This window comes from Aristolochia californica, unplaced genomic scaffold (assembly GCF_029961685.1).
Source record: "Aristolochia californica isolate CCGP_79_NKW_82.1479 unplaced genomic scaffold, dmAriCali1.0.hap1 SCAF_3, whole genome shotgun sequence".
NCBI lineage: Eukaryota > Viridiplantae > Streptophyta > Magnoliopsida > Piperales > Aristolochiaceae > Aristolochia > Aristolochia californica.
The window spans coordinates 48,047,414-48,187,524 of NW_027181992.1; the positions used below are offsets into that span (position 1 = coordinate 48,047,414).

General features: G+C 38.4%; 12 protein-coding genes and 1 pseudogene across 32 annotated transcripts in view; 10 read left to right on the forward strand and 3 right to left on the reverse strand.

The window, feature by feature from the left end:
* Positions 1–3,201: 3,201 nt before the first annotated feature.
* LOC137959090 (transcription factor MYB61-like) lies at positions 3,202–5,424 on the forward strand. The gene is made up of 3 exons (XM_068806388.1): positions 3,202–3,624; positions 3,736–3,865; positions 3,955–5,424. Exons 1-3 carry the CDS (start codon positions 3,492–3,494, stop codon positions 5,000–5,002), a joined length of 1,311 nt encoding a protein of 436 aa, XP_068662489.1. The 5' UTR covers positions 3,202–3,491; the 3' UTR covers positions 5,003–5,424.
* A 1,327-nt stretch (positions 5,425–6,751) lies between these two features.
* LOC137960274 (uncharacterized) lies at positions 6,752–11,667 on the reverse strand. 6 transcript variants are annotated; one of them, XR_011114131.1, is made up of 6 exons: positions 11,320–11,667; positions 10,267–11,147; positions 9,979–10,082; positions 9,506–9,600; positions 9,028–9,165; positions 6,752–7,407 (listed from the first exon to the last, which is right to left on the reverse strand). XR_011114131.1 is itself a non-coding variant. In XM_068807840.1 (5 exons), the coding sequence occupies exons 2-5, from the start codon at positions 10,486–10,488 to the stop codon at positions 7,307–7,309; spliced, it is 522 nt and encodes a 173-aa protein (XP_068663941.1). In that variant the 5' UTR covers positions 10,489–11,147; positions 11,320–11,667; the 3' UTR covers positions 6,752–7,306. The 6 variants fall into 6 exon arrangements, 3 of the variants coding, with proteins under 3 accessions (XP_068663941.1, XP_068663942.1, XP_068663943.1); XR_011114132.1 differs by lacking the exon at positions 6,752–7,407 and adding an exon at positions 7,581–7,677; XR_011114133.1 differs by lacking the exon at positions 9,979–10,082.
* A 4,077-nt stretch (positions 11,668–15,744) lies between these two features.
* Positions 15,745–18,061, forward strand: LOC137959744 (uncharacterized). The gene is made up of 2 exons (XM_068807082.1): positions 15,745–16,573; positions 17,791–18,061. The coding sequence occupies exons 1-2, from the start codon at positions 15,787–15,789 to the stop codon at positions 17,874–17,876; spliced, it is 873 nt and encodes a 290-aa protein (XP_068663183.1). The 5' UTR covers positions 15,745–15,786; the 3' UTR covers positions 17,877–18,061.
* A 364-nt stretch (positions 18,062–18,425) lies between these two features.
* On the reverse strand, positions 18,426–30,975 carry LOC137959690 (protein NRT1/ PTR FAMILY 4.4-like; annotated as a pseudogene).
* An 8,579-nt stretch (positions 30,976–39,554) lies between these two features.
* Positions 39,555–46,035, reverse strand: LOC137960017 (protein ABC transporter 1, mitochondrial). The gene is made up of 9 exons (XM_068807466.1): positions 45,945–46,035; positions 45,132–45,836; positions 44,177–44,399; positions 43,814–43,966; positions 43,188–43,346; positions 42,853–43,012; positions 40,840–40,949; positions 40,490–40,606; positions 39,555–40,120 (listed from the first exon to the last, which is right to left on the reverse strand). The coding sequence occupies exons 2-9, from the start codon at positions 45,800–45,802 to the stop codon at positions 39,728–39,730; spliced, it is 1,986 nt and encodes a 661-aa protein (XP_068663567.1). The 5' UTR covers positions 45,803–45,836; positions 45,945–46,035; the 3' UTR covers positions 39,555–39,727.
* Positions 46,036–46,445: 410 nt separating this feature from the next.
* Positions 46,446–55,239, forward strand: LOC137958434 (flap endonuclease 1). The gene is made up of 17 exons (XM_068805446.1): positions 46,446–46,638; positions 46,720–46,836; positions 47,004–47,062; positions 47,229–47,288; positions 47,381–47,434; positions 47,522–47,570; positions 48,042–48,089; positions 48,292–48,357; positions 48,476–48,526; positions 48,623–48,742; positions 48,816–48,900; positions 50,596–50,677; positions 50,819–50,933; positions 51,023–51,079; positions 51,218–51,264; positions 51,363–51,417; positions 54,944–55,239. The coding sequence occupies exons 1-17, from the start codon at positions 46,627–46,629 to the stop codon at positions 55,010–55,012; spliced, it is 1,146 nt and encodes a 381-aa protein (XP_068661547.1). The 5' UTR covers positions 46,446–46,626; the 3' UTR covers positions 55,013–55,239.
* Positions 55,240–55,345: 106 nt separating this feature from the next.
* Positions 55,346–59,848, forward strand: LOC137958433 (uncharacterized protein C24B11.05-like). 4 transcript variants are annotated; one of them, XM_068805442.1, is made up of 10 exons: positions 55,346–55,729; positions 56,190–56,272; positions 56,918–56,983; positions 57,637–57,708; positions 58,275–58,340; positions 58,596–58,693; positions 58,802–58,927; positions 59,053–59,355; positions 59,449–59,514; positions 59,599–59,848. In XM_068805442.1, exons 4-10 carry the CDS (start codon positions 57,657–57,659, stop codon positions 59,752–59,754), a joined length of 867 nt encoding a protein of 288 aa, XP_068661543.1. In that variant the 5' UTR covers positions 55,346–55,729; positions 56,190–56,272; positions 56,918–56,983; positions 57,637–57,656; the 3' UTR covers positions 59,755–59,848. The 4 variants fall into 4 exon arrangements, with proteins under 4 accessions (XP_068661543.1, XP_068661545.1, XP_068661544.1 ...); XM_068805444.1 differs by lacking the exon at positions 56,190–56,272; XM_068805443.1 differs by lacking the exon at positions 55,346–55,729 and having other exon boundaries at positions 55,765–56,272.
* Positions 59,849–59,922: 74 nt separating this feature from the next.
* Positions 59,923–61,856, forward strand: LOC137958432 (pentatricopeptide repeat-containing protein At3g56550-like). The gene has a single exon (XM_068805441.1). The coding sequence runs from the start codon at positions 60,052–60,054 to the stop codon at positions 61,801–61,803; it is 1,752 nt and encodes a 583-aa protein (XP_068661542.1). The 5' UTR covers positions 59,923–60,051; the 3' UTR covers positions 61,804–61,856.
* A 618-nt stretch (positions 61,857–62,474) lies between these two features.
* Positions 62,475–66,772, forward strand: LOC137960113 (uncharacterized). Of its 3 annotated transcripts, XM_068807606.1 has the most exons (4): positions 62,475–63,168; positions 63,469–63,636; positions 64,889–65,133; positions 65,223–66,772. In XM_068807606.1, exons 1-3 carry the CDS (start codon positions 62,758–62,760, stop codon positions 65,090–65,092), a joined length of 783 nt encoding a protein of 260 aa, XP_068663707.1. In that variant the 5' UTR covers positions 62,475–62,757; the 3' UTR covers positions 65,093–65,133; positions 65,223–66,772. The 3 variants fall into 3 exon arrangements, with proteins under 3 accessions (XP_068663707.1, XP_068663705.1, XP_068663708.1); XM_068807604.1 differs by having other exon boundaries at positions 64,889–66,772; XM_068807607.1 differs by having other exon boundaries at positions 62,482–63,168; positions 64,892–66,772.
* A 2,730-nt stretch (positions 66,773–69,502) lies between these two features.
* Positions 69,503–76,888, forward strand: LOC137959111 (protein phosphatase 2C 32-like). 2 transcript variants are annotated; one of them, XM_068806415.1, is made up of 5 exons: positions 69,503–69,820; positions 69,896–72,423; positions 76,026–76,139; positions 76,254–76,518; positions 76,634–76,888. In XM_068806415.1, the coding sequence occupies exons 2-5, from the start codon at positions 70,099–70,101 to the stop codon at positions 76,747–76,749; spliced, it is 2,820 nt and encodes a 939-aa protein (XP_068662516.1). In that variant the 5' UTR covers positions 69,503–69,820; positions 69,896–70,098; the 3' UTR covers positions 76,750–76,888. The 2 variants fall into 2 exon arrangements, with proteins under 2 accessions (XP_068662516.1, XP_068662515.1); XM_068806414.1 differs by having other exon boundaries at positions 69,503–72,423.
* A 532-nt stretch (positions 76,889–77,420) lies between these two features.
* On the forward strand, positions 77,421–87,725 carry LOC137958496 (nuclear pore complex protein NUP98A-like). 6 transcript variants are annotated; one of them, XM_068805548.1, is made up of 15 exons: positions 77,421–77,561; positions 77,758–77,790; positions 79,022–79,285; positions 80,270–81,421; positions 81,552–81,767; positions 81,938–82,651; positions 82,823–83,530; positions 83,702–84,387; positions 84,523–84,604; positions 84,699–84,759; positions 85,348–85,486; positions 85,879–86,046; positions 86,255–86,360; positions 86,910–86,975; positions 87,269–87,725. In XM_068805548.1, the coding sequence occupies exons 2-15, from the start codon at positions 77,772–77,774 to the stop codon at positions 87,274–87,276; spliced, it is 4,389 nt and encodes a 1,462-aa protein (XP_068661649.1). In that variant the 5' UTR covers positions 77,421–77,561; positions 77,758–77,771; the 3' UTR covers positions 87,277–87,725. The 6 variants fall into 6 exon arrangements, with proteins under 6 accessions (XP_068661649.1, XP_068661650.1, XP_068661647.1 ...); XM_068805549.1 differs by having other exon boundaries at positions 86,910–86,941; positions 87,298–87,725; XM_068805546.1 differs by having other exon boundaries at positions 87,298–87,724.
* A 13,044-nt stretch (positions 87,726–100,769) lies between these two features.
* Positions 100,770–109,565, forward strand: LOC137959836 (nuclear pore complex protein NUP98A-like). Of its 2 annotated transcripts, XR_011114076.1 has the most exons (14): positions 100,770–100,859; positions 101,065–101,111; positions 102,384–102,677; positions 103,606–104,172; positions 104,298–104,525; positions 104,697–105,436; positions 105,566–105,647; positions 105,742–105,802; positions 106,402–106,540; positions 106,976–107,092; positions 107,248–107,422; positions 107,962–108,027; positions 108,290–109,284; positions 109,376–109,565. XR_011114076.1 is itself a non-coding variant. In XM_068807219.1 (13 exons), the coding sequence occupies exons 2-13, from the start codon at positions 101,093–101,095 to the stop codon at positions 109,075–109,077; spliced, it is 3,276 nt and encodes a 1,091-aa protein (XP_068663320.1). In that variant the 5' UTR covers positions 100,770–100,859; positions 101,065–101,092; the 3' UTR covers positions 109,078–109,333. The 2 variants fall into 2 exon arrangements, 1 of the variants encoding a protein (XP_068663320.1); XM_068807219.1 differs by lacking the exon at positions 109,376–109,565 and having other exon boundaries at positions 108,290–109,333.
* A 2,043-nt stretch (positions 109,566–111,608) lies between these two features.
* LOC137959834 (piezo-type mechanosensitive ion channel homolog) overlaps positions 111,609–140,111 on the forward strand; it is a 29,267-nt gene continuing 764 nt past the window's right edge. Inside the window, exons 1-20 of one of the 4 annotated variants that reach the window (XM_068807215.1) lie at positions 111,609–111,728; positions 111,891–112,054; positions 112,855–112,935; positions 115,521–115,680; positions 116,840–116,997; positions 117,957–118,113; positions 118,354–118,540; positions 119,788–119,903; positions 126,082–126,166; positions 131,204–131,419; positions 131,505–131,685; positions 132,109–132,249; positions 132,544–132,717; positions 132,851–133,081; positions 133,640–135,193; positions 135,762–138,292; positions 138,378–138,773; positions 138,855–139,013; positions 139,113–139,607; positions 139,900–140,041. In XM_068807215.1, coding sequence (XP_068663316.1) covers positions 112,006–112,054; positions 112,855–112,935; positions 115,521–115,680; positions 116,840–116,997; positions 117,957–118,113; positions 118,354–118,540; positions 119,788–119,903; positions 126,082–126,166; positions 131,204–131,419; positions 131,505–131,685; positions 132,109–132,249; positions 132,544–132,717; positions 132,851–133,081; positions 133,640–135,193; positions 135,762–138,292; positions 138,378–138,773; positions 138,855–139,013; positions 139,113–139,607; positions 139,900–140,041 — 7,213 coding nt within the window. In that variant the 5' untranslated portion in view covers positions 111,609–111,728; positions 111,891–112,005. Of the gene's footprint in view, positions 112,055–112,854; positions 112,936–115,520; positions 115,681–116,839; positions 116,998–117,956; positions 118,114–118,353; positions 118,541–119,787; positions 119,904–126,081; positions 126,167–131,203; positions 131,420–131,504; positions 131,686–132,108; positions 132,250–132,543; positions 132,718–132,850; positions 133,082–133,639; positions 135,194–135,761; positions 138,293–138,377; positions 138,774–138,854; positions 139,014–139,112; positions 139,608–139,899; positions 140,042–140,111 lie in introns of those variants that run through there. The other 3 variants (XM_068807216.1, XM_068807217.1, XM_068807218.1) reach the window with 3 other exon arrangements.

The following is a 140,111-nucleotide window of genomic DNA, read 5'->3' on the forward strand; positions in this document are numbered from 1 at the left end:
AGATCCAAGGGATCAACCATCATCGTCCGAGGGCATCCGGCCCCATTTCTTCCCTGGTTTCGATTTAGAGCTTAGACTCCCAATAATTATTGATAACATACAGCCTCACCTAACTCGACCTTCACCATGCATCCCCGGGACCGAATTTCTCGCTGGGGAATTTCATCGAAGGTTTTGTGGGCATTCACAGGAATTGTTAATGATAATCATATTAACGTGTAGTTGACTTCTCTAAACAGGAGCATGTGCTTTGCATACTTATGATAGGGTGTCAGAAGCTGATGATGAGATACATTTGTTCTTTCTTCGGTTTAAACAATGGGATTATATTATCTGGGATGCTTCGAGTAGGAACATTGCTAAGGTCAAGCAGGCCTCCTCCCCTGTGAATAAGAAAGAGTTCAGAGAAATCCAAAAAGAAAACGTATTCAATCCTTCTCTTTGGGCTTTTGCCTCCAAGTTTAGGATAAGGGAAAAGGGAATTGAAAAAAGAAGATGCTCGTCTCCTCTCCTCAACCCCTCCTTGTCGGGATTCCATGCACAGCTTCGACGAATATTTGCCCTACACTGCCCAATCCTTTTTCTCTTATTTCCTAAGGGCAATTTGCCAGAGGAGATATGTCCTACACAGTTCTCTAACTTATCCTTTTCTTCCTATTTTTAATTTGTTTAATGCAAGGTTTTTAGTACCATTATGGCCTTCAAAATTCACATAAATCTTTGACCCCCCCCCCCCCCCCCCTTCTTACACATAAGGGGCTGGGTCCGAACCATGCTAAAAATGACTGAACAAAACAGCCCAAACTGAGGCGTAAAAGGGGAGTCTGATACATCACCATCATCGAACACAAGCTCAGCCAAGCACAACTGAAGGGACCATGTGAATCTGCATTCACTGCTCGCAAATAATGGCGATTAATGAAGTCTACTCCAAGCTTTAAATTCAGCATAATCCCATTTTTTCACGAGTCGAGTTTGTCTGAAAAGGTCTATAGGGAAGAAGATTAAAGAAAGAGAAAAAAAAAAAAAAAAAAAAAAAAAGGGGAGATAAGGGTGTTCCAGTACTTTCTTGGCGGAAATGGATGACCTTTTCTCTTTGTTTCTGTGTCGGTGGAGAAGTACAGGAAATATTCCAATCACCTCTCGCGGGACCCTTTTAAAATCGATTCAGATATCTTTTAATCTTCCAAACTCTATCAAAATGCTGCGGCCGACGACATTCGCTCATTATCATACCATTTTCCGAATTTCTTGACTTCAGAAACACCCATGACCTTCCCACGAGGAATAGTAATTCTCTCTCACTTTCACTTTTTTTGGTTTTTTTAAAAAAACGATATCCCTTCCTTTTTTATGATAATACTCGCCTTTGTAACGTAATTACAGACGAAAGACAGACTGTAAGAGAGTCTACGATGGAGTAAAATAAAATAAGAACCAACACCAACATTCTCTGCAAATAAGTTTGAGTCTTTAAAACGTAAAATGCTTGAGGAGTTCAATGGTTTTTTCACATTGATTGGTCATGGATTGAGAGTTTATTGATAAGAATTAAGAATACGGGCATATTGCAGAAGATTGGTGGAAACTAAGTGTTTCCGTCTGTCGAATTTTTCTTTTTAATGCTTCGAAACAGAATCGAGAGGCTGTTGCAAAATCGAGGCGGCGGCAGGGACGACAGCTCATATTTCCCATTATTCTAATCGAGTATTTAAATCCTGGGTTTCATGTTGAATTTTTTGTTCTAATGGTTTCATATCATATCAGACATTTTTTTTTTTTTTTTTACTGAGACTTTCTTCATACATTTTTTAATCGAGAACCAGGCATCTGCTAACATAAAGACGAATTGCGGGACCGGCAGGGATTGAGCATTGAAGGGTCGAAATGCAAAACCTGTAATTTGTCACGAAGGATGGCCGTGATCTTTTATTTCATTTTCTGGGTTTTCTTTTCTCAAGCCATTGAATTATTCAGAATCGTATGAACTCGTTATACTGTACTATCCTAATCATTGAGGGTAATATTAATTCCAAAGATACTGTCTGGATACAGAATCTCTCTTTTTAAAGAAAAAAAATTGTTCATAAAGTGTCGACTGTGTCCTTGCCTTTCATCGTCACCCAATTGTTGTAGATGTTGATGTAACAGCTCGGAATTCACATTTCTTAGTTCCTTTTCTCTCCGTTTCAGCTTTACTCGACTGTGAGCAGATAGGCTGAACGGACAACAGTAAATCCGAGTTTAGATGGATGAAGTACCTTCCATTTATGCTGCTAAAGAGTGGAGAATAAGAAAGATTAATATGGGAAAAAAAATTATAAATGCTGATTCTTATCGCGATTTCGCCATGTGAGAGTTTTCTCAGAAATGGGGAAGTGGGTATGTATTTTCTTCCCAGAGGATCATTCAGACAGCGAGATTTTCTGTCCGCATCTCCAGTGTGCAGGGCGGAATTGAGAACGATCTGCGAGAGGTCTAAGAGGGAGAGAGCACCGTGAGGAAGAAAAGAAAAAGATGTGTGTTTTTTTCTAAATTGAAAATGGAGATTACAAAGGGAGTATGCAGGAACTCGGCCAGTTTTTCAACAAAAAGAAAGATACTCTTCTATCTTGGAAGACGTCCAATGTATTTTGTTCTTTCCATGTAATGATGAAACTTTTCAAAGCGATCATGAATTTAAGAAATTACCCAGAAAGCCAATAGGGCCCCAGTTTCCTTTCTGCTCTCTGACAAAAAGCATCAGAAAATTCCATGGCTGCATTTAGTTTAATTTTTCTCAGGAGGAACAAAGTGTTTGCGATTGCGATTGAATTGCAGAAGCGTCTCATATTTCCCCTTCTGGTAATAGATTCAGACTGGAAAAGTTTAACCAAGCATTGGTATTTCTTGTCAAAGATGAAACTTTTCCTTTTTACAGAAAAGTTCTTCTGTTCGTTTTCGTACTAGGGCAAGGGAGGAGATGAAAAAGGGTATTGCTTGAGACTGGGTACAAAGTTGCTGAGACCCATATGAGACATCATCCATGTTTTTTTCCTGGTTTATGCAACTCCAATAGAGTTTGATAATCTTTTCATCTTCCCCGATTACTATTGTTTTTACTGGCTTGGATTTTCCATGGTTACGCCTCACTTCATCTCCCCGATCGGTTCTTCTCTTATAAAATATCATGGATTAACAGCCCCCCAGTGGAGGTAACAGACCATTGATGAGACATTTGCAACTCAGATTAAACTCCCTTTTCTCTCTCTCTCTCTCTCTTTCCTTCAAAAAACCTCAAACTCCAATCGCCCTCTTGAGTGCGACCTCTCTTTTATGAGCCTCTCCCCACGCTCTTAATTCTCTCTCGCTACCATTTCATTTTCTCCTGCTCCCACGTCTCCTCAGGTTCAGCCCCCAGGCCCGAATCCCAGAATCCACTCGACACCTCCTTCTGGTGCTGACAATTCCCAGCCGAATTCAGGTACTAAGCTGTGGAGGCTTTGCTGCAAATGGGAAGGCATTCTTGCTGCTACAAGCAGAAGCTGAGGAAAGGCCTCTGGTCCCCGGAGGAAGACGAGAAGCTTCTCAGGCATATTACCAAATACGGTCATGGGTGTTGGTCCTCCGTGCCAAAACAAGCAGGTCTAGTCTTGTAATGTACAACCCAGTTGAGAGAATTACATGATGAGTAATGGCTTTCTATCAGTTCTTTAATTCTGACCGATAAGTTTTCCTGTTATGGTAATTTTCCAGGTCTCCAGAGGTGCGGCAAAAGCTGCAGATTGCGGTGGATAAACTACCTGAGGCCTGATCTTAAAAGAGGCACATTCTCTCAACAAGAAGAGAACCTTATCATTGAGCTCCATGCAGTTCTGGGCAACAGGTTCGCCTCTCTTCTCTGTTGCTTCTGTTTTTCTTCACCCCGATTTGTGCAGGATTAAAACTCTGGCCATTTTCGTTTTGGCAACGCAGGTGGTCTCAGATAGCTGCGCAGTTGCCCGGAAGAACAGATAATGAGATCAAGAACCTGTGGAACTCGTGCATTAAGAAAAAGCTACGGCAGAGAGGCATTGACCCCAATACCCACAAACCACTCTCGGAGGTCGAGAACGGAGAAGACAGCAAAGGACCCACCGCCGCCGCAGCTGCTTCCAGCGAGCTCAAGCTTCTCACAACCGAGATGGTGCCCGACCCGAAGCCTCCATTATTGGGAGAAAAATTCAAGGTGGAAGCTTCGAGCAACAGCTCAATGGCTTCTACCAAAGACTTCTTTCTAGACAGGTTTATGGCCAGTCACGAGAGCTCCAGCTCCACCAGCTGCAGGCCTTCGGATTCCATGCCGTACTTCCCAGTCCAAAACATGAATTACGGGTCTAATTCCGGTACGCAAACGGCTTCGGCCGGCCTTTCCGTTAACCTGAATACCTCCACTCTCTGGTTTAACCAGAGCTGTCGGCCATTCGAGTTTAACCCTGACTTCAATTCTAACTCGGTATCCACTGTTCTACCTTCTCTAACAAGCCCCATCTTGTCTAGTCAAATGGGTTTCAAGAACTTGATCAATCTTCCTTCAGACAACCCCAATTCATCGGTTAATATCGGTGGAGTCCAATACTGGGAGGCCGGAACTTCCAGTTCCAGTAGCAGCACGAGCGGAAGCAGCAGCAGCATCGAGTTGCAGAACAACAGTTCTTTTTTCGAGAGCAGTGTCTTCTCATGGGGATTAGCAGATTGCCGGGTGGAGTCTTCTGATATAACCTCGGAGAAAGAAGCCCAACTTCATCAACTCGAAGGCGAGACCGAAGACATAAAATGGTCGGAATATCTCCATCCCCCGTTCTCCATCACCCACGCTTTGCAGACGCACAACCAACCGCTCTACAGCGAGATCAAAACCGAAAACCAATTCAATATCAATAATCTGAGCACTTGGCATCAGACCCAGCAGCCACAGTTGCAGGCGGCGGATTTGTACGGTAAGGATTTCCAAAGAATTGCAGCAGCTTTTGAACAAATGTAACTCTCGTATTTACCCAAAGATGGGAATCATCTTTAGCAGTTTATACGCGGGTGAGCCGAGCCACTGCATTCATGGGGGGTATGAGATAATGATAGGGCAGCAAATCCTCACTGAAAATTTCTAATTTAAAACGAAGAACACAAGGCTTGAATAAATGCTTCTAATTACTGGGTGTGCCATAGATTTTTGCCAGTGTAAATAGGTCTGATACAAAGTCTCAGTTTCTCTGAATATTTGTGCAGAAACAAGCTGATCCATCTCTTCTTCTGAGGTGGTGGACTGAAGTGCACAATAAAGCTTGTTTCAGTGTCTTCCTTTTTTTTTCTTTTTTCTGTTTTTTCTTCTGTTCATTGTTTGGGCATTGATTGTAATTCTATGTAAACACTCAAAATCTCTACTTTGATTTTAAGGTTTCTCAGCTCTCTCTCTCTCTCTCTCTCTCTCTCTCTCTCTCTCTCTCTCTCTCTCTCCTCTTAAATCCTCTAATAACTAATAATAATCAGTTAATTACTTGCCATGAAAGGTAAATGATCTCAAAGAGACTTTCAAATCCCTTTACTTGAGACAGAAAGCTTTGGGGAGGGTTAAAAGCCTCTGAAGTCTGCACTGGTGGGCTTCCTCCTGCCCAAGCATTGTTCTACTTCCACCCAAAGAAACAAAGACAATAGAAGGGAAGACAGTGACTGTCAATCTGATATTGGCCTTATCTGTAAGATGTTATTTTAGCTTCCTCACTTCTATGGCCACTTTCTTCTAAACCACTCAGATTTAAGGCAGAAGCTTGTATTTTCGGGCAACATGTCTAATTGTTAAAGAAGTTGCTGGAATGACCGGGAAAGACCTCTGCTTGCACAGGAGTAGGGACAGAGACACTCCCCTGAAGAAAATTCTTTGAAGTGGATGTTTTTCTAGCAACCAGAGAAAAAGGAGAGACCTCGGTGGAATCCATTCCGTAGAAGAACCTTAACCATTCAAAAGACTGGTTTTCTTCGTTTTCTCTAACGCCTTTTCAAGCCATCACTAACAAATGTAGGATTGATGGAGATGGCCGGCATGCATGTGAACATGCCGAGCCATTTCCTCTTATTATTAACCAGACAATTCAATTATAACAGAAATAATAAACCACGTAAGCCATTTCCTTTATTCTTGACTTGTGTGAACTGCATTGGCACCTACCATTAGAGGGTATTTTATGAGCTTCAATTCCATAATCCATTTAAGAGATTTCGCCATTCAGAATCCTAACAAATGGTTGCTGAAACGGCCGCTAAGTCATCTCAGGCTTCTGTCATGGTGGACAAGAATGTTTAGTGCAGTCTAATCGCTTACATATTAGAAACCAACAAGATGAAAGAAGAAAAAAAAATCAAGATCATTATTTGTAAGAAAAGATGAGGAGGAGAATGACTGATCTTTCAGAGAATGAACAGAACAGATACGAAGATTAGGGTCGTCTTCAACCTCTTGACTAGGAAGAATATCAAGTCGAGAATCAAGATAACCAAAAGAAGCAACAAATGCATCGATTTCTAACCTTAATCGAAATGGAATAGGGATTATTCTGCCTCCCAATCTGATTATCATAATGAAATCATCACCCATTTGAAACTACTGAGCTGCTAAGAGTTTAAATGGATGATTAAGCAGTTTAATATCTAACAGAGTTAGACAAATATAATCAAACCATCGGAAATTGAGAGAGAGAAATGCACTTGCCTTTTCCCATATATGTTTCATTCAATAAACAGGATGTAACCAGGGAGATGAGTTTAAATTTGCACAGGTTACATGGATAAGAAGCTTACTTTAAGGCTATTAATTTTTTAAATTTCTCTAATATGAACTGATACATATTTGGAGGCGGATAATAGAGAAGGTGAGTGGTGTCACAAGCAGAGTGGGAAGGATGAAGACATTGACGATGGGGCGAGTGGTTCCCGACAGTCTTCCGGGCCACCAATTGGCTTACATCAGTGGAGGACCCACAACGTCTCTTTCTAGTGGTCAATCAGATAAAAAGAAAAACCACTGGAGCTACCTTTCATGATCCATCAATCCCTCCCGGGAGAAATTCGCAAGGGTTACTCGGGTTTTCCTGTCCGTTGGTTTCAGCATTGAAGCTCACGCTTCTCTGACCTGGATCAGTGACAACACGAAAGTACTCTCACTGTCCTGCAATCTCCGCAATAATCACTTCAAATGCAAATTTGGATCAATAAGTTTAGGGGTTGCATCGAATCAAACCGAATTCGAACTATATATCTTCGAGCTGTACTCGATTTAAATACTTCGAACTTGAGTTCAAGCTAAGCTAAGCCGAACCTCAAGCCTAAAATTAGAATCGAACTTGAGCCCAAGAATTATAACAAAGTTTGTGCTTGAACCCGAGGTCGAACTCCAACCTACATTCAAAATATTGCATAAAAAACATGTCAAATAATTTGACTTAAAATTTGGGCATAATCTCTATACATAAAATTGTTCATAAACACTACATAATATTATGCATAAACTTCTCAAACACAAAAATTTAAATGAAATATCAATATCAAATTTACAACAACTACCCAAGCAAAAACTATAAATCTAATATAAATTTATAAACTGTATCTCTTTCTCTTCATGCAAAAAACAATATACTAAGTCTCTGTTTGCATGAGCAAAATCTACACCTATGACAAAAACAAAAGAACAAAACTTATTAGTCTGATAAAAAAATATTCTTCCACTAATTACTTAATGTAATGAAAAAATATTAAAATTGCCAAGATGAGAAAAAGATGAAAAATCAAGTAACTGATAGCTTTATCTCCATAGGCTTATTCTCAAGCAGTAATCATTAAACAAAAATTTAATAAATAAAACTAAAAAATACCATAATAAATAATTATTCAAAAATAGTTCACCTTTTGATTTTTCATGACACCATGAAGAGCCCAAACCTAATCACCGCCACAAAAAAAAAAAAAAAAGCTTGAACTATATTTGGTATCAAGAAAGAACGATACAAGTCTATGACTCTACCACCAGCACTAAAGGTAAACTCTGAGGCTACTATATATATGAGAATTGCAAAGATGTCTATTGCCATATTAGATAATACCCAAATTTTCAAATTATTCACTTTCCACCATTCTAAAACATCAAAATCATATTGAGAAGCTACTTCACAAATATACGCACCCTTCAAGATAATTTTCCAATTCTGACTTTGGTGTATTCACTACTTCTATTTGTTTCACATAAGTCATTAACTTTGACGAACCTAAACTTGATGAAGAATGTGACGTACGACTTGTGAAAACACCTTTTTTAACTGCAAAAATCAGATTGTTGCCTATATGTAAAGCATATATGCATAAAATGAAGTCTAGAATAGACACTAAGGCCTGATATTGGAAGAGAAGACTTTGTCAAATGCACATAGGCGGCAAATCTGTTAAAGATAACAGAAGTGATAAAACAAATGTGACAACTCACATCATAGAAAACTGTATTATAGCTAGAGTAACAGTCTTTAGCATCAAGACCATCAAATCTCTGGGGAAATTGAACATAGCATATCTTCTGCATGGCATCACGGTCCATCATAAAACACATTGATTCCAGAAGAGCTTTGCTGTTGTTTATGTAATGATCGCAATCAAGGTTCAGAATGTATGCCCCATTCATGAGAATGGCAGAAACTAGAAACTGAAGATTTAGACAAAGAGTATATGATTTTAATGCTTCGTTTATGTTGGAACTCCAGCTGATCCTAGTCTGGCACCAGCTCATTACATGATCCAACCTTGAGTAAATGTGCCAGAGGATTCGAGGCACCAGTCTTCCTGTTGTGCTGGAAAGCAGGATGCTTTTCCCGTGAGACATAAACAAGTTGTGGCAGTTCTTTATCATAAACCTTTTGTCCTCCAGGGCCCCTTAATACTTAAAATAGAGAATCCAGTATAGCTCTTTGTTGGTAATCATATGCATCAACTAACTATAGAAACCCAACACATGTTGTAACATATGGTATTCACCTGTATCATAGCAGGATAGGTCTCAGTGTTATTTCCAGGCCATAGAGTGCCGTCTTTCATGGTCAGCCCATCAGAAGGCACATGTTTAAATTGTGCTACAAGATCATTAATATGGACTTTGAACTCCTGCTATTGCCTCTACAAACAGGAAGAAAATTCAAAATATGTTCTAGCTAAAACCTAACTTTCTCAAAAATAGTAATTATAATTCTAATAGAACTTTAACAAATCTCAAACATAAAAGCATGAAATGCTATTGTCATCACATTATTTTTCACTATCTCAGCAAATTTTGACTCATTCATTCCATTAATAAGTAGTATCTCATTACTAACAGATATTGCCAGACAAAAGAGTCCTAATCTCGGGAAATAAATACATATCTTGCATTGAAATGCTAAAATTAGGTATGAAAGTCTAAAACGAGAGAGACCTAGAAGATGAGGACCATTCAGCACCACATAAAAAATCGCATTACCTTCATTGCTCGTCAATGGTTCTTTTACAGGATGAACAGTATAAACAAAGATGTCAATGCAAGCCAGGTGGGACGCTTTCCAAAGACTGATGTACCTGAAATAAGAAAAGAACTCAATTAATCCAAATAAAAGCTAAAGGAACACATGAAATGATAACGATATACTTTTCCTCCTTTTACATGTTAAGGAAGGTTGATGTTTTGTTGTTTTTGGTCAGTCAAATGAGGAACTGCATATCTTTTCCCGGATTAAAGGGATATGCTTAGATGATCTAAAAGAGACACAAGCTTGTGAGATATAAAATTTTACAGTTTAAGCATGTGGTAACAACATTTGGATGAGAAAATAGATAGGTTTTTTTCTCCATTTTTATTGTGTTACAATGACCATTCATCTCAAGCATGAATGTATCCCTGTCGACAATAATGATGAAGGTGCTAAAAAACCCAAAACAGGGCAAACCAAATCTCACAGATAAAAGAAGTCAACCAAAGGGCATATGCTTTCTTGACAGGATTCAGTAGTCGATCTTGGACATAGAAGACCAGGATTACAAGACGAAGGACGATCAGAGCCCTGTAAAGGTTTATCAGTGAGGAAGGTATCTTCGCTTTTCTCAAAGAGGTCATCTACATTCATGTCCCTAACATCAGGACAAAGAAGCAAAATGACGATAAATATAGCTGCTCGTTTCCTTTATGTAAATCACAAAAACAATGAGAACGGACAGAGTTGCACATTCCAGTTCCTCAAATTAAACCTTCTTCAAAGCAAAACTCTCTTTTGCATTGTTTGATTGGTTTCTGCTCCCACACAAAACTTTTTCTCGTACTAATTTCCATTTCTGAACCCTTTCTCTCCAAGTAGAAGATCTTACACTTGAGACTCTAGGTGTCCCATAACCATCTGAAGGCCGTGCTTGAACTGTACACATAGAATATGTCTGAATTAAGCAAGAGTGTGAAAAGAAGCAATTTGCCATGTGTTTATCAAAGTTCAAATAAAAAGAGAGAAGGAAATGACTGGTTGCTTTTTTTATTTTTCGATGTATCTAACCCCAAATTCCAGGAGATGCATATTGAATAATGGAATTGTAAAGCGGATCTGCTGACAATTCCGCAAATACCTGAGATGCCCAAGGCGTTAATGACATCAATGCTAGTATGCAACTAAAGATGATCAAATGCCTAGAAAACTAGTTTTTACAACAAGTCAAATGATAAAATCATACTAGACTTCAGGTAAATAGTTTACAAAAAAGTTCAAGCTTTTCATCAAACTGTAACATCCTGGCAGCTTGAGTAGAAAAGTTGCTTGAATTGTTAGATAAGCTGCTAAGTTGTTCCCTCTTGTAATCCGTCAAGCATTACAACAAATTCATTTGAGTTCAGTTTGTGCAGAATTTCTGAAGCCAGGAAACATTTTGGATCAACAATCCCAATTGCCAGCCAAAATGCGAGCAAAGATACGAAGGTAGGGCCTTCCTGCATTTCGGTCAGAGCGCCAATCCCAGCTCTACTCCATGAAAACGTCACCAAGAAATAGAGTATACAAATCAACGACCAATGACAGAAATTAACGCCGAACCGTCGTAGTGAACCGCTATACCAGTATAAAGCACTCGGATGAACCTACTTAAACCTGACAAAACAGAACAGGGAAAGCCATAATCTGAAAACGTATATCCCAGACATTACGCCGCAAATCATTTATCGACTAGAAACAACATATACAGTGAATAAAAAACCAGCGACTCAGTGAGAAACAGTTACTCACCAAATAAAAAAACGCATAGCCACTTCTCACACCTTACCTTTCCAAGGAACAACAAAAATAGGACAAGAGAAGCAATGCAGAAACCCCCAGCTCCCTAGCTTGGCAAGTAAAGGGCGAAATGCAGAGAAGAAAGGAAGAAACAGGTAATTTGGGGGCTGAAACATGAGAAATCCGTGCTGCAGAACCGATTTGGTCGTCCAAGGAAGTGGATGGATCTGCATGTTGATAGGAGGGTTGTTTGAACGAGGTTTTCTCCTTCTCCTCCTCCCATTTTCTTCGGTACGCCGGAGAGGAAGCCGTGAGAGAGGATACGAAAGGAGTCCTTCCGACAGACCAAGATCGCGCGCTTCTGAGGTCGGAACTCGGAGAATTCGGTTTAGTTAGTTTCGACCTGTTCGGACGCGCGTTTTCTGCTTTCGTGAGTTTTTAACCTGCAAGAGAATGTTAACGGGCCGGACGGAATAAAGTCTCCTATCATTTTATTGGGCTTAAATGGGCTCGAACCCATCAATTATGTTACAATGAACTAACAATGGATTAGAACTAGAACTGACTGGGCTCATTCATGCGTAGTCCTCATGGGGAAACAAATCCGATAGTCCAAGCCAATCCTTGAAGGAGCATATGCAGACTAAACATAGGAAAAGCGGTAGCAGAAGAAGGGGAGCCCTCCCCTGTTTTTCTCTCCTACAGAAACCAGCAGGAACTCATGGGAAGGGCGAGGAGGGCCCTCCTAATGTCAAAGATGACGGCCTAAGGCTCCCATCAGATAAAAAAACAAAAAATGGAGGGGTCCTCCCCCTTCCTCTTCCTCCTTTTGCAGTACTTCATCTAGAAATGAGGGAAAAGCCTTTTTCTAGATCAAGAACCTACACTAACTAAATAAATTAGGGCCCAATTTTGTCTTATCTCTTATTTACCTAGGTTATAATCATATCTCTTGGAGTTCTAACAAGGATCCTAGTTCGATCTTCTACTAAAACGAAATATCGATCTATTATAACCACCACAACTGAGATCCGTTGGATCTTCTCTCTTTTCACTGAATTTGGTGTTTTTTCTTCCACAACAACCAACACTTTATTGTGATAATATTGGTGTTATCATTTCATTCGAAAACAAGTTCAGAATGGTGCTCTTCAAGTTACTTACGTCTCACCTATTGATCAGTTAGCAATCAAACCACTTCCACAAACACATTTCATCTACTCAAGACCAAAATTGGACTCTCCTCTCATACGAGTTCAAGATAGACTCAATCTCAAACCATAATCTTGTATCCAACTGCTGCACATAGTTGCTGAAAAATTGTAATTGTTGTAAACTCTATAAATACTTCAATCCTCATCAATGAAAATAAAAGTTAGGTAAATTATTCTTAATTAAGAAGAAGAAGTGTCCCAATAGTAACTTCATGCTTTCTACCAACAACCATGGTGACAACATAGACACATTGCTAAAATGTGAAGGAGTTGAGTACTCTTTTGAGATGAATGATTTCAATTTTTTTTTAATAATGGACATGTCCACATGAATGTCTAGTGTTCATATGTTTCATGTGCAATGACGTACATGTTGCCTGTAAAAAAATCACATAAATTTAGGTGGTGGAGAGTGACAATATTATGTCACCCTGACAACACATTACAACTATAGTCACATTATGTTTGCAAAGGTGAATTGTGCTAGCACCAGTAGTCTATATTCATCGTGGAGGCTTCCCTGCGGACCACCCTCTTCTTTATCCATTCTCATCCCCCTATCTCTTTCCTGTGTTTTTTTTTAGCAAAAAACGACGAGACAGCGCGTTTTCACTGTGACGACCAAACACAGATCCTTTCCAAGATGTTTCCCTCTCTTCCCGACGCTTTTTTTAACGATCCAGTGAGGTCCACTTCACCACCAGGTGGTTCTCTCTCCGTAGCAGATGACGAAATACAGACCTCCGTTTCGTTCTATGGACTAGAACGACAGTCGCCGATCAAATAAAATGATAAAAGGGCGATCCGTACTCGAAAAAGAAGACGAATCCCGCCACCCCCCAGAATCATTCTCTCCGTAAAATCAAACTCGTGAGTACGACACGTAGAACGCGGCTTTGCAGCGCTTTTGTTTGTGTCTGATAAAAATAATGGCGGAACGATGATGCCCCGCGCATTCTTTTGCAGCAAAAAGGCTATAGATAATTAGTTGGTCTTATGTGTCGGAGGTCGGGTAAAGTCATCGGGATGAAATGAGCACCCATGACCCTGACGTTTTTCAATCCTTTTTAAGGGCTTACAAGGGTGGATCCATCGATCACAAACCTCTAGACATATCTGATGAAAAACCGAAACCGTGTTGACTAAAAGTGTGAGTTCTGGAAAATATTTCAGAGATCGATGTGGGTGATCGGTTCCGTTAATGGCTGTTTACGATCGATTAAGTGTCAAACCTGATCCTTCATCAGTTACAAATCTGGGTTCTTTCGGTCAGAAACGACGACGCGCTGGGTAAACCATCTCCATTATCTTTTGTTTCCTTCTGCGACATCGCCACCACGAAGGAAGAAGGAGGACTCGACCCAAGGAGGAAGACAAAGAAGACGGGATATACTGTGAAACCCACAAAACAACAAAAGAAGGAAACGTAGATCACACAAAACCGCCACGTTTCCTTATCTTTAACACGATCTTGTCGGCGAGCAAAGTAGCGTGGGTATTATCTGCCGACAGGGCAGGCACGTGGGCCCATCTTCATTACAAGAAGGTCACGTAGCGGCCGTCTTACGCCATCGCGATCAACGGAACACAAGTCTTCGTACAAAGAATCAACGGTCGGTGAGCGACAGAATTTTTTTTTCGATAATGTTATTTACTAGAGTGGAAAGCGGGTTTTTGATAAATAATAGCATTTTAATTAGACAGGAGAGAGTCTGTGCACGTTTATGTGCTAGACCACGTGGGACCCGCTTTGGACTGTACTGTGCTGCTCGTGTACTCGGCGCACGTTTTAATAGGACACGTGCAACGGTTTTTGTGGAGGGAACTCAAGGTTTATCCACAGTAATTTTGAATTGAATTGCAATGACGAATTAAATTAAAGTTATCCTTTGGTTTGGTGTTAGTGTAGATCAAAATAAATTTAACGAAAAATATGATATAAATAAGAAAATGAGTAATCTTTTATAATATATCTAAATAGAGTATATACCTAAATAGATAATTAACCAAAATAAATATAATTATTATACTTATAAGTAATTTAACGTGTAGTATTAATATATATTAATATCTTAATTAACGAAAAATTATATTATATTTTTTAATGATTATAGTTTATTATAAATTAATATAATAATTATGTGTGATTAGAATAAATTATTAAAATTTAATAAAAAATTCAATAACATATGAAATATTTTAACATTAAAACTCACTAATTTAATATAGTAATAAATAAATAAATATAATAAATAAATAAATATATTTAACAATAACTTAATATATATATTTATGTATTAATAATTAATAATATATTGTCAAAAAATTTAAAACCATTGGTTTAATTAATTATAGTAATGGGATAATTAAACCAAAATAATTTATTAAATATTTATTTTAAAAATATTTTAATTATGATTATTAAATAACTAATTTAATATATTAATTATAAAATAAATATATTAAATAAATAAAAATAATTATTTTATAAATAAAAAATAAAAATTATTATTTTTATTACGATGAGGAAAAATTAAACCATCCTCTTTTTCACTGTGCACGTTGTTTTCTTAAAGCGGCGGGCTAGCGGGCACTGGCCATCAATTAGTTGATCCAAAAAATAGCTGGGAAACTAAATTCTCCATTTTTTTTCCTACGAGAACGAGTGATGTAAGTTAACTTCAATATAATTTATTTTACACTAATTAAATTATTTAATGAACTAAATAATAATTTAACCTCCCCCCCAGTCTCCATTGCTGACTTCGTCTTCAACCTCTGTACTCTCTGAATTGCTGTCAGAATGAGCAGCGTGAGGTCGCTAAGATGTCTCCAGACATTTGCTGCATTCTGGACGCTCGACTGCGACTCTCGTCCTTCTGCTCCGCTTCTCTCCCTGCAACGGCATCCTTTTTAACCCTCACTCACTCGTGAATTTATCATCCATTCATTCATGCTGCAAATTTGTTCGTTGTCACCCACCGTCAATATGACAGTGGCTGGTCAAAGGGGTCTATGAATTGAACATGATAATAGGTGTGTCACAACTGATTCATCTAAATGTTACAACCACTTTCTCTTTAAGCTTAATTTATATATGTATCAAACACCCCTTTCTTATTTATTTATTATGTATTGAGGACATTTTGGCACCAAGTTCATATTAGACGAAAGATATGGGTTTTTTAGTAATTCCAAACTCTCTAGCTTTCTATAAAACGGTCCCTCCCTCTTCCTCCCCAGCCCCCCCCACCCACCACTATTCCACCACTACAGTTTGCTAAGCTTCCACTGAGAAACAGATGGCTTCGGATGAAACGATGAAATTTCACTCGTCGATGCACGTGGAAGACGAGGATTTTGACGATGGGATTGATGTGGAACTCGATCACCATCGCTACAACATCTCCCGGCTTTCTCTGTGCTCCGGGAACGGCCGTGTTGGTGGGGATGATGAGGACGAAGACGGGGAGGAAGACGACGAGGGTATGACGGTGATGACCCAGTTGTCTCGTTTGTCGGTTGATGAAGAGTGGGAGGGGGAAGCCGACGGGGAGTTGTCGGACGGGAAGGAAGAAGGTTTGAACGGGTCGGACGAGTCGGATAAAGAGACGATCGCGACGACCACCACCGTCGCCGTCGCCGCCGCCGCCTCCGTAGCGAGAGGTTGGTTGTCTGTCCCGTCGACACCTCGGCGGAAGTTCCGGCGGCAGCTGGAAGGGGCAACTGAGAGAAAGGAGTACGCGAGTGAGAGCGAGGCGAGGAGCTGCGAGTGGCGACGCCGGCGGAGGAGCCAGTCGAGGAGACTGCGGGAGCGATGGCTGGAGAGGGCGTGGGCGGTGAGGAAGTGCCGGGCCATGGATGAAGAGTTTGAGAGCGGGGACAGTGAATGCGTGGTGATCGCTCGGCCCAAAGGCGGGGGCAAGTCTCTGTGTATGGACCTGGAGGAACTCGAGGCCTGCAGAGACCTCGGCTTCGACCTCCAGCACCAGTGGACGGTCGAGATTCCTAGCCGGGTCTCTGCTTCCACAGTCGACACTGACAGCGGCAGCAATTCCTCAATCGCTAACTGGAGGATATCCAGCCCTGGTAAGAAACCCAATAATACCATCTTCTTCCCCTTCTTCATCACTACTCATTTCATCGCGTTTTTTCATCCCCAAATGAAAAAGATAACTATCAGTCTGGTTTAGAAAATTGATTCAGCATAGCTGTTTTCCTTCATCTGAGGTTTCAGTGACTCCACTGAACTCGGAGCTGCTGATCATGGGATTCCGGACCATCGAGAGGCTATCGGAGATTGTTTGGTCTCCGACATTGCTCTGAAACAAGGAACTTATTGAATTAACTCCGATGAGTTCTTTCATGTCTGGAATTATTTGACAGCAAGTCCACTCTTAGGTGGGTGAAGATCAACCCTTTGACAGTCTGGTTGGCTTCCACCTTCGTTACGGACTAATTGCAGCTTATGTCATGATTTTGCTGTTTTAAAAAAAATTAATCAAAAGATGTCAACACTTCTCACCACCAAATAAAAGAACCCCAGATGCCCATTTCATTGTAAACTAGATTTCATCCGGGTTATTAGGATCAAAATGGTTAAACAAATCAAATCCAAGAAGAAGAAAACAAGCTTCACCTCCCCTGCTCCTGTGTCTGGAGCTTTCTTCTTTCTTTTCAAGACCCTACCCAAAATAACTCAAAAAGAGGGAGAAGGAACAGCATCCATTGAATTTCTGCATCCAAACAAAATCCCATTTTGTGGAATTTGGGTGTGAGTTGAGACGAGTGAATGTGACCTTTTGTTTTGTTATAGAAAGCTTGTGGAGTTACTAGAAACCGTCAACGATGGGATTACTTTAATTCATTTCTGTTTCTTTACAGTATATTTGTTTCTGATCAAACTCGCAGCAAGTGCTGGTGAGCTACCTCTCTGTAGAGATTATTTTTTCGCTAAAAAGAAAAACAGAGCAGAAAAACTGGGTCTTCTGTCTCTCTCCATAGGGATCCAAAAACATGGGAGCAACACTTTTCACTTTTTGATTGCAATCAAACTTATTAATTGTACATAAAGACAGAGGGAGAGGAAAAGAGGATCACATGCACACAGCAAATGCTCCATTCTTTTCCAGAACATAATTCAATCTTTTGACATCTTCTGACCCTTTTTGACAATTTTCACCTAAGAAACAGCATTCTTAACTCGACTTTTGGCTGTGCATAAATCAAAGAAGTTCACCTGCTTCAGATTCTCTTTTACATTGACTTATGAAACATACTGATATTTGGTTTCTGTACTGATGCAGGCGACGATCCGAGGGATGTTAAGGCCAGGCTCAAGGTCTGGGCACAGGCTGTGGCACTAGCATCTGCCTCCCGCCTTAGTGTCTAGTACTTCCATTCAGAAGATTTTGTTTCGTTTTTTCAAATTTTGTCTCTTTCCTCTTATCCCCCCCATGTATCTGAGTCTGTATTTTTTGCAGTAGTGTTTCTTCCTGTACATATATAACAGTGAATATCAAACGAGGATAGGTTGTAGAGAGCAACGGTTGTGTCTAATGGATTTAGATTCTTTTTCATTGCTGGAAATGGCTTTATCTTTCTACATTACATGGATTTACGAACAGTGAATGAAAAGAATTGATCGGTTAATGGGTTTTTCCCCCCTCTAATGTGACTCCAGTTGAACTTGAGAATGAGAAGTTTAAATTTTTGCAATCACGAAAAAAGAAATCAATAGGAACGGAGAAATTTTGACTCAACTAAAACTTCATAGCTTCTGTACCACCCTTGGAGGATGCAAAATTCTTCCACCAAATACCCATTAAAGAGAGTTTATTTCTTAATAAAAAACTTTCAGAGAGAAAATAAATTTTCTGTCATTTAGTTTCCGTACAAACAAAAAACTAAATTCTTATACTCAGTCGTGAATCACTGTAAATTCAACATAAAACTACTCTATTAAAAGAAAAGAAGTTGCAAGCACGTTCAAGACGACTCTTATGCAGATTATTAATACATGTCTGTTAATAATACATTTCACTGAACACTTAAATTTTTGCAATATAACGGAGCTAATATAACTGGGAACGGTTACTCCCCCAGTCCGTATTGCTTGCATGGGGAAGCAGATTCGTACACATGGCAAAAGAATTGGCATGCAAATTACAACATGCCAGACACTGCAGCAACAGCTAGATGCTTACCAGGTCTCACCTTCAGCCAATTTTTTTCAAGTCCTAGCTTTATTGCTTCAAATCGTCTTTAATATGAATAAGCACCTGAATAGAGTGTAAATAACCGTGAAGAGATCAAACGCTGATTCTTCATTGAAAGACAAGGTTGTGACAGCTCTGATCACAAGGATAAGCACAATCTATCATCTTCACTCCGGCTCGGTCGAAGTACCAATCACCCACAGCTAGAGCAATTCCCTGCATTCAACAAAATTTCAGATGTTTGTTTCTCCACAAAAACCTGAGAGCAAATTAGTAGCAGAAATTTGAATCAAAGCACTGTCCATTCTTTTCTTCCCCAGACTTGTGAATGAAAATTAAAAAAGATACAGTAAATCGAAACCACACCCTTAAACCAAACTGTCCGGCTAGGGGCTTTCACTTGAAACATCAGTCTCCAGGTTAGTAGAGAGAGGGAGAGAGAGTAGTAGTCCTAATACCTTGTTCTTGATGACAGGAGAATTATCGGCAAACCATGTGTCCTGCCTCTCTGTTTGGCAATGGGCGAAACATGAATTTATGAACAACCCATTTTGCTTGGACATTGAGAACCCTTCAATAGCTGAAAGCATTTTATTCCTAAAATCTGTTTAAGAAGATAACACCAAAGCTTCAAAGACATTTCAAGCCAATTATCAACATAAAATAGACACAAGTACACAGATGATAACAGTAAAAGAGAGGTACTCTGGAAGAATCCGATTTGTCCTAGGGTGCACTTTGCATGATTTAACTTGCAAGCATTCCATTCACCGCGAGGATCAGCTGATGGTGGACACAAACTAGCTTGTACCTGAAAAAGAAGAAGAAGAAACCATTCAAAACACAAGCAGATATCTTCACCAATGTATCATTCAGAATCTACAAAATGTTACCTGCCATGCATCATATGCTGCATTCAAAAGAAAAAGTGGAGTTTTAATATGAGCCACCAAGTTTTCTGGGAAGAAACACTGCAACAAATTTGGAACCAAATACATCAATTAGCATTTTATATGTTATCAGTGACCTCTGTTTGTACATGGGTGATAATAAAAGTGAGAAGGAAAGAGAAGGATGAATTTTACTGTAGTTGGATCGCTTTGTGATGTACAATAAGATGGCAGGTTCCTTTGCACACCCTGAAACAAGCATAAAACTTCATGAGAAAGAAATTGTGAAAGAAAAAATGTAACAGCAGTAACTCTTTATGTAAGACTAATGAGCATTTGCATGAAGAGATCCTTGAGCAGAAGAAGTTTTTCTCCTAGACAAATTTCTGGAGAAAAACTTCTTGGTAACGTCAACAATGAAAAGGGAGCATTTTCTGCTAACAAAAGTATCCACATTTACATTTGCAAGATTTGATTGGCTCTGTTCCTTTATCGTCTACTTTTTCATGAAATATCTGAATGATTAAAATTGATCAACTAAAACACTTGACTTCACATATATTACCTGCAAGCTTACAACACCTCCAAAAAGATTTCTAAGGGTATGGCTACCAGATACATCAGCACTGCAATGGCATGAAGAAAAGATGACAGAAAATATTTAAGAGTCATTTCAGAAAAAGAAAAAAAAACAGGAGAATAAAAAAAAAAGAGGTCTATGCATATCAATTCTCATTTATTGTGCTCATTTTTGTCCCCATCCTTCAAGTCCTTTTCTATGTCATTGTCTACTTCCCATATACCTCATTCAGTGCAGGAAGTCTTGTGCTCTCCAGAATGGAAACAAACTATGGATGATGAGATGAGTGCTTTGGTGTCTCGGGGAACATGGCGTCTATGTGATCCACCTGCAAGAGCAACTATTGTGGGGTGTCGTTGGGTTTACACTATCAAATATAATGCTGATAGCTCTATTGAACGGTACAAAACTTGGCTGGTAGCGAAAGGGTATACGCAAACTTTTGGAGTTAATGTCTTTGAAACATTCTCTCCTGTGGCTCGACTTACTTCGGTACATATCTTAATATTTGTGGCTATTAATAAGGGTTGGTCTCTCTTTCAACTGGATGTGAAGAATGCCTTTCTATATTGTGATCTACATAAGGTTTAGGGAGCAACCTCCTGGGTATGTTGCTCAGGGGAAGACAGAAAAGGTGTGTAAACTGCAGAAGGCTATTTATAGACTTAAACAGAGTCCACGGGCCTGGTTTGAAAAGTTTAGTGATGTGGTATTACAGTTTGCGTTCTATAGGAGCCGTTGTGATCATTCTATGTTCCGACTTAAAAGGAAGACTGGGATAGTAATTTTGGTTGTCTATGTAGATGACATTGTGTTATCTGGAGATGATCTTGATGGTATCAGAGCAGGTACTCATATGTGGGCCTATACCTCAAACTATCTACTTGTAGAGCCACAAAAGAAGACCTACACCTAAACTATCCACTTGTAGAGCCACAAAAGAGGGCCTGCACCTAACTATCCACTTGTAGAGCCACAAAAGAGGGCCTACACCTAACTATCCACTTGTAGAGCCACAAAAGAGGGCATACACGTGAGGGGGAGTGTTAAGGAATAGTCTCACATGGATTAGTGAGTACAAAGATCTTTAGCTTATTAGCTAGGAAAGAGGTTACCTAAGTTGGCTAGTCATTTTGGGATGGGCCTTGGACCCAACTTAACAACTAACCATGTGTGCATTTATGATTAATGAAGAGTAGGTGTGGAAGAGTCTTACGTGACTCTCAAAATAAGAAGTCTTACAAGAGCAAGAATTAATATGGAGGAGTCTCACAGAATAGTCTCAATTAAAGGTGTTTTAATTATGTTAATCTTCTATTTATGTTCAATTGTACAATTATTCTAGGACTTATCTTTTAGTGTTTAACTTTTGGTGTAACTAGGGCAAGGATAGTTTAATTGTAATTGGATTCTACTAGTTTCCTCTATAAAAAATAGAAGCTCATTGTACTTAGTTATGAACAAGTCAGTTAAGTATTTCTCTTTGTTCAAAAATTCAACATGGAAGCTCATTGCATTTATGATTAATGAAGAGCAGGTATGGAAGAGTCTTACGTGACTCTCAAAATAAGAAATCTTATAAGAGCAAGAATTAATCTGGTGGAGTTTATGAGGAGTCTCACAAGAGGAGATCTCACAAAATAGTCTCAATTAAAGGTGTTTTAATTATGTTAATCTTCTATTTATGTTCAATTGTACAATAATTCTAGGACTTATCTTTTAGTGTTTAACTTTGGGTTTAACTAAGGCAAGGATAGTTTAATTGTAATTGGATTCTACTAGTTTCCTCTATAAAAAAATAGAAGCTCATTGTACTTAGTTATGAACAAGTCATTGAAGTATTTCTCTTTTTTCAAAAATTCAACATGGTATAAAAGCTTAAAGCATTTGATTTCTCTAGCATGCTTAGCTATAATCTCATAGGTAATAGGGTGGATTATCCTATAGGGCCCACACCAAGAAGTCCAAACTCAACAAGAACTTGAATATCACTCTTCAGAGTGCAAGTTTCCCATGTAGATCCAGTAACCACAGAAGTAGCATGATCAGTCAACGCAGAGGCAATTGTTCTGAACCGCAGCGGCTTCTTCAAAGAAGAAATTGAGAAGCAGGTCGAATGCTTTCTGAATATTGAAAAGTTGGTCGAATGCATTCAAAATATTGAGAAGCAAGTCGAAGTTAGAATATGGTCGATCTTGTTGGAAGAATTAAAATAAGTACTCTTAGAGCAGTTCCTGTTGAACTTGCCCCTACATGGTTATGGCCATTGTTATCCATGAACCTCTACCAGTCTTGCCCATCTCTAATAAAATTACTATTTTTGGTTTGAGGAGAGATCGCACGAGACGATTTGGCTCGGGGTCCCTTCTCTCATGTTGCCTTGCTTGTATGCATTGGTTACGTATTTGTCGCATCGTCAACTCCGAAAAATTGTGGTCACCCCCCAAAAAATCCCTTCAGGACATACTTGGTCAAACTGGTTTGTTAAGTTATTTCGGTTCAATCATTACACTCTCCCCTATTTTTTTCCAAAAAAAGGGTCACATTTTAGGTCCATTTAGAAATTTGAATGTTGCACAGTCGCCTTCTTCCGATTAAAGTTGTTTTCCTCTAATACTTCTTCAATTTATTATCTTGTGTTTTAATCACTTAAAAGTAATGCCTAGGCCCACTATCTAAAAAGTATAGGAGTGTGTTTAACATCCAACATGAATCAAGTCTTTTATTCTTCAGCCAAAAGGTGGTTCGTGTTTGAGCTACCCTTAAAAAGTGAGTAGTCTCTTTGTTGTACCTTATAGTTGGACTATTTTCCGCCTTTGAAATTGAGCAGAGCGTGTTTCAGACTATGACAATTTTGAATGGTGTATAACGCTTTATTGTACGGCTAGGAGTGATTTCATCTCTCATATTATGTTTTGTCCAAGCAGGGTCATTATGTCTTTTTTATCCCTTGTTTGAGGGGGGAGAAGTACAAAAAGTACAAGAAAGATGTTCGTTATTCCACAAGTTGTGGTAATTTTTATATGACCAAAACATTCAAGAAAGGGGGAGAACAAAAGAAGTTTTTGTATCTATGAAAACAAATTTCAGCAAAAGAAAATTGAAGTCAAGAATCTTTTTCATTGCAAGTCGAAGTTATAAACTCCAACTTAAGGGATTAAAGAGCAGGTTTGGAAGAATCCCACTTGACTATTACAGCAAGAAGTCTCACAAGAACAAGAATTAATATAAAGGAGTGTAAGAAGAGTCTCATAGGAGGAGGTCTCACAGGAGAGTCTCAGTAGAAGGTGTTTTAATTATATTAGTCTTCTATTTATGTTTAGTTGTTCAATTGTTCTAGGACTTATCATTTAGTGTTTGGCTTTGGGTATAACTGGGACAATAGTAGTTTAGTTATAATTGAATTCTACTAGTTTTCACTATTATACATAGAGCCTCATTGTACTCAGTTATGAACAAGTCAGTGAAGTATTTCTCTTTTTCAGAAATTCAACAATGATGGTCCTAACACTCATCTGTGACAGAAGGCCATCTTTAGGAATTTGCAATTAGGAGGCTCATTTGTTAGCAAAACACTAACAATGCTACAAAATTTGGCCGCACTGAGTCAAGAACCTTGGCAAAATTTCATGTTTGCCAAGTATTTGAAGGATAAAAGGCTTTAAAAGAGAGAATGATCCAAGACCCCTTGATTTTTCCCATGATAACAATTATACAAGAAAAAAAGCAGAAAAAGCAAACCATACACATCAAGGAACATCCCGGCATCAGCAAGACACTTGACTTTTGTCAATCTTGGAAAGAGTTCTCTGAACTCATCACAATGCAGTATAGATGCTAAACCTCCAGCAGAACAACCAGAAAGAAGAGCCTAAAATGCACCAACAAGATAAAATCACCAAAAACTCCAAGATTTTAAGTTAAAACTCCTTTTGCAAAAAGAGTGATAAAAGCATTAGATGAGGGATCAAACCTCCTTAGCATCACGCATCCCCTTTGACATGAGATCCTCCATGGCAGCCAACCAAATTCGCTGCCCACGAAACACAAGCCCGGCAACCTAGATAGAAGAGAGGAAATAAATATATGAGAGAAACTAGTTTACACCAAGGATGAGATTATGGTTGTTCTCACTGGAAATGAGAAAACACAAGGAAATAAATAAACCCAAACTACCTGGTTTACACCTTCACCGCTAAAGGACGCCCCATCACAGTACCGTACCTTAACTCTGTTCCAATTGTAAAAATCTGCAAGCACATAAAAAAAAAAAAAAAAGTTCAGATCCATGTTCAAAAGGACAACAACCAGAAAATGGCATTTGAAAACAAACCCGGATTCCCTTCAGCTTTATTGCTCAATATTCCAGTGAAAGCAATCTCCTTTTCCATGTAAGTAGATGAACCACGTCGGGTTTTCTTGCGGTAAACACAAGTTCTGACATTATTACACCAGCCTCCACCCTAAAGAACAAGAATAATGCACGTAGGCTATCAATCACATATGAAGCACAAGGATCCAATTAATATCATCATTAGTTGATTTTCTAACTGGTTCACCTCCAACTGAAGGAGCCAACTGTTTGCACCAGATCCATATCCTCTATGTATGTGGTAACCAGGCAATGTCCCATCTAGACATACTGCAGAAATCATAAAATTCAAAATTATGAGAAATATATTGCTTTCTGTAGCTAAATTAGTTCATATGAAGGCAGAATATTAAGTTTACTTCCTTGTGGTTTATGACCAAGCAGAATTAGATTTCAACCGTGTTTGTGATTATTACCAGCACATATTTTGTTATCACTCATATTTTCCAGAGTTAAATCTCCGAAGTTAAATATTCAATTTTAAAAAGGTCAGCAGCAAACATTTTATTGAATATATTTTGGCAATTGAACTACCAGATATATTCCAATTCAAGTACCACTATGTATGCATTTATTTCACTACTCTGTTAATAGTGTCTTGTGGTTCACTCTCTTTCTTCCTGCTCACTTAAAAATAATGACAATAATAAAAAAATATTCACAAGATCACGAAGACAGATGAAACAAACCAAATTTTATCATAAAATCGAGCATATAAATTTTATTAAGAATTTAGTAGTATGAGAACAATAACAGAACAAAAGCATATGAACCAGTCAGAATCATCAGAGACTCAAGAAACCTCAGAAAAGATTTTCAATCGAACCAAGAGTTGATTAAAAAGTTTGCAACAAAAATATGTAAATCTACGGATGAAATTTCTGTTCGATATGTCCTAAAGCAAGTAATGAACCAAAACATTGAAGTTAATGAAACAGAGAGATAAGGATTGAGACGAAAGCTTCGTGATTCCAGATACCATTAACAGAACCCTGAAAATACTGCAACAACGATAACAGCGTCACAACAAGTCTAAATGGAGCATCAAGTGAAGAAATGATAATTTTTTTTTTCTTGGATCAAAGATAGCAATGGTAATAAATCTCAAAGTTTTAAACATATCTGCTCTCCTTGCATAGGTCTTAGATGGCTAGCAATGCCGGAATGAAAAAGATAGATAGAGACTACAAGATTACAGCAAGCGTGAAAGAGAAAATGTTAATAGCTTTAGGATTGCCCAGAAGTGAAGCCATGAACAAAATATGAAAAACTGAATATACAGAAAAGATAAGAAGAAAACAACGGAATATAAGCAAAATCTGGAAAAATGAGTATAAAGGAAAAACGAGAAGAAGGCAAAGAAATATAAGCAATGGAGGTGCGAACTGAAAATTTCCAGAATGTACCTGCTCCTTTCGCATCTGCTCCTTGAATTAGAGTCAGACCCACCATTAAAGGATTTGGAGAAATCTTGTTTTCCTTGAACAAAATCTCAGTCACATTGAGGCTCTGAAAAGCATTTATGCATGTCACAGAACTAAAGCCAAAAAAGAGAAAAACCCAAAGAATCTTCATGGCGTCCTGCTGCTCCTCACCGGCGTTTACTCTGAAATAGAGAAGAAGACAAAGCAGCGGACTTAACTAAAAGAAGCCTCATATACCCATGATCTTCCTCACCAGAAAGCAAAACGGAATCACCGAAGTAGTAGAGACGAGTTAAACTTAAAGTCGGTACCAGATACTTACGTTCAGGAACGCCTGCGGAGCTCAAAAAGAAAATGAGTAGTGGTGAGGAACCGTCGGAGAAAAAACTCTCAGAGACCCAGCAGGAAAAGGACTGTTGTCGTGTATAAGGAAGTAGAGACGAGTTAAACTTAAAGTCGGTACCAGATACTTACGTTCAGGAACGCCTGCGGAGCTCAAAAAGAAAATGAGTAGTGGTGAGGAACCGTCGGAGAAAAAACTCTCAGAGACCCAGCAGGAAAAGGACTGTTGTCGTGTATAAGGAATTTTTTTCCCTGTTAAAGAGAAACAATTATGGGCAGAAACTCTCTATAAACTATAAAGACAAGGACCCTTTTCAGCACTAAGAAGAAAATGGTAGGAAGGAATCGGTGAAGGGATTTCCAGCTGTTTTCACAACCCATTCGCATTCTGTCGTTTCTTTCTTTTTTATCTTTATATGCATGCGCGGTTTAATTACTCCCAGAAACCTGTGAGGCCTGAAATTTAGCAGCGATGATGATTTATCGATTATTTGGTTTTTTTTTTCAATCAATATTTGACCTTCGTCTTGAAATCCCGTGTTGAAACTACAGAATCCCGCCGCTATAATTAATATAAAATTCCAACCGAAAAGCCAACTCGGGGATTCACCGTGAGTTAAGAAGAGAGGTGACCCAGTTCTCCTCTCCTACTACAATCCCAGAACAGTACGACTGTACCAGTTTCTGATTTTCTGGGAACCCCGAAAGCTAATGAGAAATTTCATTTCACAGTTCTCATCCTTTCAGCAACTCTCTCTCGTTATCAAGTTGAAGTGGGAAATCAAATTCTGAAAGGAAGCGTGTGAGTTCTGCAACTTCTGAAAAGCTAAAAGAGGTCCAGGCCGGGAGCATCAAAAGATTCAAAACACAAATAAAGGCGGATGTAATAGCAGCCTATACTCCCTCAAACAGAAGTGTAATCGGTTTCTCTTCTATTAATTGTCATTCTTTAAAGCACATTAACCCAAACTACATTTTTTTCTTTTCTTCAGGAAATCATCCCAACTCCTACAGGAAGATAAAATAGTAAGTTGAGCAGGAAGAGGAATCTAAGGCAGATTTTTTTATTTTCCCGAAAGACTAAGGTAGATAGTATTGTCTTCATTTTTTATTTTTATTTTTATCTTAACTCAAACTCAATACAACAAACAAAAAATCACCATAACTGTTCTTCCATTGTAATATAAACTTTATATTTGTATAATTAAATTTAAAATATTATAATTTATATTAAATTAAATGATGAATTAAAAACTATTTAATGATAGGAATTATTTTGTCTGGTCTCTAATATGGAGTACATGATGAGTTGGTGTGAGCATGCCCCATCATTTTCCAATGCATCCCATCTTAATCTTTAATAAAACTAGGTTATTAGATTATTTTCTAAAAAAATAGAAATTTTATAGCCCTGGAGATATTATAAATAAAAGCGATATAGTTCAACCAAAGTCGATTTGGATTTGAGTATGTGCGAATTACTCGGCATCGGTCTGTCTCGAAGTCGATAGGAGTTGAAGACTATCTAATTCAAAATTTTAAGGAACCCAAGTGGAGTCCCGATACCAAATTATACCACCTATGTATATTATATGTATAAAGGGTACATATTCCCAGCCTGATTTTATAGGTGAGTTTGGTCTGTTTCACTCTTGGTCTAAGTGGATAATATTAAAGATGGAATGGTGTCCATGGAAACGAAAAAGAGAATGTTTGTACCAACTTGCTTTTGCACATTATGGAGTTTATTTAATCCAAGCATTTAAGGATTTATTTAGTTAACGAAGACGGGATATAAATATTATTAGGTGGATTCAGGGCCCAGAGGAAAAGGGATTTTCGCCGCCCCTGCCGACACTTTGCTCAAAACAGCTGATGTGAGGCTGTGCTTTTCATCCAACTTCTTTTCTCTCTTTTTTTTTTTTTTTTTCGTTTTATGAGCTATTGATAATGAAGAGGCCAAACTAAGATAGTGAATTGGGATGAGAGGTTGAGATGGACCATCCATGAGTTGCTATCATGTCTCAATCCTCTCATGTGATATGGAAATTCGATTTGGCTCAAATGTGAGGTACGTTCGGAGTCTTTGACGTGACCATGTGTGGTGATGATTAAATGATTTATCCTTTGCTTCAGTCTTTTTATCGAGCCACAGATCAATTTGAATTTGATTCTTTCACAATCCCATGATCACCTCGCTTCTACCTCTTGATTCAGAAAGGTTCCTTCATCGCCTCCGGGAGAGGCATTCTTGGTTTCACTTTTAAATTCGTCTCTCCAGACGCGACTGATCCGTTAACGGCTTTGAGTACTCAGACCTCTCTGTTGTTTCAGTATTCTTGTATTTGTACCAGCTAGCCCAGTAGAGGTAGTTCAAGAAATTCATGCAGCTGAGGATGGCCAAAAACCAATAGAACAGATCCAGGTTGTTTTTGTTCAAGTCCAATCCGTGCAGCCACCCATGCTTGCTAGGCGTGATCCTCTCCGTCACCGAGTTTATGACGTTAACGAAGACGCTGCCCAGGTAGTAGCCGACAGGAAGGTGAAGGAAGTGGAGAGAGATCTCATTCCTGCGGGAGCTTCAGTGTAGAAGAAATCCAGCAACCCCACCTGCGTAAACATGTCTGCGATACCGAAGATGCCGTACTGGTACGTGAGCCAGAAGAGACTAATCTGCTTGAACTGGTTGTTCATGGCGTTTCTCCTCTTCACCTCGACCACGCCTGCAACACCCATGGAAATGGCGGAGAGGACGAGACCGACGCCCACTTTTTGGAGGGGTGTGATGCCGGAGGGATGGTAGGTGAACTTTCTGGCAAAGGGAACGAAAACGTATTCGTAGAGAAGGATGAGAATGCTCTTGAAGACAAGTGGGATGACGGGGATGGAAGTAGGTGGGACGACGAGCTTCCCCAGCTTAAGGTCCATCATGTTGCCTTGCTCCACTGAGAATGTGCTCCGCTGGGCCAAGCAGGTGTTCATGATGATGGTGCTCAGAATAATCGGCATCATCCTTGTAAGTACCTTCACTTCTTCTACTTGGGTGACAGAGCAGACATTCCATACCTCTGGTTCCATCCCTTTCCCCAGAATTGCCGCTTTGTCTAAGCTCCTGTTCCATGTTCAGAACAAACAGAAAATAGAAAATAGAACCATTATTTTGATTGATTATTCTAAAACAGAACCTGATCAATATGGTCTGTGATGAAACGGCACCTGAACTGTTCAGTATGCGGAATCTTTTTTGTATGATCGGACCCTTCATCTTTCTCGTTAGTTTCATACAGTTCGTCGGAGTTCTCCGGCAAAGGCATCTTACGGTTTCGAAAAGCAGCGACGAGAACCCGCAAAACCTTTAAGATGGGGCTGTCGCCTGGTACTCGGACGCGGTAAAACGGCTTCCCGAGGGCGAGCACAGCGAAACCTACGAAGAGACACCGTCGAGATGAAGAAACCCATGTCCCAGCCACTCTCTGCTGATCTTTACGATTGCAGTGACGCCAGTGGTTGCTCCGAGCGTGGCACTTAACAGCATGAAGTTGAAATACGTAGATATGCGTTTTCTGTCATTTGGGTCGAATTGGTCGGCTCCCATGGCTGGTAGAGACCCCTTGACTCCGCCGAAACCGATGGCCATGAGAGCCAGGGTGGAGTATAAGAAGAGAGCATCTCTGCCTTTGATGCAAGGCGGAGCAGCGCAAAGCTCTGGTTGCAGAGTCTTGTAATGAGCTTGAATGGTGAGCATCATCAGACCCTACAAGGCAACCATATCCTGATCATCAACCTTAATCATCGTGTTCGAAGGACGAAATACAGGAGAAAAAGGTGAGCTTACCAGAACTTCAACGACTCCGAAGATCAGAGCCGTGTTGAGCCTGGTCATGTACGTGTCTGAGATAAAACCTCCGGTTACTGAAAGAAGGAAAGCCGAACCCAAGAAGTTCGTCACAGTTGTTGCAGCGCCGGACAAGTCGAAGAACATTACACCCATGAAATACAGAACCATGCTCGCCATGTTGGCGATGAACCCCATGCTCTCCAACCCTATCATGACTATAGAAGAAGAAGAATTAAAACTCGGTGAGCAAAATCTTGCACGGTACTCAATTTTGGATCGAAGAGAAGAATGGGTTCTCATTGCTGTTCTCATCAAAGAGACAACTGGTCGCTCTGAATCCCCCCTGTTTCGGTTTCCATTTGTTCCAGGCTTTGAGGCCCTTCTCCTGAACTTCAATTGACTCGGCCTGAGTGTAATTAAAAAGAGCACACGCTTACAAATTACATTGCTGCGTTAAACTGAAAGACCAAAGTGAAGGGAGAAAAGGATCATGGTCATGGTGGGGAAAGCTTCAGAGACCTACCATGGCTACCCCTACGCGGATACACAGAGAGAGGAGAGGAGAGGAGAGGAGAGGAGAATAGGAGAGAGCAACGGAGAAGAAGAAAGCTTAGTAGCAGCCGCTGATGGCATTAGATTTCGCCGTCTCCTTATCTTCTACCTCCATATCTGAGCTGATGATACAAAGAGCTGTAATATCTGCTATCGTTCACCGGCAAGCTAAGCTCCCCTACAAGATGGACCACACAACAAAGCTCAAAGCATTATATTCTATTTATTTTCTTCCGGGCAACAAAATCCCATTTGGATTTGATGTTAATCAATCAAAATAAAGGCATAAGGAGAGTATCTGCAAGAATAAAAGCCACCAATAAGGCACCAACTCGGGGTTATTTTATAAACTATCGAGCTAGTGAGATAAGTATATCTAGGTGTAAATATAACTTTGTGTTTCAAGGGTAAATTTAAGTTTGCGTAAATATCAGTTTGTGCACTCAATCATTGTCAACTTATGTGACACTGCGTAGCATACCTTGGCATGTGAGACCAGCTCATCATGGTCTTTGCTGCCGGAGAACAATGTTTCTTTAAAGACTGAAGGTAGTCATGGGTTGTGTATGTTATGTTACTTTCTCTGCTGATTACATTCAAAGAGTGGAGGTTCAGATGGGCACTTAGTTTAATCTTGTTCCTCTTGAGTGCCTTTAAGATTATTCACCTGGTGTCCTTCTATCAATTATCTAATTGTCTGCTAATTGTGTGTTAATTTGAGGTGTGCAAAATATCACATAGTCATTAGAGCAAAGCCAAATAACATGACTGGTCAAGTTAGCACACCTCAAATCAGTAATTTTATAAATAAAAAACAAGAAAAAAGTTGAACACCTCGAATCAACAACGATCCCAGATACCGTTAGGGTCTGTTTGGAACCCCTAACAAAGAAAATAAAATAAAATAAGAATTTGATCATTATTATTCCCAAAAATAGTTAGTAAAATGAGATAATGATCAAATTCTCATGTTTTTTTTTTCTTTTCCGTGGGGTTCCAAACAAACCCTTAGTGATTGTTAAATTAAAAAAAATTATATACACAAAAAACTGCTAACAAACAAAGATTCATGGTTGCAGGAAACAGAGAGCTAGAGAATATCTATAAATTGAAGCAAATATTCTCTAGGAAAAAATCAAATTCTGAAAAGTACTACTAATGGAATAAAAAAGACTGGCCAAACATATCAAGACATCTGTTAGGATGACGCCCACTACATAAAAAACGTACTTCAGAGCAAATAGCCCCCAAACCTGCAATAACAAAAAACAGGTGCATCAAAACTTACGAATCCATATGACAGCAAATCGTTATCCAAGAATCTCCCCCATCAAATGGTGACTGTCAGACCAATTTAGATTCAAAGAACCACGAAGGATCCCACCTTGAAGCAGAGAACATGGACCAGTCACTGAGTTATCGTGTTTACAAACTGGCACAGATGGGCACATACCCAAACAAATGGCTTGACCTCTGTTTTTATCCAGACTACTCGATTTTCCCTTTTATTTTTATATAGCAGATTATTAGCTTAAGCAACAAATCCCTTCAGAAATATGAAGGTTGGTGTTCCAATTTCATTTATAACAATTAATGCAATGTTTTCCATTTCTCCAGTTCTATATAAATTTTTTGGCAAAATCAACTAATCTCCAGAAGAACAACAGGCAGAACTGCACAATATCATAAATAATTATAAATTCAGGGTGAATATCTCACCATTAAATGCCGTCTATGAATTGTGATACATATAATAGTAAATGTCATTGTTACAGCAATAATGAGTCCTGTTAAGTTGGGTCGAAGACCATCCCAAAATGACCAGCCAACTTCGGAAACCTCTTTCCCAACTAATAAACTAAAGATCTTTGTACTCACTAATCTATGTAGGACTATTCCTAAACACTTCCCCTCACATATAGGCCCTCTTTTGTGACTCCACAAGTGGATAATTTAGGTGTAGGCCCTCTTTTGTGGCTCTACAAGAGGATAGTTTTAGGTGTAGGCCCTCTTTTGTGACTCTACAAGTGGATAGTTTTAGGTGTAGGCTATCTTTTGTGGCTCTATAAGTGGATAGTTTAGGTGTAGGCCCTCTTTTGTGGCTCTATAAGTGGATAGTTTAGGTGTAGGCCCACTTTTGTGGCTCTACAAGTGGATAGTTTAGGTGTAAGCCCTCTTTTGTGGCTCTACAAGCGGATAGTTTAGGTGTAAACCTTTTATTGAAGCTCTACAAGTAGATAGTTTAGGTGTAGGCTCACATATGAGTACCTGCTCTGATACCATGTTAAGTTGGGTCCAAGGCCTATCCCAAAATGACTAGCCAACTTAGAAAACCTCTTTCCCAACTAATAAACTCAAGATCTTTGTATTTACTAATCCATGTGGGACTATTCCTTAATATGATACCATGTTGATTTTTAGGACTCCATGGATTTAGCTCATGGAGAAAAAGAGAAAGACACCTATTGGGAGAAAAACAAGAGGAAGAAGACGTTATGGACTTATTTTCCTAACCCTTCCACTAAGCTCACTTTATAGATTAATCAACTTACAATATTACAATTATAACCCTAGAACTTTAATCTAATTACATCAATGTCATCTTTACAAAATGACTCTTTATTTACCATCCAACCATCATTGTATGGGCATGTGGGCCCTCTCCTTGATCTATGGGCCTTGAGCCCATCTTCCATATCTCTTGGATGTGTGGGCTTTCCTTTGTCTTATGGGCTTGGACCCATCTTCCAACACACTTGGATATGTGGGTCTTCCTTGGTCGTGTGGGCTTAGGCCCATCTTCCAACACTCCCCCTCAAGCTGGGGTGAAAGAATATCATGAACTCCCAACTTACTACAAATGGTGTATAAGATTTTCTCGTATAAAATGGTAGTCCGCCATATCTTCCAACACTCTCCCTCACATTGGTGGTCTCTTCTATGAGGACCAGCTAGCATAAGATAAGTGAGAGTCAAATCACTCCAAGCAGTATGATAGCGCTCCATACTGCAGTCATAACCCATGCTAGATGTTAGGCACACTCCTATCTTCTGTAGGTAGTGGGTCTATATGCAATACTCAGAAGTGTAATAAAACTCCTCCATCACCATGTCTAAACCCTAGACATCGACTTCGTGGTAGGAGTAATAAATGCCAATTAAGGGGGGGTAACAAGTAATTACCCGAAAGGTAATATTCCGGGGCCACCTTGGCTTTCGACATCCATCAGAATAGCCAATGCTGATAAAAATCAGCAACTGAGAAGTCAGTCTTCAATAATAATGTCTCATCCAAAGAGACACAATAGTTGTAGCTGAAATGGGCCTAACCCCATATAATACTAACCAAAATAATAAAAATCATTGTAAAAGGATCCATGAAATAATTCGATGAGAGTATCTCCACCAAATAATATGTTGACCAAGGAATATGTTGCCAACACCTCAAAATAATAATTCAGCCAAAGAAAAAGAATCGAGTTGCGCCAAGTCAAATAGTAGACCAATATAGCCGAGTCGCAGGAAACATAGGTATAAACCTTGGGACACGGACCCGTATAACCGAGGCAGGAAATAAGTGGGCTGAGTCAAGTTGACCTAGACCCGAGTTGACTCACTGAGTTGACCCAGACCGAGTTAAAATCAGAAATTCTGAAAAGAAAAAGCATGAAATCATGATACTTATACCTTAGTCGAGTCTGCAGAAAAAAAAATCTTTCCCTTGGCTACCAAGTGGATGTCTCAGTGCAACTAGAAATGGGAGGTCGAAAAGACCAATGTATTGATAGAAAGAAGGATCCCTTGTCGCACTATATTAAAACCATCAAACCTGAAAGTAAACTTGCCTGGTGTTAAAAGATTTGACATCTTTTTCTCACTTCAAGAAAAAAAAAATCCTAATAGATGTAAAGATATATAAAAATACATAAATAGATAAGATCATAAAATCAGAGCTTGCAACAATTAATTTTCATATCCCTACAGGCCCTTGTGCTCGGGTTAGTTGCAGCTATTGTCCTGCTTTTCAGTTTAAGTAGAGATGTTTTTTTGTGAAAGAATAGTGATAGCTTTTTTTCAATAGTAAAGGGCAATTTTGTAATAATTTCCCCGGAACTAGCAAGGGCTTTCACCCTCATCCCTTACCCCAGGGGGAAGGACGCACCCTATCTGTGACTAAATCAAGTCAGATAGGGTAGAGTTCCCCATTTAACCTGAAACAAGCCCACACCTAACAATGGCTGAGTTGAGGACCCCTTTCCTGGGTCATTGATGCTAAGAATTGAGCACTTGACCTTGCCCCTTCTAGTAGAAGAGGACTTGGCAATAGTCACTAGCGAGGCTTCTCAGTCAACATTCCCCCAGGTCATTTCTTAATACTTGATTTCAAACTAAAGACAATTGCAGTCCCAACAATCTCCAGGGTCCATACTCCAAGAAGCACCAAAAGCTTGACTGGTTACTTGGCATGAAGCAGTGCTCCAGCTAACACCTTACAGTGAGAAGCACTTCCCTTGATTATTCTTGTTCTATTATGATTTGACTGTTCTTGTACCTTCCTCCTTTGAGAGTTGCTCTTAATAAAGTCTCATTCTCTGTTGTCTTCAGAAAAGTTTGAAGAGAGTCAAATCTATAACAGGATACAATTGGGATTACATCAAATAAATCTATGCAAAATATTTTAATTGGGAGAACTCACACTAAATTAATTCGCAGCAAGAAGAGAAGTAAAAGAGATCCTAGACAAGGAAAAGGGAAGGTAAAGGCCAGGACCACCACATAAAACTCAAAACTCCATGCCAACAACAAGGGAGGTTCTTGTCATTTGTCTCATGCTTAAGGATAAGCATATATTGCACGTGCTCACCACCTCCACAAAAATAAATTTCCTCCTTAGTATTAATGGAAGAAATTTCATAATGTAAGCAGGTATAACCGTTACCAAGAATGTACCAACCCAGAAGCTAGAACTAAGGTACAATTGTTAACACATCTTCCAAAAGTAAAAGGAATGCCAAGCAGTGCTGCCATTGTTACAGAAAAATGAAGCTACAAGGAGGATAGGGTATTAAGAAATTGCAAAGCACGGGAAGGAAAAGGTGAAAAGTTCAAATACAGTGAATGATGTAAACTCTACTACTTAGAACAAGAATAATTTAACCTGTTGGATTGTGCCAACACAAATTTCCTTCCCATCGAGCAAGAAGTTTCAAAAAGTTACAAAAATATATGAGCTTTAGCAGAAAAAAATCAGGATGGAAAGATCAACAGTACTCCTCAAACGTAAGCAAGAGTAACAAAAAGTTTCGGAAACCCATAATAGTTCATAGAGACACATGAAAGGATATTCTAATATGTCATTCTTCATCTATTGTAGCACTTTTACTCAGTGGAGCAAACCCATCCAATCTGAATAATGCAAGGGCAAAAATTTCATAAAGTCTTTAAGCACCGCATTTATCAGCATGAAGAGCTGTCAAAAATAGATGATGCTGTAGTAGGAGGGCTCTTTAAGCTTATTGCAAAGAGAGACATTTCAACCTGCATGACAGATTTGTCTCATTAAGTTCTGGTAGAAGCTCCAGGCAACTAGAATTAGCCTATTGTTGAAATGAAAAAATAAAACATGACCTCTTCAGGAGTTCCTCCACCATGATCACCATTTAAGGTTTGGCCATGATCTCCCATCACAAGTAGGAGAGTGTTCTCATGCAAATCACCAGGTCCGGATTGATTTCTCAAAATTTGAACAACTTGCTGCAAAAGAAACAGCAGACATGGCTTTCTTGTTGAAAGATAACAAGAAGCACAACTCAATATATAGAAGTTTCCAAATAGAATGCTCACAAGAAAGAGCGAATGTTAAGATTTAAGAACTTGAGAAATAGATTTATTTGCAAAAAGTAACATAGTAGCTCTCAAGAATTAGATCTCTCAAAAAAAAAAAAAAGTAATCAAAGTTTACATTCCCAAAAAAAAAATTATTAAAAAATTTCGGATCAAGTATACTGCAAGTAGATCATGGATTTCATGGCCCTTGGTTATTAAAAAAACAATGAATTAGTGAAGTTTTAATGATGCAGATCTTGACAACTGAAGACATGGGAAATTGAAGGCATTTACCTCTAGAATGACAATGTACTGCCTCAACTTTTCAATCATTGGAGTAAAATCAACACCAAATATATGTCCAGCATGGTCTTGGACCAGCAGATGGTAATGTCTCATTACCCTTTCTGAAAATCCTCCAAAGCTATTAACAGTTCCTAGTTGAAGGGATAACATACCACACCAAGAAAATGTGCAATACAAACATCCTTCTGTCTTTTTTTTTTTTTTTTTTTTTTTTTTTTGAACATCCTAATCTTCTCAATACAGAGAAGGGAGCAAGTGATCAACACAACCATCATCCACCTGCAAGAGAACACAATACAAGCAAATACCCTCCAAGTTCAGCAGGGAGCACAGCTATGATATTAGTAAGAGAAAAACAATGAGCAACTTGAAACACACCATGTGAAGATCCTTAACATTGAAGGATGGGAATGGGTAAGATCTTTCAAAATGAGTTGGGAACAACTGTAACCAGGTATCATCGTCCATCGTCACCACCCACTTCCCCTTTTTAACCAGCTACAAGAATCCACAATCCATCATTTCGATTTGTCATAATATCATGGCAAGTTCTGGGACTTTTCCTAGTTGCATTCTAACTATATGTATGTTCTTCCTTATTAACAAAGTTCTCATCATTTTTAGAAAATAAATAAATTAAAATAATGACAAGTATGAGTTATGATTAGAAAAAGGATGAGTGACAGACAAAATTTGTACAGAAAGAAAGAAATAACACAGGATCCAGAAATGAAACCTGATATGTCAAATTATCTTCTATAATTGCTGGAGCACCAAAACTATTACCATCATCAATAAACGTTGGAAGCCCACCTGTTGTCAAACCCTAAAAGTACAAGCATTGAAAGGTACACTAAATCAAAAACTTTATTTAACTTATTGATATGAGTTAATATATCATGATATAAGCTTGAATTAGAGCCTTCTCCACTGCCCCAACAGTGCATAAAAAGATAATCTTTCAGATAAAATTTCTGAGCAAAGATACAACAATAAAACTTGAAAACATTTATTTTGTTGCCTTCAGATGAACTTCAACAACATTAGAAATTCGAAGTTCTCTTGCATAAATGTACATAATGATTAAGACCTCTTGGTTGAATAATGAGATTCTGAGGGTAAAAGGAAGAAAAGACAACACAAAGTTGTCAGCCGACGTAATGTTAAACACCTCTTTTCCGGGAAACAAACTGGAGTCATAGTTAATCTGTGTTTCAGGTTCAAGTCACCACTCGACATCAATTTTACACAAGTATCTTTTTCTACATGTTTGTTTGTATCTTCCACTATCAGAATTTTTCTTTCTCTATTTAATTCCAGTTTCTTCTTTTCGTTCAACTTCTGTTTATACTCTTCACTAACAAAAATGTCTCTACTTTGTCTGAAAATACTAAAATACTAAAATGCTTCATAGATAATTTCTCATTGTTTGATAACTGGAAAATGCGTCTAACACTGGATCAATTCATAAAGATAGAATAGGCACCTTTAGATTGGAGACTGGTAGTAGGAGGATCAGCAGTAGCCTTGACAATCCTGGCAGATATCCCTTCCTCAAATGCCAGCTTTTGCAAAACTCTGAACTTGTCCATCCACGGCTTTTCCTCTCGAAAAAAACGTCTGGATGATCCCCCATTCTATAAGTCAAGTTATTAAACTTGACTTCTTGCTTCAACTCAACTAAGAATGTTCGTTTATCAGCATTACGAGCAAATAATCACGCGAAGCCTACGCCCACTACTGCGCCACAGTGGAAAAACCTTTTTTTGGGTTTTCGAAGGTATTGAGCATCAGTATATAGTTACGAAAACATACAACGACTATTAATCATTGAAAAATGAGGAGCCGAACGAATCCAATCTACTAAACTTCATAAAAAGTTTTTTTTTTTTTTTAAGGATTAAAAAAATGAACATATCGTTGCGTATACCTCGCTAAACCTTACTGTTTAGAGGCGTCAAGGACGATTATAACGAGACGATCGACGGCAGGTTTCGTCCAGCAACTGGAAGAATCTTTTCGATCAGATCCCGTGACGTTTTCAGGAGGATAAGGAACAGCGCAAGAAGACTGAGATACATCGGAACAGTAGCTAGAGTACGACAGATGGGTTCGGGTGAGGAGGAATCCTCTAGTAAACAACAAAATGACATCTCTCAGAAGACGTCGCCATGGCGAACCGGGACACCGAGTGATCGAGGGAAAACAAGGACTTAGTTTTATTCTTCGATTTCCGGAATTCAATATAATCGAACTGATAGAAATTTAAGGAACGTCAGACAACGATTGAAGAAGAATCGAAGATAAAGAGATTTCGCGCATTTCCTCACTCAGCAGAGACCCGAAGTTCGTTGTCGTCCGCCTCGGTTGTTAACTTGGACGTTACAAACGTTACGACGCCAGTAATTTTACGTCCAAACACTCTTTCCCCTGAATCTTTCAAACAAACTAGTATTTTCTTCATAAAAATTATAAATATTTACATGACTTTAGTAGAAAATGACTAAAATACATATTTATACACACTTTTTATTATATAAAAATGAAAACTAAAATATCATGGGTTAAGAAATATGGAATATAGAGTTCTAAAAGTACATGCATTTTTACTTTAATTATTTACAATAAATGTAAATAATAAAATAATCCCAAAATGACTAGCTGCAGTTAAAATCCTCTTCCAAGTAATAAGCACAAAAATTTTATTAGAAGAAATTCCCTATTTAGGGATGTTCTGTACTGATTTCATATTTTGGTTTCTCAAATTATAATGGCAAAAAAGTTGAAGGGAAGCATTTTAGCACCCAAATTATTTAGGATGTCTGCCACTGGTGGCAAAATAATCAAAAGAGAAAAGAAAATAAAATAAAAGAAAAAAAGTTTAAAAGACTCCAATCAAGCAGCCGAGCATGAGAAAGCAGCATCTCCATCATCCATGAACTGATACTGCTCACAGATTCGAAACAAGAGTTCTCTGCATGGTACTACAGCACCCAACTTAATGCATGCCAAAAATGCTCCTGACAGTTTCCGGTGAAGACTGTAAGCTTCATCAGGTGGTGGGGTGAGCCTGTGCTTAAGCATTGTAGCTCCCAGAGATGATATACTACGGGTGATGTTGGATGAACGGAAATCGTAGCCGCCGGGTCTTGAAAATGGCAACCCAACAATAAAGCCAGCCTGAACATGTGCCTCCAGCATCACTTCGGACTCCATGCCTGTGAGGAATCCAAGGCGTCGAGACATCTCAATTACACCATCCCTCTCACCGTTTGCACATGCCAGCACCTGTTCAGACAGATGCATAGATACTCTTTAGCTCTCTTATTTGATCCAACTCTACCAAACAATGGTAGTAGATTCAGTTCATCAATACTTGATCAAAATAGTATTTTAGTCTCACAGTTCACATGCTACTGTATTCATTTTGGATTATGTATAAGACCAGACTCAAAACCCCTTGTCTCATCATGAACCCAGCAAAATCCAAGACAACTTGAACAAGACATGAGACATCTCTTCGAGTCAGTAAAACATGATATTAGAACAAGAATCAACAACCCAAGAGGGAATGATCGTACAAACAAAGGACACAACCACATCAATCATCAGATCCTCATGAAGCATGTGATAAAGAAGTGAGAAAACAGATCTTACCATTCTTAGGTAGTCATCCACGAAGCTCTGTTGATATTCTCTAGCTGCACCAAAGTCGATGAGATTGATCCTTCTTGTTGCATGGTCATAAAGAAAATTGCTCCAATTAGGATCAGTCTGCTCCATGGCAAAAGATCAACCATCATCAAACAGGCACAAATAGAAGAAAAACAATAACAAATCGCGACAAGTTTTATATACTAATAAATAAGAATGACAAAAATTTGGACATAAATAACGAGAAAAGTAAAAGAACTTCCATACAGTTCATACAAAAAATGTAAATAAAAAACATGGAAGGGCGGAGCCTGGGGAAAGGATAATAGAGAACTGAAAACTGCAAAACCTGCCTGCATGAAACGAAAGACATATAACTCCTTTAAAGTCAGCTCAAGCAACTTTTTCCCAATATAATCACGAGTTTCCTGGTTTAATCCTGCAACTTTGTCAATAGGAATTCCTGCAGCAAACAGAAGTATATTGAGTACCAAAAAGTTCTAGAGAAGCCATACTGCTTAGGTGGGGAAGGAAACATGCACTCATGCAATTAGAAACAAATTGATGATCTGATATTAATTGCACTTTGTCAAGAACTGTGCTTAGATGATTACAGCAGTTGGAGTGAAAAATGTCATTAAAAGAAAGAAATGCCACTTAACAATTATCACGCTAGCTTCTAACAACTAGGTTAAGCTGAGAGACACACACCTTCCCCTCCATCTGCCCTTTTTTATGTTATCTCCATTGCTTGGTCAGCCATCTTCAAGTCTATATTTCATGTGAGTTCATCAATGAATATCTAGACAACACTTTCTCTAGGCACAATGAGGTCTCTCTTGAACATTACCACCACAAGAAGACTCTCATTTTCCCACCTAACAGTGCAGTAAATATTCTTCATACATTTATTTTTTCTTTTGTTTTACCTGGTTTGGCCCACATTCTTATCATCCTAAAATCTTCTGATGTTATTTTTCACTGCTGAACATTCTCCTCCATGGAATGATTGGTCAGACACCAGTTTTAAAAACTTTTACCTTCACACTTTCAGCAAGTGCCAATCACATGACACTCCATACTAAAGTCCTTATTTTACCTAGCCAACATGCTGCATCCTCTTCGATATGCCCTTCCAGGGAAAACAAGTAGTGTCAATTATAAATGATCAAAATAGATTGGGCACTCAGTGTAACATGGGGGAGTATAGTGTGAGATCTTGGGTTCAAGTTTCACTAGGTATTGGGTGTAACGCACACAAATAATCAAATATTAAAAAAAAATCAAAGAATGTAGGATCAGGCTAGCTTCTAAATAGGCCAATGAGACCTATCATCGGATCACTAGGGGTGCCCCCAGCCCTGTATCCCATACAAAATGTTCAACACTCAGTGCAACGGAGACAATCAAAGACAGCAATGGGGTGAGGACACGGCCCTTCAAGATTCCTAAATAGGCTTCCAGGAAAAATAAAAACCAACTCAATACTGTTAACTGAAGTGAGGACAGGATGTGAGATTGGCCAAAGAAGAAGGGTTGGAGTCCGTGAGAAAACCCTGTACAGAGTAAAGGCAGGTTTCGGTATAAGTGAACCTGCTCTTCCACACAAGTAAAGGTTATAAACATAAAAACACCCCTTTCCATTCGCCCTTCCATTTTCTGCCTATAGCCAGGATTTAGGAAATGCTTAGATCTTCCAGGTTGTTATATGAAGGGATGTAAGGACAACAACAACGATTTAGCATTGAAAATCAACTAATCTGTATCTACCCAACGTGTCTAAATCATGCAACTAGCTTCTCGTGGAGGCTTCCAACATTTTGCAGACACCCACCACTTCCAAAGGGAGCTTCCATCTTCCAAATCTAGCTTGGTGCTCCTCAATTATCGGATTTTGGTTTAAAATGACAAACAAAACTTTTGAACCAGGCGCTCATACAATTTCATTGTAAACATCTAATTGAATGTTATAATCAAGATGGTACCATTCAACAATCTGGATGTGCTGGTGATCTGTGATTCTACACACGATTCAGTGCTTACTCCTTTGTTTGATCTTCATGTTCTAAAGTTTCTTATGAACTGAAAATCTGTTGGAGTTTTCAAGTGTATTCCCACCCAACAGTTTTGAGATCAAAAGAAGCATTTCCAATCTGTTGTATCTTCATTGGAGAATAACAACCTCAGATAAAAATGTCAATAACAAAGGTTAGAAAAGTAACTACCCTATTTATGTAGTGTTTTCCTTTCTTTTTTTTTTAAAGCCATACGCAGAGGTAATTTTGGTACTCTACAGCACTGCTTTGACAACAACAATAACAGCAGTCATAGATAAACAAGCACCAAAAAAGGTAATAATGAGTTACCTGAAACAAGCTCAGTTGTCAAAACTCTTTTGCTTGAAATATCATCAATGACCATGGGAACATAATACCCTTCAGCATCAGACAACAGTTCACGGAAACGTTTTTGATTTGCAGCTTCCAACTCATAGTCACATTCACGTGATAGCTCTTCCCTTGCCACCTGCAATGTATTTCTCAAACTTTTAGCAGACGGGGAATATTTGTGCTCATCACAGGAACCAACTTCACATGTAAAGCATTTTAATGTGTACAGAAATATTATGTAACTAAAACCATCCCAAGAACTTTCTATAATTCACATAGAAGCAAGGCAGTTATCAAGCAAGGCCGTCTACCTTCATAGCTCTATCGAGGTAAAGCCCTTTAGGAATAAGATTTGTGTATTCCAAAAGGCGCCTCACATTTTCAATGTCACTTTCAATGCTATCTGCAACTCCAGGGTATTGTATTTTCATTGCAACCTCCAAACCTTCCTTTGTGAAAGCTCGGTGAACCTGAAAATTAAGATAGAACAAGTCAAAGACTGATATTTTCCCTTTTTTCATTCCATGTTCCGTAAGTAAGTTCACTGGGTTATATAAATTTATTTACAGAATGAAACAGCACTGAAACCCTATGATGAGAATACTTGTCATAACAAAAAGGAGATATAAGCACCACTGCAAACCAGATAATAAAAAAAATGGCTATATTACAGAGAGAACTGATGCAAAATGAAATTCAAGTTACTTTCAAAATATTGGCAATGCCAAAAACAGAATTTATGCAAATGAAATTCATACTTACTAGCAGATCCAGGAGACTTCAACACAGCAGAGTTCTTTAGAGATGTGAAAAAATTAGAGAGAGAAAGTGAGACTTACCGTGGTTGAGCACTGAGAAGTCATGGGAAAATTAAACTAAACCAAAGGGTAAATTAAAAAAACAATACATCATAGTCATGTTAAGTGTGTGGAGTCACCTGGCCTATACTTGCAGCAGCCATGGGCTCATAATCAAAGCTTTTAAGTTTTGATGACCACTGAGGACCTAACTCAGCATCCAGGACCTGATTAAGCTGCTTCCTTGGCATGATATCTGCACCTTGACGAACAACATCTAGAGCAGCCAAAATCTGCATGTGCAAAAAACTACTTTTGACATGTTAGAAAGAAACTCAATCAACAAAACAAACTCAATCAACAGAACAAACATGCTTGTGAAAGAAGAAATAGCTGCTATGGGACATAATCCAAATGATGTTTAAAATAATTATGTATTTTTTTTTTATGAAATAGTGGATTGAGAGACATCTTATATGAGCTTCCAGCAGACTGATGCTTACCGGAGCAGGTACAAGAGATTCATCCTGAATACTCAACATCTGACCCAATTTAAGGGCTGCACCACGCATTCTACACAGTGCAAGTGCAAAACGCTCTGCATTTTGCTTTGATAACAAAGGTGAAAGAGCAGATTGAGCTTCTTCAGAAGGTGTTCCATACATAATTCTTTTTGTAGATTCCTGAATTGCTCCCCATGCAAGACCAGCCCCTAAACTAGCAAACCTATAAAACATAAAGCATAAATCATGAAATGCAGCTATGATAAACAGATACTTTCTACTCTTGAAAATATTATACTGTCTGGGAGAAGAAAAATAAATAAAAAGCACAATATTTCTCAAGGTTCCAGATGACATTAAGTAGCTGGTTCAAGGTACAGAGTGTGTAACACTAAAAGTTGATAAATCACTGAAATATAGAACCTACCTTAATTTTGAAAATTTTAAAATCAGTTTAGATTAAGTGACTATAGATTCATCATCAACACAAAAAAGTTCATGGAGAATTAAGTTCACAAAGCATCCAACTGATACAAAATTAGATTACTGTCATCGACAAAGCAGAAAAGTTCATGCAACAATCTAACCTCATAAAGCTCTGAGAAAAGGCTCTACAATGAAATTCACATTCTCATTCCTTTCAGATGAAGTTTTTGGAAATAATATTAAAACTATAATGACAAAAAGAAAAAATGATGTAAAATCCAAACGATGAAGGAAGATGGAATTATTTTCGGTGACTGCGACTGACTCTCAACTTTGTTTGTATAAGCATAAGTAAATATTCAGATTCTCGTTTCCAATTTAAGAAGAAATAGGATAAAGATAAAGAGAGTATAGAGGAGATAAGTGTAAGAAAACGTTTTGTATTCCGACAATGCTGAATATATACAAACATAAACAATAACAAAACAAACAAACAACGGCGACACTAGAATGTAGATAACTTACTCACCCGAGAGCTCTGGTGAAAGGCGTAGATGGAACTCTTCTTTCTCGTGGCTTTCTCTTTTGTACCGGTGGAATAAGTCCGTCGTCGGCTCTTCCACTAGTACCGTTCTTCTCCTCTGAACCCTCGTAACTAACAGCACTTTGCAATCTCGATTTTTCAGAAATAGTATCTCCAATAGTCGCTGAGTCGATACCACCTTTCTCTCCCAAACTCTCGGATAAGGCGGCCCCTTGTTCTCTCCAAATCTCCGGTATGCTACCACTTTCCTGTACAGACCTTCGCGAATCGCTACTATCTCTAAAAAAAATGTCCCTCTTATTTTCTGATTCCGAAACGTTTGTTTCAATTTTCTCGTCAAGGGTCGCCGATCCAGCTTCATGCAGCCAATTATTGACAGCAGACTCAGCTGGGTGATGAAAAGTTGAAACTTCGGTGGCATCGGAGAAGTAAACGACGGTTTCCTTCGACTTTGGGTAAGAAAATTCGCGAACGTTGCCTTTGGTGATTCCGGTGATATCTGTAGCAGAGAGGACGACTCTCTTTAGGGATGACGAAATTAGGGTCCCCATATCTCCTTTTCTAGCGCCCTCGAAAGCATGGGAGCTGTTTAAGACTTCTTTGGCAACCAGGGACATGCCGTTAACAATTCTCTGAATGTCCCGGAACAAAGCCATAGGAGAGAAGTCGAACGAAAGCGAGAAGATAAAACTAAATAGCAGTGGACCAAATCAAGGGCAACCAGAACAAAAAAGTGAGGATACAGAGATGAATCAACTTATGTCAAACGCGTAACAAATGCGAAGAAGAGAGTGCAACCTGAAAAAACTGCTCGTTTGAGGCGAGGAAGCCTGAAGACAGCAGTGATACGTGGTCTGACTTCAACCTTGCGAGAGGAGCGAGCGAGGAAATGAAGCGGGAGCGACGTAGCGTGGTTGGAGGACACGAAAGAAAAAAAAGGAAGAAAAAAAGACGATGGTTAATTACTCTCATAATCTCGTTTTAAGGTCAGTCTCTGCCGCGAAGAAATAAAATAATTAATTAATCAATTATTTTTAATATTAATATGTAAAAATTATCAACTGTTAATATATTAAGACTTTATAAAACATATATGGCTATTGCCAGTTGTGGAGATAAAAATTATTTATATTATTATAACTTTTACTTTTAATACAAATACAAGAAAGCAAACTTTTATGAGAAAATTAATTAAAATAAAAGATTCGTCATTTTATTTTCCTAATGCGGTCAAACCGCATCAATAAAGTGTACAGCCAGGCGGCCCAGGCCACGCTCGCAGTTCCATTTTACGAATTAGACAGGCGGGAGCGGTAGACATATTTCCGACTCGGAGAGGGCGGGAAAGAGGCACCCGTCAACGTCGATGCAGAATTTTCAAGTTAAAACATAGAGCTTTATTTTTCTGCATCACAGCACCAGTGAAGCTCTAGGGAAGACACATTTCATCTCTTTCGTCTCTTCTCGGATTTTCTTTCTAATGGGAATTAAGGTTCGTTTTTCATCGCTCCTCCGAAAATGCTTCCAAGTGTTCACTCTTTCTTTTCCTTATCCGCTCTATTGCTTACGCTAGGGTTTGACCAAGCTGTTAGCGGACAACGCTCCCAAGGGCATGAAAGAGCAGAAATTCGAGAGTTATTTTGGTCGCAAGATCGCCATAGACGCAAGCATGAGTATCTACCAGTTTTTGGTAAATGCAGAGTTTGTTCCCTCGCTTTCTCGTGATGTTTGTAGATATGTGCAGTTTACTCGGTCACCGCTCAAAAAGTTGTAAAAAATTGTTCTAGTTGCCCGAATTCTGAGAATCTTATGATATTGGAATTTTGATTGTGGAGACCTTTTTTCATGGGGACGCAGATTGTCGTAGGGAGGAGTGGGACTGAAATGCTGACAAATGAGGCAGGTGAAGTAACAAGGTCTGGACGCTCCTCGTTGTCACTATTAGGCTCACGGAAGAGAACTAATAGATCCAGTCGAAGTTTTAACGAACTTGCGTTTTTTTTATAGTTTTATTATTTTTTTAAATTTAAATAATTGAATTAATATTGATATGAATATTTATATATTTTTTTTCTGTTCTAGTCACTTGCAGGGAATGTTTAACCGCACAATAAGACTGTTGGAATCTGGACTGAAGCCTGTGTAACGTGCATTACTTTTGTCTAATATGTATACATTCTCTTTGCCTATTCATTTGAGTGAAGTTATGCTAATATCGGATGTACTTGTGTCAGATACGTGTTTGATGGGGCTCCTCCTGATTTAAAGAAAGAAGAGTTGGCAAAACGGCAAGTCCTGGGCAAACATGTTTGATTTACTCGATGCTTATGTATATACGTGGTTTTGATAAGCTGTTGGTTGCATTATCCATGCAGATATTCAAAAAGAGTAGATGCCACAGCGGATTTAGCTAGTGCAATTGAGGTATAAAGGCATTTCATTAACTTCAAAAAAGTTGATGTGAGAGCGGCCTAACCTTTAATGCAACCAAAAAAGGAAGAGGCTAAAACGAAATAGGATGAGGAGAACATGTCAGAGTCAGAGGCTAAGCAACAGTGAAACTATTACAGAAAAAAAAAAGAGAAGTAATCACGCCATCATTTATGAGACTCAAAAAAGTTCTGATAGCTTGCAAGCAGTTGCTGCCGTCTCCATTTTGTGTGACCAGTGCACTTTGAGGCAATAATATAACTCCTCAAACACACAGACCAATCTAAATGGAACATTGTACTGGCTTTTGGATTTCCAGGCCTTATATACTTGAACTGGGTGTGAAGAAGCTAATAGAAAATTTAGCACATTCTGTGGGAATTCTAACCTGCTTTTATATCCAGCAGCTATTAAATCAATATCTAGAACTATTTTTTCTAAGCAGAAGCTTTGTTCACCTTGCAGACTGGAGATAAGGAAGTGATTGAGAAGTTCAGTAAACGGACAGTAAAGGCAAGCTCTTTTGTTCAATTTCATCCATAATGTGCAAGAGATCATGTTTTCTCAATGTATTTTTTTTTATGCATAATTACTAAATACATGACTTTTTCTTTGTCTGAGCTTTCTGCTACTGTTTTTCTCTATTCATGAGATGAAGAAGAGCAACTTATTTAACTTGTGAATTTACTCAATTTGCATCACTTTCTTTTGGTAGGTGACTAAAAAACATAATGAAGATTGCAAACAACTTCTTCGGCTCATGGGAGTACCTGTAATTGAGGTGATATCATTGAATGCAATATTGCTCTAGTGAATTTTTTCTTGATCCTCTTATAACCTCTATTTCAATATCTAACATAAATATATATATATATATATTTGTTTTTCTGCGAATTTAGGCCCCTTCTGAAGCAGAGGCACAGTGTGCAGCACTTTGCAAGAGTGACAAGGCATGATATTAACAGATTGCCCTTATTTAACATCTTTTTAATTTGTTTTGTTGCATACAATTTTCTGCAATCATTTCAATTTGTTTTGTACTTAAGGTTTATGGTGTAGCTTCTGAAGATATGGACTCCCTAACATTTGGGGCTCCAAGATTTCTTCGTCATTTGATGGATCCAAGCTCCAAAAAGGTCCCAGTGATGGAATTTGAAATTGCAAAGGTGTGTAAAGTTGTCGTGCATATTTTTAGTGTCTTCATTTGGATTAGTATTTAATGTACTTTTTTTCTTACAGATTTTGGAAGAGCTTAATCTCAACATGGATCAATTTATTGATTTGTGCATTCTTTGTGGATGTGACTACTGTGACAGCATTAGAGGTATCAGACCATAAGATGCTTATTCATCACTAAGGAAATGCTCTTTTTGAAGCACGTCTTAACTATGTAATTTCTTGGTAGAATTGTCTTTGGCTTGTTTTTCTGGTTAATATGCATTTACTTTGTCATTAAATGCAATGAATATATCCAGAATATGACTATATATAAGTCCATGTGTGGAACTCTATGCATGTTAGTCATGATATGCTTTTATCTGTCTGGATTTGTTGATTTACTTCTGATGATTCTTTTTTCCAATAACTGTCTTATTTAAAATGCAGCTTAATAACTATCTTGCTAGTTGATGGTTTGTTGTCACAATTTCGTTTGGCTTGAATTTCAGGTTGGAGTTGTATATTTTCCTTGCATATCATGGAAGTTTGGTTGGGTATACTAACATTAAAAAAATCATGCTTTTTCTCTTTTGGGGCATTTTGGTGACTTCAAACCATGAGAGTTTATTAATATCTCTACCAGCTGATGTTTACTTTATTGAGAAAGACAAAAATTATGTTTATAAATAAATTGACAAAATCAAACTATGATTATGTAGATTCTTGTTCTTCTGATTGTTATCATCATTGATATTTATATAATATGTTTCAAGCCAAAGTTATGTATTATGAGCTACAAGAAACTAGTTTTAGCCGGTTGCTCAATGAAAGGCAGGTAGGAACTTACCTGATGTCGATGTGATTCCTGAAACATGCTATCTTCTGGTCGTTCTCATTTCTTTTCTGAAAGAGGTAAAGTAGAGGTACAGATGTTCCATTGGATGCATTACGAGCAATATTTGCTCAAATAAAGTCACTTTGTTCTATTAACAAGGTGGAAAGAGGACTTTTTCTTCCTTCTCTGTTCTATCAAGGCCAAACAGTATTGCATTTAGGTGGATACACTTGTTTGCAATAGGCACTTTCCTATTGGCCAGGCCCTTTATAAGCATGCTAGAAGCTTTCTTTCTGGTTCTTAAGTAAGCTTTGTAGCAATTGAGAAAATTTCCTGAATCCTTCTAACGTTTTGCATTTCTCATCGGATAAATAAGGTCAAGGAAAAATATGACAATAACTAGTACTGATTGATGGGGGAGAGACATATATAAGTTCTCTAGTTAGGGCATTTGATTTCAAAATCCTTTTTTTATGCTACAAAATTTTTAGCTGCCTGTCCATCAGATTGAGGTATTTAACAGCACATGGTTTACCATAGCAGATAAGCTAAAAGGGAAGGAAGAGAGTTATGAGGCACTTCTTTAGGATGTATATAGTAATTCAGACTAGGATTTAGGGTTTAGGGAAGATGAAAATTCCTTTGGTTAATCAAACTAGAGTCTAAGCCATTAGATGAGAAAACATTGGATCCAATATCTTTAACAGTGGGTAGTGTAGCTAATTTATCTATGTCACAATTATGGCCTCTACTTACCTAAAGGTGTTGATCTACGTTGCACTGGAACCAGATAGGCTACAGGCTCTATGGCTGGTCATGATATCTCTTCAATTCAAATTGTTTGTTTATATCATGGTTCCTTCACAAATTTGTATGCAAATTGACCTTTTGAATAGGTTAACACTGGTTTACAATCTTTGAACTTGGTATTTGAATGATGACTTTACTACTAAATTATCATTTTGAATAACCATGGGATGCAAAGGAGTTGTTTTGATCATAATATTTAACTCTTTCTATTTATAGGGATTGGTGGACAGACTGCTTTGAAGCTTATCCGGCAATATGGTTCTATAGAGACTATATTGGAGAATATTAATAAAGACAGGTGTCTAAATTTTGTTCACTTCCACTTTTTTTGAGATTACAAATTGATAATAATGTCCTTCGGCAATGTTCTTGTGAAATTTATTCCTTCTGGGAAAAAGATCTTTCATAAAGTTAATTGGCTCTGATGTTTTGAACGAAGATATCAAATACCTGAGAATTGGCCATATCAACAAGCTCGGTGCCTTTTTAAAGAGCCTTTAGTTTCTGAAAACGATGAGCAACTTGAGATTAAGTGGTCTCCTCCGGATGAAGAGGTCCTCAATGTGACATTAATTCCTATTTCAATTTCTACCTTTTTCTAGTTTTAGCCAATTAAGCTTGCCTTTTTCTTGTCATCTGATAGGGTCTTATAAACTTTCTTGTGAATGAGAATGGGTTCAATCTTGAACGAGTGACAAAGGTATGAATTCTCATCTTATGCTTTTAAGTTTCTTAAAAAAGCCTATTTGAAGTTAGCCTAATTAGACAAACCTCAGATCATTATCACTTTTGAAAATTAAACTGCTATCACGTTGCTTCCATATATGTTTGCTAACAGGCAGTTGAAAAAATCAAAGCAGCCAAGAACAAATCGTCACAAGGACGGTAAGCCTTGTTATTCTCTTTTAATATATGATTGTGTACTAGTGTATGAGAGTTCTACAGCTTGGAGTGATAATGTTTTTCTACTTTTTGATGCATAGATTGGAGTCATTCTTTAAACCTGTAGCAAGTGTGACAACACCCCTTAAGCGGAAGGTATTCAAATTCTCAAACCTAAGCTGTTTATACAGTTATTTGGTTTCTGGTGTTCTTGAGTATGTGAAGTACTTCTGTGTTTGAACTAGTTTACAGTTCTATATCCTCTCAATCAGATGATTTCCCTGACATGAAATTGAACTGATTTTCTTTTATTTATGTATGAAGTGAAACCTTGTCTTATTTGTGATGATCCACCACCAAAAGTCTCCCATAATTTTCATTCCTTGACTCATTAGGTTAATTCTCTGGAAATTAGTATGCTTCAGATTAGTCAAACTAGTGTATTAAAATTTGCATTCTTCTTTTCTGTTTGGCTTTTTTTAAGTTATATCAACCATTCAATTTTACTCTATTTTAGCATAAGACAATTACTCTGGGGTGCATTCAGTTGTATACATAGTGGTTTACGATTTGTAAATTGTAGAAAGTAAATGAATTACTATCATCTTCATCATTGTTACCATCATCATCATAATCATCAGAGCCTTGGCCTGATAAGTTTGGGAGTGTCAAGAATATGAATAATGAAGACCTTGGTTTGAGAGTGCTCCGCCTAGAGACAATAATCTAGCCTTGGGCTGCACATTAAGCATCATTTAAGTTCATGGCGGATGAAAAGTATAACAGACCATGAACAATCCTTGAAAGTCTTTGGGCGCTTGCTGTTTTGTGTACTTGTGTATGGGTGAGATAAATGGGCACATATATTTTGTACCATAATTTCTTGTTCCTGGATTTTATGGATTTATTTTAACCCATTTGACATTTTCTAACATCTGCAAGTAGATTGCACATAATTGGTTGAATGTAAAGCAGAAGCAGAACTCAAGATTTGCTTTTATCTTATTGTGTTTCATCTTGAGTTACTTCCAAAAGTTGTTTAAAGATCTCAAGTGCATTGGTAATTGAAAGGCTCCTTTTCTAGAGTGGCTTCCTTGTGATGATGATTAGATTTTACATGTGTAGGCATAGAATTTTGGTCATCAAATTTAGACCATGATTAATGGTCCAAATTGAAAGCACCTATCAATAGTTGAGATTACAAAGTTCATCTAATGGTTGAAGTCAAACATATCTTGATAATTTTCAAAGTTAGACATTTGACCAATGGCTTGAGTTTGAATTGAAGGATCAGAGGAGGGTCAACTTGAAGTTAAAACACAAACAACTATAGGTCAACAAAGAATTAATGTTGACCAATGGTGCAAAGAACAACAAAACCAATTATTACTCAAAGTTAAAAATTTTGACCAATAATTAGGCAACAATGCAAGTCAACACTTTGGTTGATAGGCAAACATGGGTCAAACATTTTGATCAAGTATGTTATGAGTTTGGAAATTATGATCATGGGTAATCCCATAGTCAATCGACTATCAAAGTTTGAAACTTTGATCAACTCTACAAGTTTGAGTCAATGACTACAGACATCATCTTGGGATTAACCCCTAGTCAACATTGTCAAATTAGAGGTCAACTTAAAGTTGAATGTGTTGATTGATTGAGGTGAGACCACTATTGAAATTAAATTAAACACATATCATCCACTTAAACCTTTAATCAAAGATTAATGGTTTGGATTCTTTTAGTGTAAAGTAGCATATAAAGCATACCTAATAAAGTGACACAAGGTGCCAACCAGGGTTTCACATGTCACAACAATGAAGTTCCATGTCATCTGACACATGACACAATCAAGAGAGTGATGTGGCTTCCTCACTTGTCACAATCCCATGAGAAGAAGATTTGGTCTCACCACGTGTCACGATCTCATGAGAAGAAGATTTGGCCTTGCTATATGTTGCTTTCTCATTCGAAGAAGACTTGCCTTTGCCATATGTTGTGTTCTCATAAGAAGAAGACTTGGCCTCATCACGTGTTTTGAGAAGACTTAGCTTTACTATGTATTGTAATCTCATGAAAGAAGACTTGCCATGAGTTGTTGATTTGGCAAAGAGAGATTGAGAGAGAAATATAGGGTTCCCCTCCAATAAATAGAGAGTTTCCTTAGGTTTGGTGGAAGCCTTTTTAGAGAAAAGTGAATTGGTGGAAGACTGAAGAACCACTTGAAGCACCTACTTAAGCTGAAACCTTGCAGGATAAGTTAAATTCCAAAAATTGTCACTAGGGTCTTTCATTCTGCTGAAGTTTTGCCTTTGAGGTGCAACAAGCAGATCATTCCTATTTTCACTTTACCACACTTTAAATCCGTTGTACGTAAGTATGAGATTCAATCCGCTTGTCTAAATGTCAAAGCAGAGACCAAACAAATTATCTTAAATCAATGTCTTATTTCATCTGGAAAGGCATTATAAACTTGCTAGTGGAGATTTAGACGACTCACTAGAAATAGGTCCTCATATCACTTGTAATTTTCATTTCTTTTACTATTTACCTAAATGTAGGTCCAATTTGCGGACCAACCACTTTGTATGTATGTACTACAACATGCTAATGCAACTCCATCTTTGGACATTGGAGGGTTTTTGTGAACCTAAGTTTGTGAGTTAGTTGGTTTCACTTTATGTTTCTCAAGTCTGTTGACAAACTGTTCTCTAAATAAAGATTTCTATGCTATAGGTAAGAGAGAATTTTCTGGTCCTCTTTGTTTCTAGTTACGAATTTAGATTTTATTCTTAAAAACTTATTTTTTATTTTAAGTTATAATAATCCTCTTGAATGTTAAAGTCTGGGTCTATTTATCACGATTCCTTACCCAACCACTCTTTGATTGACGTCTTTGATAAATCCTGCTTATAATAGATATATGATTTTATATATTCTAACTGATGATAGTTACTTCTGATTAAGAGTACCCTTCTTAAGAAAAGAACATAGAAACAGAATGAATGGTAGAGGCTTGTCCGGATCTAATACTGTCTGGTGCCTATGTCCATCCCTGGTTGTTGACAGGAAACCAGATGCATGATTGGAGCACCCACTTTACCTCTCAAGTCTACGATGCTCTTTATACGAACTTCTATCTACTCAAGGCATCGGCACTTTGGAAACTTACCCCTGCTAAACTCACTGCTGTGCTCTGAACAATCAGGAGCATCTTTCCATTGTGGTCACTTTCTTGCATAAGCTACAGTCTTATGCTTATTGGAAACTCTTCTTGATTTTCTTGTACCAGTGTTTAATTTTAGCAGTACTGGGATGTATCGCCAGTATTCACCTTGAATATCTGTTATTGATGTTTCTAGTAAGGTAAAATAGATATCGTTGTGATATCTCTCATGGTACCCAAGTATATATGTTGACTCTTGATATGAATTCCATGCTCTTATCGTAAAATATAACTTATCACTGAAACAGTTAGTCCAAACATTATATTAGCACTTGTTTGCTTGGAAAACTGTTGCCTACCATGTTATTGATCAGAAATTGTCGAACGTTTAGAAGCAATTTAGTTGAAAATCTCGCGCAGTACTGACTGAATGATGTCTTACATTGTTACTTTTTCATTTGCATCATAGGAGGTGCTTTCTCATTTTTGTTTCTCTGCCAAACTCCCAAGCAGGATGCACAAGAGAAGGTGGCCAAAGAAGCCGCTAGCAAGAAATCAAAGCGGGGGAGTCGGAAGAAGTAGAAGAAGATGAAGCTAAATCCTTCACTAATCATAAAAAAATCAATGTTCGACCTGTACTTCCTGCTTGTTTATATATATGTCGTACCCTAAAACCTTTATTTTGTTCGAGGTTGCACGTGTTTTCGCTTGTATCCTTTGTGATTTACAGGCTGATATTATAATACCATCCAATTTCTGGTTACACCCTTCAATTGAGATGCGCTAGGATTCTCGAGCTAGTAAATCGTACATGATGCTGTTCATATTTGTTATTAGACAACTATCGGACTGCGGAAAAAGGATACGAGCTGATTTTGATACTAAAAACATGACTACGTTGCTAGTGGGAATCCGACTTGATGTGTCTTGTGACTCAGCACTGCACTGACGGCTGCAATTTGTTGATTGTGCTGTAACTACGCCAGTATGCACGGACCATATTGGGGTGATCAAATTGACCATACCGGACCGTCTTTTGGGCATCATTGCTACAGGAAAGTGAACCAGAGTCACCAGATTCTGTTTCTCCATGTTTGAGTGATTTTATAAGAAATATATTAGCATTGTGGCCAACTGATTGAGTGGACCATTTCCAGGTCACATCAGGGAGAGGTCTATTTCGCCGGCAACATCAGCACCAGCGTTCAAATGTGGCTGCAATTAGAAGAGCACAATTCTAAAGCGCACCCCTTCGTTATGCTTTCACCAGCAGTCGGTGCCAGTGCTCGTCTTGATCATGTAAGCACTCGTTAATCAGTATTCCACTGGACAATGCTTTTTTCGTCCTTTTTTCCATCAATGTGCAAGATGATGATATCCACCATATCGCTGATTTCCACCATGCAAACCCTTTTTCGTTTTTTGGTCTCGTATCCATTCTTCGTGATCCATACGGCACTCGTATCCGTTGCCTTTCTCCTCCACAGAGGAGGCAGCAGAGCTTGATATTCTCCAAATCCTCCCCAGCCCCACTGCCTAACTCCCACCAACCGGTTATTTATTTAACCTGACATTAATGAAGGCAACTACTGCACGTGTCTGAATAATGATGACCCACAGAGGAAATTTTTCCAGCCCCACTGCACGTGTTCCTACTTTTGCGAGAGAAAATGGTTCCAACTTCTCCAACTTCTTACGTGTTTGACGTCAAAACCTGTTTCATCTCATCTCTGTTGCCTTTCCTTGCATAATTTGTCAGTTGAGGCCCCCCGGATGAACCAGATGAGGGGCTAAGAAGGCCAGTCAACAGTGTTTGCCCCTGCCATCCATTAAAGAACTCAGGTAAGGTTTAACAAATAATTGCGCTAGCTTTAAATAAAATAGCGCTCCTTTGGCACTAGTTTTTGCTTTTAATTCTAACCAGCTTTGCTATCCTTGTATAGCATATATTGATTGATAACTGAAAGCTGTGTCTTCCGGTACCCACCATCATACTCTAGATGAGAATCAGAATGAGATGTTCCCTACACTTGTTTCGTGATGGATACATTTCTTCTTTCTTTAAGAGAATAAACCTCATTCTCCAGCCCGACATATCTTTTTTCTTTACTCAACGCCTTTTCCATCTTTTGCATATACTTTAGATTTTAGAGTTTGAGACCCCTTCGGGCTACCCATGGGTAGATAATTTCGATTATCGATTGTCGAGACCCCTTGCATGTCATAAATTTGAAATGGTTTGCTTCAAGTGGCTGAATTGCATGCATCTTGTCACTTTCCCGCGACCTCTTGCGAAGAGAAAATATGAGGAGGAATGTGAGAAGATGAGGTATCTCGAGAGCACTGAGAGATGGTAGAAAAAGTCCACAAACGCAAGCAAAGTATTAAAAAACTTCGGATCTGTACTTATATGCTCTCCCCCAGGATTTTGTAAGTGTCGCCTCCAACATTTTCTCAAGTGGGTGCCTTTTTCTTTGGTTTAAATAGGCCTTCAGAAGGATTGAATCATCAAGTCGGCTTGAAAGAGGGTATTGCATTCGAGGATTTGTGTAGGTAACGTTAATGTTTTGCTTCTTTCTCAATATACGAGTTTTGTCTCTGTTATCAGTTGCTCTATCATATTCTCTCTCTCTCTCCCTCTCTCTCTCTCTCTCTCTCTCTAATCTGTAATGCGTTTTGGCGGGTTCTGTTACTAAGGATTGTTTGTATTTGAGATGTGACCGTAGATTGAACCTTCTAAAGTAATTGGTGAATTTTGAGCTTCATCTCGACTGTTCCTCTGCTAGTGAACGTTTTGTTTCTCTGAGCTCTCAGTTTATATTGATTTGATTTCTTGATTTGTTTGCAGAAGGACCGGTGATGGTCTATTCCAGTTTAGTTTACTTATTGTACTTTTTTTTCATTTTGACTGAACTGGCGTGTGTGTTGTTCAAATTACAGTGCTCGCCAACAGATATTGGAAATTGGAAATTGGAAATGCTAATTTCTGATTATGGATGGAACTCTATATACAAGTCCATCTTTTTGGATAGAAATTATTCATAAGTTGAATAATCAATTCCCCAGCAGAATTTTTCCTTCTCTGGTTAATTGTTTTGCAAATTCTTCTTCTTTCACCATTTAGTATGAGTGGAAAGAGCATATGCAGAAACCAATGGCTTTCCATGTTTTTCTATTTTTCTCAGCTTCATTGATCGTCTTTTCAGGCTTCAGTTGAATTCTGAAAATGGCTGCTAGTGGGATATCAAACAAAGCCAAGTACGAATGCTTGCTTTTTGGTACGTCTGCATTCAACTTTATACTTGTTCAACATTGGAAGTCTCCAGAGACAAGAACAAAAAGTAGTAAATATGTCTTTCTTTTCTTCTCTAGTGTATTAGTGTTGAATGAGAAACAAGTGAAGAGCAATAAATATGAAGGGCGTCGTTAGTAACACACTTCTAGTAACATATGACCATTAATGTGTCACCAAGTATTTGTAAACTGCCAATTGTATGGATTGCAATAGAACATTTTGTATTGGTTGATGTAGTGGAATGTAATGCATTTTCAGGTATCTGATACTCTTATGGGGAAACTTTTGCCAAAAGGCATGTTGTTCTTGTGATTTTTTTTATCAATAATAATTACCACAGATGTCAACAATAGCTGGGAGAACATTTCAGTAATAAATGGCTGGTCATAACTTTGGGGTGATGATAATGATAAAGGCTTCAAGTCCAAAATAAACCAATTGTGATTCTAGGGTGTAGGCCTGAGATGGTTACAGGTTTAACTGATTCTCTTATTTTGTTAGATTAAACTGATATCCGATTCCCTCCTTTGCTATATGCTATATCTTCAGATATGGATGACACTCTCTATCCAATGAGCTCTGGCCTCAACTTAGCCTGCCGCAAAAATATTGAAGGTGAGTTCAACTATTTCTTGTTACTAATAGATGCAAAACTTAAATAGACTTCAGTGTTCTAGCTTCTGGTCTTATTGGAAAGAGAGTAAGAAGTGAGACTCCGGTAACGACTGAACCTTTAAAGAGAGGTAAAATGAGAATCCAATAACAAGTAGCTGAATGAACTTTGCTGAGTCTATTCAGAATAAATTGATGACCAGCTACTGCTGAAAAATCTGTAGACTGCTGCTCTTGCTGATGGAATTATGATGACAGATTACATGTTGCACCATCTTCAAATCGAAGAAAGTGAAGTGCCGAAGATGTGCTTGGATTTGTACAAGGAATATGGGACAACCATGGCTGGCCTCAGGGTACTTCATTTATTTCCATCTCTCCGTCAGGTTATGTTCACCATCTTTGAGAGGAAGAATTTGCTGATGCTTGGACTGAGGGCATTTGATTTTGTTCTCTCCTTGCAGGCATTGGGCTATGAGTTTGATAATGATGAATTTCATGCATTTGTTCATGGCCGATTGCCTTATGAAACACTGAAGCCTGATCCTGTCCTCAGGAACCTCTTGCTTTCCATGCCACAGAGAAAAATTGTATGTCAGCACTTCCTTTTCATATTACTGTCCCTTGTGGCCTATGTTGGGATGAGGAAAATAACTCTTGAAACAATTTACACGTACTTCTGTTTTACTTGCCTGTCCTAATGTCTTTTTTGCAGATATTTACAAATGCCGACAAAGCTCATGCAGCTCAAGTTTTGAGTAGGTTGGGCCTGGAAGACTGCTTTGAAGGAATTATCTGCTTTGAGACACTTAATCCACCTCCTAAATCTGAAAGTGATGATGATAACAATTTTGTTGAGTGTGATGGAAACGCAGTCTTCAGTAACAGCAGTTCAGAGACTGAAAACACCAAATTCACCAATACGAAGCATCCAAAGCCTGCTCCTATTCTTTGCAAACCATCTTTAGAAGCTATAGAAGCTGCTATTCAAATTGCCAACATCGAACCAGATAAAACCGTAATAACATGGGCTATTTACTACAACTTCTTATGTACTTTCATTATTATGAACGTTGTAAAGAGGTAATCTCTTTTCTTATTCCTTTTTCAGGTTTTCTTTGAAGACAGCATTCGTAACATTGCAGCAGGGAAGGCAGCAGGGCTTCATACTGTTATGGTATGATCCTAATAACTCGTTCTGATACAGTCTAGCAAAATTGTTTCTCCTTTTTATAATGACGGAATGGTGGCTGTCATGCAGGTGGGGAACTCAATGCTTGTCCCCGGAGCTGACTACGCTCTGAATAGCATCCACAATATAAAAGGAGTTCTGCCAGAGATATGGGAAGCTGAAGAAGGGGAGCAGATGGAGGCAGTTATTCAATCCAGTGTTGTTGAAACTGTCGTTCTTGCTTGATTTCTAGATGTTACAATGGAGGGGTAGATATATCTTCATGCCAGTACAATGAACAATAATTGTAATAAGTCAAATAATAGATTTATCTTCAATCTACTGTGTGCTGGGAACCGTGATTCTGACGAGATACAGACTCGATGTCTCGAATAAATTGCAAAGCCTTTTACTTCAAAAGCAAATATTTCATACTCTGGGAATATGTCCAGTTCATATTAAGCCTATCAGAAGGTCATATGATGAATTCGTAAATTTACGTCGACAATCGAGAGCAAACAGGAGAGAAGCGAAAAATGCACAATGATCGAAATCAACAATTTCCTCACTTCATTGCAGGGATGCAACAGCATGCAAAAGCTCAAAAAAATTCACGCCCAAATCTACGTTAACGGCTGCCACAGCTACCCATCCATTGCCGAAAAGCTGCTGAACTTCTGCGCAGTCTCGGTATCTGGAGATCTAAGTTATGCGCGCGTTCTCTTTGGCCAAATCGAACACCCACTGGTATCAGCTTGGAATTCGATTATCCGAGGCTACTCTCGAAGCCCTTTCCCCTTCGAAGCCATTTTGCTCTACAATAGAATGATACAAGAACACTGTTGTCGTCCAGATAACTACACCTTCTCGTTTCTCCTCAAGGCTTGTGGTAAGGCAAAAGCTGACAAAAAATGTAGGGAGGCTCATGGATCAATCATCCGACAAGGGTGCCTTTCTGATGTATCCGTGTGTACAAATCTCGTTAGATCTTATGGGGTGAATGGCTCGGTGGAGACGGCAAAAAAACTGTTTGACGAAATGCATGAGAAAGATTTAGTTGCATGGAATTCAATGATTTCTTGTTGCTCTCAGGCTGGTTTGCATACTGAAACGATGGAAATCTATGATCAGATGAGAACTTCGAGCGTGGAACCGGACGAGTTCACTGTCGTTAGCTTGCTTTCCTCCTGTGCCCACTTGGGAGCTTTGAGGTTTGGGGTTGAAATGCATAAATTTGCCGAAGAAAATGGATTCACTGGTAATGTATTCGTGGGGAATGCGCTTATAGATATGTACGCGAAGTGTGGGAGCTTGGAAAGGGCTTGTCAGGTTTTCAGTCGGATGAAGAGGAAAGATTTGTCAACATGGAATTCGATAATTGTAGGACTGGGAGTCCATGGTTGTGGAGATGGGGCAATCGGGTTTTTCAGGCAGATGCTTGGGGAAGGAGTCCGGCCAAATTCAATCACTTTCATTGGTCTTTTATCTGGATGTAGCCACCAAGGCTTGGTCAATGAGGGGGTTGAGTATTTTCACATGATGAGGTCCGAATTCTGCCTCAATCCTGGTACAAAGCATTTGGGTTGCATGGTGGATCTGTTTGGACGTGCTGGGAAATTTGAAGATGCTCTTCATTTAATTGAAAATTCAGATACTGCGGATGATCCTATCTTATGGAGGACCTTGCTAAGTGCTTGCAGGATTCACAAAAATGTGGCTATGGGTGAAGTTGCCCTGAGAAATTTGGTTAGAACGAACAGCCAAAATGCCGGGGACTGTCTTCTCATGTCTGGAATTTATGCTGATACTGGGGACATGCAGGGAGTGTCCAGGATGAGAAAAATGATCAAGTATCAAGGAATCATGACGACCCCAGGTTGGAGTTGGATTGAAATTGACGGCTTTGTTCATAAATTTATAGTAGATGATAAGTCACACAAAGATATCAAAGAAATCCACAGCAAGTTGAAGGAGATGATTCAGAAGGCAGCATTGACTGGATATGTAGAAGAGAGATCTTCAGCTTCAGGGGTTCAATCCACTGTAGAGTACTCCGAAGAGTGGAAGGGAAACTCAAACAATTATCACAGTGAGAAATTAGCTATTGCTTTCGGTTTGGCAAGAACACCTCCAGGGACAACCCTCCGGATTGTGAAGAATTTGAGGGTCTGTAGAGATTGCCATTTGCTGACGAAATTTATATCAAAAGCTTTTGACCGGAAGATAGTTGTCAGGGACAGAGTCCGGTTCCACCACTTCAAGGATGGAATATGTTCCTGCAGAGATTTTTGGTGACATTGTGAAGTAATTTATGTATATGAATTGGTCAAGACAATTCTGGTACTGAAATCCCGTGATGTTTATCAAGATATTTCTTAATTCCTCAATACTTTTTGTCTAAAGATATAATTATTCATAAGTTACATGCTTCAAACCAGTGTGCGATTGGTTGGGTTTCCTTCCCAAAACACATCTCAAATAGACAGGAAAATGGTAAAGCAAATCCCACCAGGATCATCAATACACATTCATGATGCAACCCAGTGAAGCCTCTGAGCTAGTGAGAGTGTAAAGCCATAGTGTGGAAGCTTCAGCAGAAGACATATCAAGTGGGGAAACTCCAAAATCTGATATGGAAGGGCTAATCAGCTCTCCATTGGCAGCTCCCCACTGATCTCCTTGTTTCTTGGGACTCGAGCTGCCGGATCACATTCATACCCTCTATGACGTGCCCACACACAACATGGCGGTTTACAGTGGAAATCAAATCAGTATGGTCATACTCATCCCTGAAGTGTAGCTCTACAATCTGGACAGTTTCAGCCATTATATTTTTTGATGTTAGTGTAAAAGGCAATGGATTTAATACCCACGCCTGCTGGTAGTTGAATGCAAAGTTATAGTCCAATTTCAAAATGGATTTAACGCCCAACCTAAGCTAAAGAATGCTGCTCGTAGAAGCAAATAGCTTTCAATAAGCATCACTGAAACCAACAAAAGAGTGAACTTGCAAATTCACATGTGGCGCAAACTTACAAGAGTTGCCGAGAGTCTGATTTGTTAAAAAATCAAGGTGTTGGGCCGTTATCCGTTAAGTTTTTGTGCGAAGCGAGACGTGTGGAGAGAGGCCTCTCTGAGACTCTGACTCGATTCTCGCATACCACCGTCTGCGGTGCAAATTGGCCGATCGAAGACGAAGAAAGCGGGAAAAGAAACTCTTTTTTTTGGATCTGATTTGAATTCTACGCGATGCAAATTCTCCCTCTTTCTTCCCGCTCTAATTTTCTCCTCCCACCCAGACGCCAAAACCCTAGCTTTCCATGTTCCTGGAAATCTCTAATTTCTCAACGGAAATCAATTTTTCTCTCAATATCAGCCCGAAAATCTTTAAATTTCGAATCCCATGCGTTTTGGGATGGCGACGACGAATCGGATCCCTGCGTGCCAATCACCCAAAGCGTATCCGGTGAGGGTGTCACAACCGAGATCGAAAATGTCGGAAAGAACTCGAGGAGGATTTGTTCTCGAATCGAGATTAATGCGAGCCTCGAGACGGTGTGGAGATTGTTGACGGACTATGAAAGGTTGACCGATTTCATTCCTGGTTTGGCCACTTCTGAATTGCTCGAGAAAAGAGAGAGTTTCGCCAAGCTTTTGCAGGTACTGGATGGCTTATCGTCTTGCCGTTCCATGGATTTGATTTGAATTGATCGGTTTAGTAGATATCAATGTGTCAGACTCGAGCTTCCACCCCGTTGATGTTGAATCCATCAAATGCAACCTTACTGCTTAATGTTTGATCCAAGTGAAGTCATTTGCTTTAGCTTTTGAATAATTGTCAGCCGAAGTGAATCAGCTACTTAAGTTGATTCCAATATTTATGCTGATTTTTACCATCCTAACTGATATTGAGTTTTCTGATCTACCTAATTTCCATTTTGTGTTCTCTCTTTGGCGCAGATCGGTCAACAAAACTTAGCTCTTGGGCTTAAGTTTTATGCCAAAGGGATTGTGGAGTGTTATGAAGGAGAGCTTCAGTATCTCCCTTTCGGTCGACAGCGTGATATTGACTTTAAAATGGTTGAAGGTGACTTCAAAATTTTTGAGGGCACATGGTCTATTGCAGAGGTACGTAACTGGCACCTTTATGTACAAACTCTACATTCTATTGCCTTCTTATTTGGCTCACAGTAATCTAAAAGATACTTATTCATTCATTAGTTGATTGTTCCGAAGAAAGGTTATTGTAATGAATGGAGCGAGAATCTGCACAGAATTTTCGTTTTTTTTCAATGCTACTTGTCTGGTAGGCTGCTCAACATCTTTAAGATCTTAGCTTTAAAACAAGGCCACGGACCAAAGTTTCTATCTTTAGTGTGAGGTGCCTCCACAGAGATTTTATTTGCTGTGAGATAAGAATTCTTTGAACTTACCCTGTTAGATCAATTTAAGGTAACCAAGGTTTGATCTGTATTTGAACCGCATACCTAGGTACTTTGTTCAGCAGCAGAGCTATTCTAGTTTTTAGAAATTGATGTTCTGGCCATACAACAAGATTAAAGCAAACTTCATAAGGTGATAGACCTTCAGATGCTAGCACCCTTCAAGTTGTATAAATATTGTATGTTGGTTGATTGAGACAGGGAAGGATACAGAGTACCATGCTACAGAATTATGGACATCACTTACAGGCCTGTAACCCAGCTTGATCTCCTTTGAAAGAATTCATCAGCAGGGATGCTTCATTAGATACATGTCCATATGTGGCTGCCAATATTCCAAGAGAAGTTGTCGAAAGAGGGTATAAAACATGTTACTGAGGAGCAGGAACTTCTTAATTGTCTCTGTCAGTTTGGAATTTATGATTCGAGTGTGCAAGAGATTTGGTCTATTTGGGGGCCATTTTCTCAGCATCTGAATGGTGATTGTACATATCTTTCATTACAGAAAATTGGGCAGAGTTTATAGATTAAAAGCTAAGTGTCAATTAAATTCTCTTTGGTTCTATATCTACCTGATTCACAATGATTGTTCTCGAGAGTTACTCTTGCTCCAAAAATAGCGTTGACTAACAATTCTGAATTGTGGATAACCCACAAGCTGTTGATATATAAGATGGAAGGTAGATTGAGAGAACCTAAGTTTGAAAAATATTTAAGAGAACTTCTTCCTTTTGGTTGTGGCTAAGCATTATCTCTCTCCATGTATACCAAAAATATATGCTTACACATACTTGTTCGAGGGTGATTCTTCTTGAAAAGTCCCACTTTGAAGTTGGCATTAGTTAGGCCTCTCTCTCTCGCTCTTTCTCTCTTTCACACACACACACATTCACTGATGTTATTTCTCTAACGATTGGTCTAATCATTTACTCTCACAGCAGGCGGATGTGGAGAGATATGATGATGTTTCAGATGGCAGAGCTTCTCAGACGACCCTCTCATACATAGTTCATGTGCAGCCTAAGCTATGGCTGCCAGTTCAGCTGGTGGAAGGAAGACTTTGTAAGGAAATTGAACTGAATCTCATTTGCATCCGAGAGGAAGCCCAAAAGGCACTTCTTGATGCTTCTCCTGGTGGTTGATACAGAATGTAGACCCAAATCACTTGATTATCTCTTCAGAGGTGTTTTCTTGGGTTTAAACTGCGTCAAAATTTCACCAATTTTACTGCAGCAACTATTAGACAGTAACAAAACACTGGATTCCCTGCAGATTAAACAAGAACACAAATGATAGGGGCACTGGGAGCGAAATACATAGATTAGAAGAATTGGAGGAGGTCCATATGGACCTTACCCTTTCATGGCAGGACCGAAACGTTGTGTTCATTTCTGTCGTCTTTTTTCGACTGCAACATTAGACTTCGACAAGGCCACCGTAGGCTTCCAAATACCAGCAAACGGCCGGTGTCTTCTACTCTCAATTGGGAGGAGAAAATCCCCTTTTCACCCGTTTTCTTCCTACCCTCGACTGTTACAAATTCTTTAGGCGAAGAAAGTCGTTCGTTGAAGCTTCTGCTATAGGATTGTTTCTTGTTCATTATTTTGTTCGACGTCTTACTTCATTTCTCTTAATTACTCGAAGAATAATGTGGTTGAAAGAAGTAATGCAACTATTTACAGTGGGCAAACGCATTTGCAGCCGTCTTCCATGTCCTCTCGACTGTTATGAACATATTTTGGGCAAGATAGTCCCTCACTGAAGCTTCTGTAACCGGATCTTTTCTATTATGTGTTTTTTGAGATGTTGTGCTTCGGTTCCCTAATTTACTCGAAGAATAATGTGGTCGAAGGAACTATTTTACAGTGGCTAAACCCATTTCATCCGTTTTCTATCTCCTCTAGACCGTCACGAACTTTTTTTGAGCCAAGAAAGTAGTTCGTTGAGGCTTCTGCAACCAGATTGTTTTCTGTTCACTAATGTTTTGCTTTGTTTCTCTAGTCACTCCAAAGGAAATTTTACAGTGGCGACAAGCCGTTCGCTGATTCTCCGGATACGTCGAAGTAGCATTTGAGGTACGTCTGCTTATCTCAGTCGTGGGGCTTTCATATCTCTACAGATTCGCGTGAGATCTTCAGAGCTAACACAGCAGACTTGGTTCAGTCGCCGAGGAAAGGGAAGTGGTCCCTCTTTGACAAAACTCTGAACTTTCTCTAGTTTACTTCACCATGCAACTTTGACTAAATTTTCAATTATCACTGGAATCATTTTAAAAGGAAGAATTTCTGCCATGAAAGGTTCTCTTCTTATCCAGAGTTTATTGTCCTCATGAATGTATATCCTGAGTATGAAAATCAGGTGAAATATTTTACAGGGCATGTCTTATTTCCTGAAAATTAGTGGGTTTTTTGTTTTGGCTATTTGAAGGATAAAAATGGGAGAGGAAGTTGTAAATGCAGATCAGTGAAGAGAATACTGATTTGATTTCTACTCAAACCTTGTTAATGTCTGTGACAGTTAGGTTTTCCACCAAACATCATGGAGCTCCCTTCAAACCAAGAATAAGAAAGTCTCTTTTCCCGATCATCATTTCCTGTAAATCCGCCTGATGACAAAGACCTAGCGGAAAATTAGTGTTGAAGAAAGAACTAGAGTACCCTTTTTTCTTCTAGTAATCTTCTTGTTTTCTCATTAACGGATGTGAACTATGTATGATTCAGGGATACCTAGTTTGGTGTGTCTCTGTCCCAGATTTTGAGCTGTTGAGTACCACCAGATCAGGGACTAGGAGATTTAAATTCCTACAAATAGGTTTCTCCGAATATTCAGTTCAAACGTAAGCTTCTGCTATTAATAAATAGTTCATGAAAGGCATGTTTCTGGATGGTTTGATATTAGTTGAATCTTAGATATCAAGCTGAGATAACTGTAGCAAGTATGTCCTCTTAGCAATGGAATAGTGGCGGAGTGATGTAATACCAAGAATGTTTGTCTAATTGTTGTTTGAGATGACCCTTGAACAGAAGTTCTATGATATTGGGATCGGCGAGAACTCCTGAGATTTCAATAATTTAAATGGTTAGGAGAGAGTCTATCCATGAGCTTTACCATTGACTCACTAGAAAACAAATTTAACTGTTTAAAATTTCAGTACATTTGTCTGTATCAGAAGATTTGTTAGGGGAAAGCACCTACTCCAGCTTCAGGAAACTCATATTTAATTGCCCATTTGCAGGCTTTTGAACTTGTGAAATCACTCAATCTGGGCAACAAGGTCTCCACCTAATCTCCGTGCATTTTGTTCAAAAGTCTTAAACATTATTACGGAATCAAGACTTGAAATTTGAAAACAAGGAAAAGGCAAGGAAGCTTTTTCTTTTCCAAGAGTGAGGTATGGTGGAAATCAATCCGGTTCTGGTAATGTTGAATTTTGCTGGATGAGGTAGGTAAATATTTGTTGACCTGCGTCCCTCATGTTGCCCCCCATCTGTGTTGTCTTGTCTGGAGTTGTGACAATGTCGCAATTTTACCGCATCTTCCTGTCTCTGGCATGGTTTGCTCCTCTCTTTCGTCTCTATGTCCCTCTGTGGACTGATGGGAAAACTGAAAAGGAAGGAAGGTTGGAAAGGGTAGAAGAGTGGAGAGAGAACATGTTTTTTTGTGAGAATTGGAGCTGGATTTATCCCGTATAATTGTTTCGAGTCATCTCTAACTCACCATGAGTCCAGTTTATGCAGACTAATCAGTAAAGCGCCCGCTACTTTTCCAATCTCGTATTTTTAATTCCTGTTTGCTTCTCTTTTTGTCCGCGACCTCTTGGAAATTGCTTCTCCACTGCGGAAACAACAAGAAGAAAGACACATCATCGTGTCATGTATCTGATAGCAAGGTTTCCTTCTCTTGTCAATTTTTTTGCTCCCAATTTGTAGCTGTTGAAAAGAGGAAATCAGCCAAGCTCTCTGGGTCATCCTCTACTGAGGTGCCTGATGGAGTTGTTGGGCATGGAGCTTCCTTCTTCCCTTAATTTCTGCTTGGACCCATTTTAGCCTTCCATGGAGTTTGTTTACACTTTACGGTTTGTTGTTGTCAAAGTCTCGCTGGTTCTCACTGATCGTAGAGTAACTCCATGAAATCATGTTTTTTTTGACAATATGTTCATGATTGAATGGCCATGAAACTCAATAAACAGCCATGGCGACTGATTTACCTCATGGGTCTTCTGGGTTACCATGAACTTCGGCTCAGAATCAAGATCGACAGTGATACTACGCTACCCATGATCTGGTTTCTGATACATCGACGTATTTTTACATGTGCTTACTGTAAAGTCAGGTTTGTCTTCTTCTTCACGTTGTCGCTTCTGCCACTCTCCCGCCCTGATTTATCCCTTCAACTTGATCAAGATATCTCAAATGTCAAATGGGAATCTTGACTTCTTTCGTGTTTGTAAACAGGACAGAATTTTTTTGTTCTTTTCCTCTCTCTTTCCCTCTCTCGGCAGCTCGGTCTTTACCCCCCCCCTCTTTTTAAAATGTCGAGTGAACCCGAGCTTTTTCACTGCTCATTTTCAGTCGAGCGGCTAATTTCTCGTCAACGAGTGCCGTAGAAACTTACGGAAAAGGAAAAAGGAAAAGCAAAAAGACTGAAACACTTCTTTCAAGAAATGCATCGAAATAGTGAGGGGATTTACTTCTAATTAAGTTTTTTTTTTAATTGGCTGCCATTAAAAGCACACAGCATTCAAGAGATGAGACAGACAAGAACCAGAATCTTCCTAACTTCTCCTAGTCTGACAGAAAATTCCGAGTCTTAATTGTTGGTCGTTGTTGGTTGAGTCCTTCTAGTAAATGGCAGCCGCACCCAGAATATCTAAAGCCACAGCCAAGCAGGTGGTCGGATTCTGCTGAGGAACCATTTGTGGAGTAAAGATGAACACTTTATTAGGCGTTTCTTAACCTCTTGCTATATATGCTTGTTTTTATACAGTTTCTTCAATTTGTTTTCTGGGAAGGAAAGCTTTCAAGGGTTAGATTTGTGGAAGAGATTGTAGAGACCCTGCCTATTTTGCAGAGGCAAGAGTCACTTGTTGTTCGGTGCGGATTCTTGTTTTATTATCCATTTTGAATAGAACTCAATACACTGTTAGAAAAGAGAGATTTCTGCAGGCAAGTGGATTTGCAGGATCTTTGGTTTTTTTTCGCTTTCAGCTTCTTTCTGTGGAGTAATTTAAATTAAACATCAGTCGACGGAATCTCTCTTACCAGATGAGATTTGGGATTTTTATAATGAAAATCAGCCCCATTGTTTGTCCCCTTGAAACTTGAAAGTCCACTCACGCATCCGATTTCATGGGCATCATGATGATGATGTTGATGGTCATGGCAATGATGTTGATGATGATGGGTGTGGTTTTATTTATTTGACTCCAACAGCACCAACTCCACCAATCATTCAAAAAACTAAAACATTGTAACTGTTCCAACTTTCAACTCCGTTTAATTTCCTTTTACCCTCCCAAACCATTTGAAAGCCCCGAGAAAGAGACCCTTTGATGAACTCAGTCACTCAACGCAGATTCACCTTACAAACCCAATAAACACTCTCTCTCAGCTCTGCTTCCTCCCTCCTTGAGTTTCTGTTTCTCACTGTCGTCGCTCCAATCTCGTCCTGTCCCTGCTTTTTCTCTCGCTTCGCTGTCATTCTTTCGTTTTTTGTTCTTTATTATCTGGGTTTTGTTCCTTTTCCTTCCCTTTCATCCCTTCAAGTTTTGTTCGCTGGGCTGCCTCTTTCTTCAATATCTTCACATTTAGATCTGCCCCCTGTGGTATCTGATGCAAATACCGCGGACAAGTTTCGACGCTCTCCCAAAGGTCAGAATTTTTATTGCTTTTACGTTTTTTTTTTCCGTTCCCCTGTACGTCTTTTTAAAGTTGATGATGCTCTAGCTTTTAGGAATACCACGATGCATAGTTATTACCATGGAACCTATTGGATGGAGGGGCTTTCATGTTTTTCTGTATTTTCTACCGCGACATTTTGTCTGAGTCCTTCTCTCCTGCACCATGATGCACCTAATCATGGTGCAGAGCCGCAGAAACTCCTCAAACCGAAGGTATTGTAACCATACGTTTGTTTAGTTCAATCAGATATGGGAAACAGTACTTCTCGTGTCGTTGGGTGCTTTGTACCGGCGGGCCATGGAAAAGATGGCATAAATTTGGACTTTTTGGAGCCACTAGATGAAGGACTGGGGCATTCCTTCTGCTATGTCAGGCCCGTCATTGCTGATTCTCCAGCTTTAACCCCATCCAACTCTGAAAGGTTTACAGTAGATTCGAGCACCTTAGATTCAGAAACACAGAGTGGGTCCTTCCGGCGAGAGATAGTAGATGAGCCGCTGGGGGGTTTAAACTTCCCAAGACCCAACAAAAATTTTCCAGAAACCACTTTTAGAACTATATCTGGTGCTTCAGTTAGTGCCAATGTCTCCACTGCTCGATCAGTCAACCACAGTGCATTATTTGCAAGTGATGTCCAAGAGCCTGCAGCTTCATTTGAGAGCACATCTTCTTTTGCTGCAATTCCCTTACAACCGGTGCCCCGTGGATCTGGTCCTCTAAATGGGTTTCTCTCAGGCCCCCTAGAACGAGGCTTTGCCTCAGGGCCTTTAGAACGAGGTGGTGGTTTCATGTCAGGGCCCATTGAGAAGAGCTCCTTCATGTCTGGTCCTCTTGATTCTACTGATAAAACCAATTTCTCTGCACCACTTGCATATGCTAGGAGAAGACCTGGTTTTGGTCGGTTGGTGAGGCACATGAGCAGAGTGGGTAGGCCTATGAGAAATGTACTTGCCAGAACATTTTCAAGGCAGTCTGTTGGGCCTGGTTGGATTCAACGGTTCTTCTTGCAGCCAGTAACCCAGTTTGTATGGCATTCTAAGGAGGCAAAGTCTCGCTCAGACATTCCACGTAATTGTGTTGAGACAGGGCCTTCTGTGGCTGAGTATAGTAATACTCGTAACTTGCAGTGGGCGCATGGGAAGGCTGGCGAGGACAGGGTTCATGTTGTGCTATCAGAAGAACAAGGCTGGCTATTTGTTGGAATCTATGATGGTTTTAGTGGACCTGATGCTCCTGATTTTCTAATGAGCAATCTATATAGGGCCATGGATAAAGAATTAGAAGGATTGCTTTGGGATTATGAGGAAAAAACTGAGACGAATCCATCCTCTTCTGGGATTCTTGAGAATGACAAAATTGGTGCACTTTCAGATGAACCTATAATCACTCAAATGGTAACTGTTGGTGTTCAATCAAACATGAACAAAAATGTTGTAGATGAGGGGCTCCAAAAGGCTGCTGATGTCCAATTAGAACCTGTAGAAATAATTGAGGAGAGGGATAAGGTTGTGGATGTGAAAAAATCAGTAGAAAGTGGAGAAATAGTTGAGGAGAGGGATAAAGTTGTGGATGTGACCGAGTTGCTAGTGACTATTGAATCTGACCGAGAACCAAACACAGGTTCTATGAATATGGCTATGGCAGGATGTAGTGGCATCTCTAAGAATGTAGCTTTTAATGTTTCATTGAGGAATTTGGGTGGCCCAGGCAGGAAAAGCAAGCGTCTTTATGAGTTGCTCCAGATGGAGGACAAAGAGATAAATGGATTACTTGTATCAGATGTTGTCAACCAAAGGACTCCATGGGACCTACAGCCAAATCTAGAAGATTTATGTTCAAGGGAAAAGATCCCATCAGCACAAGCCCCATCATACTCCACTAGCGAAGGGACAGGATCTATGAGAGAGGTCGAGGGGAGTGCTGAAGAGGAATTGACACACCAGGCTCCATCTTCTTTCTCTGTTCCAGGGCACAAACAAATAAAGACATCTTTGATAGGAGCAAAGCTAAGGAAAATGTACAAAAAGCAGAAATCTTTGCGTAAAAAGCTCTTCCCTTGGAGTTACGACTGGCACAGGAATCGAAATATTACAGGTGATAGGATGATGGACTTTTCGGGGCCCATAAGGAGATGCAAGTCAGGTCCAGTTGATCATGCAGCAGTCTTGGAAGCTATGTCCCGGGCACTTGAAATGACTGAAGAGGCATACATGGATATGGTGGAACAGGCAATAGACAGAAATCCAGAGCTTGCCCTTATGGGTTCATGTGTTCTGGTGATGTTGATGAAGGACCAAGATGTGTATGTGATGAACCTGGGGGATAGCCGTGTTGTTTTGGCACAAGAAAGGGCTAACACTAATTCAAGCACATCAAAAGATGATGCCCGATTCAGAAACAGGTCCAGAGAATCACTTGTGCGAGTGGAGCTGGACAGGATATCAGAGGAGTCTCCAATACATAATCAGACCAGTGTGATGGGCAAGAACAACAGGAACAGGGAGATCTCCATTTGCAGATTAAAGATGAGAGCTATCCAGCTGTCCACGGATCATAGTACTAGTATTGAGGAGGTATGTAAACTAAATCAATTTTCTTTTTATAATTTTTTATGTCACCAATGGATATCTTTGTATTTTTTGGTTGCTCATCATTTTTATAGTTGTTTACTTCTATATATCTTTCCATCTGATAGTTTGGAAAGTATTTTGTGTCTATACTATGCCATATTTGTAATCATTCACTGGAATGAAAATTGGGAAAAGTATATTATGACCAAAGGTAAGCCTAATTTTGAACTGAGAATCAACAGTGATGGAAGGTGGAGAATGACAATATGAATGTTAACTGACACATGAATTTTAGATGAAGCCTTTAAAAAATCATATTGATTTTTTTTTTTTGAAGGAAAAAGTCTGTTAAAAAGTGAAAATTGACTGGGCCAACGCTCTTTACTCTCAAGTCAAGCCTCCCACAGAGCTTTTCAATTTGATTCCTTTGGGACTTGTGAGTTCTCTGTGTTTACTGTTTGACTTTTTGTCATACCTTAATCACTACTCTGTAAGATCAAGTTGTAATGTCTTAATCAAGAGAGTTGAGTCCTATTGGTTTAACTTTTTTGGTGCATGAATGTGTAAATATTTTCTTCTGGAACTGCATTGACGTGTAAAGTTACAAGTTTGGTTTTAGGTAAATGGTAAATGGTAAATGCAGTTTTACATCTTTAGTGTTGGATTCATTGCATGCCGGAGCCTTCAATGTGTTCTCAGCCCTTGTTATCTTGTCATCTTGTCATCTTGTCAATCTTGTTTATCCTGGTGCATTAGCTTTAAATATTGTTAGAATTTATTAAAATCCTATAATTTAGTGAGGGTATGTCTAATACTCCTATAAGATGCATTCTGAGTACCCATTCGATAATACTGTTATAGTTCTTTTGGTGTTCAAGATTTTTTTCCTTCCTTTTCCTTTCCTGACATGGACAAGGCATTGAAAATGGGATCCATAAATTTGGTAGGATGCTGTTAACTCTCAGCAGCATTTTCTAATGCTGCATGGGATATTGGCCATTTCATTTATTTTTATATGTGACTATTTTTTAAGTCAAAATTCTGATAAAAAGGTTCATGCCAGCATGTTGTCAAACCTTAATCTGCTGCATCATTTTGCTACCTTTTGGAAGGTCAATTATTCTTAGTGTACCTTGCTCAAGATTCTTACTGCCTTCCCGAGGGTTTAGCAAAGATATAATATGAGATTATTTAAAGTGCATTCTTTGCAATTGCTTACTAATTGTAAAACTATAGCAATTAGAAGAGATCGAAATGCAAATTGCTTTAGGGAGCCATGGTTGCTTTATGCTATCAACTTGCAGTAATATCTAACTTAATCAACATAAAATCCCTGAAAGAGAATTTTGTATTCCTAGTTTCCTGTTAAATATTCTATTTTATTCTATTGTTATACTGTAAGTCTCAATTTGCCAATTTGATGTAAGTTGCTAGTCGATTTTGTGTTCATCGGTGAACTTGGAATTGTTAAAGTTGGGCTGGTTCCTCCCAAAATAATTGGCCTAAGTTAGAAGACCTCTTCGTAATTGTTAAGGAATAGTCTTATATGGATTAGTGAGTACAAAAATCTTGAGTTTATTAATTGGGAAAGAGGTTCCCTAAGTTGGCTAGTCATTGTGAAGTTGGTATCAGAGCAGGTACTCATATGTGGGGCTACACCTAAATTATCCACTAGTAGATCTACACAGGAGGGCCTACACCTAAAAAACTATTCACTTTTAGAGCCACAAAAGAGGGCCTACACCAAAACTATCTACTTGTAGAGCCACAAAAAGAGGGCCTACACCTAAACTATCCACTTGTAGAGCCACAAAAGAGGGCCTACACGTGGGGGGGAGTGTTAAGGAATAGTCCCATATGGATTAGTGAGTACAAAGACCTTGAGTTTATTAATTGGGAAAGAGGTTTCCTAAGTTGGCTAGTCATTTTGGGATGGGCCCTGGACCCAACTTCACATTAACAAATAAGAATAGGATCTTTTCAAGCCAAAACCAATGTGGGATTATTTCTTCCACAAAATAACTCTTACTTTAAACAATTAGCTTGAGATGTGGATCACATAAAACTATGCTCTCCCTGGTGTCCAAGCCTAAATGAACAACCTGGCTTAAGACGTAAGAGATATACACATCCAGCCCATAGAGAAAACATGTGAGGCCACAGAGAGCACAAATATGGACTTGGTTCTGGTATCATGTTGAAGTTGGAACAATTCCTGCCAAAATGACAAGCCAAAGTGAAGAGTTTCTTCCCATCTAACATGGTTTAGGATCTTTTCAAACCTAATCTAATATGAGGCTATTCTCCTACACACAACAAAACTCACTTTGGAGAACTAGTCTGAAATGTGGAGCATATATCACTCTAAATTGGGGGACTTTTTACACTTCAATAGGAATTAAATTGTTAATGATGAACGAAGTTGTTTATTTTCTATGGAGTTTTCAACTTGTATGCAAGGCGCTCATAATCTTGGGATTTTTCTTCTGTAGACGAAAAAAGAAGAGATGGTGAAAGGGCTTCTGTTGTGATGGGGATATATAGTATATTTTAAAAATATATTAATGAAATTTAGGAAGGGCATCTAAGGAGCTAGAGTGGACGATCCGTATCATTCAAAAATTAACTTCTTGAGGGCATGTTGAATTTTTTCACTTTGTCCATGTGTAAATAATTGATGCACCTTTTACAAGGAACTTTTTAGTCTATGGCAAAGGTCCCAACCATATTGATGCTGCAGTTACTACTTGTAGAATGTCAGGAGTCATAGCATGACAAATATAATGATGGTTGCAGTATGTTCTCATGATAGTAGCTGTAACAGCAGTGTAGTATTTTGTCTATCAAATTAACATTCTGAACCTCCTAAACCGTTTATCAAGTTTATTAGCTAAACCGTTTGCATATGTATTTACATGGGACCGTCCGCAAACAACATTTGAAACCAGATTACAAATCTCAAGGAAGAACTGGAGATGGGGAAAAACTACCCGTTTCTTATTTATAATGTATTCCTGTTTTTTATCAAAAAAAAAATGTATTCCTGTTTTCTTTGAGATTATACAGTGGCTATGTGAAATGGTCTGAATCATTTGCAGCATATAAGCCATGCAGGGGCTTCTCAGATAATTGCATCAATTCTTTCATGTATGAGATGGCACTTTATGTGACCTGAGACTATATAAGAAATAACAATGCTGTTTGAACAGGTGGTACTAATCTAGAAAATATGGCACCTGCTCTCTGGCTGATCAGTCCTTGTAGTTCCTTGAATGAAATGGATATTACCTGAATTATTGACTATTTGCATTCTGAACATTGAAAAAATCCTAACTGGAACCAGAATGATCCCTGTTATCCTAATAATTTATGTTGTGTTGTGGACAATGAGGCCCATTTGGTAGGTGAGATTTCTCTGTGCGGATGGTAGATCTGTGTTTAGGCCTACCATATCTGTATCATGTGATACAAAACTGTAGTGTTTCTCATGAGAATTTTGGAACAAAAGGATACTTGTGTGTGACTGCAGTGTGATTATGGACTTAAATTTTTAAAACATAGAAGAAGCAACCTAGTGACCCTGTCTTCTTTATCAAATGCTACAGGAAGTTTTTAGGATAAAAAGTGAGCATCCCGAAGATAAGCAAGCTATCTTGAATGATAGAGTGAAGGGACAGCTGAAAGTAACTCGGGCCTTTGGTGCAGGCTTTCTAAAGAAGGTGAGTTTGCAGAGCATCTTCTCCAAATTCTTTGCTTTTGTTTGTATCTGCTGGGTTTCTGTTTGTTTGTGTAATGGGTATTTTATATAAGTTGTTTGTGATTCTTGGATGCAGCCGAAATGCAATGAAGCTCTGCTGGAGATGTTTCGGATCAATTACATTGGGACCTCTCCATATGTGAGCTGGGTCCCTTCTGTTGTTCACCATCGGCTTTGCTCTAATGACCGGTTCTTGGTTCTTTCATCTGATGGCCTCTACCAGTACTTCAGTAATGAAGAGGTGGTTGCTCATGTGGCATGGTTCATGGAGAATGTCCCTGAAGGTGATCCTGCACAGTATCTAATCGCTGAGCTTCTCTTCCGTGCTGCCAAAAAAAATGGTCAGTTGAATGCAATGTGCCCTGTAATTTCTAGTCAATGCTGGTTCAAAAAAAATAAAATAAAAAATGCTCGTCTGTTCTTATTGAGCTTACAAAGTAATGGACGTTTGTGTAGGGATGGATTTTCACGAGTTGTTGGATATTCCTCATGGAGATCGACGGAAATACCATGACGATGTTTCAGTGATGGTGATTTCACTTGAAGGTAGGATTTGGAGATCATCGGGGTGATGATTATTTTATTGTGAATGAATCCTTGTCAACATTTTTGAGCAAGGTGGAAAGAAATCAAGGTTTTTTGGGCTTCAAATGTGCTGCCTCTCAAGAACATTGTTTCTTCTTCCATTGCGGATTCATAGATTCCATAATACCTTCGTTGGTTAAATGATAATAAATTTATTCTAAATTTAACCCATCCTCGAATTTGGATTGAATGAATTAAAAATTGATCAATTCTTATTTATGTATTTATATTTATATTTATTTTATTTTTATCAAGTTTTGATAATATTATTATTGTACGTATAAATTCTCATAAATAAAATAACTTAATTTCAAGTTCATCGTGGATTAAACCCCCTTAAATAATTAGAAAAAAATATAATTTTTTTTATTTAAGTAATAGGGAAAGGTTGGTCCCACCCCTTTTTAATATCTTTTAATGAATTTAAAAATCTTTTTATGTATTTAAAATTCTCTTTTTAATATCTTTTAATAAATTCTTCATTTGAAATTGCAATTGCATTTATTTCAAATTAAAAAATTAGTCTTAAAAAAAAAAAAAAAAAGCTTTTAATTTGCTTGCATTATATAATTGAAAATACGTACACAGCCCTAAAGCACCTGACCACCTTGGTAACAAAGGAAGGACACCTTCGTAGCGAAGGAATGAGAAAAGCGAGTATATTGTGGCTACCCATTTATTCTCTCCCTCGGCACTTCAATACCCTCGAACAAAAATCTTTTCTTTCTTGCCATGCTCTAATATTTTCCCTGTAAAATTTCCTCTAATTTCGCTGCGCGGAATCCAAAGGCGCGACTAGGTATGTCTCTTTTCCGATCATTACGGGTATGTGGTGTTTTTCTTCTTTGTCGTCGTTTTTGGGGTTTATTTTAGAGTCTGCGTCGGATTTAAGCTGAGGTTGCGTCACGCTAGTCAAGCGAAGTAGCTATATAATGTGAACTTGCAGGAAAATTTTGGTACTGTTTTTGTTGATTCTCTCTGGTTTTCATTTGCAGAATCCGTTGGAGAGATGTTCGACTCAACTAATCGTACGTTTCATCTCTCTCTCTCTGGTATTTGGTTGGATTTGATCTTTGTTATCTGCTGTAGTGGAGGGGTTTTGGACAGTGTTGTTAGTATGCGCCTCCTTGGATTCTCCGTCAGTGCTAATCTGTCTGGGATTTCTTGAGAGATTTTTTATTGCGGGATCCTTTTTTCTTCCCCATTTACGCGTCATTTTGTCGCAAAACATAGTTTCAGGGTCTTTTAATGATTCTTTGATCCTTCTCTGTCATGTTTTTACCGGATTTTGACAGCACGAATCTTGCTATGTTTAATGTAGGAAAGACTCGCAACTGTCTTTCTCTCCTCTCTCATTTTATCTCTCGCCCAGAAGGATCCTGCTCTCCTGTTAGTCGGGCAGTTTCTTTGCTCCCACTGTTTTCTGTTTTTTATTATCCAAGACAATGTCTTCGTCTTGTTTGCATATGTGTTTAATTCTTGCAGTTATTCTTACTATAACTGTCGCTTCATTTTGGTTTCATGCCAGTCAGTATTTTGTAGTAATTTTATTTTTGTTTGAGCTCTTGAATTGTTGAGCGTTGAATCCTTGAAGTTATTGTTACTATAATTGTGGCTTTTATTGAGTTCCTGCCAGTATGTTTTTAGTGCTTTTATTTTGTTGTTTGAGCTCTTGCATTGTTCTGGAGCACATCTTCTTGTCTCTCTCTCACACACACACACACCCCTCTGTTTCTTCTTCTTTAGCTTCTTCTCAAATTTTATATCGTCTTAAATTTTTCTCTCTGAATTATATATATATATATATATTATCAATATGCCGCTGGAGTCATTCAGAACTAAGCTGTTTGTTTCTAAGTTTTACTGTGCTTGCAGAGGAGCACTACTAGCAGAGAACTGATATGCGATGAGAACTTTCCTTTCATCCGAAGGTCTTACTTATGATGGCCATAAATTAAAATGGTTTTCCTTTCCAATCTGATTCACCAAGTTTGGAATTTGAGTTTGTTAGGGTTTATAAATTAAGTTTACTTTATTTGAAAAACATGATCTGGAATATTTTCAAATATTTTGGTTTACTTTCTTGTGGATTCAATAGCTTTCTGGAAGCTTTTTATTCTGAATATGGAAGTGACGTCTTTTAGTAGCTTTAGTTTTGCGAATTTCATTCTGATTTCTGTTTTCAAATCTCTGTTACTTTCCTCTATCACTTTCTAAAGCTATGGCAAGTTCTAATTAATCCTTTTTTCGCTTGAGCAGCTTTTGGGCAGTCTTCAACTAGTCCATTTGGGACTTCGTCAGTTTTTGGGGGAAGCAATGCTTCTAATAATCCATTGACTCCTAAACCTTTTGGGACTTTTGGTTCACAAACGGGTGGATCCATATCTGATGGTACATCGACTGGTGTATTTGGAGCAGCACAATCTTCTTCACCTCTAGGTTCGACACCTGCATTTGGTGCTTCTTCCATGCCAACTTTTGGGAGCTCTGCTTTTGGTGCTTCATCCACATCGTCCTTTGGAGGTTGTATATGCCCATTTCGTTTCTACTTTATTTTTATTTTGTTTACTGTTTGTTTCATACCAACTTCAATCAATTCCTCATAATAAAGTCAGAAACTCACGATAGCTCTCACTGGCCTCAGTTTAGGTTGCAAAAACTCATATTCCTTTTTTTCCATATATGAGATGTAAGCAAAAAAAAAAAAATGAATTGGAGGGAGGGTAGGCTTGAGGAATCAGAGTAGCTATTTTGTAGTAAGAGTCAGCAATGGATATGCAAAGTACTTCGTTCATTTTTTTTTAAACTTAGTAAAAATACAGGATAGTAAGTTAAAAAAATGTGCGAACAATATCTGGAAAGATCTCTTTACTACCAAAAAACCATTTTTTTTATACATGTGATGAGGGCAAAAACATGTAGCTTGGTCAAGATATCAGGTTAAAAATGCGCCAAGCATAGGACATCTGAAAACATATTTTTACTGCCAAATAACCATTTCTTTTTATAAAAGTGATGGGGGCTAGCCTTGTCATGATATCAGCTGATAGACCTCTAGGTTGACTACACTTGATGCTTTTTCAAATTTTTGGAGAATAGCTTGATTGAGTTCATGGAATATTTCTTCATGATAAATTAAGTTGCTGCAGGCTTTGAATGTGCAGAGTTGTTAATATTCTTGCTAATGATAGAAAGAAATGAAATGTTGAAACATAGTTTTCAATAGATGCCTCTTTATTCTATATGGTAGGTATGAATCATATGCTTTGGACATTATTTTTTTTTTCTTTCCAAGAATGAAACTGTCCTCTTGATCTGTTATCTTGACAAAAAATGTTTTGTTATATTTGAAGGATCTTCTATATTTGGGCAGAAGCCTGCTTTAGGAGGGTTTTGTTATATTTGAAGGATCTTCTACATTTGGGCAAAAGCCTGCTTTAGGAGGGTTTGGCTCAACCATTCCTCTAGATCTGTTATCTGACAAAACATGTTTTGTTATATTTGAAGGATCTTCTATATTAGGGCAGAAACCTGCTATTGGAGGGTTTGGCTCAACCACTGGTCAAACAAGTCCATTTGGTAGCACACTTCAGCAATCACAACCTGCATTTGGTAGTTGTGTGTTTGGTTCCAGAACTCCTTTTGGTGCTGCAAGTACACCAATTTTTGTTGCATCCAGTACCCCTGCCTTCGGTGCATCCAGTACTGCAGCTTTTGCCGCTGCAAGTACACCAACTTCTGTTGCTTCCAGTACCCCCTTCTGTACTGCAGCTTTTGCTGCTGCAAGTACACCAACTTCTGTTGCATTCAGTACCCCTGCCTTCGGTACTGCAGCAAGTACACCAACTTCTGTTTCATCCAGTACCCCTGCCTTCGATGCAGCCAGTACTGCAGCTTTTGCTGCTGCAAGTACACCAACTTCTGTTGCATCCAGTACCCTTGCCTTCGGTAGTGCAGCTTTTGCTGCTGCAAAAACACCAACTTCTGCAAAAGCTGCAAAAACACTAACTTCTGTTTCATCCAGTACCCCTGCCTTCGGTGCATTTGCTGCTGCAACTACACCAACTTCTGTTGCATCCAGTACCCCTGCCTTTGGTACTACAGATTTTGCTGCTGTAAGTATACCAATTTCTGTTGCATCCGGTACCCCTGCCTGCTGTATTGCAGTTTTTGCTGCTGCAAGTACACCAATTTCTATTTCATCCAGTACCCCTGCCTTCGGTGCATCCAGTACTGCAGCTTTTGCTGCTGCAAGTACACCAACTTCTGTTGCATCCAGTACTGCAGCTTTTGCTTCTGCAAGTACACCAACTTATGTTGCATCCTGTACCCCAACTTTTGGTGTGAACACGGCTCCTACTTTTGGGTCTACGTCAACCCCAACATTTGGCAACACAGGCTCTGTGTTTGGCTCATCAAGCACACCAGTGTTTGGTTCCTCAGTTACCCCTGCACTTGGCGCATCTAGTACTCCTGTTTTTGGATCTTCTAGTGTCTCTACCTTTGGCTCATCGAGTACTCCTGCACTTGGAGCTTCATCTACTCCACCTTTTGGAGCTTCAAGCACCCCATCTTTTAACTTTGGCTCTTCACCTACTTTTGGCCAATCGAGTTCTGCATTTGGCACGACTCCCCACGGTGCACAGAGTTCCCCTTTTGGTAAGTTCAGATACTATATTTATGCAATTATAGAGTCTCTGCCTTACATTAGCTTATCCTTTCTTTGGTTTGTCAAAAAAAAAAAAAAAAAAAAATGTTTCCCTCATACAGTTTCATTCTCTGTTTGCAGGAGCCCAATCAACAACAACACCAACTTTTGGCTATCCTGGTTTTGGCCAGTTTGGATTTGGGAGTCAGCGTGGAGGAAGCAGAGTTGCACCGTATGCACCAACAGCTGAGGTGGATGACTGGACTGGAACACTAGATTCTACATCAGCTATGCCTGTTTACAAAGATAAGAGTCATGAAGAATTACGATGGGAAGATTATCAACTGGGAGACAAAGGTAGAACTTTGATAGTTTCCATAATTTGAAGCTAATTGTACACACAAATCGCCTTTCCCAAAAAAATGTACATACACATTATCTAACACTTGATTTTCTATAGCTGAAATGTTTTTTCATTGATCAATTCTTTTCTATTATTTTATCCCCAACTTGTTTCAAAATTTCAGGTGGACCAAATACTGCCGGTCAGCCTGCAAGTGGCATTGGTTTTAGTGCACCAGCACAGTCAAACCTGTTTGGCACAACAGGCACATTTGCTCAAACAAGTGCAAACCCCTTCTCCAGCACTACTTCAACCAACCCCTTTGCTTCAAAAACACCAACATTTGGTTCTACTGGTTTTGGTTCATCTCTGTCACCATCATTCAGCTCTCCCTTTGGTACCTCAGCAAGCCCCTTTGGGACTACCACCTCATCCACTACTCCCTCCTTGTTTGGGGCCACAACTACCCCTGCATTTGGAGCGAGTTCCTCTCCATCCTTATTTGGTGGATCAAGCACGCCTGCATTTGGTGCCAGTTCATCCCCTTCAATCTTTGGTTCTGCATCCGCACCTGGATCAAGTCCGGCTTTTGGGTCTGGCTTGACCTTTGGAAACACCCAGGCCTCTGGAGTTTTTCAGTCAAGCACTAAATCAACAATCAAACAAGTGCAAACCCAATCTACAACAACAACTTTTGGCAATCCTGGTTTTGGCCAGTCTGGATTTGGGAGTCAGCGTGGTGGAAGCAGAGTTGCACCATATGCACCGACAGCTGAGGTGGATGGTGGGTGTGGAACCCAGCCAGCTGGCAAACTAGAGTCTACATCAGCTATGCCTGTTTACAAAGATAAGAGTCATGAAGAATTACGATGGGAAGATTATCAACTGGGAGACAATGGTAGAACTTTGATAGTTTCCATAATTTGAAGCTAATTGTACACACAAATCACCTTTCCCAAAAAAAATGTACATACACATTATCTAACACTTGATTTTCCATAGCTGAAATGTTTTTTCATTGATCAATTCTTTTCTATTATTCTATTCCCAAATTGTTTCAAAATTTCAGGTGGACCAAATCCGGCCAGTCAGCCTGCAAGTGGCATTGGTTTTAGTGCACCAGCACAGTCAAACCTGTTTGGCACAACAAGCACATTTGCTCAAACAAGTGCAAACCCCTTCTCCAGCACTACTTCATCTCCATCACCGTCATTCATCTCACCCTTTGGTACCTCAGCAAGCCCCTTTGGGACTACCATCTCATCCACTACTCCCTCCTTGTTTGGGGCCACAACTACCCCTGCATTTGGAGCGAGTTCCTCTCCATCCTTATTTGGTGGATCAAGCACGCATGCATTTAGTGCCAGTTCAAGTTCGGCTTTTGGGTCTGGCTTGACCTTTGGAAACACCCAGGCCTCTGGACTTTTTCAGTCGAGCAGTCCTCTTGGACAGACAGCATCTCCGGCTTTTGGGTCTGGCTTGACCTTTGGAAACACCCAGGCCTCTGGACTTTTTCAGTCAAGCACTAAATCAACAATCAAACAAGTGCAAACCCAATCTCCAACAACAACTTTTGGCAATCCTGGTTTTGGCCAGTCTGGATTTGGGAGTCAGCGTGGTGGAAGCAGAGTTGCACCGTATGCATCGACAGCTGAGGTGGATGGAGGGTGTGGAACCCAGCCAGCTGGCAAACTAGAGTCTACATCAGCTATGCCTGTTTACAAAGATAAGAGTCATGAAGAATTACGATGGGAAGATTATCAACTGGGAGACAATGGTAGAACTTTGATAGTTTCCATAATTTGAAGCTAATTGTACACACAAATCACCTTTCCCAAAAAAAATGTACATACACATTATCTTACACTTGATTTTCTATAGCTGAAATGTTTTTTCATTGATCAATTCTTTTCTATTATTCTGTTCCCAAATTGTTTCAAAATTTCAGGTGGACCAAATCCGGCCAGTCAGCCTGCAAGTGGCATTGGTTTTAGTGCACCAGCACAGTCAAACCTGTTTGGCACAACAAGCACATTTGCTCAAACAAGTGCAAACCCCTTCTCCAGCACTACTTCATTTCCGTCACCGTCATTCATCTCACCCTTTGGTACCTCAGCAAGCCCCTTTGGGACTACCACCTCATCCACTACTCCCTCTTTGTTTGGGGCAACAACTACCCCTGCATTTGGAGCGAGTTCCTCTCCATCCTTATTTGGTGGATCAAGCACGCCTGCATTTGGTGCCAGTTCATCCCCTTCAATCTTTGGTTCTGCATCAGCACGTGGATCAAGTCCAGCTTTTGGGTCTGGCTTGACCTTTGGAAACACCCAGGCCTCTGGACTTTTTCAGTCAAGCAGTCCTCTTGGACAGACAGCATCTCCAGCTTTTGGGTCTGGCTTGACCTTTGGAAACACCCAGGCCTCTGAACTTTTTCAGTCAAGCACTCCTCTTGGACAGACAGCATCTGGCTTTGGGTCAACCGCTCCTGCTTTTGGACAAACTACTAGTTCTACCTTTGGTCAGCCTAATCCTTTTGGAACACCTTCAACTGGATTTTGGGGAAATTTGTTTTCAAGCAGCTCAACGCCCTCCCTGCTTGCTACTAGCACTTCAATTGGTTTTGGCCAAACAATGGTGAGTAACCTTGCAGTCCAAAGTTGGATTACTTCCAGTTTATGTGAATTCTATTGGTATATCTATGCAATCATTAATTGTTATTTGATACCTCAGCTTGTTGTTTGCTAATATTTGTATGTCATCTATGTGCAGCCTTTTCTTTCATCTCCATTTTCTGCACCCATTCAGACATCCGGTGCTTTTTCTTTTGGAAACTTTGGTCAGACACTATCCGGTATATATCTTTATATCATGTGATGATGGTCTTATTTCAACCTAATGAGTTCTAGCTTTCTCTTCTTCTGCTCATATTTTGTTGGTGTCTGCAGCTCCTTCAAGTGGTTTTGGAGGTGTTTCAAATAACTTTGGTCAGGGAGCCTTTGGGCAATCGTAAGTCTCATCACTTAAATATTGTTTGAGAAAAATTGGATGGTTTTGTTTGTATATTTTAATCAATAAATATCTTTGTACAGTTCTCAAATAATGGAAAAATACCCTTGTAATAAAGTTTTGGAATCAATGGTCTTTCTTGCCATTTTATGGAAATGATTAGCGGCACGTACTAAAGCTTATGGTTGCTGATGAGTACTTACAGCATGGCTTTTCTCTTCTATCCTCCATGGAAAATATCTTATTACTGAATAGTTATAATATGATTTATTTCTTTGATCGTCTACTAAAAGGAGTTTGTAATTTTGACCAAACTCTGGAGCAATTAGAGGTGGTGAATTGCCCAATTCCAGACAGTCTTCTTTTCATGACGGCTGTTCATGTTGTGTTTGTTCTAGTATGTTTCTTCAATAACTTCTTTTGGCCAAGTAAAGGCTCTCCTTTTTATTTACTTATTAGTTTATAATAGTAGTTTCTTCTTTCATAACCTCTGTTCATTCTGTGTTTGTTCTTATACGTTGCTTCAGTGACTTCTTTTGGCAGAGTAAAATATCTCTTTTTTATTTACTTATTACTTTAATATTGCAGTGGTACTATTCAGAGTTATTGGGTTCCACAACCAGTCCCAGTTTCAAACCCTTTTGGAACATTGCCTGCCATGCCACAAATGTCAATTGGTCGTGCTGGGTCTTCCCCTTCTATTCAGTATGGAATTTCTAGCATGCCTGTAAGTATTGTCACTGTTTTTACAATTATTTAATTATTTATTTGTTTTGTTTTTAAGAAAAAAGTGTTGGATTGAGGAGCAAATAGGCAAATTCAGGTATAAATGGATGGGAGGCTTTACAGACCAAACAGACTTTCATGATCACCCTTGTGGGAATAGAACCAAGTCTTGGCCTATTTCAATTAATGAAGTCAAAAATTCATTTTTGCTGAGGTGTTTCCATGAAATGAATCCTATAATTTATAACCAACTTTGTGTTGTTATATTGTGATTACATATCTTGAAGTAGCTGTAGCAAGCTTCAGACGTCAATCCCCTCATTCCAAATCCTGCTTTTTTCATGAAACAAAAAATGCAAGTATTTACCTTGTTGTATGCTTTACTCTATATAGGCTGTACTTGAAATCCATGGGATTCAAGTTGTGATTGTGCATGTTGCGGACAAGCCAGCCCCTGTTAGAGTTTCGTCTTTGTTGACTACAAGACACTTGTCTCAGAGGCGTACCAGGCTACCTCCTAGGAAATACCATCCAAAGACTGATGGTCCAAAAGTGAGATTAGTTAATCTTTCACATATACTTTACTGATTACTTCTTGTGACAAGTATCAACTCCAAAATTTGCATTTTTTCATAGAAAAATGTTATTGACTCTTGAACCACCCTTAACTGAATGGTTGTTTGTATGTCCTCTCTGTGGAGATACCATAATTCAGTGATGAAGAAGAAGCTCCAAGCACGCCTAAGGCTGATGCTCTTTTCATCCCCAGGGAAAACCGCGGGCTCCTGTAATTCGTCCCATTGAACCATGGGCATCTAGAGCTTCTGCAGAAAAATCTGTATTGAAAGATGTGCCTACTCCTATTCGTGAAAATGGTTCGTATTTTCATCTTGCAATTTCTATCCTTAGTCTTTCAGCAAGTTTTATATGATTAGATACTGTAACTTAGCAGCAGAACATTAGACAGAAATGAGAATCACTTGTGAATAACCTTATCTAGTTAAACATCAACATCATGAACAACCTGAGATGTCTCATCGAGTGACTATACCCTAGTTCATTCAAATGGTGATCCTTGCATGTAAAATTGGGGGTCCTGATTTTACTCTTGTAGTTTGAGTGCACATGTGGAATTTTTATCTAGGGCTTCGGCTTCAAGCTTCTGAATAACAGTATTTACCTTCTAAGGTTCTGTTCATGTCATGGTGTGTCAATGTATGTTCTTTTTCTTTCTTCTGGCTGGAATACACTGCAAAAGCAAGCAAGGGCAGAGCTAATAACATGCTTGAGGCTTACAACATCCTCCAGATCAGGAAATTGTGCCAAATGGGCAAATTTCTTTCATCTCTCTGTTTTTCTTTGTAATCTGGAACTCATTTAATGACCTGATTAGTTTTATTTTGATTGTTGCATTTCCTGTTCAGGCAAATCTTCGGGGGATGCATCTGTTTCTGCTGTAAGTGGTTCCTTTGGTGATGATGGTCATGATAGTAAGTCCTGACATCAAACTGGTTTCAGTAATGTGTTGACTTGTTCGTCTTGCAGTTGTTTGGTCTCATGTGAGAACGATAGCTAATCCAACCCAATTAATTTTCTGGTGGTGAAACAAAGTAGAATTTATTATTTTAAATTTTTTTGATAATCTATATCTGTTGATTTGTGGTCATCATCAGGTGTTGCAGATTTGCTTTGCTTTTTTCTTTCATTTGCTCTGTTCTTACATACTATCATGGATCTGAACTCTGAACCATTTGTTTAAATCTTTATGTTCCTGATGCGAAAGAAAACTAAAAGGTAGAGGGTAAAGTGCAGATTGCAGGAGACCTGTAACTGAATCAGTGACACGAAGTACTTGGAATTGATTAAAGAAATACAGCTCCATTGTCAATGAAATGCTTACAAAGGTGTTGATACAACATGAAACCACCATTCATGAGAACCTGCGGTCTTCTGGTGATATGTCTGCTAATTGCAACCATCCTGCATTGAAGCTGCAACTGGCAAAGAACAGAGCCATTCTTAATTGTATTCAAGTAGAACACTTGTCCTCCCCGCAAGAAAGCGGGTGGTTTAGTTCAAGGTTCCTCTTCTCACGGCATGTCTACTTTAAAGAAATGTACGATTTGAATTTCTTCAGTGTAAACAAATAAATTGAATAAGATGTAAATCGTCTCATGAGAAAGACACCAGATGATCAGCACTCAAAGCCTGCACAAGAGAATTCTTTTTAGTTCATAGAACTTGATTGAAGTAACAGGGGAGAAAATGCCAAGAGACAGTTATGTACTTACCATTGATGCCCCCATTACCATTGGCGTGGGACATTGGATTTCCTTCCACCAAATGTGACTGCTTGATGCAGTCTTTTGTAGGCTGGCCAGCATTTAAGACATGATGCAGTTAAATAAATTTATTTAATAAAAAATAACCAAATGTAGAAACAGGTCAAGGATACTGTATTACCAGATCTGAGGCTGGAATATGTGAGGAACACCGTTAATTGTATATGGTGCTAGAACGTTTAAATTGTCCGTCAAATCTTTCGAACTTGAAGGTGGAGCTGATGAGTCAGTTAAAGGGGCACTAGAAGCCCCTAACCAATCAGGTGCTAAAGCAACCTTCTCAGTGAGGCTAGACAAAGGAATAAAGAGAGCATGTCCCAAACATTTGTTGGCTAGTTCCTGGCATTCTTTGCAAATTTTCTCATTTTCTCATTGATCTTGTCCCTGCGTCTCTGCTCACACATGGGACTACAATGAACTCCATAACAAACTTAATAAAGCCAATATTAGCTCCAACGAATTTACAATTTATCAAGCTTACTCTTTCAGATAAATTATGCACTTCTGTAGCTCGACTCCTCTTGGCACTTGTGGCCAGCCCAGAAATCACTTTTCTAGCTTGAATAGATTCATCTTCAACATCCTGAACCAGCATTGAAAACACACTCAACATGGGACGCACAAATTAAATTAAACATCAAGAAAGTGCAGAGTAGTACTGGACTTACTTCGCTCTGGCATTCAGATTCTTCCACTTCGCGAGCTTTTATCTTGAACCCATTTTTGGGATCATTTGGAGCTGCTCCAGCACTATCGCCACCAGAACATACAGAAGAGGATGCTACCACAGGCTCCACACCTTGGCATTCTGTACCTTCTTTGTGGCAACACTTGCAGTAAAAATTGAATTTGGACTTGGAATTTGATCAGGTGATCTACTTCTGTTGTCCTTGATGGATCTTCTTGGTCAATACCTTCCGATTGGTTGCCAGAGATGAATCCCCAAAGAGACTTAGTAGAAGACTTTTCCAAATTCACCTAGGTGGGTATGGAAGGAGGCTGCACCGCATCTCCCTCAGTACCTCCCCCACCGGATGATTCACCTAGAGAAAATTCATTTGGAGTGTTACAAGTGGAGGATTTTGTCAAACGGAGCAACCAAAGCAATAACACATACAAAGAATTTTCCAATGATCTATATTCTTCTCCATCGAGGCTTTTTATAATACATTTACAGCCTAATTAGATCCAATTTAGATCTTAAAATCAAGAACAAATCAAGGAAACAAATAATTTCCTATAATTACGGTAACAAATTACATAATTTACAATTCATTTCAACACTCCCCCTCAAGTTGGTGCATAGATGCCGATCATGCCCAACTTGTCAATTATACCATGAAATATTTTCCCTGATACTCCTTTCGTGAACCATATAAGCCAAATGACTCTCGGATGGAATAAAAGGAAATTGTATAATCTTTGCATCAAGTTTTTCCTTGATGAAATGGCGATCAACTTCAACATGATTAGTGTGATAATTTTGAACTGGATTTTTTGCAATTTCGATGGTTGTCTTATTATCACAGTGGAGATTCATAAATTCAGCATATTCAATCCCTAAGTCCCTCAGGATATTTCATATCTATAACAATTCGCATACACCATGAGCCATGCCTCGAAATTCAGCTTCAGCACTTGATCTTGATACTACCTTTTGTTTTTTGCTTCTACACGTGACAAGATTACCTTCCACAAAAATAAAGTAGCCAGACGTAGATCTTCTGGTTGTTTGATCTTCTGCCCAATCAGAATCTGTGTATCCTTCATGTTAGAGATACCCTTTTTTTTCAAATAACAAACCTTTTTATGGAGCACTCTTTAAGTATCTCAAGATCCGATAAACTGCTTTCATATGTTATTCACTTGGTGCATGCATGAACTAACTCACAACGCTCACTGCATATGCTACGTCTGGTCTTGTGTGTGATAGGTAGATTAATCTTCCAACTAATCGTTGATAACGCCCTTTGTCTGTTGGGATTTGATATGGGAGAATTCCAAGCTTATAATTCATTTCTATGGGCATCTCTACTGGTTTACAATCAAGCATTCCGGTTTCGGCTAAAAGATCCAACACATATTTTCGCTGTGAAAGGAAGACTCCATGTTTCGATCTTGCCACCTCAATTCCCAAAAAATATTTAAGTTGTTCGAGATCCTTCATTTCGAATTTAGTAGCTAAATACTCTTGTAAAACTTGCATTTCACATGGGTCATCTCCTGTCAAGACCATATCATCAACATACACAATTAAAGCCGTTACTTTTCCTTCTTTGAGTTTTATAAACAAAGTATGATCTGAGTTACTTTGCTTATAGCCAAACTCCTTCATTGTAATTGAGAATCTTCCTAACCACGCTCTAGGTGATTGTTTCAACCCGTACAATGACTTCTTCAATTTACAGACTTTACCTTGACATAAAGAACTACTTTTAACTCCGGGTGGTAGCTCCATGTAGACTTCTTCTTCTAAGTCTCCATTGAGAAAGACATTTTTAACATCAAATTGCTGCATAGGCTAGTCTCAATTTTTATTTTATTTTTGAACAAGGTGTGAATATATTACTGAGAGAGAAAAAAAAAAAAATACAAACCATACTAAACAGGACCTTCCTCCACAACAAGTTGTTGGAGAAAAACACCTGTTTAGCCCGACTATCCGCCAATTTGTGGATCTAGGAATATAATTCCACTTACATCGTATTTGGGAAATTAAAGTACATATATCATCAAAAATATCCCAATGCCGCCATGGGGGTTGGCATGTCTTCTTACACCAACTGATAACAACTTGTGAATCGCCTTCGACAAATAAAGGTTCTTCCATTCTCTGATGAAACAACTCATTGAACAACCCAGATAACTCGACTGTTGTTGAGTCTGATATGCCGAGTGGCCCGCAAAAAGAGAGGAGCAATTTTCCTTGGTCGTCATGGATAACCCCCCCATATCCAGCTAACCCTAGACAACCTAATGCACTTCCATCAAAGTTTAGTTTAAAAAATCCAGCCAGAGGAAGAGACCAAGTCTCCATAGTAGGAGGGCGGAGGGGGATAGGACAATTTTGCAACAAGATCCCAATTCTCATGAAGAATGATCCCTCCAAGACTTTTGAATTCTTTTCTCATCCAAATCCAAGAGGTAACTTGCCCTACAATCTGATTACAGAGAATGTAGTCAGGAAGGGATTTGTTATTAAACCTTCTGTTATTCCATTTTTTCCAAAGGCCCCAGATAATGTGAACGACGCCTTAGAGATTAATAACTTTCCAATTTTAGGGAGATTAACCTTTGTAATCGTGTGGATTGTAGAAAAGAGATTTTGGTATGAACAATAGTGCAAGCCAATTTTGTTGATGAGATTTGTCCATACCGAGTGCGCATAATTACAATGCAGAAGTACATTGTCCGCAATTTCAGTGGAGGACATGCAGAACGGGCAAAAAGGGTCCAAAACGTGCGTTTCCCGGCGAATTAGTGCATCCGATGTTAGGATTTTGTTTTGGCATGCAGTTCAAATAAAGAATTTTGCTATTGGGGGTACGTGTAGAGACCACACAATGGCTGATGGGTGACAGGATTGAGCATGGGAGGGGTAGAAGAGCTTTATAGGCAGATGAAGCAGAAAACGTACCTTTGGGACAAAGTGTCCATATCAGGGAGTTTGGGCCATTTTTTACACGGGCCGAAGATAAACTCGTAATGAGTTCGGCGGCTTCAATAGTTTCTGCTTTTGTCAGCTCTCTATGGAGATTTAGGTTCCAATCACAAGAATTTTGTCCAACAGTAGAAATATTAGCCTCCTTGTTTCTAGCGAGAGAGTAGATTTGACCATAGCATAGACTAGCCTAACCTATCCACCAATCTGTCCAAAACCTTGTCCTACTTCCAAATCCAATATAACACTTGACAACGTTTTTGAAGACAGGCAACAACTTAGCTATTTTTTTCCAAATAGAAGATAATCTGTTATACCTTCCTCCTTCAGTCCACCATCCCAAGAACTTATCTGCTTTACTCGCCACCATGTTTTGCCAAACCAGAGAAGGGGTCATGTTGAATTTCCAGGTCCACTTCAAAGCAGAGTCGAGTTTGTTGCTGCAGTGTCGCAAATTCCAAGGCCACCCTCAGCAAAAGGTTTACATATGTCAACCCATTTTACAAGACAATATTTTTTTTACCATTTTGCCCACCCCATAAAAATCTTCTTTTTAAAAACTTTATTCTCTTCCTTACAGAGGTTGGGCAACAATACAATGATAAAAAGTAAGATGGAATACCATGTAAACATGACTTAATCAGAGTGAGTTTACCAGCTTTAAACAAAAACTTCCCTCTCCATGAAGCGAGCCTACCTTCAAGTCGTTCAATGACTGGGTGCCAAGAAGATTTTGTGGGTAATACATGAGAGAGAGGGAGACCCAAATACATACCCGGAGAGGAGGCAACTTTACAACCCAAATAGTTTGTCATGGAATTAAGAACCAAAGGATCAATATTGAAACCCAGAATGGAAGATTTAGCCCAACTTACCTTCTGCCCAGAAGACAACTCAAAGAGGTTTAATAGAGCTTTAAAGTGGGAGACTTGAGAAAGTGTACCTTCTCAAAAAAACTATAGTATCATCAGTATATTGCAATAGAGGAATGTCCTGGTCAGAATCAGTCGAGATAGGCTTAAGCCAACCAGTCCGTTTGGCAAATCCGACTATAGAAGCAAGATGTTCCCCCATGAGAGTGAACAGAAATGGGAACAGTGGGTCGCCTTGTCTTATTCCTCTAGTAGCTTTGAAATATCCGCAAGGGGACCAGTTTAATAGAACAGAAAAATGTGGGAAGAAATGCAATTTCTCATCCAGAATTTCCATTGAGTCCCAAAACCCATTCTATCTAAAAGATAATCAGTTAGCTTCCAATTTACTCTGTCAAAGGCCTTTTCAAAATCTATTTTCAGGACGAATCTTGGTTGTTTTGATTTTTTGAAAGTCTCTAAGAGCTCGTGGGCAGCCATGGCAGAATCTAGATTATTTCTGTCTCGGATAAAAGCACTTGGGCAGGGGCTAATAATTTAAGGGAGATGGGTCCAAAGACGGTTAGCCAGCAGACTGGCTATGATTTTATAGTAGCTTGTGGTCAGACTTATAGGTCTAAAATCCTGAGGAAGATTGGCATGAGATTTTTTTGGGATAAGGGCAATAAAAGAAGCACCTACTGCCTTATGGGTGATGTCAACTTGGTGAAACTTTTGGACGAACGCATAAACATCTGATTTAATAGTATCCCAATACTTATGATAAAACTCACCATTAAACCCATCTGGGCCAGGGGCTTTATCCTTCGGGAGCCCCATAACAGCTAGTTCAACATCTTCTATGTTGAAGGGCTTTTCTAAGTCTGAAGCTTTGGACAAGGAGATTCTCTCCTTTTAATAGTCCCATAAAATTGAACTATGGACTACTTTCAAAAAAAACTCTTCAAACCCTAACTTAGGGTTTCAATGGATTAATTGATCAATTACTTTTTCAATAATACTGAAGTCAAGGACAACTTTCAGTGGAATTTTTAAATTTTTATTGAATAATTTTTGGCATAAAAAATGAAGCAAGTCATGAACTACACAATCAACATGTGCGCATACAAGTTTTCGCCATTGAACTTGAAGAAAAATGATTTTTTTTTTAGAATTGATGTGGCTTGACCATGAAATAATTTCTAACTTTAAAAGACATGAATTTGATCCCTCATAGTATAAAACATAGAGTGAAAATTATCTGATTAAAAAGAGACGATGTTGAATCTACTTCAACCTCTTCCTTTCTTCTAGTTGGCCAAACCTTGTCTTGCTTGAATGATGATTTTGAGACTCCTTTTTTCTACACTTGCATGACTTGATAAACTTTGATTTAAAACCTAGAATTCCAGCTTTGATACCATATTAAATTCTAGGATTTAATTCATAGAAACTAGATTTGAGAGGGAGAAGAAGAAGGGAGAAGAAGAAGGAAGAAAGAAGAGAAGAGAACTTATGGAAGACACCAGTTGGGGTGAAGATTAAGGTTTAGAGAAGAGCTCAATGACCCTCTTCCCCCTCATTATATTACTTATATAGGTGTGCTTAAATACCCTAGTGCATAAGTAAGTAAAAAATAACTCTCAACTTATAACTAAAAATAACCTATGCCACTCACTCTCTTAATTACGTGATATACCACTTGAATGTCTTCAACAATTTTGGCTTTGTGAGACTTCTTACTATGAGAGTTATATAAGACTTCCATATATGCTCTTCAACACTCCCTCTCAAGCTAGAATTTATAACTCCAGCTTGCAATGAAAAGGATTCTTGGAATTACTTATATTTTAAAATTTTGTCAAACTAATCATACTTTCATTGAATTCTTACCCACTTCTTTTCGTGTGAAGGATCTTCGTACAGGGACAACACTTTTGTAAGGTCGAACTAAGGATGGTGAGTACAAATGACCATCATCCCAAGTCCGATCTCCACCAATAATTATTTTCTCTAGTGTCAAAACCACTTTGTCAACATGACATCATCATCTAGGTCATCCATCGTCTCCAACTCTTCGACACATCGTGTCCACTTTTTAGACTTATCACACCCTCTCAATTTTAATTTTACTTGCAATTCTTGTCAATGTAATAAAAGTCACAAATTAGCATTTTTCGACTCCACACTTGTCTCTTCTTCCCCTCTTGATATTATATTCTCAGATGTTTATACCTCCCAATTTATTCTATCGATAATTTCAAGTATTGTGTCGTTTTCATTGATCATTTTACAAAGTATATATGGTTTTACCCTCTCAAACAAAAATCACACATACTTGATACTTTTATCCGATTTAAATTTATAGTTGAAATTTTCTTTAGTAAACAGATTAAGACACTCTATTCTAAGAAGTGTGTGTGTGGGTGGGTGGGGGGGGGAGGTTTGCGTAAGAAGCAATGTCTTTTTTTTACGACCAATGGTATCTCTCATCTTACGTCTCCTCCTCATACACCTGAATAAAATGTGTATTCTGAACGATGACATCGTCATATTGTTGAAACATGTTTGTTTCTTCTTTCTCATGCCTCCATACCTCTCTCTTACTAGTCATATGCCTTCTCTAATGTTGTCTATTTCATCAACCGGCTTCCAACACCCACGTTAAGTCTTCTTTCACCCTATGCCAAACTTTTTGGCAACCCTCCTAACTATTCTAAACTACAAAGTTTTGGTTGTCTTTGTTATCCGTGGCTCCGGCCATACACCTTTCACAAACTCACTCCACGTTCGTCTCTGTGTGTTTTCTAGGGTATTCTACTAGTCAAAGTGTTTATCTATGTCTTGACCAATACCTCTTGTCTTTATGTGTCACGTCAAGTTCAATTCGTTGAGTTTATCTTCCCCTTCACTTCACTTCAGTCTCATTTTGACTGCCCCTCATCTAACACACTCTCCCACTGGTGTTCCTCTATGTCCTTCCTCCCGGCTATTGGTACATCATCTGCAATTTCGATCCATACACCCTTTGCCAGCCCCGTTCACCCTCAGCCCTCTCCATCACCACAACCTACTCCAAACCACATTCCCACATTAGTCGACCCACACCCATCATCCATACATGCTTCTTCACCTCCCCGTGTTATTGTCACCAGATCCAAGAGCAACATGTACAAACCCATCCAAAAACTAAACCTCACAGCCCAAACTCCCGCATCTGCTAACCGTGAACCCACAATTGTAACTCAAACTCTCACCAATCCCAAAAATGGCATCAAGCTATGTCTGATGAGTATGATGTTCTTGTTCGGAATGGTACGTGAGAATTTGTTCCTTCGGATCCCTCGCAGAATATGGTTGGTTGCAAATGGATTTTTCGTACTAAATATCTTTCAGATGGCTCCATTGACATGTACAAAGCTCGTTTAGTTGCCAAAGAGTTTCACTAACGCCTTGCAGTTGATTATCATGAAACATTTAGTCCTGTTGCCATGCCTACCACTATTCGCATTGTTCTTAGCCTTGCAGTAAGTCGTGGTTGGTCGCTTCAACAACGATGTTAATAATATTTTTCCCCAAGGCACTCTATTTGAGGATGTCTTTATGACACAACCACATGGTTTCATTCGTCGTGATAATCCGTATTATAATTCGTTCTCTGATGTTGATTGGGTAGGTAACAAGGATGATTTCACTTCAACCTATGCCTATATTATTTACCTAGGTCACAATCCTATCTCTTCGAGTTATAAGAAACAACGGATTGTGGCTCTATCCTCTAACGAGGTGGAATTTCGATCTGTTTTAACCACTGCAGGTGAGATCCGTTGGATTTGCTCTCTTTTCACTTATCTTGGTGTTTTTCTTCTGCAACAACCAATCCTTTATTGTGACAATATTGATGCTATAAATTTATGCTTCAATCCAGTCTTTCACTCACGCATGAAACATGTAGCTTTCGATTACCACTTCATTCAAGAACAAGTTCAAAGTGGTACTCTTCATGTGACTCATGTCACTCTGCTGATCAATTAGCAGATGCTCTCACCAAACCGCTTACCTGAACACACTTCCTCTTCTTGAAGACCAAGATTGGAATCTCCTCTCGGAGCTTCATCTTGCAGGGCATGATAGAGATAAAAAAGATAAGGATAAGAAAAGTTGAAATTGTCTCAACTTGTAACTCTACAGTCTTGTAAACTTTCTTAGAGATAATCCTTATCATATAAGATTTTATCATTTTGTAACCTATAAATAACATATTCAAAGAATGTAAAGTATCGGGAAATTATTCATTCATCTATTTATATAGAACAATGTTTCTCAGGCAAGGTCCATAACTTAAAAATGACCTATCAATGGTGCTCTCCATACCCTGAATTCTATAACTGTAAATTAGGGAAATTTATTTTTCTGTGTATTGATTTTAATTGAATGAAGAGGTAATTTATACAAGAGTTTTACAATCTATAATCGTAATTCTCATGATTTTATACAATCCATTTACAATGGTTGAGTTTATCGTTGATTTCTACAGTGATTATCTCAATAAAAACACATCCCTCTAGGTATATCACTTAACAAAATTTATTTCTTTAATCGAGCCATAAAAAAACATTGCCAGATCCCGAACAACCTCAGTAAAAAGAAGCCTCCTTTCGAACAGTGACCCTCTAGAGTCTAGGCAATAAATTCCACCTTTCAACACTATCTCAAATGAAATTAAAACCCTTTTTCTGCACGAATCAACTTTCAACGACTAAAATTTCAAATCAACATCACTCTTGCTAGTGCACTCTATAAATGAGATGTATTTCACTTTACCTAGTGAAAGTGCTCAAAAAACCATTAGTGGACTCAGGAGAGGGGGGGTTGGAGGGTGTTAGTTTACAATGAAGTAGAGATGAATTACGTGCGCATTACTCCGTTCATTTGATTAGGTCGTTAGAGGTGAATGAATGCCTCTTCATTTGAATCACGCCAGGTAATCTTCTCAGGCAATAATTGGGGAATCGTGTTTCAGGCCTATTTTTCAAATTATTCACATGAAGCGTCGTGTGTGATGCGTCGTTCCCTCCCCTGACGAATTTTTTTCCCTCATTTCGCCTTGTTCTCCCTCTTTCTTGGCCTTCCTCTTTCAATGATTTTTTTCTCCCGCTCTCTTCTTCCTCTCGTCTTCGCACTCCCTTCAGCTTCTTCTCCCTTCTCATCGTATTTGCATATCTTCTCCCTTCATCATCTTCGCATCTCCTCTCCTTGTCTCTCTCGGCCTCCCTCTCCTTCTCCCTTCTTATCATATTTGCATCTTTTTTCCCTTCATCATCTTCATATCTCCTCTCCCTGTCTCTCTCGGCCTCCCTCTCCTTCTCCCTCTCTCAGCTTCCCTCTGTTTCTTTTTATTTTTTTAGGGTTTTTGGTTAGGGTTTAAGGTTTAGGGTTGGGGTATTTAGTACAGTTCAAACAAGGTTGAGTTGCCTACATGGGCGTCCATTAGCCAACGAAACCAAACCCCCATCACTGACAAGGTACATTTCATAGTGATCATGAAGTCATTTGGGGCTCTACCAAGGGTGTTCGGTGAATTTGGACTTGATGAATGTGTTTTTGCATGGTTTAGTGCATCTGCAATGGAATTAGTTTGATTACTTTTGAAATATTTTAGAATTTAGTTGAATATTTTTTAAGTGCTTTGGAATGATCTTGCCATGTGGTGAGGAGATTTGGGTGTTATAAATATCCACCACATGGTATTTTTGTTGTTATTTGTGTTTTTTTGTGTCCCTGGTTACTATGATAGGTAATGTGGTTGTCTGATAAAAAAAATTCCTTGAGGACCATCTTGGATTTAGATTATTAATGGTTGGATGAAGACATCAAACTCCTCGATCATATGACATTCAGACCTTCGAGGATAACAACAAAATACTCGATCTCTTGGTTGAGCAAATCAATATAGGGAACATGATGCCTAATGGGGTTTGGAAGCATGAGGTGTATATGGACTGTGTCAATAAGTTCAATGAAGACACAATTAATAAAAAAATTGTTGATCAGTTCAAGAATCGAACAAGATCATGGAAGAAAACATACCAAACAGTAACGAGTTGTCTTAACACTGTCAGAGCTAGGTGGTTCCAGTCCTCCTGGGTAAGGTTTCATCCACCCCTGGTCCACCTGGGTTAGGTACTTGGCTTTCTGCACTTAACATACCGATCTTTTGGGTTGTATTGGTTAGGCGTTTGACATGGTATTAGAGTTGGGCACCACGTTCCGCGTTCGAATCCCAGGTGAAGCGGTAAGGAACGGGAATGGTTCCGTCCACCACTGATGGGTTAGGTACTTGGCTTTCCGCACTTAACAGACCGGTCTCTTGGGTTGTATTGGCTAAGCGTTTGACATAGTATCAGAGCTAGGCACCACGTTTCGCGTTCGAATCCCGACGGAACCAGTAGGGAACGGGAACGGTGGGTGTCAGAGCTAGGTAGTTCTGGTCCACCTGGGTTAGGTTCCGTCCACCCCTGGTCCACTGATGGGTTAGGTACTTGACTTTTCGCACTTAACAGATTGGTCTTTTGGGTTGTATTGGCTAGGCGTCGAAGAGAATTGGTTTGAAGCCCCCACGAAAATCCCAGACTTGCCGGATGAATTGATGTTTCACGCTCCTCAATGGTTGGATACGAAAACTAAGAAAGACATGTTTATGAAGCTGACAGTGGAAAAGCGGCTAAAGTGGCTTAAACATTGTTATAGTCAAATGTAGTAATGAGTTTTAAGTACACTGTCTACTTTGGGTCAAATGTTTTGAATTTTAATGATGTTTTTTTAATTACGCCATTGTAAGATTTATCATTTATAGATCATGAATGTCATTATGGTTAAGATTTGGGTTTTCATGATTGTTGAGTTCTTATTGTGTGGATATGTGATTGGATATGGTTGTGTAAAGGTGTGATTGAAAATAGGTGTTGATTGAAGATAAATGTATGTTTGTATTTATGACTTTTAGGAAGAAATAAGAATTAATTTTGTAGTCGTCATTGTGTTTGTGGTGATTGTATTTGTAGGTTTCCATGGATATTAAGAAAGATAAAAAAATGATTTTAAGTTTGTTAGCATTCGTACATCATGGGAAAATACTATATCAGGCATAGGAATAGACATACACCATGTCCTCACGGGATTGTGGTCCAATTTATTTGCAAAAGGCATTAGAGAAATCACCTGTTAAATTTTGAAAAGTTTACTGGATAAATCAAATTGTGTTTCATAAATTGGTAGAGATACTTTATAGTAAAGAATTTTTATCAACCACAAAGACCATCTCAGTAGAAGAACAACTTGCATATTTTTTCTTAACTGTTGGTCAACAATAATCGTATAGTGTCACAACAGAGATGTTTGATAGATCAAACTGGACCATAAGTAGGTATTTCAATAATCTTATTTTTATAATTAATTAAACTAATCATTTTTTATTTTGTAAAAATATATTATTAATTAATAGTATGTAGAAAATCCATCTTCTGTTATTTATAAAATAATTTATTTATTTACTCATTTCATATAATTAATTAATTTATTATATTCTCTTATGTTATTTTTAATTATTTTTTATTTTTTATAATTTATTCTAGTCACACATAATTATTATATTAATTTATAATAAATTGTAATCATTAAGTAATATAATATAGTATTTTATTAATTAGTTTATTAATATATTTTAATACTACACATTAAATCACTTATAAGTGTAATAACCATGTTTATTTTGGTTAATTATCTGTTTAGGTATATGTTATATTTAAGTATATTATAAAAAGTTACTCATTATTTTGTTTATATTATATTTTTTATTTTGGGGTACAAACACTGGAATATGTTTTCCGGTGCACTTGAACTCGTCTACACTAACACCCAATGATGAGTTGAAGTTGAATCAATTTATTTAAGATAATTAAAATCTTAACTTCATTTCAAGTTCATTGTGGACTAACTCCCCCTAAACAACTATGAGATTACTTTCACTCCCTTAACATATTGAAATTCATTACATTCATATCGTACATATCTAGAAAAAATATAATTCTTCTTTATTTAAGTAATAGGGAGAGGTTGATCCCACCCCTTTTTAATATCTTTTAATGAATTTAAAAATATTTTTATGTATTAAAAATTCTCTTTTTAATATCTTTTAATAAATTCTTCATTTGAAATTGCAATTGCATTTATTTCAAATTAAAAAACATTAGTATTAAAAAAAAAGCTTTTAATTTGCTTGCATTACATAATTGAAAATACATACACAGCCCTAAAGCACCTGACCACCTTGGTAACAAAGGAAGGACACCTTCGTAGCGAAGGAAGGAGAAAAGCGAGTATATAGTGGCTACCCATTTATTCTCTCCCTCGGCACTTCAATACCCTGGAACAAAAATCTTTTCTTTCTTGCCATGCTCTAATATTTTCCCTGTAAAATTTCCTCTAATTTCGCTGCGCGGAATCCAAAGGCGTGACAAGGTATGTTTCTTTTCTGATCATTACGAGTATGTGTTTTTCTTTTCTTTTCTTTTCTTTGTCGTCGTTTTTGGGGTTTGTTTTAGAGCCTGCGTCGGATTTAAGCTGAGGTTGCGTGACGCTAATCAAGCGAAGCAGCTATATAATGTGAACTTGTAGGAAAATTTTGGTACTGTTTTTGTTGATTCTCTTTGGTTTTCATTTGCAGAATCCGTCTGGGCCGCGGAATCGGAGAGATGTTCGGCTCAACTAATCGTACGTTTCGTTTCTCTCTCTTGGGCATTAGGTTTTTTTTCCTCTGTTCGGGTTGGATTTGATCTTTCTTATCTGCTGTAGTGGAGGGGTTTTGGACAGTGTTGTTAGTATGCGCCTCCTTGGATTCTCCGTCAGTGTTAATCTGTCTGGAATTTCTTGAGAGACTTTTTATTGCGGGATCCTTTTTTCTTCCCCATTTACGCGTCATTTTGTCTCAAAGCATAGTTTCAGGGTCTTTTAATGATTCTTTGATCCTTCTCTGTCATGTTTTTACCGGATTTTGACAGCACGAATCTTGCTATGTTTAATGTAGGAAAGACTCACAACTTTCTTTCTCTCCTTCTCTCTCATTTTATCTCTCGACCAGAAGCATCCTGCTCTCCTGTTAGTCTGGCAGTTTCTTTGCTCCCACTGTTTTCTGTTTTTTATTATCCAAGACAATGTCTTCGTCTTGTTTGCATATGTGTTTAATTCTTGCAGTTATTCTTACTATAACTGTCGCTTTATTTTGGTTTCCTGCCAGTCAGTATTTTGTAGTAATTTTATTTTTGTTTGAGCTCTTGAATTGTTGTGCGTTGAATCCTTGCAGTTATTGTTACTATAATTGTGGCTTTAATTGAGTTCCTGCCAGTATGTTTTTAGTGCTTTTATTTTATTGTTTGAGCTCTTGCATTGTTCTGGAGCACATCTTCTTGTCTCTCTCTCTCTCTCACTCACTCACACACACACACACACCCCTCTGTTTCTTCTTCTTTAGCTTCTTCTCAAATTTTATATCGTCTTAAGTTTTTCTCTCTGAATTATATATATATATATATTATCAATATGCCGCTGGAATCCTTCAGAACTATGCTGTTTGTTTCTAAGTTTGATAGTGCTTGCAGAGGAGCACTACTAGCAAAGAACTGACATGCGATGAGAAGTTTCCTTTCTTCCGAAGGTTTTACTTTTGATGGCCATAAATTAAAATGGTTTTTCCTTTCCAATCTGATTCACCAAGTTTGGAATTTGAGTTTGTTAGGGTTTATAAATTAAGTCCGCTTTATTTGAAAAAAAAATGATCTGGAATATTTTCAAGTATTTTGGTTTACTTTCTTTTGGATTCAATCGCTTTCTGGAAGCTTTTTATTTAGAATATGGAAGTGACGTCTTTTAGTAGCTTTAGGTTTGCGAATTTCATTCTGATTTCTTTTTTCATATCTCTGTTGCTTTCCTCTATCACTCTCTAAAGTTATGGCAAGTTCTAATTAATCCTTTTTTTTGCTTGAGCAGCTTTTGGGCAGTCTTCAAGTAGTCCATTTGGGACTTCCTCAGTTTTTGGGGGAAGCAATGCATCTAATAATCCTTTTACTCCTAAACCTTTTGGGAGTACTACTCCTTTTGGTTCACAAACGGGTGGATCCATATTTGGTGGTACATCGACTGGTGTATTTGGAGCAGCACAATCTTCTTCACCTCTAGGTTCGACACCTGGATTTGGTGCTTCTTCCACACCAACTTTTGGGAGCTCTGCTTTTGGTGCTTCATCCACACCGGCATTTGGGAGTAGCTCATCGTCCTTTGGAGGTTGGATATGCCCATTTCGTTTCTACTTTGTTTTATTTTGTTTACTGTTTGTTTCATACTAACTTCAATCAATTCCTCATAATAAAGTCAGAAACTCAGGATAGCTCTCATCCGCCTCAGTTTACGAGATAATTGCAAAAACTTATTTTCCTTTTTTTCCATATATGAGATGTAAGCAAAAAAATGAATTGGGGGGACGGTAGGCTTGAGGAATCAGGGTAGCTATTTTGTAGTAAGGGTCAGCAATGGATATGCAAAGTACTTCGTTCATTTTTTTTTTAAACTTAGTAAAAATACAGGATAGTAAGTTAAAAAATGTGCAAACAATATCTGGAAAGATCTCTTTACTACCAAAAAACCATTTTTTTTTATACATGTGATGAGGGAAAAAACATGTAGCTTGGTCAAGATATCAGGTTAAAAATGCGCCAAGAATAGGACATCTGAAAATATCTTTTTACTGCCAAAGAACCATTTCTTTGTATACAAGTGATGGGGGCTAGCTTGGTCAAGATATCAGCTGATAGACCTCTGGGTTGACTACACTTGATGCTTTTTCAAATTTTTGGAGAATAGCTTGATTGAATTCATGGAGTATTTCTTCATGATACATTAAGTTGCTGCAGGCTTTGAATGTGCAGAGTTGTTAATATTCTTGCTAATGATAGAAAGAAATGATATGTTGAAACATAGTTTTGAATAGATGCCTCTTTATTCTATATGGTAGGTATGAATCATATGCTTTGGACATTATTTTTTTTTTCTTTCCAAGAATGAAACTGTCCTCTAGATCTGTTATCTGACAAAAAATGTTTTGTTTTATTTGAAGGATCTTCTATTTTTGGGCAGAAGCCTGCTTTAGCAGGGTTTGGCTCAACCATTCCTCTAGATCTGTTATCTGACAAAAAATGTTTTGTTATATTTGAAGGATCTTCTATATTTGGGCAGAAACCTGCTATCGGAGGGTTTGGCTCAACCACTGGTCAAACAAGTCCATTTGGTAGCACACTTCAGCAATCGCAACCTGCATTTGGTAGTAGCTTGTTTGGTTCCAGTACTCCTTTTGGTGCTGCAAGTACACCAACTTTTGTTGCATCCAGTGCCCCTGCCTTCGGTGCATCCAGTACTGCAGCTTTTGGTGCTACAACAACTCCAGCTTTTGGTGTGAACACGGCTCCTACTTTTGGGTCTACGTCAACCCCAACATTTGGCAACACAGGCTCTGTGTTTGGCTCATCAAGCACACCAGGGTTTGGTTCCTCAGCTACTCCTGCGTTTGGCGCATCTAGTGCTCCTGTTTTTGGATCTTCTAGTGTCTCTGCCTTTGGCTCATCGAGTACTCCTGCATTTGGAGCTTCTTCTACTCCACCTTTTGGTGCTTCAAGCACCCCATCTTTTAACTTTGGCTCTTCACCTACTTTTGGCCAATCAAGTTCTGCATTTGGCAGCACTCCATTTGGCACGACTCCCTTTGGTGCACAGAGTTCCCCTTTTGGTAAGTTCAGATACTATATTTATGCAATGATAGAGCCTCTTCCTTACATTAGTTTATCCTTTCTTTGGTTTGTCATTCAAAAAAAAAAAATGTTTCCCTCATACCGTTTCATTCTATGTTTGTAGGAGCCCAATCAACAACAACAACTTTTGGCAATCCTGGTTTTGGTCAGTCTGGATTTGGGAGTCAGCGTGGTGGAAGCAGAGTTGCACCATATGCACCAACAGCTGAGGTGGATGGCGGGAGTGGAACCCAGCCAGCTGGCAAACTAGAGTCTACATCAGCTATGCCTGCTTACAAAGATAAGAGTCATGAAGAATTACGATGGGAAGATTATCAACTGGGAGACAAAGGTAGAACTTTGATAGTTTCCATAATTTGAAGCTTACTGTACACACAAATCGCCTTTCCCAAAAAAAATGTACATACACATTATCTAACACTTGATTTTCTATAGCTGAAATGTTTTTTCATTGATCAATTCTTTTCTATTATTTTATCGCCAATTTGTTTCAAAATTTCAGGTGGACCAAACCCTGCCGGTCAGCCTGCAAGTGGCATTGGTTTTAGTGCACCAGCACAGTCAAACCTGTTTGGCACAACAAGCACATTTGCTCAGACAAGTGCAAACCCCTTCTCCAGCACTACTTCAACCAACCCCTTTGCTTCAAAAACACCAACATTTGGTTCTACTGGTTTTGGTTCATCTCCGTCACCATCATTCAGCTCTCCCTTTGGTACCTCAGCAAGCCCCTTTGGGACTACCACCTCATCCACTACTCCCTCCTTGTTTGGGGCCACAACTACCCCTGCATTTGGAGCGAGTTCCTCTCCATCCTTATTTGGTGGATCAAGCACACCTGCATTTGGTGCCAGTTCATCCCCTTCAATCTTTGGTTCTGCATCAGCACCTGGATCAAGTCCGGCTTTTGGGTCTGGCTTGACCTTTGGAAACACCCAGGCCTCTGGACTTTTTCAGTCAAGCAGTCCTCTTGGACAGACAGCATCTCCGGCATTTGGGTCTGGCTTGACCTTTGGAAACACCCAGGCCTCTGGACTTTTTCAGTCAAGCACTCCTCTTGGACAGACAGCATCTGGCTTTGGGTCAACCGCTCCTGCTTTTGGACAAACTACTAGTTCTACCTTTGGTCAGCCTAATCCTTTTGGAACACCTTCAACTGGATTTGGGGGAAATTTGTTTTCAAGCAGCTCAACGCCCTCCCTGCTTGCTACTAGCACTTCAATTGGTTTTGGCCAAACAATGGTGAGTAACCTTGCAGTTTGGATTACTTCCAGTTTATGTGAATTCTACTGGTGTATCTATGCATTCATTAATTGTTATTTGATACTTCAGCTTGTTGTTGGCTAATATTTATATGTCATCTATGTGCAGCCTTCTCTTTCATCTCCATTTTCTGCACCCACTCAGACATCCGGTGCTTTTTCTTTTGGAAACTTTGGTCAGCCACAATTTGGTATATATTTTTATATCATGCGATGATGGTCTTATTTCAACCTAATAAGTTCTATCTTTCTCTTCTTCTGCTCATATTTTGTTGGTGTCTGCAGCTCCTTCAAGTGGTTTTGGGGGTGTTTCAAATAACTTTGGTCAGGGAGCCTTTGGGCAATAGTAAGTCTCATCACTGAAATATTGTTTGAGAAAAATTGGATGGTTTTGTTTGTATATTTTAATCAATAAATATCTTTGTACAGTTCTCAAATAATGGAAAAACTACCCTTGTAATAAAGTTTTGAAATCGATGGTCTTTCTTGCCATTCTATGGAAATGATTAGCGGAACATATTAAAGCTTATGGTTGCTGATAATTAATTACAGCATGGCTTTTCTCTTCTATTCTCTATGGAAAATATCTTATTACTGAATAGTTATAATATGATTTATTTCTTTGATCGTCTACTAAAAGGAGTTTGTGCTGAATTAATTTTGACCAAACTCTGGAGCAATTAGAGGTGGTGAATTGCCCAAAACCAGGCAGTCTTCTTTTCATGACACTTGTTCATGTTGTGTTTGTTCTAGTATGTTACTTCAATAAATTCTTTTTGGCCAAGCAAAGGCTCTCCTTTTTATTCACCTATAAGTTTATAATAGTAGTATCTTCTTTCATAACCTCTGTTCATTCTGTGTTTGTTTCTTATATGTTGCTTCAGTAACTTTTTTGGCAGAGTAAAATATCTCTTTTTTTATTTACTTATTACTTTAATATTGCAGTGGTACTATTCAGAGTAATTGGGTTCCACAACCAGTCCCAGTTTCAAACCCTTTTGGAACATTGCCTGCCATGCCACAAATGTCAATTGGCCGTGCTGGGTCTTCCTCTTCTATTCAGTATGGAATTTCTAACATGCCTGTAAGTAATGTCACTGTTTTTACAATTATTTAATTATTTATTTGTTTTGTTTTTAAGAAAAAAATGTTGGAATGAGTACCAAATAGGCAAATTCAGGTATAAATGGATGGGAGGCTTTACAGACCAAACAGACTTTCATGATCTCCCTTGTGGGAATAGAACCAAGTCTTGGGTCTGTTTCAATTAATGAATTCAAAAATTCATTTTTTCTGAGGTGTTTCCATGAAATGAATCGCATAATTTATAACCAACTTTGTGTTGTTATATTGTGATTACATAGCTTGAAGTAGCTGCAGCAAGCTTCAGACGTTAATTCTTTCTTTCCAAATCCTGCTTTTTTCATGTAGCAAAAAATGCAATTATTTAACTTGTTGTATGCTTTACTCTATATAGGCTGTACTTTCAATCCATGGGATTCATGTTGTGATTGTGCAGGTTGCGGACAAGCCAGCCCCTGTTAGAGTTTCGTCTTTGTTGACTACAAGACACTTGTCTCAGAGGCGTACCAAGCTACCTCCTAGGAAATACCATCCAAAGACTGATGGTCCAAAAGTGAGATTAGTTAATCATTCACCAAAACTTTACTGATTACTCCTTGTGACAAGTATCAACTCCATCAAAATTTTCTGACTTTTTCATAGAAAAAATGTTATTGACCCTTGTACCACCCTTAGCTGAATGGTTGTTTGTATGTCCTCTCTGTGCAGATACCATTCTTCAGTGATGAAGAAGAAGCTCCAAGCACGCCTAAGGCTGATGCTCTTTTCATCCCCAGGGAAAACCCTCGGGCTCTTGTAATTCGTCCCATGGAACCATGGGCATCTAGAGCTTCTGCAGAAAAATCTGTATTGAAAGATGTGTCTACTCCTATTCATGAAAATGGTTCGTATTTTCATCCTGCAATTTCTATCCTTAGTCTTTTAGTAAGCTTGATATGATTAGATACTGTAATTTAGCAGCAGAACATTAGACAGAAATGAGAATCACTTGTGAATAACCGATCTCGTTAAACACCAACATCATGAACAACCTGAGATGTCTCATCGAGTGACTATACCCTAGTTCATTCAAATGGTGATCCTTGCATGTAAAATTGGGGGTTCTGATTTTACTCTGTTGTTTGAGTGCACATGTGGAATTTGTATCTAGGGCTTCGAGCTTCTGAATAACAGTATTTACCTTCTAAGGTTCTGTTCATGTCATGGTGTGTCAATGTATATTTTTTTTCTTTCTTCTGGCTGGAATACACTGCAAAAGCAAGCGAGGGCAGAGCTAATAACATGCTTGAGGCTTACAACACCCTCCAGATCAGGAAATTGTGCCAAATGGGCAAATTTCTTTCATCTCTGTTTTTATTAGTAATCTGGAACTCATTTAATGACCTGATTAGTTTTATTTTGATTGTTGCATTTCCTGTTCAGGTAAATCTTCCGGGGATGCATCTCCTTCTGCTGTAAATGGTATCTTTAGTGATGATGGTCATGATAGTAAGTCCTGACATCAAACTGGTTTCAGTAATGTGTTGACTTGTTCGTCTTGCAGTTGTTTGGTCTCATGTTAGAACGATAGCTAGTCAAACCCAATTAATTTTCTGGTGGTGAAACAAAGTTGTATTTATTATTTTTTAAAATTTTGATAATCTACATCTGTTGATTAGTGGTCATCATCAGGTGTTGCAAATTTGGTTTACTTTTTACTTTCATTTGCTGTCTTTTTAAATTGCTGCTCACCTCTCTTTTTTTGGTGCAGAAATAGTCGTGGAGAATGGCTTTGATGGGCAGCATAATACTTCTCCAGCCAGACCTAAGCAGAAGGCAAACGGAGTTCTCCATGAAGACCATGGCCAGAAGGGAGAGTCATACATTTCATTATCAGGACACCGAGCTGGGGAAGCGGCGATAGTCTATGAGCATGGGGCTGACATTGAAGCTTTAATGCCAAAGCTACGGCATGCTGACTACTACTCTGAGCCTCGGATCCAAGAGTTGGCTGCCAAGGAGCGGGCAGAGCCTGGCTACTGCCGCCATGTGAAGGATTTTGTGGTGGGCAGGCATGGGTATGGAAGCATAAAATTCCTTGGGGAAACGGATGTTCGGAGGCTTGACTTAGAGGCCCTTGTGCAATTCAACAACAAAGAGGTTATAGTGTACATGGATGAAAGTAAGAAGCCTCCAGTAGGGCAGGGTCTTAACAAGCCTGCAGAAGTTACCCTTCTAAACATCAAATGTTTTAATAAGAAAACTGGCCAACAATACACAGACGGCCCAAACGTGGAAAAGTACAAGGACATGCTGAAGAAGAAAGCTGGGGACCAGGGTGCTGAGTTTGTTTCTTATGACCCTGTGAAAGGGGAGTGGAAATTTAGAGTGAGCCACTTCAGCCGGTATGAACTTGGGGATGAAGCTGAGGACGATCCAGATTCTTTCCCTGTTGGTGCTGCTGATGTCAATGTGGAATGGTGGTTGATGTTTATTCAGAAAACACGGATTGATGTAGTGGAGCAAAGGGAGAATTGCCTCGGTGACCTGCACTGTTGAAATTTTTTGTCATCCGCCCAACTTGTATAGAAGCTATAGGATGCAAGGCTGCTTGGGTATTGCATGGGTTCATCTGCTGTTAATATGGGCATTAGGCTATTGATCTGGGTTTTGGTGTTTTCCACCCCCTTAAATTTGTATGGTTTGTTGGTGGGGTTTTTTCCTGTTCTCTTCAGGTGTCCTTGTTTTGGTTTATTGATAAACAAGGTTAAGCCATCACTTTTTCCCTCTTTTTAAAGGATACCTCTATTTGAAATTTGTTTTGCCAGAACAATAAATATATTTTGTCCTCGTGCAGATTCCAGAATGTTCCACACGTTTGCACCGTAGTCATGGAAGACAAGTAGAGAATATCATTTTCTAAGAAATGCTTTGTTTTTTATTTCCTGATTAGTCTATTGTGTAATGATTTTATATTCTAATAACTTCACCACCTTGAGCACGAAAGTTTTCACTTTTCAGTTAATGGCGAGCCCACTTCCTCTGCCTCTGCACCATCTTATTTTTTCATTTTTTATTTGGAAGTTATGAGAAAAAAGATCCAATGGATAGAATTACAAGAAGAAGAATAGACATGGGCTAACAGAAAAAGAAAGGGCGAAAGGAGAATAGCACGCCAAGAAGCCTGGTTAAGAGGAAGGGTGTTTCCCACAACCAGGTCTTGTCGGGGAAGCACCATTTCTAGGCATGGAATCAGCCAAGCTGTTAGCACTTCCGTGAATATGATCACACAAGTTATTGGAAAGTCTCTGAGAATGACTAATCACCCATCTCTGAGGCAGACACAGAACAGTACCATTTGCATGATAAGTTCCATGTGAAAGTGAAGATCCTTCCAAGCCATTGTTGACCAATGGTGCCTTATAAATATAAAGAGACTCTTTATATGACCTCCCTCGTTGCCGAGTGGGAAAAAAAAAAACCCATGTTAAGAAAAATAATTGAGTTAAAAGGTTAAGTAATATGTCTCTTCTAAGTAGCTAAGTCATCTTCGGATGGAACTGAACCCCCTAATAGTTACACTTGGTAGACTCAATTAATCAAACCAATGACAGTAACAATTGAAGTTCAAGATGAATCTTTATATGAGTTCCCTTGTGTTGAGTGGGATTAAGAAAAATGATTGAGTTATAAGGTTGAATAATATGTTTCTCCTAAGTAGTTCAATCATTTTGGGATGGAACTGAGCCCTAATAGTTACACATGGTGAACCCTAATAGTTACACGTGGTAGACCCAATTAATCCAACCAATGATAGTAGCAATTGAAGTTCAAGATGAATCTTTATATGAGCTCCCTTGTGTTGAGTGGGAAAAAAAATCCCATGTTAAGAAAAATGATTGAGTTTTAAGGTTGAGTAATATGTCTCTTTTAAATAACTAAGTCATCTTGGGGATGGAACTGAACCCTAATAGTTACACATGGTAGACCCAATTAATCCACCCAATGACAGTAACATTTGAAGATTAAGATGAAGCACATTTACCTTATTCAGTCTTAAATTAGAACATAAATATAAACCAATACAAGAACGAAACAAGTTATTCGCAATGAATCAAAAACCTATGAGTAGAGTCACAATGAACTTTGTTGAAGAGCAAATATTACAACAATGTCTTACAGAACCAAAATAATTATGGAAGGATGTATTATAAAACAATCTCAGTTTAAATGTATTTTAAGTATGTTAATTTTTTATTTATGTTTAATTGTTATATGATTTATCTTTTAATACGTTAATTGTGGGTGTAACTGAGATATCTTTTAATTTATTAAATTGTGGGTGTAACTGGGATAAATGTAATTTAATTGTAATTGAATTATACTTATTTCCTTTATTATAAATAGAGACTCGTGTATTTAAATTACAATAAGCCAACGAAGTTTTTCTCTTTTCCAAAAATTCAAAAAGCTCGAACCTTGAATCCCATCTTCCAACAACATAAATTTTTTGCTCAATTTGTTTTCATTCTTTAATAAATGTTAAAAAGAAAAGGAAAATGAGATTTTTTTACCTCTCTAATAGGAGATTGTAAAAAAAAAAAAAACAAAAAAACACTAAATTGATTCTTAATCACTTTTCTCTGTATTTAAATTTATTTTTATTTATATATAAAAATATTTTATTTATAGTATAAACACAAACACTATAACTATTTTTCATTGTTTTCTATAAAAAATGCAATAAAATTGGTCAGAAGGATTTTTTCCCAATAAAAAAACTTTTCAATAAGAAAATTAGTTATCAAAAAAATAATTTTATCGTCATTTTATTTTCCCTTCCGACTTCCTTTGAGCTTCTCCCTCTCCTTCAATTTATTCCTATCCTATATGTCAGCCATTGATCCTCATGCTTGATCACTTCCTAGGCCAAACTCTGGGCCCAAAACAACCATATTTCAATATCAATTTGAATCTTGGTGGCGAATCGGACCCGGTCACCGGGTCGGGTTTGAGAATATTGGTTCTTCTACCGTATGCTGTTATAGTTGTAGCGTCGCTTCTTTCCCAAATCTCTCCGAGTACCCACATTTAATATCACTTTGCTGCTCGTTTTCCTATGCCAAATTAAAAGACGAGAAAAAGCCTTATGTCTTGGGGCAGAAATCTTGAGCCTGGACTCGGATTTACGGGATCGCGAATCTAATTCGGTCTAAATAATTTCTCATTGTCAACCTTGATTCTTTCAGCTTCCTTTTCTAACTATCCTCTGCCCAGTTTTTGTGATAGATCCACGTTTCTCTCTTAACATCCAAAGAGAGATCGAGTTTGAATCTTTTGATCTCAATTGATGGTTCGGTGGTTTTGTGCAGTTTCTGCAAATGGGTATTATTTTGCTTTCAGAATTCGGTTAAACGGCAGAAGGATTTTGTTGTTTTGCGATTGACAGTGGAAGGAAGGTGAAATTGCCGAGGGAGAGTACCCACGATGAGGAATTTACTTGGTGGTTTTGTATTGCCGCTGCTACTTTTATTGGGTAAGGTTTATTCTCTTCTAAATTTGGAAGACACCTGCTACCCTAATTTAAAATGCCTGCATTTTCTTCAGGACTCCAATCAGCAAATTGATTTTTTGACTTACTCTGGTGTTGCTTGAGATGTTCTTTTATTTCCGTAAAGCAATTTTCTCATTTATTTCATGTGATTATCATGTGTCTCCTCCGGCTACTGTATTCTCATATCATGTGTCTTTGATTGTTCTTTTTATGAATGTAATGCATGATCATTCTCAGCAAAAGGGCAGCAAAAAATTTCAGATTTTTTTTCTGAAATAATTTGAAATTCTCTTCCCAATTAATGCAACTTCACTTTTTGTTACTATGCCAGCACCTTTGATTGCAGCTGTTCCTCTGTGGTCCTTGTTTAGTACGTTGTGAGACTAGACCACGGTTGATGAGGTGGCCATCGGTTATCTCAACTGAGTTTTGACCCTCTGATTTTCTCTCATTATTGCAACAGAAAGGTCCATCATCTCTTTTTGGAAGTGTTCCTTGAAGATAGGATGTACAACCTTTAACTGGCTCTGCAAATTGATTATACTATGTCTTCAGCAATCTTTTTATTACCTTTCATTTCCAAAGTCACCAGAGAAAAATATAAGTGGACAGAACCCATAACTTTTCCATTTTTTGGAAGAAGGCAAAGCTTTGTGAAACCAATAAACTAGATTTTTGGCCCTGAAATACAAGTTCAATTTCAATTATTTGCTCTATTATTTTTTATGGTATATAATTCTTTTATTTTCACTTACTGTACCACATTTTTCTGATACTTGCAGCTGCAGTACTTGAATGGAGTTTGATCTCTCTAGTTAATTTACTAACTTTTTTGTTCATTCAGTCTACTATTCCCAGAACTGGTATGTTGCTGGTCCTTTTACATTGTGTGCATTCTTTTTAATGGTTGATTGTTGTCTTTTGGACTAAAGACTTTTAGTGTAATTTGCCATTAAGTTTGCCTTAATATACTGCAGTAGACTTGTCATATGTTTGGTTATGGCTTTATAACTAAAATCTAGTGCACATATGTGACCATAGGATTAATATGTATTAATGGTGTTAACCATAAGTATATGCATTCTATTCTATATTTTCTGTGTTAATATATAGAGAAAATTGGTCCTCTTTTTTCTCTGCACAGTAGGCCACACTTTCCCTTCCTATGTAGGGGAGAGGAGGTCCCTCCTCTCTAGGTGACAAGAGAAGGGGGAGCTAAAGGAAATTGAGCACCCCCCTTCTCTCTTCTAATGATATTAAAATGGAATAGGCTATTCCTTATATTGTTGGACCTGATTATATATCCTTTATTTTGTAGACCATTTATTTACCTATTTACCGAACAGTAAAATGGTAATCAGATAAGTAAATGGAATAATAATAAAGATAAATACATAATCGTGTGCAAAAAAAAGCCTTGAATAATGCTACTCTAATATATAAAAAATTGTTAAAAAATATTAAAAATTGGATCATTTGATGATTTGTCAAAGGTAGCAGCATATGTAAGAATAGAAAAATCAGAAAATTGGAATAAAAGCAAAGAGGCAAAGACCAGAGAAAGGGGGTGGGGTCTTCCCCTTCCCCTACAGAAGGAGGAGGAGGAGGAGGGGAGAGGGTGGGTTGTTTTTATCTCCCATTCCTCTGATCTTAGGTCAAAGAGAAGAAGGGGGAAAAAGTCTTCCCCCTCCCCCCTCCGCATGGCCGTATGGCCTCCTCCTTTGAATCAGTAAAAAAAGAAGTTAGGAATGTAGTTTTTTGTTTTTAGGACAGCTAATAATTTAGTTATCAGCCAAGAAGAGACTAGAGAGAGCCTACAAAGATGTTAGTTGTTGAGAGAAGAACAAGGATTGAACTCCAGGAGACCAGAGAGATGTCAGTCGTCAGGTGGCCTAGAAAGGCGTAAGGAAGAGTGAAGATGAGAATGTTGAGAGAGATTGGATGATTCAAGGTCGGCCTTTAGAGTCACCTCTTAGTTGCTCATAGCCAAGAGGGTTGCGAGATTGGAATGAACGAGGGTTGAGGGAGAAAGATTAGGGTTTTTTTGAACTATTTATGCTTTTATAGAAATCACTAAAATATTGCCTTTATATTAATTGGGTGGCCGTATGGCCTCATCCTTTGAATCAGTAAAAAAGAAAAAGTTAGGAATGTAGTTTTTTTTAGGACAAGTTAGTAATTTAGCTATCAGCCAAGAAGAGAATAGAGAAAGCCTACAAAGATGTCAGTTGTCAAGAGAAGAGCAAGGATTGAACTCCAGGAGACCAGAGAGATGTTAGTCGTCAGGTGGCCTGGAAAGGAGTAAGGAAGAGAGAAGATGAGAATATTGAGAGAGATTGGATGATTCAAGGTCGGCCTTTAGGTCACCTCTTAGTTGTTCATAGCCAACAGGGTTGCGGGATTGGAATGAACGAGGGTTGAGGGAGAAAGATTAGGGTTTTTTGAACTATTTATGCCTTTATAGAAATCACTGAAATATTGCCATTACATTAACGTAATTGGGTGGGGAATAAATCTTAATTGTTTCCTTTCCCCTTAATAAGTGGTAAACAGATAAAGTACCTGAATACTAATTGGATAAGAATTTTTGTTCAGTTATCATTCCATTGAATAAACCGTAAATGGCAAGTTGTGTAAACAGGTGAAATTGAAACCCGATGGAGGTCTATATACTTGTAAAAAGAGACGGGGAGCCATCTTCTTACTAGGCAGAAAGTGGAGGGTGTGGTTGGAGGCCCCTTCTCCATGCATACTAATCCGAGTTCTGACTTTCACTTCTTTGATCATAAAACTGAGGGAATTTTCTCTCTGTACAACCAAATTGAGGAAAGGGATCCCCCCTCCCCCTTTTCTGATCAATGCAGAAGAGGGAGGAGGGGGTGGGCCTACCTCCCCTTCCTCCTTCTCTTCCTCCCCCTTACTCTGCTCTTCTCTTCCCTTAATCTCCATCCCTTCTCTGAGGAAAGAGGTAAGTTGGGCCCTGTTCCCACTTTCAAACCACTATTTTTTAATTTTTAGTAATTAGCATTATACCATTGCACAGACAGTTCTGTTAGTTTGTGTTTAATTTTTTGCCATATTTGGAAATATGGCAAAACTTGTGGCCATATTTGGAAATGTCAGAAAAAATTTAAAAGCTGTACCTGGATATCAGACAAGACAATTGATCAGTCTTTAAGCATTAAAATCTAGGGGAGATGCTTTTCCAACAAAAAAACAAACAAACTCCAGGTGAGATGTATAATGATTGTTTTTTTTTTTTTTTTTTTTTTTGTAAAAGATGTATATATTAATAGAGAGATCTATACTGATTGTTAGTGTTAAGTTCTTGTAGAAATCTTTTTTTTTTGTCCCGATATGCTGGAATGCTGGAATCCTTTGCATTAAGTGAGTAAAAGATTATTCTACATATACGTTATGATTAGAGGTATTCCACTGGTTGTCTCAGGACTTCGTCATCAAAGGAAAAATCTGGTGCCATGGTTTATAGCAATCTTTTCGCTTATTGTTGTTTCTGCTCAAGTTGTATTTCACATAATCTGGCTTGTTGAAGGCAAGGAATGGGGAGTTGCCGGTGCATGGTGGGTGCGGTTAGTTGGGTTTGTGAGGTAAAAGTGTTCTTTTGTCTTTATTTTTCCTTCCTTTGTAATTTCTTAACCACTTGTCTAGAAAATAACTGGTTCTTGTAGTAAATGACACTTATTCTTTGACTTTTTTTTTTTTTGCACAGAGTACTCTTTTTCATGTTTGGACAAAAATCCTTACTGATGAATGCTCTGTATTTTGACTAACACTTGCAAAGCCAATTTGCTATATAGCTTGTTAGTTTGATGACTTCTGTTACTGCCAGATCATCTTTTTATTACTTTGGCACACTTCTTGTGGAAGGGTCTTCTTTGATATTTTATTTTTACTCGTGGAATTCTTGCATCCTAAAGGGACCCTTAGAGAATGTCTAGGGAGACATCTGCTCTAAATGTATACGAGGATACATAGTCATCATATAACCTACAATTAGAACTTTTTTGGTAGTGATGACTCATGACTCTTAAGTTCCATTGCTCTGACCATCTGAAGTCATCCTATGTGCATATTTTAGCCTCATGTTGGGAGGTAATTGTTTTCCAAGGCTAACTTTTTGAAGTTGCCAGCTATGGTGCCTTTGTGGAGCTGGGTTGGGTTATGCTAGTATCTGAAATCAGTATGAGAATTCCAACTACTTGATAATTGGCTGCTGTTATTAGCAGTTGGAACATATGAACAGATTTGGATCTGGTAACCAGAGATTGTTATGACGTATACTATTTTCATGTTCAGTTGTAATTTTTTTATTATCTAATATTGGTCAGTAGATTTAATGTTCTACCAAGTTTTCTGGTCCAAGCAATAGTTGCCTAGTCAGCAGAAATATGACATATTGACCAGTGTGCATAAGATTTTATGATCTACTTTATAAGGTGAACACATGAAATCAGCTGCATTGGTCAAAATGAATTGGATATTTGGATACTTCGGTTTCTAATCAAAGTACCTTTTGTCACATTCATTTTTTTGAGAGAAATAAGAAATTTTATTAAACACCCTGAGCAGAATTGAGAAATATCTTTTATTAAACATTCCATAAATACAATTTTTGGTCAATCTTTTTATTAAACATATTTGGGTTTCTGCTCAAAGTACCTCTGGTCACATTCATATGCTCTTCTTATGATCATTTTGCTGCAAATTTTTTATTTATAGAATAATAAAGGTATATTTTATTTGCAGTGCTCGACCACAGGGATTCAATTATATGGTATATTGTTCAGCTGTACAGCTGGCAGTTGCTATTGTTGCTTTGTTCGAAATTTATGGCTACAAGCTCGGCCTTGTCGCCTGGCTGGATTTGTGTTGGGAGCACTTTTCTTCAACTCTGGACCGGTTAGGTTCGTATGCTCTTTGTAAAATGCGTTTAATGCGAAATAAGTTGATGAAGTTATTGTACTGTTCAAATCACATGATTTGTGTTCATCAAAGAACGGATGACCTGTGAACAATCAGTTTTAGTTACCTACAAGCTCATATTACCTGCTTGATGTGGTTTCTGCTTTATAATTATTCAATATCTAGTGTGCTCATTACCCACCTGCTTGCTATTTAATGCTGTTATGAATTACTGCTCATTGATCAAGGACGTAGATAGTTGCCAGCTAGATAGGGTTCCATATATAAGAATCTTCAAGCTTCAAAAATAACTATAAGACTGCTTTTAGAGTTTTTTAGGAGTACCACCAGTTTTGTTGGGGACCTCTGCAAATTCATGGATGTACACCATTCATTTGAAATTAGAGATGCAAATGAATGACTTTAAACAACAGGTTCATTTGTTCGATGTTAACTACACCAAGTTGGTGGGTGTTAAACCATCCACTTGTTGTAATATTCCTTCCAAGTAATCTATTGATTATAGTAATAATTAGGGCTCAATTTTTTTTTTTTTTTGAAATAGTTAGGGCTCAAATTTTAAAACATCAGTTGTTGCTCTGATAATTGATGGGCAGACCTCCTTGCACAGATGATATTTGTGGCCCTCTGAAATTTAAATTGCATCCTTATAAATTTATTTATTTTAGAGATGTTCAACTTGTAGAGGTTGAGATGCCTAAAAGGATGATAAGTCATCCTTCTATGATGCAATGGATGATGCAGATTGAGTCATGTGTGCACACACACTCACACATACACGCATGATAATAGATCACAACAAAGGTTCGTACTTTAGAGTTACTTGCTGCTTATTCTTGCCACATACACACACACTACACACATGCATGTGCACGATAATAGATCATTAATGCATTGTTCTGATCTAGTATTTTTCTTTCCTGAACTTGCCACAATAAAGGTTCGCACCTGAGAGTTGCTTGCTGCTTACTTTTGCCTGTCATCCAGCTGGTTGTGGGGATTAGTCATCCTTCTTGGATTTCCTTACCTTTCTTTGTCTGTAGCTGTGTTGGACTCGTCGATTGGTCTCTAACAAGTAACTTCTTAGGCCTATTTAGGTGAGATATTATTTTGCCTCTATTTCTTCCCTTACTATTTGCTTTAAGTTATGATTAAGGTCAAGCACCATGATCACCTGTAGTAAAAGTGTTCATGCTGTCATAAGACCAAAGGTTAAGTGGAGCTATGAATGTGAGTTCGTGTTTAAATTTTTTACAAGTGAAATAATTTGTCCTTTGCACAATTTTCTGACTATCTTTCTTTGCTGTTTGCGGCTCACACATTCTATAATCGCAAAGATGGTGGAGGTCTCTGCTAATTTATGCAGGAATTAGCATAACCCTGCTCTATATCTACCAGCTGCCCATCAAGTTCCCAAATATGGTTCAGACAATGGCTGAATTTATTGGGTTTTTCAGGGTATCTGAAGTCTCCGAGTGGCCAGATATTGCTCTGGGTCTTTCACTACTTATTTTCTTCTTCATGGTATATGTCATTGCCTGAGTTCTCATTCTACTTTATCTTTGGTGCAAACATTTAATACATCTGGGAAATGGCTGCATCTGTTGTATATAGTTTATACCTTTATAATTTTTTGAATGTCGATTGCACACATACATGACATCCCTTTCCCCGGTGAGGCTTGAATCCAAGACCTCTCTCTAGAAATTCCCCATGTGGTAATTGCGCCATAGGCCCAAGTGTGAACCTATATATTATTGGAATAGATCTGGTAGGATCAATTTCTGTGAGGCATAAAAGTTGGTCAGCTAATTGATACAGTAAAGTGGAATAGATTATCCTTTCATTTGTCTTCATTCCTCATTTATATTTCCACACTGCTCTTCTGGATTTTTGTTTTATATTTGCAGTTCATGGTAGCATTTTTATTTTCTAATCTTATATTTTCATAAAATTTATGAAGAATGTATTCAAACAGTTGGAAATTTTTTGAAGCACAAGGCAGCAGCCTAAAATGTAGTGTATTTCTAATGCCCTGCTTTCTTCATCTTGTCTATGTGGGGCTTGCATGCCTTACAAGCAATATGGACCAGGATGCTATTCATCTCCTTCTAATGTTTGATTTGGAAACTAATTTCAAATAGTCTGATAAGCCCACTACTTTTTTAGGGTGTTTAATTAATCTTGTGTCATCCTTTTCTAATCCTTATAATGGTAATAAAGCAGAAAAGTTTCATGATTGGGGCTTATGATACTCAAGGGGCATGCACTGGTGGTGTTCCTGTTACAATTCCTTATCAATGTTACTGGCTGAAGATGGCTTGCATTTCCTACTGTCCATTAGCCATATACCACTGCAAGTCATCTTCTCTATGAATTTGTCCCAAATTCAGGGTGGCCAGATCAAACAAGCTGAGAAAAAATTTAGCTTATTGAAGAAAGAATCCTGGACCACACAAGAGAGGAACAATGAAATAATGTTGACAATTGATTCCTACAGTTAGCACAGAGGGAACAACTGTTAACAAGATTTTACAGATTTTTCTCTCTTTGTCATCGAAATTTTGAGTTGCTCTAAGGATTATTTCTGTTGCTATTTTATTTTCAATGTCAAGTTAACATGGCAAATCCTACTGTTCTGGTGATGTATATTTCGTATATTTGCATACTGAGCTGCATTGATACCATATATTTGTACCAAAATTTCTGATTGGTGAAGAATACATTTGAATGTTCTCGTGTATTTATTTTATGATTATTTTGTAAAACAGCTGTCTTTTGTTAGATGCGACTTGGATGAAATGGACTCTATTATGTCAAGGCCTGACAGAAGCTTGACGGAGCAACTTTTACCTTCAAACCATTCATTCTTCATACGTGAGTCTAGGTAAAAATTTAACTTTGCTTTATCTCTTTCTGTTTTTTTTCCCTAGACTTTGAGTGAAGTTACTCTGGCCGAGAAGAATTCACATTACTGGACCTGTCATATTTTTTATTTTGTTTAGGAACTATGAGCTAGATGTTGTACTTTCCATTTTCTTGTGGCTGGAAAGGTCTTTGTTCTTTGTTGTTGTTGTTGTCGCTCAATCATTGTGTTAAAAATCGGTCTTCTGTTTCCCTGCTTTTTTACTGCCCGTACATGCGAGGTTTTAATTTTTGACTTGGTACCGTGAAATGGATTCTTGAATAAAAAACTGGAAGTTGAAGTTTGGACTTTGTAGAATCTGAGAAACAAGGAGAAATAGAAGAAGAAAGAGAAAGGAGAAAGAAGAGAAGAAGTTGGAAAAGATAGCATTAAGAGAGTAGCAGCTGTCAGGTCTTAGGTTGACCGTATTTTTTTTTTTTTGATAAAAATGTATTTATGTCTTAGGTTGACCGTAATTCCCCTTATAAACTCACTTAAGTGAAAAAAATTACAAAAAGATATATATACCACTCTGCACTTGCACACTTATATCTCCCTAATTACACCTCCCAATGACATGAAAATTTAACCATATACTTCTAACATAAGGACAAGCTAATGGCTATCCTAGACGAAAATACCCTTTTTTACTTATATTTCAATGCTCCTTTCAAGTTGGAGTGTATATATCAAGAAGCCCCAACTTGTTATAAAAATTCCCAAATTCTTTCTTTCTCAAAGCTTTAGTAAAATCATCAACAAGTTAATTCATGGATTTGACATAGGGAGTGACTATAGCTCCACTTGTTACTGCATCACACGAAAAATGGTAATCAGCTTTTATACGTTTAGTTTGTTCATGAAACACTGGGTTACTTGCAATGAATATTGTGGCCTGGTTATCACAAAAACATTTCGATAGCATCTGTAGTAAGAAAAGCCAACACTTGTATCACTGATCTCACCCATAAAAGTTCACTGATTGTGTAAGTCATTACTCATATTTTGCTTCTATACTAGAGTGAGTACAACATTCTTTTTCTTACTTTTCCAACTAAGTATGTCTTCACCAACAAAAATACAGTATCCTGAGGTAGATTTTCTATCCAATTTGGACACCGCATAATCGACATCCAGTATACCTACTAATATGTGAATGAGTATGTGGTGCGTACAACAACCCCTTTCCTGGTACACCATTCAAATATCGTAATATTTTGTTTACTGCTTCCAAATGTATCTTGATCGGATGCTCGATTAACTAGCTGACCATGCTCACTATAAATAAAATGTCAGGTCGAGTTACTGTAGTATGAATAAGTTTGCCTACCAACCTTTTGTAGATTGTCTCGTCTTTAAGTTTGGCACCATCATCTATGGAGACTATGATTTACCTCCATAGGCGTCTCAGCAAGCCTAGCTTCTAACAGTCTGTTTTCATGGAGCATATCAGACGTATTTTCTCTATGTCAGGACAAGACCTGCTTTACTTCTTGCTAGCTTAATCCCAATGAAATACTTAAGGGAACCTAAATCCTTGGTTTCAAAGCATTTTGCAAGATGTCTTTTATCTTCTTCAATGCTTTTCACATCACTCCTAGAAAATATTATGTCATCATAGTATACAATCAATAACCACAATTTTGGAAGGTTTTTTCAAAACAAACAACAAATGATCACAGTGACTTCTGCCAAACTCAACGACAAAACTATTTGGCTGAATTGTTTTAACCAACCTCTCGTACTCTATTTGAGGTGATATATTTAGTCTACATACTTTCCTTGTCTTCCTTGAGCAAATACCAGGAGGTTGTTCCATATAAACCTCCTTGGCTAAATCATTATATAAGAAGGCATTTTTAATATCCAACCGGAACATTGGCCAACCCTTGTTAACGGCTATAGAAATCAATATTCGAACTGATGATAGGCGTGCAATTGGTGAAGAAGTCTTAAAGACATCCATTCCATAGGTTTACGTGTACCCTTCGACAACAAATCGGGCTTTTTATCTCTCTATAGAACCGTTAGCTTTGAATTTTATTGTGTAAACCTACCGATAAGCAGCTATAGCAACATCTGGTGGTGGCTCATATAATGTCTATGTTCTCCTATCAATCAAAGCTTTCATATCTGTATCCATGGCCTGTTTGGAAGGAGGAGAAGACAAAGCTTCCTATAGGGAACAAGGAATAGAATAGGAAGACAAGGATAGCAATTTTTTTCAAGAAACCAGAGAATGACTCAAAACAAACAAACTTGGAAATAGAATATCGAGTTCCACATGGAGTACAAGCTCGAATACCTTTAAGAAGTGAAACATGTAGACGTAAATCATTTACTATAGGACCGAAAGACGAGGAAGGCATATGTGTAGGTGGAGGAGAGGGTCCTTGTGTGATGGCCTTGGATGTTACGATATGTTAAAATGTATATTAAATGTAATTTATGTTCATAATTGTTGTATAATTTGGGATATGTACATAGGGTTATTTGATTAGGCTTAATGGGATGGGGGGGTATTGTCTTGGGCCCATGGGCCATTTTGTAACAGGAAAACCTAAAGCTTAAATACCTAATGAAAGGGGGAAAATCCCCAACGAAAACATTTTGATTCATCGTTCGTCTGCTTCGTTTTTGTCGTGAAACCAGAGAGCTCAACGGTCTCTCTTGTTGGTGTTTGGACTGTTCCGTCAGTCCCGTGAGTTTGATTTAACATGGTATCAGAGCTAGGCACGCCACAGCCCGTGTTCGTATCCCGTGAGATGCGGCGGGGTGGGTGTCAGAGTGGTTCCGTCCACTTTTGTTAGAGTTTGTGGTCTGAGTTAGGTACTTGGCTTTCCGCACCTTAAACGGCTAGTCTTTTTGGGTTGTATTGGCTAGGTATCTGGCTTAGAACTCCGAAGTTAAGCGAGCTTGGGCAAGAGTAATTCTAGGATGGGTGACCTCCTGGGAAGTACTCTTGCCTAGGACTTTAACATTGGAAGGAGTCCGTCTCTATGGACCTCAATGGCTTTTGTGTTGGCGGATCAACAACTGACACAATGCTAAGAATATCCTCTATAGGTTGAGGTACCTAACCATCTACTTCGAGCGAAGAAGTACCAGACTCATGAGATACTTGAAAGATATTAGACATCTCCAAAAAAGGTAACATTTGCAAGCACAAAAGTTTTTTTGGTTGCTGGACATTAACACTTGTACCCCTTCTCAGTATGGGAATAACCAAGAAGACCAACTTGACTGATCAAGAAGATAATTTATTAGAAGTTTTCTCAAGTATATGAACGTAAAAATAGATCCAAAGACACAGGGACAAAGAGGAAACAACTCACTAGTAGACTTGAGAATTTGTAAAGGAATCTTACCGCCTAGCATAGATGAGGACATCCTATTAATCAAAATGCACACAGTGAAGACGACATCCCCTCAATAGGACTTAGAAACCTTCATTTGAAAGAGCATAGTGTGACCAACACCAAGTGGTGATTTTTGTGTTCTACAATGCCATTATGTTGTGTAGTATAGACACAAGAAGGCTGATTGTGCAATGTCATTGACACTACAAATGTGTATGAATTCAAGACCATTATCAGTACACAAAATACGGAGTGAAACATCAAACTGATTATTCATTATAAAACTTCAAGAATACATAAAAAAACCTTGGAATCTCCCATGGGATATGTACCTAAGTAGTCTGACTAAAGTCAACAATAAACAAAGCATAGAACTAGCAGCCAAATATATTTGGTACTTGACATGGACCCCATACATGTGAATGAACAACTTCAAATAAACTATTGTTATGACTTGAACTAGGCGGAGAAGACTCTCTATGGTGCTTCCCGAGTTGGCAAGATTCGCACAGAAAAGTAGATATAGAAATAATTGAAGTAGATTGGCTAGAGAGGGATGTCTTAACCGCAAGTGCCACTGGAAAGGAAAAACAATTGCATTGAACACTGAAGAAGATGGTTGCCCTAAACCTTCCAAGTCTTCTTTCTCACGCCTCAAAACAATAGTCCTATTCATTCGTAGGTTCTAAAAGATGCAATGAGAAGGATAGAAAGCAACCGAATACTGGAAAGATTTAGTAAGTTGACTCATAGATAACAAGATAACAAGAAACTTAGATACAAACATAACAAAAGGATAAGGATAGAGTGGGCTGAACTGTCCCAACTCCACTCATAGGTGAGATGGAACCATCGAGCAGTAACATGTTGGAATGAAGAAGACTGGGTGAGGGATGAAAATAATGTGGACATACTTGACATGTGTGTTGACACACCGGAACCAATAACCCATGAGGAGACTGAAGACACACATAAGTCAGACATACATGATTGTGCTATGGTAGTTGTGGTGGTGGAAACACTCTGGGCCATGGAACAAGAGGATGCAGCCAACTGTTTAAGTTATCAGGTGCAATAGGAACATTACCAACTACACCACTAGTAGAGGACACACTTTCTTTCACCATTTCCATCACTATGACCTCGACCATGCCCTAATATATCTGTGCCTTGTCCTCGGTCACCTTGTCCATGTCTACTAGATGCCTCTAAGCAGCCCTAAGCTGGCTGAATATTGAGGGCAGCAGCTTCAATCCCCATGTTATCCTTGCTGCCCTGCGGAACTATAGTTACTTTTGCACGCATTGCTCGGTTAAAGGTCTTTCTAAGTGTAAGAATAATATCATCAACAAGTACTTGGGCTTGACTGCATTATATTCTGATCCTGAATCATTAGGGAATTTGGCTACTTGAAGCTTTCCCTGCTGTGCTCAAAGCTCAGTGGTAAAGAGATGATATGTACTCTACAACTCATTGAAATACCCAATAATTAAACAATCTCCGCTCTTTAATCCAGAAAATCTCGAATACAACTCATAGATTCTAGATAAGTTGCTCTCTTGGTCATTCAAAGCCTCTAGTGACTTCCAAATTTCTTTGGAGGTCTCAGAATTCATCACTTGTTTCTTGAATTTTAACTTCATGCTATTAAGGACTCAAGTCATAACTTGACTATCCTTTGCATCCCAATCATCAGTTATCCGGTCAGGACAATCATCCCTCAAGTATCTTGAATTCCACTTAGCCTTTAGATAAATTCTGACAGATTTGGACCAGCCCAAATAATTTTGTCCATTTATTCTCTCTATGATGATCACAATGACATCCTTACTATCTACAATCCCAGATTCTTTGGCTGGTGTAATCACTTTTCCTGAATCAGTCGTCATTCACTAACAACAACCACCAGATTTTTTCACAAGTAGATGCTGGAATATCTACTAAGTTGACCAACATAAAAGGAGCTCTAAAGGAGTAAGGTGGGGCCTACAAAAAACATAGAACTAGGGCACAAAAGCACAATTGATATGAATATATGCCCACTTTGTCATAATTTTAGAGAAACAAATCCAGAAGAGGTCAATTAGGCTGACATCAGGCCTAAGGATGATGATGCAAGCAGGATGCAAGTTTGGAAGAATTTTACAGGCACAAAATCGGATAGGGGAACCTAAACAACTCTCTAGGGGACAAAAACTTAATTAAGCTGTTCAATTGACAGTACAATCCATCAACCCTAGGGTTATATCACAAATAAAAGGAAAAAGGTCTAACCTTTACCTTCTATCAGCAGCAAGTTTTTGAAATTACTCTTCCTGGAGAGTTTGTAGACCTGAGGAGGAGAAGATTCTTGCTTAAAATCTCACAACAGTCAGATTGATTGCTTTGATACCACATAAAATCTGAGAAACAATGAGAAATGGAAGAAGAAAGAAAAAGGAGAAAGAAAAGAAATTGAAAAAAGCTGTGGTTAGAGAGCAGCAGCTGTCGGGTCTTAGGGCTACCTTAATTCCTCTTATAAACTCACTTAAATGAAAAATTACAAAAAGACATATTTGCCCCTCTTATACACTTATATCTCCCTAATTACACCTTTGAATGACGCGAAAATTTTAACCATATAATTTTAACGTAAAGACAAGCTAACCTCTATCCTATGAGGGATATATGTGCTTGGGAAAAGACTAAATTTTTTTACATATATTTCAACAAACTTCAATTTTATTGGTTTTGGTTTTATGTTCCTTCTTCTGTGCGACTCTTTTTGCTGCTTGATATTTATGAAAGCTCTCGTGTTACAGCTCTGGTGTGAGAAATACCAATGTGCTGCTGCGTGGAGCCGTCTACCGAAATTTTAGCGTCAATTTTTTTACATATGGATTCCCGGTAAGTGGTTCGATCAATTGAAATTTCCCCATTGTCTTCTTTTTGTTCTTGTTAATTTTCTTGGTCACTTCAAAAGGTGGTCTTGTTGGAGTAATGGAAGAAGTGACCTTGTTAGAATATAGTACTTACAGCTTGTCATCTTATTAACAAAATGCCCTCTAGATCCTAACCATGGACAACCTTCGAAAGAGAGGCAATTTACCCGCCCAGCCACCCCCCACCAGCACTTGCTCCTTCTATAATGCTGCTGATATCTATCACATCTTCTCCATTGCCCATTTACTTGGGAAAGTGTGGGAGTGGCCTCTTGGATTTGATTGGCATTCATACTTGCCTCCCTCATGATCTTTATGGCACCTGCTGCATGCTGCTTGGATTCTCTGTCCCAAGGATGGGCAAGGTTCTCTTCTCTATTTGCCTCACTTATGTTCCTTGGGGGCTTTGAAACGAATGTCACAACCGCCATTTCCACTGCAAGGTCTCCTGTGTGGATGATGTTTCCAGTCACATCTCAGGACAGATATCCACTTGGATCTACTCACTTATGCAATTCCTCAGCTCACTTATGCAATTCCTCAGCCTTGGTGGTCTTCCCCTTCGTGGTTGTTGGAGGATGCTTGCCAAATGTCTGGCCCTTCTTGCGGCCTTCATTGCAGGACTGGAAGCCCCCTCCCTCCGGACTTGTAGAACTCAACTTCGATGGGAGTGTTATGAGAAATCCCGAACCTACTGGTTTTGGCGGGGTTATTCGTACTGCTGATGGTGCCACCCTGATCTCCCACTCTATGCCTAAGGATACCTCTGACTCTACCTCCACTGAGCTCATGGCTCTCCTCCAGGGCCTTATCATATTCCGTGACCACTTATTTGGCCCTCTCATTATTGAAGGTGACTCCAGATTGTGGTGATAACCTGGTGCTCCTTCTCATTCTCGGGACCCCCTTTGCAGCACCGGACCATATTCCAGGATATTAAGGACATTCTTCCCTTAATAAATAAAAAAAAAGACATTTCTTCCCTTTTTAATTGTTTTTGGACTCATGTGCCAAGGTCAGCCAGCTCTGTGGCTGATTTATTGTGAGGAGTGGAGTTTCCCTATAATCCCTTATTGTAACTGAAATGCTCCCCTAATTGTTTTTTTTTTTTTTTGCTTCTTTATCAATAGAGAGCTCATCAGTTTCAAAAAAATAATGGGACCCTATTTTCTGTTATGTTCCCTCTTGATGATCCTTGTCCATCAACCGAGCATGTCTTTGGATATTCTCATTTGTACACTGTCAGTCTCCAGGTAGAAACAAAAAAGGTACTTGTATCGTCCAAATCATAAAATGTGTACACCTTGACAAATGTTATCTTATTTGGAAATACTCCTTTCTAGTCCCTCCACTAACCAAAAAGAAGCTAGCTATGCCCAGTAGCAATAAAACACAGTGGCTGGTTGCCCAAAGTTACCCATTTGCACTAACACAACTCTAGGTTTTTGCCCTGGCTTGTAGTGACTATAAGTTTACAAGTATGTCAAAGAACAGAAAAACAACAGTCTCAGCTCCAAGCAATGGCAACAATAGACATAACAACTATAGATCATCATGCTACTTCAGCATACCCACCAACAGCTACCCCTTCTGCTGAAGTTTTGGAGGTAAGCGAGTTCACTGCACCTGTTCTTGTGTTTTATGGTCTCACCTTACATGATAGATCCGTTGCTATCCAAAGACTTGAAAGATCTTGTATACAAAAAGAACCAGTATCTCCCATCCAATATCCCATTTTGTGTCAACCCACTGCTTGTATCCCAGTTATGTATCATTTCTTTCTGCTCTATCATTTGTGTCTGTTCCTCCATTCTATCACCATCCCTAACTCATCGAGGATGGGAATTGGCTATGTAAGAAGTGATAAAGCAATATATCTGACACATGGGTATTAACAAAGTACCAGTAGGGGAAAAAGGCTATATGATGCAAATGGGTTTTCGGCATCCTCATGTGGAAGATCTATCTGATGAATATTTAAGGACAAAAAATCACCCATGTTGAAAGAACAAGGAAGAAGGAGACTCAATTTAAGGCCTGAATTTCTTACTTTTGACTCAAGTTCAAGAATAGAAAGTCTCCCTAAATTGCACTTTCCTATTTCAAGTTTGCTGATATTTTTTATTGGACATGGAACTTACCGGTTTTATGGGAAACATCACCCAAAACTGAACTTGCTGTTTTGGTTTAAAACTCCAATTGGAAAGTCTTTTCATTTAGTAATTTTCTTTTTTTTAGTTTCTAAATTAGAGAAGTCTAATGTTAGCAACTCTATAGATTAGTTGTCTCCCGTTTTTGAGTTTTTTTTGTCAGAAAATAGATATAAATTTGAAAAGTTCTAATTGGAGTCCATTTCCTATAATGGACAGCATAAAAGTTTCCTATTTTTTTTATATTTATGCTATGACAGGGCTCTCACATGTCACACAAATTACTCTTGTGCTATTGAGTAAAGTTTTGGTTTTTGTTCTCCCTTGGATAAACTTATCCTTTGTGCTTTTTTCTCTGTTTATTATTTTCCTTAATAGCTACAAAACCCTACTTTCTGTCCTTCAAGTTTTACCCATTAATCTTGAATTCAGATTGTAGTTTTCTTAGTTGTTGCTGAAATCTAGGTTACCCACACTCTAGAAGATGCATTTAACTTGTTATTCCTTGAATCTACACAACTATGCTGCATCACTTCTCCACCAACTCAATATAAAAATGCATTTTGACGGTGATTTAGAGGAAAAAGTATATATGAAACTATTACCTGGATTTGTTTTTGAGTGGGAGTCCAAGGTATGTAAACTAAAAAAATCCATTTGTGGGTTGAAAAGTTTAGCATGGTGATACTTGCCTTTGGGTTTAAAAGGTGTCTGCTTGATCATTATGTGTTTATAAAATGTTTGTCTTAGGATATGGTTCTTATGACAATATGTAGACAACATCAATATGATTAGAAGCAACGAGGAAGAAGTCAAATGGGCGAACATCAACAGTTGCAAACAAAGGATTTGGGTTTTTTGAGGTATTTTGGGTAGTGTGGTTGTGCAATCGCAGTTCGCTATAGTCCCTCCCAATGGAAATAGACACTCGATTTGTTAAAGGAAACAAGAACATTGGGGTTTAAACTGATTGATATACCTATGGAATCCAATGTTAAGTTGTTTGTAGAGATAATAGGAGATGAGTTGTTTTGTTATCAGGATTGGTTATCTATCTCATATTTAGAAGACCTATTCGAGAGTGGGAATTTGCTCTAGATACTATTTAATGTAAATTATGATGTCTTGATATAAACAGTTCAAATCCCATTACAACTTGGAGTGAGGGATCATGTGATTATAAATTGAGAGTTATAAGGATCAAATGGAATCTTCCTCTCTCTCGCCTCTCACCCTTCCTATTTAGTACTTTTGTTTCCTCTCACTCACTCTATTGTTCTTTCATTCTATTCTCTCTAATGTTTCGTCTCATGGTGCACTAGAACTAACAGGTCTGAATGGATAAATAATTTAGAGATGCACTTGAGGACTGTTTCTCATTGTGCCCAAAAACAAAGGAATGCATTTGGGCATTTTTCCTGTAGTTTGGACATTTAAACATGGTGATGGGGGAGATTAAAAGTCTGCACAAGCCATTTTGCTTGGGTAGAATTTAATTTCCAAAATTCTGATGAAATCTCCTTGCTGCATCCACACTGTTATTTTTCAGTGTGGATGGGGTGTATATCCCCAATTTTTCTTGATTTTCTAGAAATATTTGACATTTTATTCTCAAAATTTCAGCTCTTTAAGCTTCAATTATCTAAAATAAAATTACTCACTATATGACTTATGCTATTATTCTAATTCAAACATTTCTCATGACTAGCCATGTGAAATATTTGATCAGAGCCTGTTAATGGGTCAAAGTGTACAGCATTAGTTATATTCTGTTGTAAAAGTTGATTTTCTCTGATTTGGAATCAATGGAGTAGTCAACCAACTGGAGAGGTTACAAGTCTTGGTTGATTTTGGTTTGAGTCTTTTGTTTTTTACTTCAAGGACTTCTTATTTTCTGAGAGCACGTGAGTGGCAAACTCTGATTGAAGGCGATTCCAAAGTAGTGATGGGTGGTGCTCCTCGGGATCAGGCCCACCTTGGCGCCATTGAAAGACCTATTATGAGATTGTAGATATTGGTTCTCCTATTGATTGTATCTGGACTTGTGTGCCTAGATCAGCTAATTCTTTAGCTGATACTTTAGCAAAGGGGTCTCCCTCCAATCTCTCATTCTATCAGGAAACCACCTTACCTAGCCTTTATAGTTTTGTTCTTGGCATTGTGCTGTGAATAAAATTGCTTTCTTAATAAAAAAAATGTCTTTTGCCTTCTTGGTTAGTTTATCCTTAAACAGCATCTTGTAGTGTTCCATTGTAGAAGTTTATTTTCTCTGAACTTGAACCACTGGAGAAGTCAACCACTGGAAGTCTTGGTTGATTTTGGTAATCTCTTTTGTCTTGTCTTGGTTATAATCTTTTTTTTTTTTTAACTGTCTTGGTTAGACATTTTTGTTTTTGTTTTTTAAACAGTGTTTTGGTTAGACTTTCATTATAAGAACCTATGTGGAACATTTAATCACAACCTGCCAAAGGATCAAAGTATATGTTCACTTACTTTTGTAAGTTTTTTTATTCCTCAGAATTTGGTACCACTTAAGTGAATGAAGATGTCAACCAATTCGAGAGCTTATAAGGCTCTGTTAATTTAGGAAACAATTCTACTCGTGTCATGTATCTTTTATTTTTAGCTTTTCTCTCTTTAACTTATTTTATGCATTTATGTGCTTGATGTCATTATAGACAAGGATTAGAGTCTATTGGTCATGGCAAATTTATTCCTATAGGTTTGTGTTTTCTTTCTTTTTTCTTCAGGAATGTATCTTATTGTCTGTTTGATTTGGGATTATTATTTTCATTTGATTAAATCCATTATGCTTGGCTTATGTGTAAACCTTTCAGTGATGAATGTGACAGGTGTTACTGCTTGCCCTTTCTTTTTGGAGTTTCAATTTTGCAAGTATATGTGCTTTTGGACTGCTAGCATATGTGGGATATATATTATATGCCTTTCCTTCATTGTTTCACCTGTATCGGCTAAATGGGTTGCTTCTCGTCTTCATTCTTCTTTGGGCTGCCAGCACCTATGTTTTCAATGTGGCATTCACATTTCTAAATAAGAAAATGCGGAAGGTATTTATGTATATTACAATCTATAAACTGTATGTTGTGCATTTATGAGGATTTAAGGTCAGTAAGATGGCTTTTATCTCAACAGGATGATATGGAGATTTGGGAGACTATTGGCTTATGGCATTATCCTATCCCTGGATTCTTTCTACTTGCACAGTTTTGTCTAGGAGTTCTAGTAGCAATGGGTAATTTGGTGAACAACTCGGTTTTTCTTTATCTATCAGATGAAGATGTGCGCTCTGTGAATGGTTATTCTACTGTAGCAGGTGAAAGTTCTTCATGCTTTCTCTTTTTTCTATTCTAATTTGGTTCTTCCATCTATGTGGAGAAACTGGGATATATTTTTTTATTAAAGATTTCATTTGATGTAGTTGTTGATGCTGGTACAAGGTTACTATTGAATGAGAACCTGTTTTGTCTTGTATTTTATTGATTCTCCCTTGTGTCTTGTTTCATTTGTATCTCATACATGCTTATAGCCATCATATCATTTGCTTAACATATAAGCTCATAGAGACAATATATGACATTTTAATGTTCACATAGACAACATATACATCTGTTGCCAATTGTATCTTTGCAAACTTCCGGCTTCATTTTGAAATCGACCTATTGATTGAAGGTTCTTTGTATATTTTTATCTAGCTTATTAGCTTATTCTTTAGTCTTATTTTGTTCATGAATTACAGAGATAGACGGAGAGAAAGAAGAAACAGTGGTGTTGATTGTGGCGACAATTGCTTGGGGACTGCGCAAATGCTCTCGTGCTATTACTTTGGCGCTGATTTTTCTTCTAGCCATGAAGCCTGGCTTTATCCATGCTGTATACAGTATGTCAACAAACACATAAAAGCTTCTAATTGATTACCCAAAGTCTCATCTCCTAAGTAGATTACATTGCATTTAACCTGAAATGTTTCCATGTGCGTGATAAGTAAAAACATCATTGCTCTAGGTGTTGCTAGTGGGAAATCTGTATAGTTATCATAGTTCTTCCTATGAGGAAATGTTTGAAAGAGAAAAGCTAATGAAAATCTAGTCATGTCCTCTCTAATCTTTCTATCTCATATCCAATCTGCTTTTTGTCAAAGTTTACTGATAGTGATGTTTATTCCTATGTTCAGTGGTGTTCTTCCTGGTGTATCTTTTGAGCCACAAGGTTAATACAAAGATACGGCAATCCCTGATTCTTCTGTGTGAAACTCATTTTGCACTTCTGTACATCCTTCAGCTTAATCTAATCTCGAAGTCCTTGGAGCAAAAAGGTTCAGTGATTATGGAAATACTGTCTCAGTTGGGTATGTTATCTTATTTGTCACTTTTTTTAAAATATTGTCATTTAATGTATCAAATCTCTGATATTTGGTGATCACATTTTCTGTTTTCCCCTTCTAACCGAAACAACAATTTTTGTCCTTCTAATACATGCAGGACTTTTGGATCGTGCTAGTCCCTGGGACTTTTGCAAAATCGCTGCACTTTCATGCTTCTGTGCAGTTCAGAATAATGGGTCCAAAATGCTCTTTTCATTATCAGCAATTGTACAAAACACTCCCTGCCCTCCTTTTGGATTTAGCATATTAAGAGCTGGTTTAAACAAATCAGTTTTGCTCTCTATTTATGCTTCAAATGCTAGAGACCAGTCGGGTAACTCTTCTCATGGTATACCATTAGCCTTTGATTAAAATATTTTCACATTCCTATTCTTTTGTTCCTGCTGGAGTGATACAGATTCAGTAGGGCCTTACTAGTTATACTTATTAGTTTCTGCTTTCCTGTTGGTGTATAGATTCAGTAGTCATTACTATTTACACCTGTGGGGGCATACATTAGATGGAGTAATCTCAACGGTGCCATGTTGGATGGGGCACAATGCAAAAGAATAAACAAGTGGATCTGTGTTTTCTGCCTTAAGATTAGACCCATGTGTCACTCATAGCATTTTTTATATTTTTGGATACCGATGGGATGATTAGTATAGATTGTTTGGTATTTTTCACTTTGCCCACCTATTATTTAGCCTTGAATGGTTGTTTCGAGCAACATGCATTGAGTTTAGGGGCATCCATTTTATGTGAAGTTAGGTACTGTTAACAATATTCTTTGTAAATCATTAAAATTTGAAAATTAAAGTGATTGGCATGAAAATGGAACACTGAATCATTTAGCAGAGGAAAAATATGACTTACATGTTCTTTACCTTTTTCTGTTTTCTTTCAGAGAAATGGATAGCAACATATCTTGGTGCAATAGGTCAGAAGTTTTTATCCACATATCGGTCATATGGAACCTATATTGCCTTTCTGACGATTCTTCTGACTGTCTATCTGGTGAATCCTAACTACATATCATTTGGATACCTCTTTTTCCTGTTGTTTTGGATAATTGGAAGACAGCTTGTGGAGCAGACAAGAAGACGCCTTTGGTTTCCTCTAAAAGTTTATGCAGTTTCTGTATATATCCTTATCTATACCTTGAGCATTTTCTCCAGCTTGGAAAAATGGCTTTCAAAGATTATAGATTTGTACCCATACTTGGGGTATAATCCTAAATCTTCTTTGTTTAAGAATGTTTGGGAATCGTTGGCTGTTCTGATTGTTATGCAACTTTATAGCTATGAGAGGAGACAGAGTAGTAATGCTAAATTGTTCAGCAGTTCTAAACAGTCAGAGGAACAGAGTGCTCTTGGATTCATTCGCAGGCTTGTCATTTGGCACAGCGACAAGATCTTGTCCGTGGCTGTATTTTATGCATCTTTGTCTCCAATTAGTGCATTTGGATTTGTGTATCTTGTAGGTCTTGTTCTCTGTTCAGCATTACCAAAAGCTTCTCGTGTCCCCTCAAAGTTGTTTTTGGTTTATACTGGTTTCTTGGTCACAACTGAATATGTTTTCCAGATGTGGGGGAAAGAAGCTCAGATGTTCCCTGGTCAGCGTCATTCTCATCTCGCTTCCTTTCTTGGCTTTCGTGTATTTGGCTCTGGATTTTGGGGTCGTGAATCTGGTTTAAGGGGAGAAGTTCTGGTAATAGTTGCATGTATTCTCCAGTACAATGTTTTTCGCTGGTTAGAAAGGATGCCAAATTCTCTGTTAAATACAGGTAAATGGGAAGAGCCTTGTCAATTGTTTGTCTCATCTGAGGAAACCTCAACTGATAGCTCCATTGATATTGAAGAATCGGGATCATTACTTGATTCAAGTGCACTCTCGATAAGACGAAGGGTTGTGACTGCAAACTCATGGCCATCTTTTGGTATGGGGACCAACCAAGATACAGATTCTGTCTCTCCTGAGGCAAGTGGACCTAATAGACACTCAAGAAGATATTCTTTTGTTTCAATATGGGGAAGTTCTAAAGAGAGCCATAAGTGGAATAAGAAGAGAATTCATGCTTTGAAGAAGGAGAGGTTTGAGACGCAGAAAACTACACTCAAAACGTATACAATGTTTTGGATGGAGAATATGTTCAACCTGCTGGGCCTTGAGATAAATATGATTGTTTTACTTCTTGCAAGCTTTGCTCTTCTAAATGCCGTCTCAATGCTCTATATTCTGTCCCTTGCTGCTTGTATTCTTCTTGGTCGAGGTGTTCTTCGTAAAGTGTGGCCAATTTTTTTCTTCACTTTTGCCTCAGTTCTCATGGTTGAATATTTGGCTATGTGGAATAATCTGATTTCTTTTACTCATCATGGATCTACTGAGAGGAATATCCGTTGCCATGACTGCTGGAGTAACTCAAGTGTTTACTATGACTACTGCAAGAAATGTTGGCTGGGTACTGCTCTTCTATCAATGTTAGATGCTGCTTAATTTGCCAATCTCCCTCCCTCTCTCTCTCTCTCTCTTTTAATCTCAGATGGTTTCCCTTCATTTAAATTGTTTCCTATAATACACTTTGTTTGAATTTTTATTCTAAATAACTTTTGCTCCATTACTTTTTTTTTTCTTTTGGATTCGTAAGGTTTTATCTTGTTTATCATATGGATGGTGCATTTCCTAACTGGCTGCTCTAGTGGCACAAGTGGGTGACAGGATAAATATGTTGAGTGGTCCAGTTTGTCCCTGTCCCCATATGTTGCAACTTGAACAGTTCTGACCAATCAGAGATGTGGAGTTTCAGTTGATGAAGATAAATGTTGGTTGCTATTTTCTATATTGTCCCATTCGTAGGCTGACAGTTCTAGAAAACTGCTATTTGTGAGTCATACTTACAGTACAATGCTAGCCTTTACTTGTGTATAAACAGTAACACCGTGTCTCCCCATATCACTGCCTTTTTCTGGGTAGGGTTGGAGTTTAGAGAACCTTTGTTCTCCTGATCAATTCATGTGACTCTTTCGCAGGAGTTATAGTTGATGATCCAAGGATGCTTATCAGCTATTATATGGTTTTCATCTTTGCATCTTTCAAGCTTCGTTCTGACCACCTCCCCAGATTCACTGAGTCACATACTTATCGTCAGATGATATTGCAGCGAAAAGATGCTTCTGTTTGGAGAGATCTCTCTTTTGAAACAAAAAGTCTATGGACTGTCCTCGACTATTTGCGACTCTATTCATACTGCCATTTATTAGATATTGTTCTGGTGTTGATTATGATTACTGGAACCCTGGAGTATGATATTTTGCATCTGGGGTACCTTGCCTTTGCTCTTGTTTTCTTCAGAATGCGGCTTGAAATGCTTAAAAAGAAGAACAAAATTTTCAAATTCTTGCGGATGTACAATTTTGCCCTCATTGTTCTCTCTTTGGCTTATCAATCTCCTTTTTTTGGAGATTTTAGTGCCGGGAGGTGTGATAAGATAGATTACATATATGAGGTTATTGGCTTTTATAAGTATGACTATGGCTTCCGGATTACATCTCGCTCCGCATTGGTTGAAATTGTAATTTTTTTGTTGGTCTCTATGCAATCATACATATTTTGTTCAAGAGAATTTGATTATGTATCAAGATATCTTGAAGCCGAGCAAATTGGTGCCATAGTGAGGGAACAAGAGAAAAAGGCTGCTTGGAAGACTGCCCAGTTGCAACACATTCGTAAGTCTGAGGAGCAGAAACGCAAACGTAACTTGCAAGTTGAGAAAATGAAAGCTGAGATGCTTAACTTGCAAATTCAACTTCACAGTATGAACACTGCTTCAAATATTGGCAATTCTCCCTGTGGAAGTGATGGCATCAGAAGAAGACATAAATCATCAAATGTGAATAAAGCTGAGGCACCTGACAAAGAGATTGAAATTCATAAGCAGGATCAGAATATTAGTACAGATCCATTATTTTCTTTTGACTCTCTTGCGCCTGATCTACATGGGAATGAAATGCATGATTCCAGTGGAAGTAGGACCTATGGCACAGCGTTGGTGGAGCCTGTAAAAGCTCTGCCATCAGCCACTCAAGGTGAGATCACTGAACTGGATGAGAAACCTTTCAGTTCCTTTCCAAATTCCTCCGGAGGAGAGAAATTGAAAGGTCATTCAAAGGAGAACCCTTTAATTTCAGCAGTGCAACTGATTGGTGATGGGGTTTCTCAGGTCCAATCCCTTGGAAACCAGGCTGTCACTAATATTGTGAGCTTCTTGAACATAGAGAAAGAGGAATCAGATTCAAATGAGCACTCTTCAGATGAGGGTGAAGTATATGAGGAAATAGAGAGTCAGAACAAGATGGGCTTTGAACGGTTTGATCGAACTTCATCTGCTCGTTCTAGTAGTGATAGGATCACAGGGGGCACTGCAAGCCTGCAGATTGGAAAGATTTGTCGTTATATATGGGTTCAAACACGCTCCAACAATGACATTGTGTGTTACTGTTGTTTTGTCATTGTGTTCCTCTGGAACTTCAGTTTGATGTCTATGGTCTACATTGCAGCTCTTTTCCTGTATGCTCTTTGTGTGAATTCAGGCCCCAGTTCCTTCTTTTGGACCATTATGCTTATATACACAGAGGTCAATATCTTGCTCCAGTACTTGTATCAAATCATCATCCAGCACTGTGGATTGAGCTTTCACTGGCCTCTACTTGAGAAATTAGGATTTCCAGCATCTAGTATTATGTCATCATTTGTTATTAGCACTTTACCTCTGTTTTTGGTGTACATCTCTACTCTTCTACAGAGCTCAATAACTGCAAAAGATGGGGAATGGGAGTCACTTGTCAAATTCAAATTTTTCCAAAGGAGAAAGCTGTATCGGAATGAGACGCGTAGGTATTCCAGTTGGACAGAGTGGGCTCATCAGAAGCTTCTGCTTCCAATTAGAAATTTTCTAGAAGGAATTATGAGAAGTTTCATTAGATACTGCAAAGCACTAATACAGGGAGCAGAAGCGCCTCCCTACTTTGTACAACTTTCAATGGAAATAGATAAGTGGCCAGAAGATGGGATTCAGCCTGAGCGAATGGAATCTGGAGTAAATAGCTTACTTGCTGCAGTGCATGATTTGAGGTGCAGGGAGAAATCCCTAAGTTCTTGCCACTCTGCTAGTCGCATTCGTGTTCAAAGTATTGAAAAGAGTCAAGAAAACCCCAATGTGGCTTTGGCAGTTTTTGAAGTTGTTTATGCTTCACCTCTAGCTGGTTGTCCTGCGAAAGAGCGGTACAAGTCATTAACTCCGGCCGCTGATGTGGCAAATGAGATAAATAAAGCTAGAAACATGGGTCTAGTCGAGGAGATAGGGTTTCCTTACCCTATAATGTCTGTGATTGGTGGGGGTAAAAGGGAGATCGATCTTTATGCTTACATATTTGGGGCAGATTTGACAGTTTTCTTTTTGGTTGCTATGTTTTACCAAACTGTTATTAAACATAATAGCAAGTTTCTTGAAGTATATCAGCTCGAAGATCAATTTCCAAAGGAGTTTGTATTTATCTTAATGGTACACGCACTATTTATGGTCTCTCAGTTAACAGAAAATTCTGATAACTTTGCTTTAGAACTGACGGCAGTTTTCTCTTTGGCAGGCTATTTTTTTCTTGATTGTTCTTGATCGTATTATTTACCTCTGTTCATTTGCCATCGTGAAAGTGATATTCTATCTCTTCAATCTCGTTCTCTTTACATATTTTATCACAGAGTATGCTTGGTACATGGAACCTTCTCACCGACAAGCTGGTGGTCTGGCTCTTCGTGCTATCTACCTTACAAAGGCAGTTTCTCTAGCTCTGCAGGCACTGCAGATTCGATATGGAATTCCACATAAAAGCACCTTGTACCGACAATTTTTGACTAGTAAAATTAGCCAAATAAATTATTTAGGTTTTCGTTTGTATCGTGCCCTGCCATTTCTTTATGAGCTGCGTTGTGTTCTTGATTGGTCATGCACTACAACATCTTTGACAATGTATGACTGGCTGAAGGTAGGAGCTTCATAATCTTTTTCAATGTTCTTTGATAAAATTCTTAAATATATTTCAAAATCTGACATGCATTTCTAACAGTTGGAAGATATCCATGGAAGCTTGTATCTCGTCAAATGTGATGCAGATTTGAACAGGGCAACACATAAGCAAGGAGAGAAGCAGACGAAAATGACCAAATTCTGTAATGGAATATGTTTGTTCTTTGTTTTAATATGTGTCATCTGGGCCCCTATGCTGGTGAGTGAGATTTTCCTATGTAATGTCTTAACACATAACCGATAGCGGTTTTTTTTCTTCTTTTTTCAGTTCTAATGCTTTTAATTTCTATATCTGCAGATGTACAGCAGTGGTAACCCGACAAACATTGCAAACCCCATTAAAGATGTAAATGTTCAAATTGATGTGATAACCTCGGGTGGAAGATTGAGCCTGTATCAAACTACTCTGTGCACTAGAACTCCTTGGGAGGACCTGGATGCAAATCTAAATCTTGATCGTGAGGGTTACCTTGATGTGTACAATGTGAAAGATATCCAATTAATATGCTGCCAATCAGATGCTAGTTCAGCATGGTTAGTTCCACCTGTGGTTCAGGATAGATTCATCAGATCACTTTATCCGAAGGTGTGGGTTATTTTTTCATGGGTCCTTACAAGAGATAGGCCGAAGGGAAAGGAAGTAGTCAAATATGAAGTGGATTTTGAGTATCCAGAACCATGGAAGATAGAAGCTGTTATTAATGGAACTAGTGATAGTTTCAGGATACAGGACATCTATCTGAAATACTTCCGTGTCACTGGTTCTGGTGAAATTCGGCGACTGGAACAACCGGTAAGCATACGTCTGATATTAGCTTATTTTTTAGATCCACAGCCATGTAGCATGAGTCTGCACAACATTGGCAGAATTAAACATCCATATTTGACATCTGGATGCAAAGAGTTTTCCTATGGAGATTTAAATTATGTTCCCAATTTATCTTAGTTTAGATGAAGTTACCTTTTTCTTTTAATTGGAGATGACATCCATATTTTGAAATATACTGTAGAAAATTTTTCTTCATATTTAATCTGGACAAGCTTTCTCTGTAATTACCATAAAATTGCGGTCACACTTGATGTAGGGAGACGAGGTTAGTGGTGATCTTTCTCTGAACCATGGAAGTCTACAATGGTGGTCCTTCCATAGTATCAATGCGACTGATATGGCAGGTTGTGAAGGATTGACCGGACCGATGGCCATTATTGTATCTGAGGAGACACCGCGTATGTTTTTACTAATAGCACAATTATATTCCTTTTGGCAGAAATATATATTTTTTACTCTAGGAGGTTG

Excerpts from the sequence above, each read along its gene's own strand:
- LOC137958432 (XM_068805441.1), top strand. The coding sequence starts at position 60,052 with ATGATCGAAATCAACAATTTCCTCACTTCATTGCAGGGATGCAACAGC.
- LOC137958434 (XM_068805446.1), top strand. Across the intron at positions 48,743-48,815 it reads TGGAATTTGAAATTGCAAAG|ATTTTGGAAGAGCTTAATCT; the intron begins GTGTGTAAAGTT and ends TTTTTCTTACAG. Across the intron at positions 51,418-54,943 it reads CAACACCCCTTAAGCGGAAG|GATGCACAAGAGAAGGTGGC; the intron begins GTATTCAAATTC and ends ACTCCCAAGCAG.
- LOC137959836 (XM_068807219.1), top strand. Across the intron at positions 105,648-105,741 it reads CTTTGGTCAGCCACAATTTG|CTCCTTCAAGTGGTTTTGGG; the intron begins GTATATATTTTT and ends TGGTGTCTGCAG. Across the intron at positions 107,093-107,247 it reads CAAAGACTGATGGTCCAAAA|ATACCATTCTTCAGTGATGA; the intron begins GTGAGATTAGTT and ends CTCTCTGTGCAG.
- LOC137960274 (XM_068807840.1), bottom strand. The coding sequence starts at position 10,488 with ATGGCAAATTGCTTCTTTTCACACTCTTGCTTAATTCAGACATATTCT. Across the intron at positions 10,083-10,266 it reads AGAGTTTTGCTTTGAAGAAG|GGCTCTGATCGTCCTTCGTC; the intron begins GTTTAATTTGAG and ends AAACCTTTACAG. Across the intron at positions 7,408-9,505 it reads ACCATTGACGAGCAATGAAG|GTTGGAGTTCGACCTCGGGT; the intron begins GTAATGCGATTT and ends TTTTGAATGTAG.
- LOC137960017 (XM_068807466.1), bottom strand. The coding sequence starts at position 45,802 with ATGGCTTTGTTCCGGGACATTCAGAGAATTGTTAACGGCATGTCCCTG. Across the intron at positions 43,967-44,176 it reads AATCTCTTGTACCTGCTCCG|ATTTTGGCTGCTCTAGATGT; the intron begins GTAAGCATCAGT and ends TTGCACATGCAG. Across the intron at positions 40,950-42,852 it reads GACAACTGAGCTTGTTTCAG|GAATTCCTATTGACAAAGTT; the intron begins GTAACTCATTAT and ends TGTTTGCTGCAG.
- LOC137960113 (XM_068807604.1), top strand. The coding sequence starts at position 62,758 with ATGCAAATTCTCCCTCTTTCTTCCCGCTCTAATTTTCTCCTCCCACCC. Across the intron at positions 63,169-63,468 it reads GTTTCGCCAAGCTTTTGCAG|ATCGGTCAACAAAACTTAGC; the intron begins GTACTGGATGGC and ends TCTTTGGCGCAG. Across the intron at positions 63,637-64,888 it reads GCACATGGTCTATTGCAGAG|CAGGCGGATGTGGAGAGATA; the intron begins GTACGTAACTGG and ends TTACTCTCACAG.
- LOC137959744 (XM_068807082.1), top strand. The coding sequence starts at position 15,787 with ATGGCTTCGGATGAAACGATGAAATTTCACTCGTCGATGCACGTGGAA. Across the intron at positions 16,574-17,790 it reads CTGGAGGATATCCAGCCCTG|GCGACGATCCGAGGGATGTT; the intron begins GTAAGAAACCCA and ends GTACTGATGCAG.
- LOC137959111 (XM_068806414.1), top strand. The coding sequence starts at position 70,099 with ATGGGAAACAGTACTTCTCGTGTCGTTGGGTGCTTTGTACCGGCGGGC. Across the intron at positions 72,424-76,025 it reads ATAGTACTAGTATTGAGGAG|GAAGTTTTTAGGATAAAAAG; the intron begins GTATGTAAACTA and ends CAAATGCTACAG. Across the intron at positions 76,140-76,253 it reads GTGCAGGCTTTCTAAAGAAG|CCGAAATGCAATGAAGCTCT; the intron begins GTGAGTTTGCAG and ends TCTTGGATGCAG.
- LOC137958496 (XM_068805546.1), top strand. Across the intron at positions 81,768-81,937 it reads TTATCAACTGGGAGACAAAG|GTGGACCAAATACTGCCGGT; the intron begins GTAGAACTTTGA and ends TCAAAATTTCAG. Across the intron at positions 84,760-85,347 it reads CAGGGAGCCTTTGGGCAATC|TGGTACTATTCAGAGTTATT; the intron begins GTAAGTCTCATC and ends TTAATATTGCAG.
- LOC137958433 (XM_068805442.1), top strand. The coding sequence starts at position 57,657 with ATGGCTGCTAGTGGGATATCAAACAAAGCCAAGTACGAATGCTTGCTT. Across the intron at positions 57,709-58,274 it reads GTACGAATGCTTGCTTTTTG|ATATGGATGACACTCTCTAT; the intron begins GTACGTCTGCAT and ends CTATATCTTCAG. Across the intron at positions 59,356-59,448 it reads ACATCGAACCAGATAAAACC|GTTTTCTTTGAAGACAGCAT; the intron begins GTAATAACATGG and ends TTCCTTTTTCAG.
- LOC137959090 (XM_068806388.1), top strand. The coding sequence starts at position 3,492 with ATGGGAAGGCATTCTTGCTGCTACAAGCAGAAGCTGAGGAAAGGCCTC. Across the intron at positions 3,625-3,735 it reads CTCCGTGCCAAAACAAGCAG|GTCTCCAGAGGTGCGGCAAA; the intron begins GTCTAGTCTTGT and ends GTAATTTTCCAG. Across the intron at positions 3,866-3,954 it reads CATGCAGTTCTGGGCAACAG|GTGGTCTCAGATAGCTGCGC; the intron begins GTTCGCCTCTCT and ends TTGGCAACGCAG.